Below are 144,179 nucleotides of genomic sequence, written 5' to 3'. Positions count from 1 at the left end.
ACAAAAGCGTCTGCAGCCCCTGGCCCCTGCTTTGAGCCGCCTGTGGGGCTGCACTACTCTGAACCATCCAAACCCAAGCATCTGCCATGGCTGCCATTTCATCCTGTTCCCACGCTCTCATCTATTGGCCATGTGTAAATATTTGTATTCAAAGACGATGATGGCTGCTCATTTTTGGAGTTCTTAACACGTCTGATTTGGGGAAATAAGACAGGAGGATGGGAGAGAGGAAGAGAAAAATGCTCTTGTATAAAATTAGGTGTAAAGATTCAGGGATACATTTAGGTTCCTCTGTTGTTCCTGGTCCTCAGAAGTTTCCCTCCAAGAGAAGGCATATGATATCTCTCTAAAATGCCAAAGAATGGATTAAATAGTTTTCTTCCTGGATGCAGTTAAATTCTTATTTGTGTGCTAAGCACACTGACTGTCTATACCTAGTGGGTAAAGGACCTGTGTACCCTGAGACTACTTGGACAGAGACATCTTTGTGGAGTTGAGTGAGCACAGGATTTATCACAGTGACTGTAGGAATCTTACATAGAATTTTTTTGGCTCAGGCCCTTTTCCCATGGTATGTGAATAATACGATTCATTATTGCTGTGACAGTATTCTAGATTTGGTGTGCGTCCTCCTAATTTGTAAATCTATAGCCTTCTTAACCTTTTCTAAATGATTCATGTGACCCGTTCATTTTGCTCGGTCTCCGTGTCTCTTCTGCATCTTTTGTTGACCTAGAAATTGTACGGGCAGCTCCATTTTTAGGTTGATGAAATAAAATGGTCCCTGAAGCAACCCAGCCGTCTCCCATAGGTAGCCTTCTTCAAGCTTGAAATGATTTCCCTTCTTACCGTGAATCCCTGCCCTTGAGGACATTTTAATTGTATGTTTGCTAATTTCCTTCTATGCTCTGCCTTTGCACATTGGATATCAGTCTGTCTCCTAAAATCTTTTTTAACAGTCCCAAGTTAAAGCTTTGATCACCAAATTATTTATCCCATGGGTGTTTGGGTTGACATAAAAGGAATAAAGCAACCCGTCACCGTTGATTTTACAGTATAATTGAAGAGCTAAAGCAACCAGCGAGGGCTAGCATCATTCTATCCCACAGGAATAAGGACTGTGCACAAATTCGTGCTTTTCAAAGAACGCTAATGAGCCATTTGCAAAGGGTAATAAACTACAACTGCATCCGGTCACAGACTCATCCTGGGCATCAGATCTTTTACACCATGGAAGCTGTCTGTGGCCGCAGTCCGCAAGTGCCCAGCCGTGGCGTCTGTGTCCAGCATCCTTTTGATTTCCCATTATCTGCTGTGAGACTCCAGTCTTCAGTGTGTGGACCGAACAAAGATGTAAACGCTGCGGCTCCTTCCTACTGACCGAAGGAAATGAGTTCTGTTTTCATATCCAGATATATTTGAATTGATTTGCTCTTTTCCGCTTGATAGCAAGTGGGAGACGTGCTGTTGTGAGAGCAGTGGACCTCTTGGCTGCGTTTGCGTGATTGCTGTGCTGTTCGGGTTCCTGTGGAATTCAGTCACTGCATGGGAATCTCTAGTGGGAGAATTAGCTAATGCTTTCTAATTGAGACTCAAGTAGCAAATCATGTTGGGCATGAACATGAAAGTGGCTTGCTTTTTAGGTTTTCTCTTTATTTTTACCACTTAAGTGATTAATTACTTGGCATTCATCAATCTTAGACCCAGATTAAAACAGACACCAAAAATCACAGACAAAATTTTCAGCTAAGTGTATACTCTCCTCATTGCACGACTAGCCGACCCACTTCTCCTGAATAACACTAAGACCACAGTTGATAAATGAGCAGAGGACCTGACCTTTCCCTAAACCGAAAAATCACAGTCAGGATGCATTAACAACAGAAAACCAACTCACTAATAATCAAAATGCTAATTAAAACAACCAGGAAGAATTCTTCTTTTTTTCTCTCTCTACATCTGAAATATTCCCCCCAACTCCATTTTACATTTTTATTTTGAAACCGTGTCTCACTAAGTTGCCAAGGGACTATGTTGCTGAGGCTAGCTACAAACCTGTGATCCTCTTGTCTCAGCCTCCCAATCCTTTCTCATTTTAGAATTCTAGTTTTGTAAGTTCGTTATTTCTAGAAATTTAATTATAAAATGCATTAAAATTGTTAACGTGCCTTTATATATATATATATATTGCCAATGTGTTTGCTAAATTGTTACACCATTTGTACTCCCAAGGATGTCAGTGTATAAAGAGAGATGCCGGTCTCTCTGATGCTAGTTTACACCGAGATGATGTGTTTCCTAAGTATTGCCAACGATTGAACAAATTACAGCGCCACCCTATGATGTACTTCTTTTAGGCAGTAAATGTATATTTATGGAGTTGTTATATAGCACAGGAAACATGCTTTCTGGAGAGGACAAGTGATGGCTTGTGTCACCCCAGGCCCCACTGTTCACATAAATAGGTCACAGGGGAGGGTGAAGGGGGCATGACGTCCAGCACCACAGGGTGGTTATACACTCGCTTCATTCCCTCTTTGTCCAGTCTAAAGAATGTTTAAAATCTGGGTAAAACATCTCAGAGCATAACATGGTTCTTCCCAAGCATAGAAAAATGATGGCACAAATGTTATAAAAAACTTATTTTCATGGTTAAATTATCCACTGCTATTGGGGGGGGAAAACTTGGCCTGTCTCCAAGTAAAATGACTTTCCAGTGTTGGAATGTTCTTGTCTCAGTGCCTCACTTCCTTTTGAGTACTTAAATTATGGGAGTGCTGTCTTCTCGGGACACATGCAAGATGCTGGAGTCATCAGTAGTTGCCTGGCTCTCTTAGCTTATCTCCGTGCTCCCGCCCAGTTGAGTCCACGGTGAATTCTGAAGAAACCATCTTGTGAAGATAGCTGCTCTTCCTGCGGGTGTCCTTACTATGGAATCAAGATGAATAGGAAAAGTTTGCATAGAAAAACTTCTCTTTGGAATCTGAGGACATCATTACGTGTGTGTGTGTGTGTGTGTGTGTGTGTGTGTGTGTGTGTGTGTATACCTAAAAATATCTGCCGTTCTTTGCTATTTTTAAAGTATGTGCCTTATTTGAGAGGCAGTAGCAACATCTCACAATCAAAATAATTTTATTTTAAGGTAGAAAAAAAGTAGAAATGATGAAGTGTTTTGACGGGTGTGGCACTGAGGCGGTTAAGGGAAGCTGTCCTGAGCATAGCAGATAAGTCTCTGTTGTGTAACATCGGAGTTCCCTGCAAGTCCTGTTGGGAGTTTCTGGAGTCTGTTTGTGTGCTGATCTTTTTTAATGGAAATAGAGGTTGGGAAGCTTCTGCATTCGGAGCAAGCCAGGTCGACCTCTATCTAACTTTTTTACATATAGACTATGTGGTGCTTACTGATTGTAGAAAGATGTCTTAGGACAAAGAGAGTGAGTGAGCTTTGGAACATGGCGCCCTAAGATCAAGCGCTGGCCTTGCTAGATTGAAGTGTGTGACCTTAATTTACTTCATGCTCTCAGTCCATTTCTTCACCTGAAATGTGGGAATAACAACACTCAATCAGCAGAGTTGTGAGGATGAAAGCTTATGTATGTGATGTATAAGAATCCTCATAGGGCAGTAACCATTAACATTTCCACAACATTTTTATTAACAATATACACAGCAGGTGTTTGAGTGATTTGCTTTTCAAATATCTTTAAGATTCACTCAAACTGAGCACCAGGTCCCTGGGTTAGCTTTCTAGTGAGGATAAGGAGATTTTGCAGGTGACACACGTTCCTTCCTACGACTTTGTGCTCAATAGCTTGACCTAGTGAGGTGAGCCAAGGTTCCCTGACATTTTCTGGAAGCTGGAAATGGAGCCCATATCACCAGAAAACCAACAAGCCCACGAAGCATTCCGTCCTTACTGTGCACTCATTAGCACCGTGCTGAACAAAATGTATTTAATTGGATGCTTAATAATTCTGATTCAGACACTTTATAGAGTGTGAGAATGATATATTCTATTTCTGCCAGGAACTTGAGATATAACATATCCAGAACAATCTGAATAAAGTATCCATGCTGATAACTTGGAATTCTCAGTTCACCTCCCACACCCATCTAGCTCCGCCCAGTCTCTATAAAGACCTGTCAGCAACAGTGTCCACACTGGGAGTGACCCAGATGCCCGCCAAGAAGAGAACGCATGAACCAATGGAAGTATGTTCCTGCAGCAGTGTATTAGTCAACACTCAAAAAACTCTGAGGTTCTGATAGAAGCAACCACATGGGTGAATTTCAAAAACAGTATATTGAGTCAATGAAGCCATAATCAAAAGAGTGTTCACTGTAAGAATTCCTTCTTGTAACATTCAAGAACGAGTTAAGCTTGCACTTTATAATGCTAGAAATGGGACTAGCAGTTACTTGGGGCGGGGGAAAGGGTATTGGTGGGGAAGAGGCAAAAGCAAATTTTCTTTCTTGTATTTTTGTGGTAAGGGGGATTGAACCCAAGGGTACTCTACCTGCAAGCTACACCCCCCCAGCCCAATTTTATTTTTTGTTTTGAAAGAAAAAATTGAAACCAGGGTTTCACTACTTGCTGAGGCTATTCTAGAACCTGTGAACCTTCCTGTCTCAGCCTCCCAAGTACTGAGATTAGAGATGTGCACCACCACACCCAGCTCCGAAGCGAATTTTCTAAGGTGATGGAAATGTCCTGTAACTTATAGGTAAAAGGACTTACATTCATGAAAGGGCACAAGTAAGATTTGTTAATGTACAGTATGTAGGTTATACCTCTATTTAAAGCAGTGTCTAAGGAAAGGAAACACTCTGTGGAGAATGACATTAAGGTAGAATGTGATTAACTTGTAAAATTTTACTCTTTCTAGGGTTCCTGCGTGTGTGTGTGTGTGTGTGTGTGTGTGTGTGTGTGTGTGTGTGGTGGTGGTACTGTGTGTGTGTGTGTGTGTGTGTGTGTGTGTGTGTGTGTGTGTGTGTTGGTGGTGGTGGTGGTGGTACTAAGAACTGAACCCAGGGGCATTCTACCTCTGAGCTACCCCTCCCCACCCCACTCCCGCCCTTTTTATTTTTTGTTTTGAAACGGGGCCTAACTAATTTGCTGAGTATCTTGCTACGTTGCTAAGGTTGGTCTCAGATCTGTAATCCTCCTGTCTCAGCCTTCCGAGTACTGTAATTATAGGCATGTGCCACCATGCCTGGCAGGGTTACATTTTTACAAGCTCTGTTTCTGCAAAAAGTGAATCTGCCGTTGAACTCTGATTTTAAAACCAAAGGAAATCTGGCAGGGTGGCTCTCAGCACAGGAATAAATTGGATCCCAACTTTTAAAATCAAGCTTTTGCTCTTAAATAGAATAAACAATATAAATAGTCACACTTAGCAGTGAGTTCCAGCCCTGGTACACTAGAAGGCATATCTGTTTTGAGGTTTTGGTTTTTTTTTTTTTCAGGTCTGGGGATGGAACCCAGGGGCATTTGACCTTCGAGCTACACCCCCTGCCCTATTTTTTTTTTATTTTTTATTTTGAAACAGGGTCTCACTGAGTTGCAGAGGGCTTCTAAGTAGCTGAGGCTGTCCGTGAACTGTGATCCTCCAGTCTCAGCCTCCCAAATGCTGGGATTACAAGCATGCGCCACTACGCCCGGCTCTGTTTTGAGTTTTAAAATGACATTGATTTGTTTTGGTTTTTGTTTTTTGTTTGTTTTTTGGGGTTTTTTTGGGTTTTTTTTTTTTGGGGTGGTACTGGGGTGCCTGGAAACCTTTCTACCTCTGGGCTACACTCCTAGACCTAATATATATATATATATATATATATATATATATATATATATATATATATATTATAATTTTTTTTTAATTTGGAAACAGGGTCTCTTAAGCCAGAGAGGCTGGCTTCGAACCTGCGCAATCCTCCTGTCTCTGCCTCCCAAGCTCGGGGATTACAAGCGTGCGCCACCACGCCCGGCTAAAATGACACTGGTTTTAAATGTCTCTTTGGATGCATTGATATTTCAGTTTGGAGACAAGAACAAGTTTTCTCCTAAATTCATCTTCCGGGCTCAGGTTTGTTAAACCTTTCCATGAGAGAAGCAGAAGGATAAATTACTTAGAGCTGAATGTGACCATGTGCTTGAACTCAACATCAATTGATTTTCCTGCAGCATATCTTCATTGTGGGCATAAAAACGAGCCATTAGCTGATTACTCTCCGTCTGCTCTGTGCTCTGCATTGCTAAAACTCAGAGAGAAAGCACAATGAGTCAGACTAGGTGGAGGAGATACAGAGGCTCAGCTTCATGTAATAAGCTCTTAACTTTGAAGCTCACCTGGAAAGCAAACACTGAGGCGATCAGTTCATCTTTCCCTTGAATATCTTCACAATGGTTCAAAAAAATGTTAACAGCCTCTTCTGTTGAGGTACTCAAAATCTCTCTTGATACTTTCTCCCCATTCTGGCCATATCCCCCTTCCCCTATAGGAACCCCCACCCCATCTTTCCATCCACCTTGACCTTTGTGACATTTCCTTTTATTCTCAAAGAATCCCCTCTTAGTTCTCAGCAGTTGCTTCTCCCCTGTGCTGAGCTTCTTGTCTCTCTCTGTGTGAGGGTGGGGTACTACAGATTGACCCAAGGGGGTTTTATCTCTGAGCTTCACCCCAGCCCTATTTTATTTTGAAACATGGTCTTGCTAAGTTATCACATATTAGCCTCAAACCTGCGGTCCTCTGTCTCAGCCTCCCAACTACTAGGTTATAGTTGTGTGCCACCATACATACCCTGTTCCTATCTCTACTTTAACATAACATCATGCCCCGTGAGGAATAGGCAGGAAAACTCTGCTGGATTAAAGGAAGTAGAGAAGGAGAAATCCTGCATCTATCTGCACAGCAGATTTTTTAAATAAAGTATTTTAGATTTAACATTTCATGGTGCAAAGGTTTTTTCACTAATAAAGATTTCATGGAACCTTTCAACAGCCTTGCTTCCCCCTGTCTTCAAAACTTCATGACAGTAATTAACATTTTCATCTCGACAACAAGAAAGATCACCCAAAGTTCTGTTTTGGAACAAAATAGTTTAACAGTTGTAGAAAAAAAAAGTAAAGGAAAAAGTTTATTTTGAGATTCTAAATGCTAGAAAAAAAAGATATCAGTACTTTATTTTTTAAAGTACTGCTATTAAGCTGTGAATCCCACACGCTTCTGTGAGCATCAGCATAAGACAGCATCATAGAGTAGACATGGCCTCGTCCCCTGAAATGTCCCCAAGGCCTGAGACACTGAATTACTGTCTTAACATTTTCTTATCATAAAAATGTTTCTAATGAACATTATCTGAAGGAAGAATGTGTCAACAATATTTTTTCCTTGTAGCTAAGATTTTAACACCATACATAAAAAATAACCTAAGCCGGGTATGGTGGTGCACGCCTGTAATCCCAGTACTTGAGAGGCTGCAACAGGAGTATTAAAGGTTCGCAGCCAGCCTCAGCTACTTCGTTAGGCCCTCCGCAACTTAGTGAGACCCAGTTTCAAACTAAATAAACAAAAAGGAGTGCTAGAGGTGGTAGCTTAGAGATAGAACACCTCTGGGTTTCATTTCCAGTATCAAACTACACTGAGATTCTACCTAACCCCAATTGGAATAGCAATCATCAAGAAGTCAAACAACAGTAAATACTGGTATGGACATGGGGCAATAGGAGTGTGTGTGTGTGTGTGTGTGTGTGTGTGTGTGTGTGTGTTACTGAGGATGGAACCCAGGGCCATTCTACCTCTGAGCTACACCCCCAGCCCTATTTTTTTATTCTTATTTTGAAACAGGGTCTCACTGAGTTGCAAGAAGCCTCACTAAGTACCTGAGGCTATCCACAAACCGCAATCCTCTTGTCTCAGCCTCCCAAATGCTGGGATTACAAGCATGTGCCACCACCTGTGGCTCATCAGTGTGGTTTTGATTTGCCTCTCCCTATTTGCAAATTAGTGTAGCCACTATGGAGATCAGTGTGGAGATTCCTCAGAAAACTGGGAATGGATCCACCATATGATCCAGTTATACCACTCCCTGGTATCTTTCCAAAGGGACTGGAATCAGAATGTTACAGTAATATATGCATATCTATGTTTATAACAGCACAATTCACAGTAGCCACATTATGGAACCAACCTAGATGTCCATCAATAAATAAATAGATTACAAAATTATGGGATATACATACAATGGAATTCTGGTTTTGTTTGGTTTTTGTTTTTGTTTTTGTTTTTGGTGGTACTGGGGGTGGAACCCAGAGGCTTTCTACCTCCAGCCTACACTCCTAGACCTATTTTATACTTTATTTGGAAACAGGGTCTCACTAAGTTGCTGAGAGCCTCACTAAGAGCCTCAGCTGAGGCTGGCTTCGAATCTGTGCGATCCTCCTGTCTCAGCCTTCCAACCATGGGGTTTACAAGTGTGCGCCACCATGCCCGGCTCACACACAATGGAATTCTACTAAGCAATAAATAAGAACAAGCTATGTCATTTGCAGGAAAATGGATAGGCCTGGAGAACATTATGTTAAGTGAGATTAGCCAGTCACGGAAAGTGAAGGGTCATATGTTTTTCCTCATATGTAGAAGCCAGGGAGTAATCAGGATAACAGAGGTGCTTCAGATATTAGAGCAGAAATGCCAGTCGAATGAGAGAAGTGGGGGGAGAGAAGGAATTACTTCCATCGACATTATGTACATACGTGAGAATACCAATGTCAATCTCAATATCCTGTGCGGGGAAGGGGGAGAACGGTGATGGCGTCAAGGGAAAGCCGCCAAGTGTTGTGTGTGTATGTATGTCAATATGCCTGTGAACTACATTATGATGTGAGGCTATAATGCACCAATGAAAATATAAAGATTTTTTAAAAAGAGAGTAACAAAAATATGGGAAAAATGGAACACATTAAGAGGTTAAAATAAAAATAAAATAAGTGATGACTTAAGTTGAGCTGAAAAAAAAGAGGAGGATAATTCCAAAGAGCATTTCCAAGGAAGGGAGGGATACTAGAGGGATACTGGAGGGATGGATACTGGAGGGATGCTGGAGGGATACTGGAGGGATACTGGAGAGATACTGGAGGGATACTGGAGGGATGGATACTGGAGGGATACTGGAGGGATACCGGAGGGATACCGGAGGGATGATACTGGAGGGATACTGGAGGGATACTGGAGGGATACTGGAGGGATGGATACTGGAGGGATACTGGAGGGAGGGATACTGGAGAGATACTGGAGGGATACTGGAGGGATGGATACTGGAGGGATACTGGAGGGAGGGATACTGGAGGAATACTGGAGGGATACTGGAGGGAGGGATACTGGAGGGATACCGGAGGGATACCGGAGGGATACCGGAGGGATGATACTGGAGGGATACTGGAGGGATACTGGAGGGATACTGGAGGGAGGGGTACTGGAGGGAGGGATACTGGAGGGATACTGGAGGGATACTGGAGGGATACTGGGGGGATACTGGAGGGATACTGGAGGGATACTGGAGGGATACTGGGGGGGTACTGGGCACGGTGGCAAACACCTGTTATCCCAGTACTTGGAAGGCTGAGACGGGAGGATCACAGGTTTGAGGTCAGAAGGGTGTGGTAACTTATTTCAAGATAAAAATAAAATAGGATTAGAGTATAACTCACAAGTAGAATGCCCCTGGGTTCAACCCCCAGTAACACACACACACACACACACACACACACACACACACACCCCAAATAAACAAAAAATTTTATTTTGTTTTTGTTTTTTGGTGGTACTGGGGGTGGAACCCAGGGGCTTTCTACCTTCGGGTTATACTCCCAGACCTATTTTATATTTCATTCGGAAACAGGGTCTCACTAATTTGTTGAGAGCCTAAGTAGCTGAGGCTGGCTTCGAACCTGCGTAATCCTCCTGTCTCAGCCTCCCAAGAGCGGGGATTACAAGCGTGCGCCACCACGCCCGGCTAAACAAAAAAATTTTAAAAAGAGAAGGGAGGAAAAAGTCAGTCTGATTCATATTTATATTATGGAAAGATGGCTGATGAATAGAAACTGGATCAATTTGTCATGGAGTTTATTACATCCATTCATGATCCTTGAGAAATTAGTAGGATGTATAGTACATTGTGGTTATAAATACAATTTATGACATTTAAACAATAAGTGGCTAGCCAAGTAAAATCAGGTTTCACTATTTATTTATTTATTAACATATCAGGAACCAAAGATAATAAAACCCAATCTAGAAAACACTGTATCTCTTATCTAATTTGGCCCTTGTGACAACAATGAGTTAAGTGGGGTGGGTATAATTATTATTTCCATTTTTTTAAACATAGAAACTGGGTCTCAGAGGGTTTAAACCAAGTGCCTTAAGTTCATTGCACACTTGGTTGCAAATTTAATACCACATCTTTTGAATATGAAGCCTGATGGAGAAACTCATATTTAGCTTTTGCACAACCCTGAGCAGGATAAAAAGAAGTTAGAAAAGTCTATCTTCTCTGTCTTAATGTTAGCCTCCTTCTCACATCTCTTTCCCACTCAAATAATTTTTTTTCTTTTGTGGTACCAGGGATTGAACTCAGGGGCATTACTCCTCTGAGCTACACCCCAGCCCTTTTAAGTTTTTTGTTTTGAAACAGGGTCTCCCTAAGTTGCTGAGAGTCTGTGCTAAATTGCTGAGTCTGGTCTCAAATCTGCTGCGATCCTCCTGTCTCAGCCTCCCGAGCACTGTATTAAAGATGTGTGTCACCATTGCCCAGAATTCATTGTTTAAATTATGAATTTATTTTAGAAGTTTTCTTGCACTTTTCTTGTTCCTTCTCAATCTCTGTAACTGAATTGATGTGAATCAAATTGTTGGGTTTCCTTTTGCTCAGCAGTTACTCATTTGCACCACAAGAGGTCACTATAAGCCAGGGAGGGCAATACAGGAGGCAAGGGAGTATGGGAAATTGTCAAAGAACTCAGCAGTCAAGTTCTAGCCCACCAAGTGCTGTGCACATGTATGTCACTATAACAGTGAACTACATTATGATGGAGACTATACTGCACCTGCACCAATAGAAGTATTTTTTTTTTTCGGGTCTGGGGATGGAACCCAGGGGCATTTTTTTTTTTTTTTCGGGTCTGGGGATGGAACCCAGGGGCATCTTTTTTTTTTTTTTTTTTTTTTTTCGGGTCTGGGGATGGAACCCAGGGGCTAGAAGTATTTTAAAAAGTAAAAATAAAGAAATGAAATGTAGAGACCATGTCCTGACTCCTGACAGGGTGTGAAGTGGTGAGTTTTTTGGATCAAGGTGCTGGGAAGGGAAATATCTGTGCGTTTGGGGACAACCTTGGATAAAGGGGATGGAATGCAAAAAGACAGAAAGTGCCCGCTGCTTGGCTGCCCAACCCCCATGGAATCACATTCCTAAGCAGACACTGCTCTAAGCCCTGCAGGGTCCCAGGCAGGAGCTGTTTGCAGGTGGCAGTGGGGGTGCTGCTCCTCCTGCTCCCCCGCAGCCAGCAGGGTGGTTGACAGCCTGCAGGAATGCCCCCTCTGTCCTCTGCTTTAAACATGAGATTGCAAACCGAGAGCCGGAAGGACAGCAGCAGGTTTGCTTGGTATTGGTGCACACGCTGTTCCGTAATTGTTCTGAACTGTTTTGTTTGTACCTGGCTGGCTTCTCTCAGTGACATTCCCTGCCTAGCCTGTGGACATTTGTGTCTGTCCCTGCGGTGCCCCATGGACACTCTCCCACCTTGCCCGCCGCCGTCCTGGATGTGAGCCTGTCTACTTCTTTGATCTGCTTGTGAGAGGGCTGGTTCCCACACTGGGTGGTTCAGGCTCCACGTCTGGCAGCCTCAGCCGCTGCTTGTGTAACAAAGGCGCTGTCCGCTCCTTCCCCTCCAGATAGATCTGAAGTCAAATGACCTTGTTTGCCTCTAAGAGCAAAACCAAAGGGCTTTGTGGGGAGGCGGCAGCCAGCAATTAGCAGGATGTCCAAACTAGGGCATGGTCTGACTGGGCTGCCCTGAGGGTATTGTATGGCCAAAAGTCACTGGGCAGAGGCAGCCCCCAGCAACACAAGACTCTGTCCTTCCTCTCCCAGAATTTCCTTTCTTCTCTCATTTTTTTCCTTCCTTGCTTCTTACCTTCTCCTTATGTCATCTGTTCACTTTCCCAGGTCCACTCTGGTCTTTCTGTGATACCCTCCTACTTCCTTCTCCCTCTGTTGGTCCTAGAGAAACTGATGGGAATCCTGGGGCTTAATTTGGTCCTTAGTTGGGACGGGCTTTCTGGTGCCATGTTTTAACTCAAACTGCGCTTAAAGGTCCTGTCCAGTTCATGCCATGGTCCCCACCATGTGAACAGTCATCTGCCGAGAGCTGCATTCATTTGATTTATTGCATGGTCACCACCCTATGAATTTGTCAGAAGTTGTATCTATGCAGGTAAGGAGACATTTTGAGTAGCTTGCTTTGGAATACAAAAAATAAAAATTCAGAAGAGCTTGTAGCTTCTAGCAATCCATTTGTATCAGTTCCCTATTGCTGCTATAATAAATTGCCATGAACTTAGTGGCAATTTGTTATACAACAAATTTTTATACAACAAATTTGTATAACAAATTTATATAACAAATTTATATATTATACAAATGTATACAACAAATTTATATAACATATTATAATATATATTGTATAATATAATATATATAATGTATAATATATTATACAACAAATTTATATAACAAATTTGTTATACAACAAAAATGTATTAGAGTTCTGTAGGCCAGAAGCTTACATCATGGAGCAAAACCCAAGGACTCTGTACCTTTCTGGAGATGGGGTGAGGGAAGGAACCATTTTCTTTACTTTTTTAGGTTGTTGACAAAATTCGGTTCCTTGAGGCTGTAGGACTGAGGTCCCCATTTCCCACAGGGTGCCAGCGGAGGGCTTGGTTTAATGCCCCCTTCCACCATCTTCAAAGTCAGCCTGAGTCAAGCCTTCCTCATGCCTCTTTCCCTTCCTCTGTCTTTGGTCTCATCCCTCTGACACAGCTAGAAGATTCTCTACATTTAAGGATTTGTGATTAGTTCGGGCCCAACCACATAATCCAGGATAATCTCCTCATCTCAAGATCCAGCCCCTTAATCACAGCCATGAAATCCCTTCCTGATCAATGCTAACATCTGCACAGGCACCGAGGCGCCCTTGAGGGCCACCATTCTGCCCTGTGCAGCACTGAACCCAGCTTTTTGGTAAAAACCCCACATGCTGGTTATATTTGAAACCAGACATGAATGGTCCACTAAGAAAAGCACATGGGGATGGGAAAAGCTTGGTTCCCATTCCAAGCCCTATGGTCACCACCCCAGCCAAGGCTATGTGGAGCCTTTTTTTTTTTTTTAATTAATTACTTTATTAGTGCACTGCAATTTTACATCATAGCAAGGTTCAGTGCAATAAAAGCATACACAGCTCTTGGTGTATTTCCCGCCACATCCTACCCTGCTTCTCCTTCCTCCCTGCACATGTTAGTGAAGTTGGCTATAATACCTTTATGTGTTGCCATAGTATTATTTGAACTGTTTCCTTCCTGAATTCTCCCTCTTCCCCTCCCTAACTCCCTCTTTAACCCCCTTCCACTACTCGATAGGTGTCTCTCCATATTATTTAAAGTCCCTTATGTTTCCTAATTTCTTTCTAGCTTCCCCACTTGAGAGAAAACATACAGCCTTGACTTGTTTATTGGTTTTTTAAGGATATTGCTAATATGCCCAGCTTTAAAATACCTTAAAAATTACACGCTTGTAATCCCCGCACTTGGGAGGTGGAGACAGGAGGATCACATAGGTTCGAAGCCAGCTTCACTGGTTTAAAAGACCCTGTTTCCAAATAAAATATAAAATAGGTCTTGAAGTGTAGCCCAGAGGTACAAGGGTTCCATACCCTAAGTTTACAAATTATAGCACAAGATTATTCTCTGCCATCAATGTATTTAGAATCAAAAGAGATAGACTAATCATGTGATATATATTAAGAACAAAAAGGTGCAGTGCTTTAGGACTGTTTGCAAGCTGCTTCTATGAATTAACAGATGTCTCCTTGCCCCAAACCCTTCATTCTTATTTATTTATTTATTTATTTATTTATTTATTTATTTATTTATTTATTTATTATTTGGTGGTACTGGGTTTCCTGGAAGCCTTTCTACCTCCGGGCTACACTCCCAGACCTATTTTTATATTTTTATTTGAAAACAGGGTCTCTTAAGCCAGTGCGGCTGGCTTCGAACCTGCGTGATCCTCCTGTCTCCGCCTCCCAAGTGCGGGGATTACAAGCCTGCGCCACCACGCCCGGCTGCGTTCTTATTTATAATGAATAGAATTATATTGCAAGTAATAGAAATCAGTTCAAGGTAGCTTAAGAAGGGAGGGATGTGGGGAGAAGATGTATTTAAAGACTATATAAGAGTCAAATATGTAGCCGGGCATGGTGTCGTACGCTTGTAATGCCAGCATTCGGGAGGCTGAGACAGGAGGATCGTGGTTCGCGGACAGCCTCAGCTACTTAGTGAGGCCCTTTTCAACTCAGTGAAACCCTGTTTCAAAGTAAAGAATAAAAAATAGGGCTGGGAGTGTAGCTCAGAGGTAGAATGCCCCTGGGTTCAATCCCCACCCAGTACTGAAAAAAAAAGAAAAAAAAGTCAATGTGTCCCCAGGGCCAAAGGTACAGCCTGGCTACAGGAGGGCCTGGAACACTGACAGAACCCGGGCAGTTCTTGTTTGGGTTTTTAGTTGGAGGTTCAAGGGAATTTCTTTGTCATAGTCTCTCTCACCTGACCTTTCTCTCTGCTTTGGTTTCTCTGTGCCAATTAGCAAATCCACTAAGCCCATTCTGCCTACTGTGGCTACCTGACAGCTCCCAGTGGTTTGATTCCAACATTCATGAAACTAGCCCAGAAGAAACCTGAACTCTCCTGGTTCCATTTCTAAAGTTTTATAGAAAAGCTATGCCCTACCCAGGGTAAGGGGCCCAGTATGGGTCATTGGCTAAGACCAAGTAGAATAAACAAGGCAAACATAGGTCAATCCTAAGGATCCTGTAGACTGTTCCTCATCTAGAGGAGGTAGAATTGTGGTGAGCTGGACAGAGACGCCCAGGGTGCTTCAAGTCTGACTACAGAGCCAGACATGGATCCCTTACCTGTGGGCCAAGACCTCAGTGAGAAGAGCAGGCAGGGAGGTGGAGACTCATGTTTAATGAAGAGGGGCTCTTTCTTTAAAGCATCTACATGGATAACCAACATTCTCTATAGACCAAATAATAGTATATCCTGAGCAGGTGTCTGCAGATGTTTTCCAGATATATGTAGATGCTCTTAAAATTCATTCAATACAAATTTCTTTCAATGCATTAGTAAGTTAATTATGTGTTTACTCATCAGATATCTCTTTGATCACTGAGCACTGATAGTAGAGCCATGATTCTGAAGGAGCTCCTGTTATACAAAATATTCAAGGACTGCTGTGTGTTAGGTTAGGCTTGGACTAGAAACCGAGGAGCTTTGACTGTTCACTGGGATATTCAACTGGAAGCTCCAAGCATAACATTTTTCTAATTAGTACTTTCCTTTCTTTTATTATCATGAACTTGTCTAAAGATGCCATACTACATGGAAGTGTATTATATGCATATACACAATAAGTCAGTAGATTTATTGCTTGTTCCGAATGATAGAGAATATTTAAATGTCTCTGCATTACTTTCAACTACATTCAGTAACAGGAACTCAGCCAACCAAAGACTGATTGGTGAAGGTCTTCGCAATGTGCCATAAGGCATATTTAAGCATGACTTGTAATTTGCATGGTGACTGTTGACATGTGAGCTAATGCTTTTAAAGTGTTTTTAAAATATCCCTTAAAGGTACCTTAAATGCTGAAAGTACTCTTTGCACTATTTTATGGACTCATCATAGCTACTGCAAAAGAAAAGTTCCATTTCAGCCTGAATATAAGAATAACAATAATATAATAGCGATAGAAGCTAGTATTGACATGCAGTATCCTCATACAAGGACTCGACACCTTACAATATCTTTTTTATTTTAATCTTGCAACAAACAAGAATATTGTGTCTTTGCCTGTTTTATCCAGTAGGAAATTGAGTTTGAGAGGCCCACAGTTTATGTCTAATTATTTGGATCTAAATTAATGTGCTTTTACCAATGCTTGTAAAATACTGTCTTAAACGGAAGCAATGATGACAGAGAAATCCAACTAGCCCATTAGGTTAACTGGAGGAGAGTCGGACATTGTTGGCACCGCGGAGAGACATTTAACTTCATCATTAATACCAGATTCCAGAACAAATCAGATGATCAAAGTTCAAACCCCCAGCGCCACTACCTACCTGCTTCATGACCCTGGAACCTGTCAGTTCCTTGGTTCTGCCTGTTCAAGTTGAAGATGGCCAACAGCTTTGTAGCATTGCTTTAAGGATTAAATTAATATGTAAGTGCATATAACAGTCCCTGGAACTTAGAAGATAACATTCCCAACTTGAAGGCTATGCACATGGTGCATTAGTACACTGAGGGGCTGCTTCAACTACAGTGGCCCCCATCAGTGGTCCAGTCTGGAAAGGCGGCAGGGCACGGGATCAAGTCTTCCTCAGCTCTGTAAGTCTTCATATGCGAGTGCTTTGCAGACTTCTTTGCTCTGCCCCTGAGTGGGGAACCAACATAACAATCAGAAGTGGAGATGCAGACTGCAGAGCAGGTTGGGAGTGCTGGGGGCGGCAGGGGTGCTGCCACATCACAGCGGAAGGTAGAAGATAAGAGGAGCCTGCTGCCCAGCTATCAGGAGTGTCCTCCAATTAGCGGCCACCACCCCTCCCGGGGCTACTAAGGTCTACTTTAAGCACATCCAGTGCCATTCTTAGAAACTAAGGAACCCTAACTAATTGGACCATAAAAGAAGATTTGGGCCTAAAGAGGGTGGCATTCAATGGAGTTTGTAGCAATTTTGAATGCACTGCCCACTGGCCCTGGCTGGCAGGGGCCTGCAGAAGCCTCTTAACTGTGTGGTGCTGATTTCTCCTGCAAGGGAATCAAGAACTGGCTCGTTTGCCCCCTCCCTCCTCTCCAGTAATCTTTGGAAGATTAATTGCTATTTGTTATTCATTTTGATTTGGCTCAAAAATGTACAGCTACAGAACCACTAAGATGAAATTTCTGTAATTCAAGAGAAATTATGTAGCCAGGCATGATGGTGCATGCTTGTAATTCCAGTACTTGGAAGGCTGAGAGAGGAGGATTGCAGGCTTGAGGACAGCCTCAGTGACTTAGGGAGATCCTATTTCAGAACAAAAATATAAAGGGCTAGGGGTATAGCTCAGAGGTAGAATGTCTCTGGGTTCAATCTCCAATGTCAAAAGAAAGAGAGAGAGAGGAAAAGAGGGGGGGAGGGGAGGGAGGAAGGGTTTTTATTTTTTTTTAATTAATTAATTTATTTTTTTGGTGATACTGGGGTTCCTGGAAGCCCTTCTACCTCCGGGCTACTCCGGGCTACCTCTGGGCTACTCCCAGACCTATTTTTTACATTTTCATTTTGGAAACAGGGTCTCCTAAACCAGCGCGCGCGGCTGGCTTCGAACCTGCGCGATCCTCCTGTCTCTGCCTCCCAAGCGCGGGGATTACAAGCATGCGCCACCACGCCCGGCAGGAAGGGTTTTTAAAAATAAAAAATAAAATAGGACTGGAGCCGGGTATGGTGGTGCATGCTTGTAATCCCAGCATTTGGGAGGCTGAGACAGGAAGACAGCAGTTCGCGAACAGTCTCAGCTACTTAGTAAGGCCCTTTGCAACTAATGAGACCCTATTTCAAAATAAAAAATAAGAAATAGGGCTGGTATAGCTTGGAGGTACAATGCCCCTGGGTTTCATGCCTGGTGCTGCCAAAAATAAATAAATAAATAAATAAATAAATAAATAAATAAATAAATAAATAAGACGGGAGGTATAGCTCAGAGGTAGAATGCTTCTGGGTTCAACTCCCATCCTCCCCCCCAAAAAAAGAATGAGAAATTATGTGTCTTAAATAGAATGCCAATTTATTTTATCATCCAAATATGGAAAATTTTGAGAATAAAAGGAGGCAGTAAACATAATTAAAATTTTATAATTTTAGGCTGGGTTTGGTGGTGCATACCTGTAATCCCAGTACTTGGGAGCCTGAGACAGGAGGATCACAGTTTCGCAGTCATCCTTAGCAAGCTCATGAGTCCCTCCGCAACTTACTGAGAACCTGTTTCCAAATAAAAAATAAAATAGGCTGGAAGTATAGCTCAAAGATAGAATGCCCCCAGGGTTCAATCTCCAATATTAAAAAAAAATCATAATTTTTCTTGAAACATGGTTCTTAACACAGCTAAACATATTCTAGCCATAGGTATAATCTAGTAATCAGACCTCTTGATATTTACCCAAGTGAGTTGAAAACTTATATTCACACAAAAACTACACAGGACTATTTAGAGCAGCGTTAGTCATCGTTGCCAAAACTTGGAAGCAACCAAGTCAGGTGAGTAATTAAATGAACTGGGTGCATCCAGACAATGAAATGTTTTTCAGCACTAAAAAGAAACAAGCTACCAAGACACAAAAAGACTTGGAAGAACCTTAGATACATATTAAAGTGTGACAGAAGCCCATCTGAAGATATTACATACTGTATGAATCCAACTACAGCTGCTCCTTAAGATGAAAATGTAATTAAATCAAAATACATTTAGTACCATGAACCTATTGACCATCCAAGCTTAGAGACGCAGCACACTACAGGGAACGGGCTGTTTTCCCCTTGCGATGTACTGTCGAGCATCTTGAGAGAGGGCCTACTATGTGTTGCTAGCCCAAGAAAGGATCAAACTGCAAAATTTGAAGTTCGTTTCCACTGACTGTATATTGTTTCACACCATCCCATCACAAAGTCAGAAGATCATAAGTTGAACCGCTGTAAGTTGAAGATTGTCTGCATATGACATTTTGGAAAAGGTAAAACTATGGAGGCAGAAAAAAAAATTAGTTGTTCCCAGGGATTGGGGAGGAGGATGAAAAAGAAGAAGCAGGAAATTTGAAGGGCAGTGAATCTATTCTGTATGATTCTATAATAGTGGATACATGCCATAACACATTTATCAAATACATAGGATATACCAAGAGTGGACCCCAGTGTAAACTATGCACGTTGTTTAATGATACGCCAGTGTTGGTCCCGTGACACACGTAGCCCTGTGTGGGAGAGGTGGGGAAGGCAGTGGGTGAAAATGGGGGATATATGTGGGAACTCTACAGTTTTCAGTTTTGCCATGAACTTAAAATTGCTCTAAACATATTCACTCATTTTAAATTATATATAATTAGGACACATTTATTGTTTTAATTATAAATAGTTATATTTTCAAATAATTTTCAAGAACATAATATTTTAATAAAAATACTCTATCCTTTAAAAATGCATGAACTGGGCTAGTTTTAGGGAATCTGGGACGTATGTCCCAAGCAACATACTCTAAATAGAAGCTAGAAGAAAATATGTGAGCATGTTTATTAATCCAAAGAAAAATAAGTTGCTTTTCTATAGTGAATTGGCCCCTTTTCTTAGGAATCTATGCTATCAAATCTTTCTTGCTTTGTCTCTAGATTTTTTGTCTTTTTATTTTTGTTTTTGTTTAGTGGTACTGGGGATTCTACCCAGGAGCATTCTACCTTCAAGATGCACTCTAAGACCTTTTTCTTTCTCATTTTGAAACAGGGTCTTGCTAAGTTGCTGAGACTGACCTTGAACCTGTGATCCTCCTGACTCAGTCTCCCAAGTACGAGGACTACAGACATGACTCACCACGCCAGGGTTGTTTTTATTCTAGGTTTTTATTTCTAATTCTTTGAGTAACTTAGTATATCAGTGCTATGTAAGTGTATAGCAATGCAATAAACTAATTTAGTCTTTACTAAATAGAGACTTGTTTATTCAATCACTCAAAATATTTGTTAATATACAAAATAAGAAAACAAAATTTTTTTTAAAAAATGGGCGAGTGACCTGAATAGATTTTTCTACAAAAAAGATATACAGACCGTCAGCATCTTTGTAAAAAGATGCTCAGCATTACTAATCACCAGGGAAATGCAAATCAAAACCTAATGCGATATCACAGTGTACCTGTTACAATGGCCACTAAAATAATAATAGTAATGGGCAGAAATTCTGATGAGGTTATGGGGAAATTGGAACCATTGTACTAGGAATATAAAATCATACGGCTATTATGGAAAATAGCATAAAGGTTCTTCAAAAATTTACATTATGCTAAGTGAAATAAGCCAGGCATATAAAAACACATATTACCGGATTCCACTTATATGAAGAATCTAAAGTAGCCAGCCTTGTGAAAGTAGAGAGTAGATTGGTGGCTGCCAAGGACTGGAAGGAAAGGAGAGGAAATGGCCAGATAGAATGTTTCGGTTATGTAAGGAGAAAATTTTCTGGAGATCTGCTGTCCAACATGTAACCTGTAGTTAACAATACTGTATTATAGTGTTTAAAGTTTTGTTAAGAGTGTATATCTTATGTCCTGGGTTCTTACTACAATTAAAAGAATAAGGTTGAGTGTCGCAGCACAGGCCTGTAATTCCAGTACTTAGGAGGCTGAGACAGGAGGATCACAGATTCAAGGGCAACCTCGGCAGCTTAGTGAGGCTCTCGGCAACTTTGGGAGACCCTGTTTCCAATAGGGCTGGGAGTGTAGCTTGGAGGTAGAATGCTTCTGGGTTCAATCCCCAACAACTCCCCACACACACACACACATACACACTCAATTGAACACTGGTTATGTATCACACACTATTCCCAACACTGAAGACACACACAGCCTTCATGAGAGAAGGAGGTAAACAATAAGCAAATATGTAATATGTTAGCTGAACAGTGCTACCAAGCAAAACAAAGCAGCTAGCCGAGGGTCGTGGAGACTGCTGTTGTGGATGTGTTAGCAGGGAGCCCTCATGTAAGGACACTTGGGCAGGAGCAAGACAGGAGTAAGACATGTGACTTCTCGGGGAAGATGGGTCTGGGCGGGGCTGGAGAGTAGATGGCAGTGTTGGCATTTAATGGAAATGCAAGGGGGTCTGTGGGGCTGAGCAGACGTGGGCTGAGGGGAGACTGAGGTCCGAGGTCCCGGGAGAGTGGAATGAAGAATCATCAGAGGACACACATGGACTAACTCCCACTTTGCCAGGATCGTGGAGCCCTGGAGGCCAGCTAAGAAGCAGTTAAATGGTCCAGGGAAGAGATGGAGTGGCCGTGGTGGGGGGCAACGTGTTTGGTTGATTCTTGATCTGTTTTGAAAATAGAAATGAGAGCAGTTGCTGGCAGATTCGTTATAGGGTTGACAATGAGAATGGATATAAGGATGATGCCAAGGTTTTCCCTAAGCTAACAAAAAGGATGGTGGTGGGAACCGGCTTAGGAGGAAGCAGAAGTCTGCTCTTAAACCTGGTGATTTGAGCACCTGTCAGATATCCATGGTGCGGTGTCCAGGAGGCACACTGCGTCTAGAAGAGTTCAGGGGGTGGTCTGAGCAGCCATGTAAACCTGGGAACTGTCATTGTCCAGGCGACTTATAAGCTATGAGCCTGCATGAGATCATTAGGGGTGGTGTAGAAGGGAAAGAGAAAGGTCTAATAACTGAGCCTGAGTCCTCCAAGGGAGAGAGGCCTGACAGGGAAAGGCAAAATAGCCTCTGAGACAGAAAGGAGCAGCCAGGAAGGAGAACCAGAAGAAGGTCATAAGGATGCACAGAGAGAAACGTGCTTGAAAGAGGTATAGCTGGCTTTGTTAAATACTGCCCACCAGTCAAATACAGTCAATGTCAGCATCTGCAATATGGAACTACTTTTTTCTTTTTGTTGTTGTTGTTGGTGGTGGTGGTGGTGATGGTGGTGGTGGTGGTGGTGATGTGTGTGTGTGTGTTACTGGTGATTGAACCCAGGGGCATTCTACCTCTTAGTTACACCCCCAGCCCTATTTTATTTTTTACTTTGAAACAGTGTCTCACTAAGTTGCTGAGGGTCTCACTAAATTGCTAAGACTGGTCTCAAACCTATAATCTTCTTGTCCCAGCCTCCTAAGTACTGCGATTACAGGCATGCACCACCATACCCCTGCAATATGGAACTTCTTGGTGACCTGAACTAAAGCTGGTTCAGAGGCATGATTGGGCTGAAAGCCCAGCCAGAGGGAGCTTAGACAATAGAGCCCAGAAGGGTTAATGACCTTGCTAACACAGCACCCCTGGAAGGTGGCAGTCTAAGATTCTAGCTCAAGCATGCTGACTCCAAAGTCTGTGCAGTTTGGAGTCAGGGACCAGGGGTCGGTGCAGCTTTGACACTTACTAGCTGTGTGACCTGGGGTAGTAACTCATCATTCAGTAACAACCCCTGAGGGTCTGTTTTGTGTCAGGCATGTGAATTGCAAAGCCCCCTGGCCCTGACTGGGGGATGAGAAGGGAGGGTGGATACGTGCGCACAGAGACAGCACTGCTGGTTCTCATTCTCCACATCACTTAAACTAGTGGAGAGTTTGGGCCAGGACAGCTCCAAATGCCTTTCTTATTCCTGAAATCCTGTGGATTTGGGAAGTGAGAAAAACTTCTGACCTACAGATGAAGAAGGGGCAAGCCACACAGATCCCCCACCCCCTCCAGGGTGACTCACCAGGGTGTTTCAAAAGATGTCAACGCTTAATTACAAATTTTAATTGGGAGAGATGTGCACAGGCACTTTTGGTGCAATTAGTGGAGTCGATTAAAATCATCTTGAAGTGACCTCATTCACTTCCCAAATTGTTTAAATTGATTTTATAATTTTCTGTCCATGTAAGTGGGCAGATGACATATAGATAACTGGAGAGAACCACTAGTAGGTTTTAATGAGGCGATTGCTGCCAACAAAGGGGAAGAGGCCAAAACTTTATGGCATATCTCTATAGCACATTCATTGAAAAAAAAATAGCACATTTATTGAAAAAAAAGAAAGAAAAGAAAAGGCCTTAGCCTTTTACAGTGAGCTTTCATAGCTTTCATAGTATTCTTAATAAGCTTGGGGTGCCCAAGATTCTGATGTGTTCCATCTCAACAGAGTGGTCCTCATCTTTGCTGGGTGACATTACTAAATAAAACTTTTAGGTTTCTCTATGAAAAGAGAAACTATGAAGCCAGTTAAAAGACAAATGAAGCCAGATGTGGTGGCACACATCTGTAATCTCAGTACTTGGGAGGCTGAGACAGATGGATCACAGGTTCAAGGCCAGCCTCAGCAACTTAGCGAGGCCCTCACCAACTGTGAAACCCTGTTTCAAAAATAAATAAATAATGCCGGGCGTGGTGGCGCACGTTTGTAATCCCAGCACTTGGGAGGCTGAGACAGGAGGATCACACAGGTTCGAAGCCAGCCTCAGCTACTTAGTGAGGCTCTCAGCAAGTTAGTGAGACCCTGTTTCCAAATAAAAATAGGCCGGGCATGGTGGCGCACACTTGTAATCCCCGCACTTGGGAAGCGGAGACAGGAGGATCGCGCAGGTTCAAAGCCAGCATCGCTGGCTTAAGAGACCCTGTTTCCAAATAAAAATATAAAATAGGTCTGGGAGTGTACCCCGGAGGTAGAAAGGTTTCCAGGAACCCCAGTACCACCAAAATAAATAAATAAATAAATAAATAAATAAATAAATAAATAAAATATAAAAATGGGGCTGGGGGAGTAGCTCAGAGGTAGAATACCCTTGATTTCAATCCCTAGTACCAATAAATAAATAAACTAATTAATTTAAAAGACAAATGATAAGGTAGGAGAAAGTAATTGCAACAGTGTGAACAGATAAAAGCTTAATGTCCCTAATAATAAAAGACTCCTATGACTGGAGAAAAAAAAGAAAACTCAATTGAAAATCAGGCAGTTCACAGAAAAGGAAATGTAATGGCCAATAAGCAAGCCTGTGCGAAAGAAGCCACCTGACTGGTTGTCAGGGAAACTCAAGTGAAAATATCCCCTACCAGGCTGGCCGGAATTAAATCTGCAGCTAACATCTGTTGCAGGCATGCATTTCCCTGCGTCAGGACTTGTCGTGGAATAGCATTCCTGGCCTCTCTCCAGCCCTTCATTCCCTCTTTTCCGGAAGTGGAGGTTGTTGGTGAATTGGGAAACGCAAGCCTTGTTGAGTTGATACCACCTGGGTCCTCCTTTCTGGCAAGGATGGAGAGGGATGCGTTTCCAGGTGCTAATCACCCTAGAGGAGGCTTCCCCAGGCAGGCTGTGCACCTGCAAAGGACACCTGGTGTTGACAGAGGTCCCAGTGAGGTATCAGCATGACAATTTGACTGAAAATCTGAGGACCCACAGCCAACCCAGCTTTTCAGGTGATTTTTTTTTTTTTTTTTTTTTTTGGTGGTACTGGGGTTCCTGGAAGCCCTTCTACCTCTGGGCTACACTCCCAGACCTATCTTTACACTTTTATTTGGAAACAGGGTCTCCTAAGCCAGTGCGCGCGGCTGGCTTCGAACCTGCGCGGTCCTCCTGTCTCTGCCTCCCAAGTGCGGGGATTACAAGCGTGCACCACCACGCCCGGCTCGGGTGATCTTTTTAAGCCCCATTTGCGTGGCTCCTCTACATTTCTTTGTTGGTTTATAAGTTGGGAAAGAAAAAGGGAAATGTTCACTGTTTTCTTCCTTCTCCCCACCCAGGAAAAAGAAAACTATCCATGGTTACTGTGGAGAAGCAGAAATATTTTGGAGTTGGGAGTGAATTACTAAAACTTGAGGGAATCCATTTAGCAATATTTGTTAAAATTTAAATATACCAGGGAGCACACCTGTAATCCCAGTACTTGAGATGCTGAGACAGGAGGAGTGCAGGTTTGAGGCCAACCTCAACAACTTCTCAAAAACCCTGTTTAAAAATAAAAATAAAATAGGACTGGGGGTATAGCTCAGGTAGAACAACCCTGGGTTCAAGTCCTAGAACCAAAAACAAATATATGTGCATTAGTTCATAATGAATGGTGATAGCTGATAATGATGTAAATGTTCTTAGCGCCACTGAATTATACATTTAACAATGCTTAAAATTGTTTATGCTTTATATATTTTCCTACAATAGAAATATGTATTAGTTCAGATAAAAATTATCATTAGATTTCTGGCACTTAATTCCACATTGTCCAGAAGGACAATGGGTGGGGGAAGGATGAGTCAAGACTGGCCTTCATCATGGCGTCAGTCCTCGCAAAGTAAGGGGATAATTATACTGTTCTCCCTAGTTTTCCAGGTTTGAAATTTTCATTTAAAAAGTTATATTTTGCTGGGCGTGGTGGCGCACGCTTGTAATCCCCGCACTTGGAAGGCGGAGACAGGAGGATCACGCAGGTTCGAAGCCAGCCTCACGCACTGGCTTAAGAGACCCTGTTTCCAAAAATAAAAAAGTATAAAATAGGTCTGGGAGTGTAGCCCGGAGGTAGAAGGGCTTCCAGGAATCCCAATACCACCAAAAAATAAAATAAAAATAAATAAATAAAAGGTTATATTTTAATGTATACTATCTTCTTCTGTGTGTGTGATGCTAGGGACTGAACACAAAGTGGTCTACCCCTGAGCTCCATCCCTAGACCTTTTTATTTGCTATTTTGAAACAGGCTCTCACTAAATTACCCTACTCTGGCCTCACACCTGCAATCCTCCTTTATTGATCTCCCAAGAACTGGGATTACAGGCATAAATCTCCATGCCTGGCTTAATGTACACTATTTTTAACTAATGGTCCCATTTTTAGGAATACTTTTAGACATGGTCATATGCACTCATAGGTATATGTAGCTATGAAGACATGTACTGAAACACCATTTGTGTAGAAAAATATGAAAGTAATCCAATAATCATTAATAAAGGAAGGAACTAATAGTATATTATGGCATTATGAAACAGAACAAATTAGGGAAAAGAAGCTTATTTTTACAACATCAAGAAAAACTCACACCACCTACCTAATCGTTTATCCTTAAGGATGAATAGACAACAGGAATCAGAAAACTGTGGAAAGAGGCAGCCCCGGTATGAAAGAGAATGACCAAGAAAACAGATAGAAAGGACTCAAAGGAAGGGAAGTCAACCAGGAAACTTCACACAAGTAAGAGCTCTCATTTGTATGTTTAGAGAGTGCCAAGAGGTCATGATACCCACAGAAGAAGTGGTATAAAAAGATGGTAAGCTGGATGTGGTCGTGCACATTTGCAATCCCAGTACTTGGGAGGCTGAGACAGGAGGATTTCTGGTTCTCACCTACTTAGTAAGGTCCTGTTTCCAAATAAAAAATCTTTAAAAATTGAGTTGGGTTGTATCTCAGAGGTTGAAATGCCCCGAGTTCAATCCCCACTACCACAAAAATAGATAGATAAATAGATAGATAGATAGATAGATAAACAGGCGGTAGAGAAAAAAGGAGCTCTTAAGAGATTAAGCAAAGACTATATAAAAATTAGTGGGAGCATTTGGGGGAAAACAAAATGAGAAAAATCTAAGAGAACAAAGAACAAAAATAGAGACAGAAGCAGATAAAAGACAGAAGCTCCATCTATCTTTTATATGTGCACAACCACATATAAATGTGTACCACCACATCTTTGCCTAATAGAAGAGGAAGGAAATTATCAAAGAAATAATAGAATACTTTCCCAAACTGAAGAAAGACACAGCTCTTTGGATTAAAATGGCTCACCAAGTGCAGAGGACAATGATTAACGCCTAGCCTTATCCCTCTGAACCTTTCAAACACTGAGAACAAGGAAAATATTTCAAATACAGATGTATTTGAAATGCATGCTTGTAACCCTAGTACTTGGGAGGTTGAGATAGAAGGATCACAGGTTTGAGGCCAGCCTCAATAATTTAGTGAGGCCCTGTTTCAAAATTTACACAATAAATAAAAAGTCTGATAGTATAGTGGTAGAACACCCTGAGTTCAGTCCACAGTAACACACACACACACACACACACACACACGCGCGCGCGCGCGCCCATTGCAAGATACCAGAGGAAAATCTACCAGGGGATGTGAGTTAGGCTAGCATCAGACTTCTTAGCAGAAGCACTGAATTCTAGAAACTCCCCTCTCAAACAAGAAAGGGAATCACCACCACCTTGCCCCAGCCCCACCCATCAGAAACTGCATTTTACCCCCAGGTGTTTAATATGAGAGTGGACAGGCCATTGAGCAGTGGCGTGGTGCCTTCCTGGTGTGAGAAAAGTACTACAAATTTAGGATGGCATGCAGATTAGAGGTCAAAAGAGTCTACAATTTGATTTACTTTATTAGTAGACCAAAAGGAGGTGTGCTAGGTAAAGGGGGATCCATTTCCCACTTATTTTGAGACAATAGGAAATTTGAAGTCATGGTGGAAAAAATCTTCTTTTTTAGATGATGGGATGAACAAAGTCAATAAGACAATTCAAGAGATTTAAAAATTAAAACAAAAAGTCAGGCATGTCTGAATATTGAGTAAATGAAAATGTACCATGTTTTAAAGCAATTGATAAAATGTTAGGGGAAAAAATTCCTATTTGAACTTAATGCTAGGGGATATCTTCTTCAGATGACCCAAGATTATGGTATTGAATTTCTGAAGATAAAAATGTAATTCAAACAGTCTCCTAGCTACATAAATGAATGTTATTTACATAGTCATAATAGAGTAATGGGGCTTTATTGGTTTTCTGCATTTCAAGTCAACCTACAAAGTATACAAGAGTTGATGGTGGTTACATATCATCAAATAAATGTTATATTGACAAATACAAGAAGAAAAATTGTGATTGGCAGCAGGTGGGAGGCAGAAGGGTAAACAAAGTGGAAAGATAGGGTGGGGTGTTAGTGCAGTTAAGAGAAGTTGAAATGCTAATTATAGAGATAATATTTAAAAATGCAAAAGTAGCTAATGAAAATATAATTATTAAGCATCAGGAGGTAGAAGGAAAATGAGATTAAGCTAAATTCTTATCTTTCATAGCAGGAAGCCAATGTAGGCATTGCCTAAATTAAGTCAATAAATTTTAATATATTGTATAGCACAATGGAGGGAACTAACCCCCAGCAGGACTAAAAGAACCCCCTGTGAGAAAGATAGGAAGAGTGGAAAAGGGATATTTTTCTCAAAATACTCATTTCTTTTTTAAAGCTGAGAATTAATGACTCTCTTCCAAGCCCCACTGAAATGTCACTGTGCATTGATTTATTAGATTAACATAAACAAACTTTAAAATTTTTATTGGTGTAACACATTATAAGTTAATTTCCTAACAGTGGCAGGTCATTTGTAGTCAGTACATAGTTTTACCCCATGTGGTTGACTCCAGGATCCAGGTCACTTCCTCTGATTCTAATATCTCTCAGGCATCTGTATTTAGCTAGCAGACAGGGACAGAGAGTATAGCAAAGGCCATCTCACTGCTGAAATGACCTGGCCCAGGAATGACCTCCCCACTTCCACTGTCATTCCTTTAAAAGAACCAGTCAGGGCCCCATGTAGATATTAGGAGAACTTGTAAATGTAGTTTCTAGTGGCAGTTCTACATTATGGAATGTCTTAGTCTGTTTTTTGATGCTATAACACAATACCTGAGGCAGGATAAGTTATAGAGGATGAGATTTTATTTCCTGTGGTTCTGGAGACTGGGAGGTCCAAGAATTCAAGAACGTGCTGCTGGCTTCTGATGCCTGCCTTCCTGTTGACTCATAACATGAGGCAGAGGACATCACGTGGATAGGAAGTGTGCAACGTAACACACACACAGTGGGAGAAACAATGGGCCAAGCTCATCCTTTCATCCCCCAAGATAACAAACCTGTTCCCACAATAGTAGCCTTAATCCAGCCACATGGGCTGTGTCCTGGTGACCTCATCACCTGTAAAGGTTTCACCTCTTAAGACTTACAATTGCATATCAACGTGAGTTTCAGAGGGGACATTCCACCCACAGCATGAAGGGTGAGCTCACACTTTTGGTGCCACACTTCGTTTCTGCATAGCTATGCCTAAATGGCAGGTCCCACTTTCCCCCAAAGAGCATGTCTGTGAGGGACACCAGAAAGTAGGTGGGGAGGATGACAGGTCAATCAGATTTGCTTGGAGTTGTTCTCATAGTGTGTGTGTGTGTGTGTGTGTGTGTGTGTGTGTGTGTGTGTGTGTTACTGGGGTTCCTGGAAGCCCTTCTACCTCTGGGCTACACTCCCAGACCTATTTTATATTTTTTTATTTGGAAGCAGGGTCTCTTAAGCCAGCGGGGCTGGCTCGGAACCAGCGCGATCCTCCTGACTTCACCTCCCAAGCACGGGGATTACAAGCGTGCGCCACCACGCCCGGTGTCATCTTTTTTAATTCCTTCCGTTTGCTCTGATACCATTTGGCTAAACATCATTTGTGATTATTTTATATCATTTAATGGATGTTTCTCCCATCATTGGATGACATGTCCTCACATTGGCATCTCGGTGGAAGAGTAGGAAGGGGGAAAGGAGACCAGGCAGCGAGCGTCTTTAAAGCAGGCATGAGGCAGAACAAGCCACACAACTTCCCTCCTTCTTGGTTTCCTGATTTGTAAAGGAAGAGACTTTCTGGGCTTTGCCAACCCCTTTCAGTTCTAAATTTCTATTACTTTATAATTATATCCATTAGTGGACTGATAATAGGGGGTTTCTGAGGACGGACTTGAATGGCCACAGACTGCACTCGACGTTCCCACAAAAAGACAGCAAACTTTAAAGTCCTTGTCACCACTCTACTGTCTATCTATAGAGACACTACTCTTGAACAGTGAGACAAAAAAAAAAAAAACAACAACAGAGGGAAAGTACCATCATCGCAGCAAAAACCTGACACAGAGTAAGATGTCCCATCAGCATTACAACAGAAAGCTTTGACAGGGATCCAGCTCAGAGCCCTTCCTTCAACAAGAGACGAGCACACATTTCCCAGGAACTTGAATTTATAATGTCATCACCACCCTTAGGAAGTAGGTGGTAGTTTCATTGTGTATTTAGTTTTTAAAATAGAATCAGGGTTTCCACATCAAAAAGTACAAAAAAGGCTGAGAGTGGTGGTGCACGCTTGTACTCTCGGTACTTGCGAGGCTGAGGCAAGGAGGATCACAGGTTTGAGGCCAGACTCAGCAACTTTGTGAGGCTCTCAGCAACTTAGCAAGACCCTGTTTCAAAATAAGAAATAAAATAAGGTTGGGGGTGTAGCTCTGAGGTGGAACGCCCCTGGATTTCATCCTCAGTATCACACACACACACACACACACACACACACACACGCACGCACTAAGGCATATGATAAAAGTCTCCATCGGCCCCATCCCCAGGCTGCCCGGCTCTCATTCCTTCACTTGACCCCCAGCCCCAGAAAAAGAAGGAGCCATGGTTAGTAGTTTCTTGTCATTTCAGAGATTTTTACCATATATATTCTTTTCTCTCCTCTTCTACCCTATCCTATATACGTATGTATGTGTGTATGTGTGTATAGGTTTTGGTACTAGGGATTAAACCCAAGGGCGTTCTGATACCAAGGTAAGTCCCCAGCCTTTTTGTATTTTGAAACAGGGTCTCACTAAGTCACTGAGGCTGGCCTTGAACCTGTGATCCTCCTGTCTCATCTCATATATATATATATATATATATATATATATATATATATATATATAAAATATAATATATATTATATATTATATATTATATATATAATACTATATAATATATATATATATATATATATATATTTAGAAATACAGTAGCTTCCCATCCAATCCATGGTTCCACCTTTTTGGTTTCAGTTATCATGGTCAGTTAACTGAAATCTAAAAATGTATTATATTGCCGGGCATGGTGGCGCACGCTTGTAATCCCCGTGCTTGGGAGGCAGAGACAGGAGGATCGCGCTGGTTCGGAGCCAGCCTCGCTGGCTTAAGAGACCCTGTTTCCAAATTAAAAAATATAAAAATAGGTCTGGGAGTGTAGCCCGGAGGTAGAAGGGCTCCCAGGAACCCCAGTACCACCAAATAAATAAATATAAATAAATAAATATTATATTATACTAAGATAAAGTAGGGAGGGAGAGATATTCACATATCACCATTATAGTATAGTGTTATACTTATTTTATTTTAGTTATGTTAATCTTATACTATGCCTAATTTGCAAATTAAACATCATAGATAGGTGTTATAAGAAGAATGATAGTATATGCTAGGTTCAGTATTGGCCACAGTTTCAAGCATCCACTGGAAGTCTTAAAGCATGCCCCAAGAAAAATGGGGGAACTACCATGCTTGTTACATACTATTCTGACCTCGCTTTAACTTAATGGATCAGGGAGTTCTTTCTACATCTGTCACAAAAGCCTCTTTGTGTTTTGTAGGATTCTATCCCATGAACACACACTAATATGTTTTACCAATTTCCTAACAGTAGACATTTTGTTTCTGGTCTTTTGTGAACACAAATTCAAATGGCATTATAGTTAGCTCATTTCACCCACTTGTGAGTGAGCGTATATGCAAATTCCTCTGAATAGTATTCTGATACGTACTTGCAAATTGCTACTGTGCACTGACTCATTTGATAGGCGAGAGAAGGCCCTAAGAATGAGTGGTTGCAGAGTCAAGGGCTGGAGACACCTGCCTTCGGAGGTGTGATTTTCCATGCTGGACGTGGCTGCGTGGGAGAGCCGCCAGTGAGGCGGCTTGGCACGGAAGCTCCAGCGCGGCCACGCAGCAGCTCACTGGGTGCGAGCTGAAATAACGAGTCTGGCTGCTGTAGTCAGCGCAGCCACTGTGACAGGTGTGCGCTGAGCACTACTAATGGATGAGCCGGCCCTTTGTGAGCAGGAGCCCGAGTGCGGGATGGGCTTGGCAGGAGGTGCCTGCAGCACGCACACACACTTATCACCGGGCGGCCTTTGAGCCAGGCAGTCGGGAAGTGACCCACTGTGCCAGCAGGTTCCTGCCACCCACACCTGCACCCATCAGGTCTCAGGACTGGGAGAGCATCAGTTGTGGTCAAATCCATATGGCGCATGCTCCAGCCCTGGTAGCTTTATTTGTGGAGAGGCACAGAAATGAAAGGGATGATGGGGGGATGAAGAGGGAGCAGCTGCAGTGATTGGATCCAGGGGTCCAAAGGGTCTGAGACTAGAGGTCAGCAATGCAGCAATGTAGACGGGGCAGGGAGGAATATGGAGCTGGCCCACCTGGAGGGGCGCCACAGGACCTGGTTCTGGGTTCCAGTGACAAGCCAGGCTTTTCACTCACTTGACTGTTATTTCTAATCTCTGATATTTAGGACGGAAAATTCTCATCACTGGAAGGTCTTTTGTCTCTTGGACACTGATTGAGGGTGATAGTCTACACTTTTGGAAGAGCTTGAACATAGCTAATTTATTCTTTAAAGTAAAAGAGGGTGAGTTTGGAGGGTCCTGAAAGAAGATCTGGAACTTCATGGCCCAATATGGTAAACACTTTATAGCCTCATGTAGATTTCTGAACTATGATGACCCAGAAGGAAGGTACATGAACATAGACTCGGGACTGTGTAGGGAAAGGTTCACGAGAGTATGACTGGCGACTGAGAAGCAAGACTTGAGAAAATGTAACGAGTGAAGTTTTGGGGAGGTTAGAAGTGTGAAGTGTGAAGCAGTCTCTCATCTAGTCTTACCTATAAAATCTTCGATAAAATCGACGTGAATTTTTTTTTAAATAAAACAAATTTAAAAGCATGTCCTCTGGAAGTTCTCCTCTTCTCTTGAGGTGATTGAATAGCTGTCTTAAAAACCAAGCTTGGATTTCACAGGTCTTCACTTATCTGGGGCCTACGTGAAATGATTGTACTAGAAGAGGTTGTCTGCAGACGCATTACTTCTTTGCCTTCTAATCGGCACAGCTAATGAAGTCTACACTTACCCTGGGATCATTGTGAAAGGAAAATGGTTTTCACCTCTTCCCACACAATAGTTCTCTCCCAGTTAACTTTCTACTAATGTGACTGAGCTGAGAGTTGATTGTGTTGGGAGGCTTGGAAATCCGTATGGGATTTCTGGCTCATCAAATTCAAATTCAAGTCATCTCATTGTTGCTACCTAATAGTTGCTTAATGGACTTGGGGAGTCATGAAGCTGGATTGTCAGGGAGCGAGCCTTCCTAGATACAGGCGTTCTTAATCATCAAAGGGTAGCCGCTGCAGAGCAGATTAGAGGCATAACTGAAAAAATTGGTTAAGGACAATGGCCAGCATATACACTCTGTGACTTTCCTGACCTGTGAATAAAAAGGAGCTTAATTTGAAGCCAGGCACAGTGGCGCGTACCTGTAATCCCAGTACTTGGGAGGCTGAAACTGGAGGATTACAGATTGGAAGCCAGCCTCAGCCTCAGGGAGACTCTGAGAAACTTAGGCCCTTTTTTAAAAGATAAGAATAAAATAAGGCTTAGGGTGAAGCTCAGAGGTAGAATACTCCAGTACCACAAAAATAAAGAATTTAATTTGAAGCTTGGTAATAAGGATCATGGGTGCCATTCTGGTGTGCATGTGGGGAGGAAAATGTACAGAAAACTTGAGGGAACCGAGAGGAGCCAGTTAACTGACTTCTTAATGAGCCAACTCATTTGTAAAAGTATCAATAGCAGTAAACCAGGCATGACGGCACATGCCTATAATCCCAGTACTTGGGAGGCAGAGACAGGAAGATCTGGGTTCGCGGCCAGCCTCAGCTATTTAGTGAGGCCCTCTGCAACCTAGTGAGACCCTGTTTCAAAATAAAGTATAAAAATTAGGGCTGGAGGTATAGCTGAGAGGTAGAATGCTCCTGGGTTCTATCCCCAGCACCACACACACACACACACACACACACACAGTAACAATAGCAGTAAATATGAGATGATGTGGACTCAACAGAAAGACTAAATGTAATGAATGGCAGTTCAATCTGTCTTTAGCCTGAGATTCCACGTCCTTTTCTTTTCACGGGATGAACTAATGAGCCTCTGAAAACGAACACAGCTGAACTGATTTTTAAGACTTAATATCCTTAAGTCTGTGATGATGTGTGTGTAGCTTTCGGTGTCATAGGAGTATCAGGAAAATAGCCCATGTTGATGGTAAATGGTGTTTATTATCAATATCCCGGAACTGAGTGCAAGGAGCAACGGAGATGCCTTGCGGGTGGGGGGGGGGGTTGTCTAGGTGCATATAAAAGCAATTGTAACAGGAAGAACATATCAAGCTCCCGCAGCCTTTGGCAAATTATGGATTATGTAGATATGTTTGATTTTGTAACGGGCATTTCACAAAAATTCAGATAGACTTTTAATCAGCTTTGATTTCCAGAGACTATATCCCTGGAGTTTTCTATAAAATTTGCAAGATTTCCCCTCTGACTTTCTGTGATTGCCTTAAGCTTATTTTGTGTTGCTTATTGGAATCTGGATGGTAGATGAATGATTTGATCTTTAGAGTGCTAGACAAAGAGCTAGACAACAAAATCTGAATAAATTTAAAAATATCTCTGTAATCAAAATCTCGATTATGATCCGAGCTTGGTGGTTGACACTAAGTTAATCCAAGTGGACGAATTAGTTTTCCTGCCTGGTTAAGCCTCAGCCCCAGATTTCAAGGTAGGACGAAAGTAATGAGTCAGGTTTTGCAGTAATCATACAAGGGCCTATTCGTCCAACTGACCTCACTCCTACTCTCTGTGATGTGACCACTGACCAAAACGGTTTTTAAAGCCATCCTCCGGAATTAACTTCAGAACTTCACCTAGAATCTTTCTCTTGGCTGTTGCACATCTTCATCCTTTAGGGAGAGATTTGATATTTGTATAACATCAAGAAAAAATCCACCCAGATGAACAATAAAAATAAGAAAAAACAGTCACAGCCAAATCTTATAAATAAGGTGAGTAGTAAATCTGGATGATACCAAAATCACATATGACTAAATATGACTATAGAATATTAAAAAATATTTGCTGGTAGTTTCAAAGCCCTTCAATTAACTTTAAAATCAATTCCAATATAGAAGTATCCAAAGTGTTTTGAGCAATGGCAGTGCCCTTGGAACATGTACGTGCAGAGTCTGCCAAGGTGACTATTCTAAAAGGGATTACACCAATTTAGATGTTTGTTTTAAAAAAATCAATCGCATCACTTTATGGGCTGTGTGTGATATAATAGGAAGAACACAAACTGTGAGAGCCAGCCAGGGGCTCCGCTCGTCTCCTCCCCTTTCAGCTCTCAGTGACCTTGGATGATTTATTTAAGCTGTCGGAGCTTCTGCTTCCTAATCAGCAAATGGAGATAATGATTCCTACTGGGACTTTGTAGGGGTTAGAAATATAGTCTATAAAGCGCCGCATATATACGATGCCTGGACATAGTTCAGTGTTTGTGATTATGAGTTGATGGATTTATTTACACCCAGCCTTGTTTCAAAGAGGGTTAAAAGTAGTTTAATTTCTGCCTCTACATGGCCTAACTTAGGACATTATAACAGCAATAAATGTATTATGTGCTCGAGATATTTATATTAACATTGTCTTATTTTTTGTTTTTAATAATTATGTCTTAATTTCTTTATAATTATGGTATGTACAGGCAATATGCTAATAAATGTTAAATAGCACACTGTATCACACATTGTTCTTAGTACCATATTAAATTGTATTATTCTTACAATCACCCCTTGCTAACCCTTTCTACTATTATTATCCCCATTTTAGAAATTATAAGATGAAAGTATTTGGTGTAAATTATCCAACGTTAAAGAGTTAGGAAGTGATAAAACCGGGATTCTAAGCTAGGCACCTTTGTCTCCCAGGTTTTTCCCTTTAAACTCTAGTATTTTGTTACTTGGAGTAGATGATGGGATAATCCTTCACAGAGAACTCTTGTAAATGATATATCCTTTGAGGTGAAAAGCCAAACATAATTAAATATTACAATAGGATATTGAGAGAGATTTGCTGGTAACTTCAAATGCCATAAATTAACTTTGAAGGCCACTGTAAAAATGGAACAACCAAGGTCTCTGAGCAAAGGCCTTGCACAAGAGTATAGCATCTCCCAAGGCTTGTCGAGAAGGACCAGGATCCACCCAGGCAAACTGTTGGCATTCTTGATCTGAAAAGATGGGGCATCAAAGGCAGTGAGGCAGCGAGCGGGGTACGTACAGGGGAGACCCTCGAATCACTGGATGTGAGAGAAGGCAGAATTCTCCCTCCTAGAATGAAGGCAAAGTTAGGACAGACCTTAGGATGGAACAGAGCAGGGGATGGGCTGAGCCTGGGAGATGGAAAGGGGAAGTGAAGGGGCAAGCAGCCTCCACGCTAGGGAAAGGAGCGGTGGAGAGGTGGAGACCCTCACGCCCATTCATCTTCCTGTGTGGATTTCCTGTGTCTGCTCCTTGAGTGTCATGGTGTCTCTACCAAGGCAGTGCCACGAAGCCAGCAGGACATGGTGGAGCCTAGTGCAGGTCTTCCCACCGGTTCATGGCTTCTACAATAGCTGTACTATGTAGTGTTTAGCATGCTTTTAAATGGACTAGTTATTATTACTAATATTGCCATCTATTGACATGACTGTCACATCTCAGGTATCATTTAGGTCCCAGTAGGAAGTAGATGGGGTACTCAAATCAGGTAAAGTGCAAAGAGGAGAAGAGTTCCATAGAGGGACTATTCACAAAGGTGTGGCCTATGTGGGACCCACCACCCTGATGGTCCATAAGCCTGAAGGGAGGGTAGGGAGCCATCATGTGAAATTATGCCTGTGCACTCCAGAATAGAGATGTGGCTCGCCATGGGTGAGCTTGTACAGCGAGAACTGGGAGAAGACTATCCCCACCTTGGACTCCTCCCTCTTGCCCATATCTCACTAGACATCAGATTGGCCAAACCCAAACAGAACCCAGAGGCTCTGATGGCTCTTGATACCTTCAAAAGAGGCCAGTCTTGCCAGGCGTGGTGGCCCACACTTGTGATCCCAGTACTTGGGAGGCTGAGACAGGAGGATCATAGGTTTGCAGCCAACCTCAGCTACTTAGTGAGACTTTCCACAACGTAGTATGATCCTGTTTAGAAAATAAAGAATAAAAAAATAGGACCAGAGGTGTAGCTCGGAGGTAGAATGCCCTTGGGTTCAATCTCCAGTACTGAAAAAAAAAAAAAAAACCCAAGAGGCCAGTTTTGCAAGGCACAGAGCAAGCAGAGGGTGCAGGGTGGCTCTGGAGAGGGGAACTGAAGATGTGCAGCCTTGTGTCTTCACCCCAGTGGCACAGGGTCCAGGACACAGCCCCGAGGTCCAACAGCCCTCACTTTAGTTGACGTCCAGCCACTCAGCAACACTCCTTCACTTCAGGTGCTCTCCCCACTCTGAAATCACCACCAGCACTTCTACCAGGCCCCAGTCCACGAATTCAGGCAGAAGGATCTCAGGGGAAACAAACAAAAGAATCACTTTGTTAAGACAAGATATTCTGTGTCTGCAGGGTTTTTTCTAACCTTGTGAACCTATCTAAACTAGAAGTAATTTCAGGAAGGAGATTTATGCTTGGTATCCATCTTTTGGCTCCCACTATTATGAAATTTAATTTCCAAATGAATCAAAGGAAATTAAGCTTTAGTGAACTCTAGTCTTCTTTATTTTTGTCTTTTACATTACTCCTATCCATATCTGCATGATGTTGAACACAGATCGTGATTCGGGTGGGATTCTGGATGTTCCTTGGATTTCCCTTGTAGATATTTTACAATTGATCCACTCATGGAAGGAAAACATATTTATAGGGCAGGGAAAATAGACAAGAATACATAGGTAATCTTATTCTCTCATCTTTTTTAAAAAATGAGAACCATTAATCTCCCAGCCTATGCTCTGTGTGTGTGTGTGTGTGTGTGTGTGTGTGTGTGTGAGAGAGAGAGAGAGAGAGAGAGAGAGAGAGAGAGAGAGAAGAAAAGAGGGGGGGAGAAAAAGAGCGACAGGGAAAAGGAAAGAGGAGAGAGAAGAGAAAATACTGCATCAAGGGCATAATCCTGTTTAGCCACTGAAACTATTCCTTGCTATGGTCAGTAACATGTCTCCATAGTCTGAGGGTCATAGGCCACTCCAGTGGTTGGTGGCAGACATCATATAACTGGAGTATATATATATGTGCGTGTGGATGAAGACAGGCTGAAATCCCAAAGTATGGGAGTATACTTCCAACTCCAGTGGGGAAAGACAAGCAATACTAATGACGTTCATGGAGGTGCCTGTAAAAATATAGTTTACCAAGCTTGTTTAGAAAGACAAGGCCCCACCCACCTTGTGTCAAACAGGTACTAGAAGGCAAGTTCTGCTGCAGGTATAGATAAAAGATTAGTCTAGCAGGCAGCCTACCATCTAAAGAATACAGCACCAATATAAAAGCTTGAATATGTGCAGAAACAGAAACTTTGACATAAATAGTATTTTTTATCATAGTATTTTCAAGGGAGAGGAGGGTTAGTACAGCCTTTGTTCTTCTTTTCCCATTTCTCCTCCCTCCCACACCTTCATGTGTTTTCCCCATACCTATATTATTAACACCCATTTCTGACAAGGCACACAGAGTGCCCACTGTGTTAGCAACCTGGTATGATTCTTTTCCTTGCTTTTTTACTTTCTATTTGGTCTTCAGTCAGACCCTTCTTCTGAAAGTACTTCTGTAATGTGTTAAAAGGAACAGTCTATTGGAAATTCTCATCAACAACTGAAGGAAAGATCAATGATAGTAATTTACAGATTCCCTTCTAAGAACCTCAAGTGAACCTGAGCCTCAGCTAACACTAGAAGATCCCCGGATTCCACTGCTGAATCCCGGAACGCTCTGTTCTGTAATGCTCTATGGTGCATTCTAAATGGTGTGCTGCAGTGGAGTTCCCTCCTTCCCAGCCAGGCTGTAGAACACCCCAGAATAGGGCCCAGAAAGCCACCTCCTTCCCCACAGATAGCCAGGAGGCCCTGGTACCTGCAGCATCCCACCCCTTGTGCTGTGTAGCTGCCCCTGAAGAGGGCACTCTTACGTGTCTTCCAGGTCCTCCAGTCTTTAGGTAGATGGCGGGGGGGGGGGGGGGGGGTGTCCCTTTGGCCAGCTGTTCCTCCTCCAGCCTCCGGAGGCACCTTGGTCATCACCGAGGTCACAGCTGGATGATGGCATTTCTCTCCTAGACCTTGGTTCAAGAATGCTGATGAGTGCGTGAAATCCAGACCCATAATCCAGACCCTTAATCTGACTCAAGAAGTGATGCCGTTGCCATTGTTTCAACTCTACGCTCCTTTTGTGCCTTGAACCCACTTCTATTTTGCACTTTAATTATTAATGCTATCTGCTTTTGAAGGCTAGGACTGTAGTTTGGAAAATCTTGAGGGTCCAATATTTCCTGTACCACAATTTAAAAAGAAACTTTGAACCCCCTTTGTCTAGCACAATGCCTGGTACATGTCCACGAGGACAAGTAGGATCCACACATTCAAATGTAGGAAAATGTGGAATTGCTAGCATTCTTTGGGCCCTTAAACATCAGAAGAAGGACTGGGCACAGTGGCACATGCCTGTAATGACAGTACCTGGGAGGCTAAGACAGGAGGATCACAGGCTCCAGGCCAGCCTCAGCAACTTAGTGAGACATTGTTTCAAAATAAAAGATAAAAAGGACTGGGTGTGGCTCAGAGGTAAAATGCCCCGGGAAGGAACGAAGGAGAAATAAAGGAAAGGTCTTTAGGTTGGTAGGGAAATGGATGAGCTGTAAAAGGAAACACTGTTCAGCAGGACAGACCAAGGCAGGGGAGGAAGAGCTGCTCGTTACTAAGGCGGTGCTACAGGCTCATCAGTTTGGGGAAGGAGGTGAGGGACAGTGGTGATCCTACAGATGGCCGGTGGTACCACTGGCCCTTATAGAAAATCCACGAGGAGGCCAGGTTTGGCAAGGAGGCAAGGTAGCATGACTTGTTCAGCCGAGGCTCACTGAATGGGAGCGCTGTGGGAACTCCAGGGGGTGGGAACTGCCTCGCCACAAAATCCCTGCACCTCCCTACTGCAGCACTGTGCCAACGCGCTTAGCATCGTTCTTAACAAAAGTACTTAATAAGTGTCCGTGCTTAATAGTTAGTGTTTATAATTAATTTTTGCGTTTGGAGTATCTACTATGCAGAGCATCACCAAAACACCTGTGAGGAAAAGGCCTATTTGGGCTCTTGGTTTCAGAAGTCTCAGCCCATGGTCAGTTGACGCCATTGCCCTGGGCCTGAGAAGAGGCATGCTGGGAGGGTGTGGCAGCTGGCCGAAGCCAAGAAGAGAAGGGGAGGCGGGAGGAAGGGAGGCAGAGGGAGACAGGAAGGAGCAGGGGCAGGTGGAGTTCCCAAGGCCAAGCCCCAGACACCTACCTCCTCCTGCCCGACCTCCCTATAGCTCTCACCACCTCCCCACAAATCCACCCAATCATTAACCCAGCAAACGGGTTAATCCACTGACATGGAGAGCCCATAATCCAATCATTTCACCTCCAAACATTGCTGCATTGCCTAGTACATGAGCTTTTGGGGGATAACCATACCTCTGAACACTAATAATACCACTATCGGAGTCAATCAGCTCTCTGGTTTTCCTGGAACTGTCTGCTGCTACATTTAAGAGGTTATTTCCAACTAGGCATGGTGCTGCACACTTGTAATACCAGTACTTGGGAGGCTGAGACAGGGGGATCTCAGGTTCAAGGCTAGCTTCAGCTGCTTAGTGAGGCCCTCAGCAACTTAGCAAGACCCTGTTCAAAAAGCAAAAATTAACAAAGGGCTGGGGTGTATTCAGAGGTAGAATGCCTCTGGCTTCAATCCAATTATGAGAGGGGGGGAGGGAGGGAGGGAGGGAGGGAGGGAAAGAGGGGGGATATCACTTCAATCCATAGACCCATTTGTAAGAAACTCTCCAAAAGGGAGAAATTCACACATGTCTTTCAAACCTTTGACCACAGTGTCTCAAACACCTAGAGATCCTGTTTTTGTTGTTCTTTATTTACACTTGTATGTCTATTTCCATATGCACTGTGCATAGTTTATGATATAAAGCTATTTTGTGATAAGAAAAATTGATAAAGATTAAGCCCAAGCGTATGTATCTACAAGCTTCTCTAGAATGAAATAAAAAGAAATACCTATATTTTCTAAAAACTAGCTCCAACTCCAATGGCAATTTATAGCATCCTAGAATTTTAGACCCAGGGCACGTCCCCCCCCCCCCCCCCCCGCGTAATAGCTGTTAATATCTTGCATTCAGAAAGTTCAGCTTCATCCTTGAGGTCCAGAAACCAAGCAGCTTGCCCAAGGTAACAGAGCCAGTAATGCCAGAAGCAGGACCAGACCCGTTGGTGGTTGGTAATCTCCCTCAGAGAGGCTTGTACTGATAGCCGCGTCTTCAAAGTGATTTAAGAATATGTATTCCTTGAAACTTTATTTAAAGGATGACTTCCAAGGTATCCAGGACCCTAGTTTAATTGGGAGAGATTTATCTTTCAGCAGATGGAAAGTGTCAATTGGCCCATTCAATTTGGTAGGACTCTTTATTCATACACATCAAAAATGGAACCTGACTCGTGTGCATGATGGAGACCAAACCCCTCTTGAGACTCGGTCTGAGATGGCGGGGAAGGGAGAGGGCAAAACCAGCAATTAAACAAGTAGATGTGTAATTGCGAATTACAGCGCGTGTTATGAAGAAAACGAGCCACGGTGCCCTAGGACTGAGTTTAAATCTGCCTTTTTTTTTTTAATTGACCCAGATCCAGAAGGGATCGATAGCAGCTCTTTTGTGATTATCTGGGTGCTGGGCTCAAAACTACAGTTTGAACGACGCCAATAGCCTCTCCCTTCTTTTTCCAGGCCAGGGGAGCAAAATGAGAAGGCAGTGAGCCGGCCCAGCCTCTCTCCCAGCCGGCACCGACGCCCACCATGAACCAGTCGGAGGGCTCCGCGGAGGTGGAGGTGACGGACGAGGCGGCAGGCGGGGAGGTGAACGAGTCGGTGGAGGCCGACCTGGAGCACCCCGCGGTGCCGGAGGCGCAGCCCCCGCGGCCGCCCCCCGCGGGCCGCCAGCCCGGCGGGCGCGCCGTCGAGGCCCCGGGCGCGCAGCAGCAGCTCGGGCCGCAGGAGGAGGAGGAGCGCGGGGAGAGCCTGGCGCGCTCGGCCAGCACGGAGAGCGGCTTCCACAACCACACCGACACCGCCGAGGGCGACGTGATCGCCGACGGCGAGGACGAGAGCGCGTACGCCGTGCAGTACCGGCCCGAGGCCGAGGAGTACACGGAGCAGGCGGAGGCCGAGCACGCCGAGGCGGCGCACCGCCGCGCGCTGCCCGGCCACCTGCACCTGCACTCGCTGGAGCACGAGGAGGCCATGAACGCCGCCTACTCGGGCTACGTCTACACGCACCGGCTCTTCCACCGCGGCGAGGACGAGCCGTACGCCGAGCCGTACGCCGACTACGGCGGGCTGCAGGAGCACGTGTACGAGGAGATCGGGGACGCGCCCGAGCTGGAGCGCGGGGGGCTGCGGCTCTTGGAGCAGGAGCGCGACGCGGCGGCCGCCTACCGCCAGGAGGCGCTGGGCGCGCGGCTGCACCACTACGACGAGCGCTCGGACGGCGAGTCCGACAGCCCCGAGAAGGAGGCCGAGTTCGCGCCCTACCCGCGCATGGACAGCTACGAGCAGGAGGAGGACATCGACCAGATCGTGGCCGAGGTCAAGCAGAGCATGAGCTCGCACAGCCTCGACAAGGCGGCCGAGGACATGCCCGAGGCCGAGCAGGACCTGGAGCGCGCCCCCAGCCCCGCCGGCGGCCGCCCCGACAGCCCGGGGCTGCAGGCGCAGCGGGCGGCGGGCCCTGCGGGCGGCGAGGCCGGGCAGCCGCGGTACAGCAAGGAGAAGAGGGATGCCATCTCGCTGGCCATCAAGGACATCAAGGAGGCCATCGAGGAGGTGAAAACCAGGACCATCCGTTCGCCTTATACTCCCGACGAGCCCAAAGAGCCCATCTGGGTGATGCGCCAGGACATTAGCCCCACCAGGGACTGTGAGGACCAGAGGCCTGTGGATGGAGACGTAAGTCTGTGCGGGTTCAGGCTGGTCAGCCCCACAAGGCGGGGTGGGGAGATGGGGTCACTGTGGCCCTGCCACAGATACCGGGAAACGACTTTGTGGGACCCATGGCCCGCAGGAGCACTCACACACAACCTTTCCATGGCAAGCCTCAGAAACAGCGTGTCCACAAGGTCCCTCAGGGAAGCACCAGCCAGGGAGTTGAGGTGTTGGCTGCACCCTTTCAGACCCACAGTGGGATCACTGTAAATCGCGGGCCCCCCAGCTACCTGGAGGGCTGGGGAACCCGCGATTTAGAGCCACATTCCTGGGCCCAGGTCTTCTCACACCTCCTGCTTGCTAATTTAGGTCTAGGGTAGGACCCTAGAAATTCTATTTCTAATGACATGTAAAAACCAAGGCCAGTCCCCGGGCATGGTGGCGCAGGCTTGTAATCCCCGGGCTTGGGAGGCGGAGACAGGAGGATCACGCAGGTTCGAAGCCAGCCTGCTGGCTTAAGAGACCCTGTTTCCAAATAAAATATAAAATAGGTCTGGGAGTATAGCCCGGAGGTAGAAGGGTTCCATCCCCACTACCACCACACACACACACACACACACACACACACACACACACACACACACACACACCAAGGCCACACTAAGGAGAGACTTTATTGGAAAGGATAATTGCAAAGGAGAAACAAGTGCTTTCCATGGGGTGGGGAGGGGGTCTTGTAATAGGAGAAGGAGAATCTCTGATCATAAGATCTGCAGGGGCTACTCAGATACTGCAGAAGAATTTTCTTTTATGGGGTGAAGTAACCAAGGCTAGTAAGAACAAGGCGTGAGGAAGCACAAGGGAAGGGTGGCTTGACAAAAGGTGGATCAGAGAATAAAGTTGTAGCCAGAGACCAGCCTCTTCCGGGGAGGGGCTTATGCTGGCCACAGTTGAGGCACCTGAGGGAGGGAGAGACACTTAACCAAAGTGAGGTTGTGTTCTGATTAATCAGCACATTGGCCAGCAGTGGGCATCTGGAGGGTCTTAGGCCTTGCCAGGCATAAACGGGGGCATCTGAGAATCTTATAGTAGTCCCATAGGCATGGGAGCTTCTTTGCAGTGAGTCATTTTGCAGAATGCCCAGTGTCGGGGATTTTTAAACCTTCCCTGTTTCCTAGGATGGCAGGGCTCAGGTAAAGTGCAGCAGTATCACTAAGAAGCCCCGGGTGATGCTGCTGGATCCAGGGCCATTGCCTTAAAGCCATTCCTTACAGGTTTAGGACAGGCATTGTGCCCTTAATTGGAGGAAATCATGGAAATCCCCTGAGTCCTGCCCTGTCAGGGGTTTCTGCAGGGTTTTGCACCTGCTCTCTATCTACCCTGCTGTGGGTCTCAGTAAGGCTCATTTTCACTTCCAGTGGTTCTAGGGCTTCCTGCCCACTTCTTAGGAGACCATGTTTTCAATTAAAAGCCAGATTGCGCTTTCTTGTGAAGAGCAGCACAAGGTGATTTCTGGCCCTGCGGGTGTTTTATTTTCCATTTTTTAATACCTAAGAAATATGATAACCTGGCAAGCTTGGGTGTCACAGCCTATTCAAAATAAATCAAGAAGACTAACCTTTGCCCCCTCTGCCTTGCTGTTAAGATTCTTTCTGCTCCAGCTCTCCTTTTCATTCTCTTGAGTAATTTTTAAGCAATTTCATTTAAAAGTGGCGCTTGGAATAAGAGAAGGGTCAAAGGGTTAAATTCAATTTCATTTAATTCTGTTTCTCAGTATAGCTTTTGGAGTGAGAAACCATTATTGGAAGGTGCTTGTTCATTTTACTGATACATAAAGGGCTGTGCAGGTTAGAGCAGTATCATTCACCTGTTTTAGTAACAGTCAACATTTGCTGTCAGCTGATTAAGTCTCTAGAACTTTACAAGGAAAGGTTGGAAACAGAGAAGAAAGCCACATACTCCCCAGCAGGGGGCAGCACTGGGTCAATTCAGACCTGCCTTGCATCTCGCCTGTTTCCTGGGCTTCTGAGCAGGTTAAAAACAGGTGCACTCACATGGAACATTCCCCTTGACTTCCAGCTGTTTCCAGCCTTCTCACAGCTGGGAAGGACTGCAGCAAGCATTTTGCAAATGAGGTGGAAATGGAGCAGATTTTCAAATGTAGGGAGCTGGCAAGAGGCGGGGTTGGTTGCATATCTTTTTAGAAACTTGGAAAGCCATCAGGGAAGAAGCTGCAGGAGCATTTGGTCCAGTTGCTGGCCTCTCCCATCAGCCTCCTCGGTTGCACCAGCTCCTTGAAATGACCTGCTTAACCATATGGCTCCTGGAGCTTCATACTGAGCCTCCCGCTCAGCCAGTGTATACACCAGGGACAGCTTTTGTTCATTTGAACTGGGAGGGCAACTTAACCATCTTGCATGATTCCAGTCATAGAATTAACGATAGACTATTGAATAATGCTTGAGGAACCAATACTGTCAGAAATTCAGCTTGATCCTAAGAAATTCGTGAGTAGGCTTACTGGGTTATTAATAGTTAATAGGAAGCAAAGCCAGAAGCCTGTGCTTTAAAATATCCCCCAAGTCATTTTTAAGCCATTTGAACCTGCAGGTTACATTTCATCTGCCACTCCATATTTATAGGAAAGACCTTCATTTGCGACTCCTTTGATGGTATTATTCCACCTCAGCATCAAAAAATCATTTACTGACTGTTCATCCCATGCATGCTGTTGAAAAAAAAAAAAAAAACAGGAAAGATGTTAAGAGCAGTGCGGTCTGGCGTTTTTCTGGGGGATACTTGTTAAAAATGCAAGTTCTGCCTCTTCTTTTGTGAACCTAAATACCTGTGCTTAGCGATCTGGTGTTTTGTTTTATAAATTCTCCCTGAGATTCTTGAGCATATGAAAGGTTGAGAACCACTGACTTAAAGGGGGAAAACCTATTATCTGGGCTGTGGACTTGAGGCTTAATCCTTATTACCCATACACAATTTTAACAAAAGGGACTGTCCTGCTGTGATTATGGTTAGCAGGCCTGGAGAAGTAACCCTGAAATTCCTATTACAAAAGCAGTGAATTCTCGAAATGGTAGGATCAGAAACCACAAAGGAGCAAATAGGAGGAAATTGTGAACACCTTTTGTTACCACTCACTAGAGAGAATTGCTACTAGTTAAGTCAGCTTTTAAGACTTCTTTTCATTGCTGGTGAACCTCCGCACTTAACATGTGAAGCAGATTGGCCTTTGTTTGCTGGTGAGTCAGACAGAATGAGAAGAGAGGATTGCTCAGCCACAAGAACTTACTGAATTTACCGATGTTTAGCGCTGAATGAAAAATATTGTTTTCTGAAAAAAAAATACTTGTATGTGCCTTGCTTCTAGTAGGTGATTCATCTAACACCTGATCCTCTTCAGGCGACAGAATTCTTCAGAGTGGGGAAAGCCCAGGTGGAGTCAGCTGGTGTTAGCCAGGACACTGTGGGTCTGGCAGGGTTTGAGCTGCTCTGAGTGCCGTGTTTTACAGACCAAGATGTTGCCTCCCTCTGCTCCTTCCCAAAACTACACTAAAACCATGGTAAAGTAGAAAAATCAGAAATACAGAGAGGAACCGGCCTTAAACAAGAACAGTAAAATATTAATGTTTTGAGGAGCTGACTGCTAGACACATTAATGCTCCTAGTATTTCTGGTTCTCCTCTTCTTTCAGAAATAGAAGATTGCACTACTTCATCCCCTAGAAACTTCTAAAGGGAACTGTCAGTGGACAGAGTGCAGAAGTGTGTTGATTCCATGGGAGGACAGCCAAGACCATATTTCCTTCCCTAGTGGTGACAGACCAGGAAGCCTTGCATTCACGTGGTGGTACCACAAGATGGCGGCACAGCACGGGGCTGGCTGAAGTCCTGAAGGGCCGCAGTGACCAGGCTCCCTGCTGACCCGTGGGGGACATGGCCATGAGAGAGAGAAGGCAACGTTGGCTGTTTTGAGCCATAGGAATTTGGGGAGGGGATTCACTACCATAGTGTAGGCTGGTCAATCCTGAATAATACATCGATGATGTAACTGCCTAGAAAGACTCAGGAATCTGAGACACTAGATACTTCAGGGGGCAGGAGTATAGGGATATGGCTGAAAAAAAACGGGAGGATTGTTTGAAAGTCGTCATAGGAGAGGCTCAACTTCCTGGTGCCTTTGTCAGCCCGGGAGGCAGGGGGTCCTCCTCCCCGCAGAAGATCTGAGGCTTCTGTAAGAAAAGCTGAACAGGAGGAGTAGGAAGTTAGGGAGGAGAGCTGCAGCTGAAAGTGGGGACAGGTGCTTGAGGAACACAGGGCCTGCGTAGCAGTGAGACTGTGAGATTGCCTTAGAATTCTTAGTTGCATGGCTCAGAACTCACCCACCCAGAGGAAACTGAAAGGCTCAGGAGAAGGTCCTGCCTGCAGACATTGAGGTTGAGGTTTGGGCTTCCTAGGTCCCCACCTGGTCACCCCACAGTGAATCTTGGGGGGACCCATTCTCAAGATTAATGGACAGCAAAGGATCACCAGATATTTGAAGAATATTCCTAAAAAAGCAAACTTTCTCATATTTGGAGAAACAAAGGCAGTTCTCAGAGCAGGCAAGGACTATGAAATCTTTAAAATCCATGGTAGCACATGCCTGTGAACCCAGGACTTGGGAGGTTGAGACAGGAGACACATAGGTTCAAGGCCAGCTCAGTCTCAGCAACTTAGTGAGACCTTGTTTCAAAATAAAAACTTTTTAAAAGGGGGCTGAGGGTGTAGTTTGGAGGTAGGATGACCCTGGATTCAATCTTCAATACAAAAGAAATCCTTCCTTTATAATCAATATTTTCAGAGGTAAAAGGGAGGTGAGACAGGAGGGTCATGGTTCGCAGACAACCTCAGCTACTTAGTGGGGCCCTCTGCAACTTAGTGAGACCCTGCTTCAAAATAAAGAATAGAAAATAGGGCAGGGGATGTAGCTTGGAGGTCGAATGCACCTGGGTTCCATCCCCAGACCCCCCCCCCAAAAAAAAAAGGAAAGAAAGAAAGAAAGAAAGAAAGAAAGAAAGAAAGAAAAAAAGATCTCAGAATTCACCTCCCATGTAGGCTGTCTCAGGAAACCAGCAGAGGATTGTTATCTCCAATTGAAATACAGGTCTCAGAATTCACCTCCCGTGTAGGCTGTTTCAGGAAACCAGTAGAAGATCGTTATCTCCAATTAAAAGCATAAACCAGAAGAGATGTGAGATCCAGAAAGTAAGGGATCAGAAACAGGAATGGTACAAAGGGTCCTCCAGGTGATGGATAGTAAGAGTTGGGAAGAGCTCCGCAGAGGCCCAGCATAGCAATCATTTTTTATCTTTTATTTTGAAACCTGGTCTCACTAAGTTGCGGAGAGCCTCACTAAGTAGGTGAGGCCTGTCTGTGAACCGTGATCCTCCAGTCTCAGCCTCCCAAATGCTGAGATTACAAGCGTGTGCCACCATGCCTGGAAAAACACTTTTTTTATGTTTTAAAAGGAAAAATTTTGAAATAAAAAAAAGAAGTAGCAATAGAGACTTAGAATTTAAAAGCTAGGAAACATCAGTGGAAAGGTTAAAAGACCAAATTGAAATCTTCAAGGCAGTAGAACAATTAAGGCAAAAAGATGGAAAGTAGTAAAAGCATAGATAAGTGGAGGGGGAATGAGAAAGATGTTTCCTGGAGTCAAAGGAGATGTACCCAGCGTCTTTGCCTTAAATTTAAAAGATGAAAGAGTTGAGATCATTAAGCAGAGATCACTCACCCACCATACAAAGATAGTAATCAAGTTAGTGTTTTCTTGGAAATATAGAGAAGAGCAAACTGTTCTGTATGTTGTGTGCATGGTGTACAGGAACGGGATGGCTTTTTAACTATGTTCTGGTAAAATGAGGGTGCTAGGTGTTTTAATTTCGTGCAGCATTTGTGTTAAGCGCACACATTTCCACTTGGCTGACATTACACACATAAAGAATTTGAAATAGGTCCAGGAGAAGGCTGTGCTATTTCAGGTGAAGAACACTCATTGATAAGCAGATGTGCACCTGAAAATAAAACACCTGAAGTATTCAGAGGCGATGGACTTGCCGATGTGCTTAGAGTTTGGAGCTCACAAAGCATCCGTGTATGGCAGCAAATATACTAACTGCAGTGGGAGCTGAGGTCAGGTATGGATGCATTGATTGTTTACAGGCTTCAGTAATTATGTGGGTTAATGGCCTTTACTTCAAGAATGAAATGTTTTCGAAAGCCCTCTTTTACCAAGATGCATCTAATAACCTATCATGTGACTTAAGATTCACAGTAAAGTGTCATATCCCTGGCAATGGGGTGTAATAGTCTACACCACAGAACTTAGTTGTCAATAGCAACAACTAAAATGAGCCATTTTTCTATGAGCTTTGAGGATCTGAGGTCCCTGGGGCAAATTTTTTAAAGATCTAATAGTCTTATTGTTACATCTTCAAAATGAAAGGGCTTGACCTTGAAATCCCCTTTGAAGAGCAAATGATGCATTTCAATCATGAAAAGAACAAAAGGAGCTAGAAATGCCTTGCCCTCCCGCTCTCCTCCCAGATTTGAAGCTTTACCTCCAATTATCTTAACTCACCTTTAGCATTTCACTTGTCAGTGCAGCGCCAGGCAAGCCCTGATGCCTGACAAGTATCCCCCTGCTGACATCAGACATTGCAATGTCTGAATCACCGGACCAGAACCTGTCCGATGATCTGCACACGAGAATGCAACCTGTCCAATTACTTTGTGCTCCGTGCAATAAAAAAGAAGTGATGGGAAAGATTGATTTGTTTTTAACCCACAGGCTCCAATTTTTTCTCTTTGCCTGACCCCACTCCCAAGAGGAATCTTTTTCAACTTTTTAATGGATTGTCCTACCAGATAGTATATATGTGAAACGGTGCCCAGAAATGATAGAATAAGCAATAGGGAAGAAAATAGACAATTTAGCCAGAGAGAATTTTATCACTTCCAGTTAGATTTTCAGCATGCAGGGCCACAGTCTTGAGTGTCTGACATACTCACTTAGTATATAAGTGGGGGCTCAAGAAATTGCCCAGGAGTCTTTAGAAAAATTGTGACCTCTTCTTCAACTGTACACTGGAGATATTCCTGATGATAAGTGGCTGTGTCAAGAAGGAAGGCCAGGTGTAGGAAGAGCTGCATCACGGGCCACTGAGGTCCACTGTGTCTCAGCCAGCATTCTTACTGTTGTAATCCAAAATACCTGGCCACAGCCGGGCATGGTGGTGCATGCTTGTAATCCCAGGATTTGGGAGGCTGAGACAGGAGGATTGCAGTTTGCGGACAGCCTCAGCTACTTAGTGAGGCCCTTTGCAACTCAGTGAGACCCTGTTTCAAAATAAAGAATAAAAAATAGGGCTGTGGGTGTCACTCCAAAGTAGAATGCCCCCTGGGTTCAACCCCTGGTACCACACACACACACACACACACACACACACACACACACACACAAATAATTCTGGCCACGTAACTTAGAGGAAGAGTGCTGGAGATTTCAGTAGTCCAGTCTGTATCAGACTGGGAAAAGTCTGCAGAACTCAGGGCCTAGTGCAGGAGGCAGAGAGGGAGAGAGCAATGCGAGGAGGGATTATCTACTCTCCAAGGCCACAAACCCAGGCATCCCTCTTTGGCAACCATGCCCCTCCTCCAACACAGCTGCCTTGTTCCTATGAGGTTTAGGAGGATGTTCTGCATCCAGACTATTACAATGTGTAACCTACTTAAATCCTGCGGCCCACCGGGCGTGGTGGCGCACGCTTATAATCCCCGCGCTTGGAAGGCGGAGACAGGAGGATCGCGCAGGTTTGAAGCCAGCCGCGCCGGCTTAAGAGACCCTGTTTCCAAATAAAAAGTACAAAATAGGTCTGGGAGCATAGCCCGGAGGTAGAAGGGCTTCCAGGAACCCCAATACCACCAAAAATTAAATGGATAAATAAATCCTGAGGCCCATGTATGACTGCAAAACTATGAAATGTGACTTTCTTATAAACAGGATCATCTCCAAAGTGAAACTTACCAGAGGTACTTCTCCTCTCCAGACAGGACTCCATCCCACACTGACCTGCTCTGTCCAGCTCACATTCCCATCCCATGAAGTCAAGGTCTTACTCCTCAAGCATGTAGGATTCTAACTTCCTGATCTGAATCTCTGGGGGGTTGGATCTTGGCATGAGTCTTCCTGAGGCCAAGTCAAAATTGGAAACCCCCAACTTAACCTATAGATGATAGTTTAACAATTCTTAAGTATCTCGTCTCCCACTTTTCTCACATGCACCAACCTGCCTGCTCTGTAACCCCCTGTCAGTCTTCTTGAGGGCAAAGTCGGTGTCCCATCCAATCAGAACAAAATTTTTGCCTTACATCTCACCTGCTGCAAGTACCTTGAGTTGGAAACCTGTCTGCTGCTTAGGTTTCGATTCCCTTATCAATAAAACGAGTTAATCAGATTTCTCTCTGGGGTAATTCTGAGAGACGGTGATTTTGCAGCTGCTGAGTCCTCTGTGGGAATGTGGAGCAAGAATCACAAGTTTGATGTGTTAGTTGCCCAAGGAAGTCGAGGCTCACTTACCATTCAGGATTAGTTGTTGGCATTAATTGGGGGTAAGGGCCTTGGTGCCCCTGCCTCACCTCCTCTGGGCTGGGGTCCCCTCTGCCATCCCTAGCACTCCATCCGCACGGTGCTGCCTGTCCTGGTCAGGCGCTCAGGATGGCCCAGGATCCTGGCTTCCACCTTGAACAGCAGCATATGGTCAGCCTTTTTGTCCAGAGCTGGGCTGGTTGATTAAGTCTGACCTCTATGAGTAGTAACGACGGCACACACAACTTTCTTCAGACAGCGTTTGCCTTTTACTGGCATCCTGCTCCCCTTTCCAGAGAGCAGTGGGAAAGTGTTTTGAGGCAGAAAATCATTTCAGCACTAATATTTCTTAATCAGAAACCAGCCACTCTCTTGCAGAGAAAGAGGCATTGTCAAAATCCTGGGGGATGCAGGCTGATGTCAACACCTCTCCTCATCATTTGCACTTTTGTGCTCACTTTTTTTTTTAAGTTTAAGGAAGATGATGTAAAGAGAGTGGAGGAGGCCTCTAATTCCTTGATATCACTCCCTCCCTGCCCTGAATTCAGCATGTAACCAATGTAGATTTTTCTTTTCTTTTTACTGTTGCTAGGAGACTATTGACCAAGGTCAAGAGCACATGCTAATTCATTAAGACTCATTAGCGGCATCTTATCCTGCTGACCTTACATTGTGTTGTCAGGCTTACAAGGGCAAGTGAGAAGAATTGCTGTGCTGCCTAAGGGGTGTGTTTTTGCGAAGGACTCCTTGTTAAGGTTTCCTGAGCTAAGAAGCTTCCTCTCACAGATCCATACCATTCACAGGGGTCTGGCTGGCCAGAATTTTTTCAGGATCTCATTAGCAAGAGATAATGGCATTGAAATGGGATCTGAAGTCAAGTAGACAGAATGGAAGTGTACCTGTGTTCTGTTGGAGGCTGATTTCCCCAGGTGGATCGATTCCTGGCTGGGATGCGATTTACCCTTAGGGAAGAGAAGGATGGTCTTACGATAGAGCTCACTGTGTGCATTTGTGGCCTGAAGAGGACCAGACCCTAGGCACCCTTATATAGACTGTGTTCAAACTGTTTAGAAAAGGGGGGTGGGAGACATCCTATAACCTTTATGCAGGAGTGAAACCTTAGAACCAAAGGATCTGCTGCTGGGGCAGCAGCATGGGCTCCAGGGCATTCTGCCAAGCCGGCCTCAGAAAAGGATGGGAAGCCACTCCTTAGACAGATGGATGAAATCAGAGGAAGAAATGTGTTCTCAGCCATAAGTGGTGCAAAGCACCATCACCACTTTTGGGTTTAATCGAGCACCCGTTACAATACAGGCCACCATGAATAAGAAATCCAGGCTGGCCACAAAACTACCCTGATTCTCTCTTTGTAACTATTATCTCTTTACAAAAATTGAATTTTTTGTCATTCACTATGCCACGGATAGTTTTTTAGTTTCTCCTCTTGGGCAAACCCCCAGGAATACAGCCGCGAGGGGCTCAACAGAAGATCTGCGGGGCTTAAAACCTAAGGGCAGAGCAGCTTCTGGATTGACTTCCAGCCCTGACCTGCCAGCCCTCTCTAGCTCCCAGGCTGCACGTTCTGTCCTCAGGCAGGCAGTAGTCAAGTCTACAGATCTCCGAGTGTCCAGTAGAGAAGGGAGCCAGGAGCTGGAAAGGGCAAGGCGTGTGAGGCCCAGTACAGGTGGGGCAGGTGGTTGCCTGGAGAAGGCTGGGCCCACTGGGGGCCATAGAAGTAGAAAGAGGAGGTGCTGCCCGAGGGCAAGCGTGGCCTTGCGGGAGCACCCATAAGTACAAGGGTTGCAGCTTGGTTCTCAAGGGCTGCCTCTTTCCAAAGGATTTGCCCTAAAAACTCACAGTTAAGGCAGAGCTTTTTAACCCCTGTGCCTATGGTCGCCCTAAACTCTGGGGACGGAGGAGACCTAGGCCTTCAACTCTGAGCAGCCGCATCTTGGGCTCCGGCCAGACTGGTGTGTTGTATAAATATTATGATTTCTTTCTCCACCAAAATGCAGAAAAAGCTGGGCAGCACAGAATCAAGGAAGATTGTTGGTGCCAGGGGAGCCAGCCTGGAGGCTGCCACCCTCCCGCGGCCTGGCCCTCGGTGTGGCCTGTGGACCTTCTTCTTTATGTTCCCGTCCCAGCCTCCTTGCTGCTGTGGCGGTTTCCATCTCAGATGTTATCCATTATTGATGCGGCATGGAGAAGGTGGCGGTGAATAATTAAGCAGGTTTCAGGTGCAGAGTGAACATTAAAGGGAAGAAAGAAGGAAAACAAGCCAGGGTCAGAGCTCTGAGTTCCATTGTGCTAAAAGGGTGCTGTGTGTCAGTGCTTTCTATAGCATTCCAGAAGGCCTAGCCGGTGTTTTTATTTTGTTTTAGTTTTGTTCTTGTTTTACTGTAGTCTGGTGATCTTAAGCCCTGTGTCATCTGGTCGTTCTCTGGCTGATAACTGAAAACATTTCCAGCTTCCCACCGCAGCAGTGAAGACTCTAATCACTCCGCTGCTCCATCCTGGCTCAGGAATCCAAAGCAGTTCTCAAGGTTGATAGCGGAAAACAGTTTCGCTGTGAGCTAGGGAGAGTTAAACGGCTGGGCGTGTTCCGTCCAGACACTGAAAACCAACATGGAAAGATTTTTCTTGCCTTTACATAATTAACGAGAATAAAAGCGTGTTCTGAGAGATGCCTGGTGCTATTAACGAGGAAGGAATGCCTCCTGTGAAGCTTACTGTTTGGAAAGGACTTCTCTTTCTTGAGTGCTATCTTACAGCTTTAAGAATTGCATCAGATTGGCCCGGGTTGTACGACTGCTCCCGGGAGCGGTCAGAAACGATGAGGAGAGAGAGGGGAACGCACAGAGACGCCCTCTCTGTCACCCCGTTTCCCATTCGGCCCACAGAGCTGTCCACAGCACGGGAAACTGTCTATTAGCACGGACAGATTTTCCAGCTGTGAATCGGTTCAGATCCCTCGTGTCTCTTTTTTCTACTATTTGGCCCTGTCATAGCACATTAACTAAACAGGGGGACTCACAGAGGACCTGCCAGCAGGGATGAGAGCATTTGGTGAGAGAGAAGTCTGAAGTCATTTGTGAGGATGAGCACAGCATACATCCCTGTTCTTCCCCCTCGCCATAGAGGTGCAGAGGCTCCGGTGGCCCCCTGGCCAGCAGTGAGCACACCTCCTAAGCATCTTCTGCCTTAACACCTCCCTGCAGCCTCGGTTCCCATGAGCTCCCTCCAGCTCTGTTCTACCTGGGTTTGTCTTTACCATCCTCCTGTCTGTGCCAGCTGATATGGTCCAGCCCTTGAACCCACTTTGGGGTTATCTGTTGGTTTGATTCTAGCACACTGGCCCTGAGCAGCTCTTTTCTGAGTTTGTATGACTGGCTTGCTGCAGCTCTCTTATTTGCATTATAGTGAGAGGCAGTCAGCAGATGTGCAAATGGGTGGGGGTCCACTTCAACATCCTGTGCCCCCAGAGGCCCCACTGCTAGCTGGCCAGAACTCTCCAAGCTCCCCACACACCCAGGTGCGTTCTGACAGGGGGCCCAGAGAGCCTTCCCCCACTCCCACCCCTTCCTTCCACCTCAGCTGGATGCTTCTTCACAGGTTCTATAAACGTAGCAGAGTTTTGGGTGTGTGAAAGTTTCTGGTGGCACCTCAGAGCCAAGTTTATTTTCCCCAGAAATAGTAGGTGCCGCTGCAAGAGGGTTAGGCTGGCCTCTTCTCTGGAGCATCAGCTGACAATGCTCCACCAGTGACGCAGGGGCTTTGGCCACCCCGGGAGGGGGTCACTTCTCCTGTTACCAGCTGCCTCCTTGACTGGGCCACCTCACACTGCTGGAAACAATCCACCAGGCCGGTGCTGAGGTCAGGAGTCAGCCTCGGCTCACAAGTGCACGTACTCGAGCTGGTCTGGCGTTCAGACAGCCCCGGAAAGATGGAGAACTTTTGGATGTACCAGTTTGAGTGTCACGAAGAAGAGGTAGGTGCATCTTGGGCTTCACAGCAACATTTGCTGCTTGGCTCTGGTCTCTCTCCTCCTCCTGTTAGCCAGGTTGGAAGCAGTTCTCTGTGTTTCCCTCCACAGTAGGAGGAAATGGGCAGAGTAGGAATGAGTGGGGAGGGTGGGCCCCACCCAGGATGGAGGGAATGTACAGCTTTGCTGCCGTGTGGCTCTCCCAGGTGGTCTGGACAGAGTAGAGGCCGCTGGTCACTTGGAGGGGTGCTTAGAAGGTGAACCCACCGCTCTCTCCAGCAGCACGCATCCCAGCTCTCCAGGCTCTGATAAGTGAGCTGTTCCAGCCAGTGCAGCCTCCCTTGCTCTATTGTAGATTTTGCCTCTGTGGTTCTCTTGAATATGAGTGAGGATTAATGCCAGTAAGTGAGGTGATGGGTATAATGTGCTCTTGTGCAGTGCCTGGCAGGTAGTAGGCTGGTTGAAAATGGTAACTGTGGCCATTCTTAGCAGGAATTGAGTTTTTACAGCTGATTGTATGCATCTCTTAAAATGGGTTAAAGTTAACTTTAACCAAGGAAAGAACAGGCTTACAAAGGGAAAATGAATGAAATTTCCCTTATTTGTCCGTTTAATAATATGTTTCAAAAATAGAGCATGGCTGGTTCTGGGTGGGGGAGATAACCTTTATTTATAGATGAGCTTTATCAGGGATAAGATGGTTTGTCCTTACACTAGTGACTGGTTAATGGTTAACTGGTTCATTTCTTTGTCTTGGAAAGTATGGCTTCAGTAGCTTAGAACCTGTGTGATGGTATAAATGAATTGTGTGGCCCAGTGCTAAAATGCCCTGCGAGCACACTACTCTTGGACCAGCCCGGTCCCCTGTGGTACAGGTCTCCTCCTCCTCCTCGATGCTTTTACACAGGTTTCGCAGGGTTGGTGCTGGTACTGAGAGAGCTTTGCCTATGGGGGGAGAGAACAGAAATGGCTAGAATCGTTTAACTGACAGTTATCTCAAAATGTTTCATTGGTATTAATTGAATCCATTATAAATGTATATATAAAACACTTCATTAAACCCAGGCTATTATCATCCTAATGACATAATTATGCCCTTACAATGCTTCTACTAACTTTACTACTTCACCACATGAAGGAAATAAAAATGTGCGTTGATATTATACCTTGAATTGAGAGTGAGTAAGTATGAATTTTTGGCTTTCAGATGCACCAGTGTATCTCAGGATAAAAACTAATCACATATTTTGGGAGGGGGGTAATAATTCTAACATGCAGTAATAAGGTTAATTTAAAGCACTGTGGACAAGTAAGGGAAACAATGTCAATGTTGATTTGAGAAAAAAGATAAGGCCAGATCAAGCAATAAGAAAAAGCGAAAAGCTGTTTAAAGACCCTGGAACTCGGAAGCCCCACATAGGCCTAAACAATGTTCATCAGAAGAACAAGGGCTTGTGTTACAGCCTGCCATAGGTAACCACACCTTTGAAATTCCATTTAGGAAAAGGAGAGGAGCCAGGATGTTCTGGCTAGGAAGGAATGGAATGACCCTGTGCTCTGTTACAGTGTATATGAAATGCCACCTTTGGGGACACTTGTTTTCCACCACTGTATCCAGTACACCAGTCTAATCCTATAGCCTGCACTATTTGCAAGAGAAGGTAGATGAGCCATGATGGAGAAGTGGTGGAGAGAACCCGTAAATGCTTGTGGCACCAACTGCCACTTAGGCACACAAGTGCAGTGCTGCGCATGTTCAGAGGCTGCCATGTTCTAGAAACTATTTTCCATTTTCTTTCTCCTCTGATATAAGACAGTGTCTACACTTCTTTCCATCCATCACATGTATTGAACTCCTATTGTGTATTTTATGAGGGGCTTCATATTAGGCACCTGGGAGAGGAAACATGTAAATTATAAACTCTGCTTTCATGGTCCTTACTAAGACATTGTAATTAAAATATAATTATCCTATAGTATTTTATTTTTAATAAAATACAGGGGGAGGTGATACACTATAAGAATAGTGCAGATAAAGTGCATGCATGCAGTCCTTCCAGGAGAGGGCTTCCTCTCACTTTAGAGTTGAGGAGACTGCACAAAGAGGCAGTCGACCCTTGCAAGCTCTTGGATATGAAGAGTTCAGACAAGAGCAAAAACAGGCTCCGAGCAGAAGCACACAGATTGGGAACAGGGAAGGGTTCCCTTTGTCCTGGTAATAAAGAATAAAAAGAACAAGAAGGGCAAGAGTAGTAAAGGAATTAAGGCCAAACCTTGGAGTCCCCTCATGCCAAGATAGCCTAGAACTTATCCTTGAAGCAAAGAAAAAGGACTATAGATCTTTCAATTGAGCATATCTTGCTCAGAGCTTTTAAAACTGTACAAAATTATGGTAAATGGGTACTTAGCAAAAGGTTCCTGGTAAAGGATGTGCATGAATGCTCAGCACTAGTCTCATGGTATTTTGGCTGCTTGGTCACGAAGAAGGAGGAGGAAGAGGAGGAGGAGGAGGAGGATGTGGAGGAGAAAAGTAGACATAGTATTCTTGGGTTCTATACAGTATTCTTGGATTCTATGAGTTGTTCAACATATGTAAAATTAGTAAATAGTTCAGACCAAAATGGATTTGGCAAAGGTATACCATTTTTAAATATCCTCCTACTCTTCATTACAGTGAGGTTTGTCACTGAGTTTCCTTGGAGGAAAGGGACAGCATTCACTGAATTCAACTCCAGGGCAGGCTAGAGCTGCTGGGGTCTTTGATCAGGTGTCTTCATGAGCTGTGTACCGTGGTAAGGCCTGAGCTGAGCTACAGATTTCCAGTTGAGTAGGACAGATGCACGTCATGCTCTCTTGTAAATCAGTCATTGCAAGAGCAACATTCTTGACTCTTAGAGCCCAAATAGCGTCTGCCGTGAGACAGTGGACAAGCCAGAACTTGCACGTTGTGTATGAAGCCCTAGCCTCAGCCGGTAATGAGCTGTTCTTACCAGGGCCATCGAAAGCATTAAGACTTACAAACTATGTTAGAGTATTTGTCGTATGGTTTTATAGAGCCTTCTGTTTACTTTTTAATTTTATCCATGAATGAAATTTTAATGAGGAAGGAAACCAGATGAGGAAAACAACCCCGCGGGTGTGCGTTGGCCTTGTGAGCACTCTTCCAGAGAGGGGAAATAGTGTTCGTGTTGTTGGAATCGTGAGATTGCTAACGTTTGCTGAGTGCCTGTTGGTGCCCAGGCCTGAGCTGTCAGTGCGCCGTGTCACCAGTCCTCACATGAGCCACAGGAGGTGGGTAGTAATCGTTTTCCCCATTTCTCAGGAAAGATCAGAGAGGGTGGCTACCTGCCTGAGGGTCCGAGCTGTAAGTGCTAGAGCCACAATTCAGACTCTAACCTGCCAGACACCAGGACCTGAGCATTTAACCACTTCACTCTCCTAAGAGGTCAGATATGGGTTCATTTGTTCACCCAGAATGTAATATTAAGACATCAGAGAAACACAATAACTGATGCTCCCTTTAATCACACCACACTCTTGGAAATGGACCCTACTGACATCGAAAAGCAGACGGTGGCTCTGAAAATTTAACTTCATGTCTTAAGAGTTGACTGTTGTTTACTTCAGCCAAATGACAGGCTCTGTGCTGGGGTTTTCTGACTCCCCCGCCCTGCAACAGGATGCTCTGACAGTGTCCTCCAGTGGAGGGGTCCGTGGCCCAGGACGTGAGGTGCCTTCCCTCCCTGTGCCTGTCATGGTAGCTGTGGTGTTACGTCTTAACCACAGGACCGAGTATTCCAAAGAGTCCTTGCATAAGCAGACCCTCAAAACCAACTTAAAATTAATTCACTTAAAAGAAGGACCATCATTTCAAAATCAATATAGAGAAGAAGGGATCCAGTTAGAACTTCATCTTGAAAAACAATACTAAGTTGCCGGGCGTGGTGGTGCACACTTGTAATCCCCGCGCTTGGGAGGCGGAGACAGGAGGATCACGCAGGTTCGAAGCCAGCCGCGCTGGCATAAGAGACCCTGTTTCCAAATAAAAATATAAAAATAGATCTGGGAGTGTAGGCCGGAGGTAGAAGGGCTTCCAGGAACCCCAGTACCACCAAAAGAAAAGAAAAACAATACTAAGTTTAATTTATCTTGTGTGGCGGCGGGTACTGGGGATTGAACTCAGAGATAGTCTACTTAGATATTCTCCCAGCCCTTTTTATTTTTTATTTAGGAACAGGGTCTCACCAAACTTTTGAGAACCTTGCTAAGTTTTAGGGGACCTTGCTAAGTTGCTGAGGCTGGCCTCTAACCTGCAATTTTCCTGTCTCCACCTCCTAAGTATTGGGATTACAGGTGTGCCACCAAATCCAACCTCTTTTGATGAGAAACAGCTAAGTTATAATTCCAACTATATGCAAATTCTCAAAGTAGTAATATTGATTTGAGGGGAGTTATAATTTATATCAAAAAGAAAAAAGGCATTGAATCATATAATAAAATAGCCTTATTTAGCCAGGCATGGTGGTGCATATCTCTAAGCCTAGGTATTTTGGAACCTGAGGCAGAAGAATTGCAAGTTCAAGGCCAGCCTTGGCAATTTATCAAGACCCTGTCTTAAAAATAAAAAGGGCTGATGCCGGGCATGGTGGTGCATGCTTGTAATCCCTGCGCTTGGGAGGCAGAGACAGGAGGATCGCACAGGTTGGAAGCCAGCCTCACTGGCTTAAGAGACCCTGTTTCCAAATTTAAAAATATATATATATAATAGGTCTGGGAGGGTAGCCGGGAGGTAGAAGGGTTTCCAGGAACCCCAGTACCACCAAAAACAATAATAAAAAAAGGGCTGAAAATGTAGCTTAGTAGTATAGCACCGCTTGATTTAATCTCCAGTAGCATAAACGCAAAAAATACCTTTCTTCAATTCACATGTGACTTTTTCGACATGATCAGAAAGTATCTTTTCAGTCATAAAGAGGAACGCTTTGACAAAAGTATTTAAGGGCTTAATTTTTTTTAAGGCCTCTCCTAATGATTTGATATTTTGGTTATTCTCTTTCAAAGAGCTTCTGTTATCAGCCGTCTCACTTATTTCCTTGTCTTATTCATTTTCTGCTGCTGTAACAAAGCCCCACAGAGTAATGTCTGAAGAACGGAAGTTCATTTGCCTCTCGGTTCTGGAGGCTGGGAAGGCCAAGCTCACGGTGGCGGCGACATCTGCCCAGGGCCTGCTTGCTGTGTCATGGCAGAAGACAAACGCCTTCTTTTGTAACTAACCAGCTCCCACAATAACAGCCTTAGTTCATTTGTGGGGTCCCCAAGACCTAATCACCTCCCCTCAAAGGGCTCAGACTGTCAACACTGCTGCACTGAGGATTAAGTGTCCAACACATGAATTTGGGTGACACATTCAAACCATAGCACTCTGTTTTGTTTTGCATTCTGATTTTATGTGAAAAGGTGCCAAGTAGAATTTTAGGAGGAATCCATCATAGGCTTTACTTTTACAAAGATCCCAAGAGGACTGCTGGCCACAATCCTTCCCATCTGAGTGGAATTAATTTTCCAAGTATGATACAATACACTTAGATATTGATTTGTACTTGGTGACAACACATTATTAGGATCATCAACATTTTATTATTGTATATGATTTTTATATTTTTATTGAGACATAGTATTTGTATAATTTTAGTGGGTACATTATAGTACTTCAACATATATATGCTATGTGTAATAAAGTAAGCATTTCTATTTAAACATTAGTTTTTTTGTTTTTTGTTTTTGTTGTTGTTTGTTTTTTGTTTTTTGCAGTACTGGGGATGGAACCCAGGGGCATTGCACCTCCAAGCTACACCCCCCAGGCCTATTTTTTATTAATTAATTAATTTATTTATTTATTTATTTATTTTGGTGGTAATGGGGTTCCTGGAAGCCCTTCTACCTCTGGGCTACACTCCCAGACACCTATTTTATATTTTATTTGAAAACAGGGTCTCTTAAGCCAGCGAGGCTGACTTCGAACCTGCGTGATCCTCTTGTCTCTGCCTCCCAAGCGCGGGGATTATAAGCATGCACCACCACGCCCGGCCATTAGTTATTTTTACATGTTCAGAATTTTGTGTTCTTTTGTCATTTTGAAATTTATCATAGATTTATTTAACCAGTGGTCACCATGCTTTGCTAAAGAAGAACCAGAAGTGATTCTTCCCTCTGACTTGTCGTGCTCCCTTCCTTACTTCCTGCTCTCTCTCGTCTCCTCCCTCCCCTCCTCAGTCTCTAGTGATCACTGTTTCTTTCTATTCTTCTAAAAGGCTGACTTGCTGTCTCCACAAATGAATAGAACATGAATTCTTCCTGTGTCTGACTTGCTTTTGAGATCCTACCTAGGAAAAGTCACTGTCCACACCATTTAACATGATGCCATCTGGTCCCATACATGTTGCTACAAACAACAGGATTTCACTGTGTAAATACACTACATTATCTTTATCCATTTGAAGGGTGTCTTGGTTCACTCCATATCTTGACTGTTGTGAATTTTGCTACAATATACATGGAGTACAAGTGTCTTTCTGGTACAGTGACTTTATCCATTTGGGTATATGCCCATCGTGGAATTGCTGAATCATATGGTGGCTCTATTTTTAGTTTAGTGTTGGAGGGTTTCTGTTTGGTTTTTGGTTGGTTGGTTGGTTGGTTTTTGAGGAATCTCTATCCTATTTTTTCCATAATGGCTGTACTAATTGACATTCCTACCAGCAGTATTAGAGTTCTCCTTTTTCCACTTCCTTGAGAGGATTTGTTGCTTTTTGTCTTTTTAATCATTACCTTTTAAGTGGGTCAAGATGATATCTCATTTTGGTTTCAATTTGCATTTCTTTGATGATCAGTGAAATAGCATATTTTACGTATTTTTCAGCTATTTGTATGTCTTTCAGAGTGTCTATTTAGTTCTTCCACCACTTCTTAATTGGATTGATTATTCTTTTGGTGTTCAGCTTTTTAGTTCCTTCTATTCTGAGTGTCAGTCCCATCAGATGAACAGTTTGCAAATATCTTCTCCCATTCCACGGTTGTCCTTTAATTCTGTTATTTCCTTTGCTGTGCAAAATCTTATCAACTTGATGTAATCCCATCTGTCTATTTTTACTCTTGCTACCTATGCTTTTGAGATCCTACCTAGGAAAAGTCACTGTCCACACCAGTGTCTTGGAGTGCTTCCCCTATCTTTTCTTGCAATAATTTTATAGTTTCAGGTATAAGATTTAGGTCTTTAATAAATTTTATTTTTGTATATGGAAAGAAGAGGATCTAATTCATAAAAATTAGTTGTTTGTGTGAGTGTACATTAAGTTTTAGGTTCTCTTTTCTGTTCCACTGAGTCATGTCTCTGTTTTTATGCAGTACTGTGCTGTTTTAGTTACCATAACTTTATGTTTTAAAGTTAAGTATTGTGATGCCTCCAGCATTGTTTTTTGTTGTTTTGTTCAGGATTGTTTTGGCTATTCTGCATCTTTTGTGCTTCCATATGAATTTTATAATTTTTTTTCCTATTTCTTTGAAGAAAGTTGTATATTTGATGGGAACTGCATTGAACCAATAGATCACATTGGGCATTATGATCTTTTTAACAATTTATGTTCTTCTTATCCATGAACACAGGATATCTTTTTTATTTTGTGTGGGGGTCCTATGTAATTTCTTTCATTATTATGGTATAGTTTTCCTTGTAGAGATTTTTCACTTTCCTGGTTAGGTTTATTCCTAAATATTTTGTTTCTTGTCACTCTTATCTTGATTCTTTGTACTGTTTATCTGTAGTCTTTTGTATCTTACTGAATTTCCTTGAGGCCATTAATTTTATTTTCAGGTATTTCATAAATGTCCTTCAAGTTGGGATATAGTTCTGGAGAGTCACTGTTTATGGAAGTGCCATGTTTCCTTTTATTTTTCTTGTGCCCTTACAGTTCACATCTGGTGTAAAGTTTATTACTTCCAACTTAATGAAGTAGCTTTTGTAGGAAAAAGTTTTGTTAGATGAGATTTAGGGTGTCAGTTGGATTGATTTGGTCATGGAGAATTCCAAAGCATAGTCTCCGTGTGATGTGTTCATCTTTGATTGATGTCAGCACCTCATTGGTCTACACTGCATCATGTGTATGACTTTGTGGTGGACATAGGCTTCCAAAGACGTGTCTTCAGGCTGTACAGAATCTAACCCTAATGGTACTGGGCCTTGTGGTGGCAGCTGCTGTAGTCTCAGTAGTACAGGTTGGGGGGAAGACTGTCTCTAGGTTGCCCAGGATGAGCACAGGTGGTACCAAAGATTGTGGCTCCAGCAGCCACAGTTCCTGAGTCCTAGGATGTGGAGGAGACCTTCTTCAGGATGACCTGTGGTTCCAGCAGTCGTAGTTCTGAAGCCACAGGATAGGATGGGGCCTTTGCCAGACCCCACTGTATGCACACAGGTGGTTCCAGCATCTGTAGCATTGGCAACCATGGACTAGAGTGTTTGGATAACAAAGGGGACCTTCCCTAGGTCCTGTGGGGTGACGGCAGTTGGTACTGAGGCTTGTAGCACTGTTAGCTACTTTCATGGAGCCGTGGGTCCTAGATGGTACCTTCTCTGATCCACGGGAACAAGCACAAATGGGGCCAGAGCTGTTTGCACCAGAATTCATGGTCTGAAGTCCATAACTATAAAGGAGATGTTTCCTAGGTTGCCTGAGCATGTGCAGGTAATGTTGGGCTGTGGTGCTGGTATCCATGCTACTTGAGGTGTATGACCTGCAGTTGAGTATGGGTAGTTATTTGGGCTTGATATCTGTGGGCCTGGGGCTTTGAGGTGTGGCTGGCAGTGTCCTTGGGTCATGTGTGAAAGCTCTGGTGGGGACAAGGTTTGTGGCATTGGTCATTATAGTCCTGGAGCTGAAGAACACAGATGGGTTCTTCCCCTGGACCCCATGGATACGTGTGAGTGATACTGAGTTTTTTTTGTACCAACAGCTGCCATTCCAAAGCTGTGTATTGGGAAGGAGACCTTCCCTAGAGCCTACTCATCAAACACAGATGTTGAGGCCACTGGGCTGTCACATTTCTGGAGCTGTAGCACTCAGCTGGAGTTTTCTCAGCTCCTGATGCACAGGCATGGGTAAAGCTGACGTTTTGCAACAGTGACACCAGCTCAAGGTTGTGAGCTGAGAAGTAGACCTTCCATAGATTCTGCCAGGAAAACATAAATGTTGGCAGGAGGAGATTGGAGCCACTGGCAGCTGCATTCCTGGAGCTGCAGGGCTCACTGAGAGTTTCCTGGTTCCTGATGCACAGGCAGTAGTGAATCCAGGATTCTGCCACAGTGGCTGTAATCTCAAGGCATGAGCTGGGGAAGAGACCCCTTCCAGTTACCCAGAGCTTCTGGCCAGGTCAGGTTCAGCTACCAGCCTCCTAGGCCAAGATAGCATCTAGCAGGGGCTCTGGTGGTAGCTTGAGTTCTGGGAGTTGTAAGTAGAACAGTCAGCTCCCCAAACTGGATTTAAAGCCTGGCAGTACTGTGGAACCCTCCTGCAGTTAGGACTGCTGGTCTGCCACTGTGACTGGGTTGTTGGCACTGTCCCATTACCCTGACACTCCATCCCTGGCTGGGGGGGGAGCCAGTCCAGGTTGCAAACTGCTTTGCTCTTCTCTCTGGGTTACTTTTCCAAGTCTTTGCTATTTAGGATTCCTGTCACTTCTTTGCTAATTTCCAGCATTCATTCTCTCTCTCTCTCTCTCTCTCTCTCTCTCTCTCTCTCTCTCTCTCTCTCTCTCGCTGTCCTCAAAGTACAGATTCTTCTTTGCTGCCCAGACTCTTTGTGGCAGATTTGTGCACAGGGCACTTCTATTCAGCTGTCTTGGATCCTTCTCCCAGGATGCTTGACTTAATTAACTGGTGTAGCACCACCCCCTCCAGCAGCGTAGTTAATTTGAGCAGTTCTCCAACTTTGCCTTCTCCAATTTTATCAAATTCTGTTACTCATTATTATTTACTAATTTGCTTATGTTTTCAGTAACTACACTACTCTGTACTTATTTTTTGTTTGTTTAGTTTTTGCCTTGTAATGCCAGGTGGTCCAAATCGTCAAAAACGGTTAGATAGATGCTAGTGTTTGGGTAGGAGAGCTCTTCAGATAGACCCAAACACTGTAAGAAGTCAGCTTATTTGTGACTTTTTATGTCATTACAACTTTCACTTTCCTGTAGGGACTGAGACAGTGACCACTGTCAGCAGACACACCCTGTTTCCCCTGCTGCCCCGGGGCTCCTTGAGGGCAAGCAGGGATGTGGGCCTAGTCACTGTGAGCACTTAGAGCTTGAATGAATGAACAAATGAACGAATGAATGGGCTGGGGAGAGCTCAGTTTTTTGTGATTTTTGACTAGAGTCTCTCCACGAGTCCTTCAAGATTTTCTTATAATCTCTCCAAGCTGTGGCTTAGCTCCTGGAGGTCCTGCTTCAGAGCTTTCCGAGAAGAGCAGCATGCATTGTCCATTTGGAAAGACACAAGGGGCCCTTTAGCTTTGGGGTGTCCTCATTGTCATCCTGCCAACTTTTCCAGATGTTGTTCTTTTCCCACAAATGTCCAAGGGTGGAAGGACTAAGGGAAAGGGGCCAGAAAGAGAACTCAGTTCCTCACTCCTATAGATCACCCAGCTCAACTCGGGAAGCACCTGTGTGGGGCTTCTTCTTTAGGGAACAGGCCAATGCTTCATCAAAATAAATAAATAAATAAATAAATAAAGGAGCCCCTGGGCAGAGGGGCTGCAGAGGAGACCAGTCCACCTGCCCTGGGCCTCGCCTCTCACTGCCCTGCCAGAGCCTCGCTGTTCCTCCCCCTGCTTGTTCCAGCATCTCCACGCCTCCCTCCCATGCTACTCCGCGAACTCCACACAGGTCCAGGATTCAGCTCAAGCCCTGCCTTTCCAGTGGCGCCTTGCCCAATACACACTTCTCCTACAGAACTGAGCACTCTGGCTCCGGCTTCACTGTACAGGTTGCGTCTTCGCCACCTCCCGCAGCCCTCACGTCAGCCCCTCTCGCTCTCTGGCAATATGTTGCTTTACTCTTTGTGTCTGGACGCAGGGTCAGGAACACACATAGCCCTAGATGTCTGGTGAGGGAAGAAATGCACTGCACTTCTTTGCCTGCTGCTTTTCTCCTGGAAGTCCCTGAGTCTGTCCCACGCTGACCCCAGCTGCATAGTGATTGCCCCTAGGAGATGTTCATTCAGGATGAAAACGAATGGGCCACTTTCCCGGGATGCTTTTGCATCCTCAGGCCCCTCAGCCCTGATGCCTCTGAATGGGACTCTACATCTCCTGTTTTGGTGTTGAGGGTATTAAGGCTTGGGCTAAGAGCTGTGCTTTGCAGAGTCCCAGATCCATGAAAATAGAACTTAAATCACGGTTGCGAGGACTCTCCTGGGATCTGCAGAAGACAAGTTGTTGACTGCTTGTAAACACGGAGAAATGGGCCGGGTGTGGTGGCGCACGCTTGTAACCCCCGCGCTTGGGAGGCAGAGACAGGAGGATCGCGCAGGTTAGAAGCCAGCCTCAGCTACTTAGTAAGACTCTCAGCAACTTAGTGAGACCCTGTTTCCAAATAAATTGTAAAATAGGTCTGGGAGTATAGCCCGGAGGTAGAAAGCCTCTGGGTTCTACCCCCAGTACCACCAAAAAAACAAAAAACAAAAGCAAAAACAAAAACAACAGAGAAATGTTGAGTCATGTGGGAACTTGACATCCTAGACAGGCGTCCTGTCCTACATTCACCATTGTGAATTCCCCAGTCCACACTCGCCTTCACCCTTGGTCTCATTTGGTTAGGATGGAATATCCACCCGACAGCCCAGGAGGCGGGAGACTCCAGACAGGAATATGTGATGTTAACTTTTGCTTTTTTTCTCATATTTTATTGTTAAATTTTGCCTCCAGGACATTCTTTGAAAAATTAAAAATATTATCTAATTCCTGTATCTTCTCTCACTTAAAAGGGAAGTGGAAATTGGAAGTAACAGGCAAAGGTTTTTTTGAAGTAGAGTTTTTGTTTGTTTATGTTGTTTGTTGTTGTTGTTGTTGTTGTTGTTGTTGTTTGGTGGCACTGGGGTTGCTGGAAACTCTTCTACCTCCGGGCTACACTCCCAGACCTATTTTTATTTAGAAACAGGGTCTCTTAAGCCAGAGAGGCTGGCTTCGAACCTGCACGATCCTCCTGTCTCTGCCTCCCAAGTGCAGGGATTACAAGCATGCACCACCACGCCCAGCTGAAGTAGAGTGTTAAAACACCTTTGTTTCAGCTGAGTCTTATTGAGGGCCCGTGCCCACCCTTGACTTGGTCAGCTGTGGCGTGTGATGATTTCTGGGCTTCACCAGGTGGGGAGCCTCTGTTTTGGAATAGTTCTTTCTTTGAAAAGAGCTTTACTGGGGCCCAGGTTAGAGTCTTCAAGGCAAAGACCATTCTCTAATTCAAAATGCAGATTGAATTTCTACACATAGCAACAAAGGGGCTGTGTCAGGAGAGGGCTTGCCATTGACCTCTAAAGAATAACCCAAGAAATCAACCGGCAGATCTGTAACACACCTGCTTCTTGAGTTACAAACCATGAAAAGCCAGGAATCTTGATGAATCATGTATTCAGTGTTTCTATTTGCTGAGCACTTGGGTGGTGAAGATGGAGACAAGATCTCTACAAGAAGAGCTGGGGAAGGACCTACACATGATCAATCACAAAACATAGCCCATGCCATCCGGGAGAGGCATACCATGAACAGAGTCTGAGGAGCAGAAAGACGAGGGCTTCTGAACTGCGCACTGAATGCAGGAGAGGACGCGGGGGCCCTGTGGATGGAGGGCATGCCTTGCAGACGCACACCAAGGACAAGAGTATGAGTTTGCGTGTGAGGGTAGGGGGATCTCAGCCATGAATATCTAAGGAAACTCTTCAGACTTGAAAAACTGGGGAAGTTTAAAGGCATTAATTTCTCATAAAGACTTTCCTACATTAATTTTGAATAGGCCAAACAGTGCTAAATCAGCAAACACCCGCTGCTCTCTTGGGTACTGAGTGAAAGACTGTTCCTTCTTTTTAAAGGCACTCGGGGCTGCATGAGTGTGGTCAGGGCCGCAGGGCTCGGAGTGCTTCATGCCAGCCGTTGCCCTGTGCCTGCCCGCTTGGCTTATCTAGGGGCCTTACTGATCCTCACCTCCCTTCCCAGAATTGGGTAATTAATGGGATCATGGGAAACAAGTCTAGTCCTCGCAGCCATAGGCTAGGGTCTCACAACTTCTTTGTCTGAAGAAGAATGATGATGATGATGATGATAATGATGATGATGTCTATGTCGCCGCAGATGCCTTTCTTTTTTTCTTTCCAACTTCTTGGTCTGAATAGTAGCAATAATAATAATCATCATACCTTTTCCTCCCTCGCTCTCTCCCTTCCTTCCATCCTCTGGACTGAACCCAAGTACATTCTACCTCCAAGCTAAACTTCCAGCCCTATTTTTGTTTTGAAACAGGGTCTTGCGAGGTTGCTGAGAGCCTTGCTGAGGCTGGCCTGGAACCTGTGAGCCTCCTGTCTCAGCCTCCCGAGTACTGAGATTACAGGCACGCACTACCAGCTGGGCTGCAGATTGTCCCTTCTAATTTCACATATGGCTCACTGAGGTCTTTTCTGGTAACATGCCCCACCATTGCTTTGTGAGGCATTCCCCCTTCCCATGCACAGATCATTTTACCCATGCCTCTGTGGTGGGGCCAGCCGCAGGAGATCAGACATAGATTCAAACACTTTGTTTTGTTTGCTTTGCCTGAGATTCAGCTCTCATGGTCCACATCCCTTCACTTGCTGAAAGAACGCATCCTGTGTGGCTTTTCTGTGTTTCACGCTTGCCTTTAGTCATTACCCCCAAGCCAGGAAGCGGCGCCTGGGCACCCTCAGCGGCAGCCACTGCAGAAGCCCTAACCAGCTCTGTAGCTCACCTAAAGATGCCCTTTATTCCCAAGATTTCAGAGAACGCAGGAGTGTTGTAGAATTCTCTAGGGTGTGTTTTCATAGCCCGTGTCTCTGTTCCTGTGCTTGCTGCTTTATTTGGTCTTTTGCTCAGGAGATGCTGATGGCGTCCCTGCTGCATTCTGGGCTCTGGCCTCTGCAGCAGTGCCTGCCTTTGTGGAAGCCTGCACATGCACGGTGGTGCCATCCGACACGGGGGACACCCTCCACAAACCTGGCTTTCTAAGCCTTTTTCTCAAATATGTCACTTGACAAAGGATTTCTGAACCACTCTAAGAGCACCGAGGTAATTTGGTTTGGATGCTGAAATTTCTCTGAATTTCCAGTGGCTCATGGATTTGAAATCAGGTAACATATTTGAAACCTGAACCGACAAGAAAAATACAGGTGGTGTGGTTTGTTCCAGCTGCCTTTTTTAAATGGATGCTTGAAGCTGGGCATAGTGGCACACGCCTGTTAATCCCAGTACTTGGGAGGCTGAGATGGGAGGATTGCAGGTTTGAGACCAGCTTTGACAATTTAGCAAGATCATGTTTCAAAATAAAAAATATAGGCCTCTGGGCCCGACCCTGGGCGAGTGGTCAGGCGCTGGCGGGGCACCCTTCGGCGACCCCCTTTCCACCCTGAAGGACCCTGTGGTCCGGGCCTCTGGCCCCGACTCTGGGAGGGTGGGTAGGCGCTGGCAGGGCACCCTTCAGCAACCCCCTCCCCACCTGGAAGGACCCTGTGGTCCAGGCCTCTGGCCCCAACCCCGGGCGTGTGGGCAGGCGCTGGTGGGGCACTCCTAGGCGACCCCCATTCCACCCTGAAGGACCCTGTGGTCCGGGCCTCTGGCCCCGACTCTGGGAGGGTGGGTAGGCGCTGGCAGGGCACCCTTTGGCAACCCCCTCCCCACCTGGAAGGACCCTGTGGTCCGGGCATCTGGCCCCAACCCTGGGCGGGTGGGCAGGCATTGGCAGGGCACCCCTAGGCGACCCCCTTTCCACCCGGAAGGACCCTGTGGTCCGGGCCTCTGGCCCCAACCCTGGGCAGGTGGGCAGGCGCTGCCGGGGCACCCCTAGGCGACCCCCTTTCCACCCGGAATGACCCTGTAAAAAAGGAAAAGAAAAAGAAAAAAGGAAAATATCGGAGAGTGGTCAAGGAGGCCGTGGCGGATGCCAGGATACTGGAGATGCAGACAAAACTTATCCAAATGAACTGGAATTATTGGAAAATTCCCCGCTAAGGAGGACTGCTTCTTCTCTACATTGTTAAGAATCATCTTGGACATCACCTGTAAGGAGAGAGACTTTAGCGGAGACCAAGGAGAAAGGCGGTGCTGAAAGTGGTCTCTGCGTTGGCGGTGGAGACTTGTATTCAGGAGAAGCAGAAATCGGAGCCTACCAACCTTTTTTTTTTTTTTTTTTGGAAAAATTACACCAAAGGTCGAATGCTACCGTCACGCATGCTTAGGAACACTGGACAACATTCAGAGTGGAAAAAGAGCTTGGGAAAGATTTGAAATGGTGGGGGCAGTGGCAGTGGCAGTGGCCAGTACTCAGGGGAGGCAGAGATCTGATGCATTACACCTGAAACCTTTGAAGTAATGACCCCAGAGGCAGAATGCTACCACCACGCACCCTCGAGAACGTGGGACAAATGGTTGGGTGAAGAGAGTGCTTGGATTAGAGCCTGCCGAGGGGTGAGGCCGGCAACGGACACAGCAAGGCTGGGATTGGAGCCTGTCGTGAGGCAAGGCCAGTACTGGAGCCTCCGAGGCCGGGATTGGAGCCTGCTGAGTGGTTAGGCTGGTGCTGGGGCCAGTGAGGCCAGGATTGGAGCCTGCCGTGAGGCAAGGCCGGTGCTGGGGCCTCCGAGGCCGGGATTGGAGCCTACCGAGGGGTTAGGCTGGTACCGGGGCCAGTGGCCGGCATCGGAGCCAGCTGTGAAGCAGGGCCACTACTCAGGCCTCCGAGGCCAGGATCAGAGCCTGCCAAGGGGTTAGGCCAGTGCTGAGGCCAACGACTGGCATCGGAGCCAGCCGTGAGGCAAGGCCGGTGATGGGGCCTCCGAGGCCGGGATCGGAGCCTGCCGAGGGGTTAGGCCGATGCTGGGGCCAATGGCTGGCATCGGAGCCTTCCATGAGTCAAGGCCGCTATTGAGGCCTCCAAGGTCAGGATTGGAGCCTGCCGTGAGGCAAGGCCGGTGCTGGGGACTCCGAGGCCGGGATCGGAGCCAACTGAGGGGTTAGGCCGGTGCCGGGGCCAGCGAGGCTGGGATCGGAGCCTGCCATGAGGCAAGGCCAGTGCTGGGGCCTCTGAGGCCGGGATTGGAGCCTGCCGAGGGGTCAGGCCGGTGCCAGGGCCAGCATGGCTGGGATCGGAGCCTGATGTGAGGCAAGGCCAGTGCTGGGGCCTCCGAGGCCTGGATCAGAGCCGGCTGAAGGGTTAGGCCGGTGCCAGGGCCAGCGGCCGGCATCGGAGCCTTCCATGAGGCAAGGCCGGTGCTGGGGCCTCCGAGGCCGGGATCAGAGCCTGCCGAGGGGTTAGGCCGGTGCTGGGGCCAGCGCGGCCGGGATTGGAATCTGCCACGAGACAAGGCTGGTGCCCGGGTCTCGGAGGCCGGGATCGGAGCCTGCCGAGGGGTTAGGTTGATGCCGGGGCCATCGGCTAGCATTGGAGCCTGCGATGAGGAAGGCCGGTGCTGGGGCCTCCGAGGCTGGGATCGGAGCCAGCTGAGGGGTTAGGCCAGTGTCGGGGCCAGCGAGACCAGAATCCGGGGCCTCCCATAAGGCAAGGCCGCTGCTTGAGCCAGCAAGGTCTGGATCAGTCCACCGGGTAGCCAGGCCACAACTAGGGCCGTCAAGAGTAGGATTGGTATTTGCAACGCGGCATGCACAGAGAAATATTGCAGAAAATTAAAACCAGATGCTTCCCCTAATCAGCAATAACTAGGAGGAAAGGGGCAACAGGAAGTGGTCGAGCTGTAGAAAGGGCCCTATAGTGAAGCAATTAAGGTGACCAATCAGAGGGTATGGAATAGGGGAGGATGGAGCCTCTTTAAAAAGCAAGAGGTACATATACATATGTATCAGAGTTAATCACCAAACAAGCATGGGATCGAGGGAGGGGGAGGGAATGGGATGGGGACTGGATGAGGGCTAATTGGATGATGTGTGCTTTTATATCCTCTCAAGTCTTGTATTCCAATGTGATGTATAATTACAATGCACCAATAAAAATAAATTTAAAAAAATATATATATAAAAAGTCCTGAGAGTAGAATGCCCATGAGTTCAATCTCCAGTATCAAAAAAAAAACAAAAAACAAAAACAAAAACAAAAACGCCAGGCATCGTGGCACACGCTTGTAATCCCTGCGCTTGGGAGGTGGAGACAGGAGAATTGTGCTGGTTCGAAGCCAGCCTCACTGGCTTAAGAGACCCTATTCCCAAATTTTATATATATATATTATATACACACACATATATATGTAAAATAGGTCTGGGAGTGTAGCCCAGAGGTAGAAGGGTTTCCAGGAACCCCAGTACCACCAAAAAAAATATGTGTGTGTGTGTGTGTGTGTGTGTGTGTGTGTGTGTGTTTGAGTTTTTGCTTTTTCCTTAGACCTACTTGGACAGGTGATTTTATATGGCAACTTAGTAACCTAAGTATTAATCTTTCCTTAAGAAAAACTTTAAACATATTTGTGTAACACCCTCAGCTCTATTCATTTAGCACTTTGATAGTCAACATTTTAAAATATTTCCTTCCAGCAGTGAGTCAGGGGGCAGGGGTGGGCGGGACCAGAACCATAGACCTCTGTCTGAAGCAGCAGCAGGAAGTGGAAAGGAAGTGTGGCCCCAGGCCTGCCCCGCGCAGTTGGCAGGTCCTCCCCAAGGGGTTTTCTGCCCCTGCAGTCTCCCTCAGTAGGGTTCTGCTGCCCCTCCTGCCCGCCCCTCCCCCAGGCCAGGTCACCTTGTCTGTCCCTGGGATTCTCACTGCTCTCTCCCCTTGCTGTGTTCTAGTCTCCATCTCCTGGCAGTTCTTCACCCCTGGGTGCAGAGTCCTCGAGTACACCCCTTCATCCCAGCGACCCCGCGGAGGCCTCCACAAATAAAGAGGTAAGGCACTGTTTTGTTTCCAGAGCCCTCCTCCTGTTGTGGTTTATTCTAACACTACCTGTGCTTTCCCCAGCCCCTACAGGGCTCCTGACCCACAAGTTATCCTGGGGAGGGAAACTGCGATTTCTCTATTTCTATGGAGCCATGCTGTTTGATTTGGTAGCCGTTTATTTAAATTAGCCTCTGTTTCATTTGTCTATTTTAATTAATGAATAAAGTAAAAAATCCACCTCCTCGGGTGCCTTTGGATATCAGGGGTTGACAAAGGCTGTGTGATTCAGGATTGGGTTAGCTTCTCGAGTCTCCATTTATTTCAAACCCAAGTAAAATGCCCCTCCCAAGAGCAGCTGACCACACATCCCAGCTTGCCTGGAGTGTGTTTCAGTTCACACTGACTGCCCAGGCAGCCCCTGGGGAGCGGCCTTCTCTCTTTTGTGCTGTCCCAAAGAACTTCCCATGGTGCTGGGCACACTGTGTTTGCCATTTAGTGGGGTGGCCACTCACCTCATGTGTCTGCCAGCCTCAAAGGCAGCCAGTGGGACCGAGGCACTAATTTTTATTTTAATGAAATAGCAATATGTGGCCAGAGGCTGCTGGGCACAGCAGCCCTAAGGTGTCTCTGATGGGCAAGTTGTGCGTGGCCCTACGTGTGGAGGACAGGCGGAGCTCTGGCAGACAGTAGTCAAGTGTGAGGATGATACCTGTTCTTCCTGAGGTTTCTGGGGCCAGCAGAGGACAGGTGTTTTTTTCTAGGGGAGCCACTGCCTTCTCCAAGTCCCAGTGCCTTCTCACACCTGGGTAACTGTCACCCCACCTATTTTTGGGCCAGCCTTAGGTAAATATTGGCCTGCGCGATAATCTGTGTTTGGGCTCAGCTAGCTCAAATTAGATGCTTCCTCATCAGCACTGTGGAGACAAGTTAAAGAAGTAAACCACAAAATGAATGATTGTCTCATGTTCTCTCCCATTGCTGATGATTTTATGTTAAATGTGATGGAAGAAAACAGTCTGTTTAAACCTGAGTGGCGGATTGCTTTTAAAAAAGGAGCCTTAAAAATTACACTTAGAGTACCGTGAATGCAGACAGTATTCATGTGAAGGCAAAGTATATTTTTAATAATATATATATATATATGTATATAAATTTTTTTTTTCGGTACTGGGGATGGAACCCAGGGGCATTCTACCTCCTAGTAGAAATTTTTAGTCTTTTTTATTTTTGCAACAGGATCTCACTGAGTTGCAAAGGGCCTCTCTAAGCAGCTGAGGCTGTCCGCGAACCTTGATCCTCCAGGCTCCGCCTCCCGAATGCTGGGATCACAAGCGTGCGCCACCACGCCCGGCCTTAATTAATCTATTTATATTAAAGAAACATAGGTAGACTTTCTCTAAACTGGCGCTAACAATAAACTTTAGGTTAGAAATATATGTTGTCCTCCTCTGAACTATCCTGGGACCCTAGGCCACTGAAACAGGGGCGACAGGGTCACAGTGTCTGCTGGTCTCCACTACAGTTTGTTTCATACTTTATTCATACTATATGGGTGGAGGAGAACAAGTGGTAAGAAAAGAAAAGCAGTGAGCTTCATCGATTGAGTATGAACAGTGTTCCAGGTATCCAGCTGAGAAAAGTACAGAGAGTAGTTCATTTGGTCCTTTAGATAAGTTGTGAGGTAGCTGTCACTGCCCACTCATGCTAGTTGAGAAAGCCGAGAGGTTGAGTAACTTACCTAAGGTCACAGAGCTTACAAGCAGCCAGTCAGGATTTGGATTGAGAGAACCTCCTGACCCATGCCCTTAACTGCCAGGACCTGTCCCCAGAGTGTAAAGTGCTTGTAGGTCACAGACTGTGTGGACGAGGCAGCTTGTGGTCATTATTCCAGCTGTCAAGCCTCCAGCCTCTCCGTGGTTCATGTGAGCCCAGGAAAAGCCCACAGATCTCAGCCTTTAGCTGCTTGAACACAACCTCATTTACTCACTCTTGAATGCCGAGGGTCGGCTAATGTTCGTCTCAGTCCACGTGTGAGAAGACAAAGGGCTAATCAGATGTCTGAATCTTCAGCTTTTGATTAGGGAGCAGATATAATAAGCAAGGCAAATGTGTTAGTTTCTCAGTTCTTACAAGGCTTGGCACGTGTTTCTGCATATCCTTAGAAATAATGATGAAAATCTTCTTTGTGCACAATAATTACAGATTCTTTCCTTTCACCAAACTCTTGTTTTCAATTTTTGTTATTACCCCAGAAACTAAAGAAAGCTAGTCATGAGCTCATGAATGGCAAATAAGTGCATATACCAAATGCCCACCATTATATCTCTAAATAAATAGGCAGCTATTACAGCTATAGATGAAAGTAATTCTTCTGTAGTTTCTGCCAAAATCGGGATGTTGTCTTTGGATTCGCATTCAGGGAAGTGTCCTAATGACCCAAGAAAATCTGAATTGGCTTCTTGAATGGACCTGGAAACTAAACCATTTTTAAAGCAATGTAAACTCTCTTTGCCCCCAGAACACTAGATACTGGGGACAGGGCAGGGAGATTGTTGGGAAGTAATTATTTAAAAGTTTTGGGCCATTATAAAGAAGCTGGCTTCCATCCGTACCCCATGAAGTTACAGAGTTTTTTCCCTCAATCAGTCGCAACTGCACAGGCTTAGCCACGTGCACTCAGCTGGGCCTGTCTTCTGACTTGGGCGAGTGGAAAGTAAAATTAACTAAGATACTGCTGAACTAAGATACTTCTTTTTCCTCCTATCCACATGAGCTGATTATACTTGATGTGTATTTTTTTTTATAAATGCCTTAGCTGCCAGGAACCTATCAATCCTGGTTCACAAGAGACCCACCTTCTTTGGTATGAGAGAGCCATCTCATCCCAGTGAAAACATGGAAGTAGGTTTATCGAAAAGTTGGCACGAGTGATGTATTGTGTGACTGGTGTGGAATTCTTGCCATTGTCCCAAATTGAGTTAGACTCTTAAGACTAAGTTTCTTCAGCTGTACTCAGTTTTTCATATAACAACACTACAATTATTAGAATACTGTGCAAGTATTAACTAATTAACCATTCTTTCACACTCCCATCTTCCAAGTAAAGAACACTGTATAAAGTGCTAGGATATGAGGTTGCTTCCTCACCCAGAGCCCTCTCATCTAGCCCACCAGACAGCCCTGAGTCCACCTTCTATTAAGGTCAGCTGATGGAGCAGCTATGCTGGGCTAGGCCCCCTTTCTCTAAAAGGCATAAATTGAAATGATCACATAATACCTGGTAGATTCTCAAAAATGAAAAGCTTGGCGTGCACACACTATGTTCTGTACATCTAAGGTCTCTTTGTCTTCTTTTTTTTTTCCCCCTCGTGGTACAAGGGCATTCTACCTCTGAGCTACACCCCTAGCCCTGTTTTTATTCTTTATTTTGAAAAAGGGTCTCACTGAGTTGCAAAGGGCCTCACTAAGTAGCTGAGGCTGCCCGTGAACCACGATCCTCCTGTCTCAGCCTCCCAAATGCTGGGATTAAAAGCATCCACCACCACACAGGGCTAAGGGCTCTTTGTCCTTAACATGAGCTGTCCTGAGATGCTTGCCAGAAATGAGGCCCTGCCCAAGACCAATCAGCAACACATTTGGTTACTCTTTGAAGCAGAAAATAATTTCCTCCTCATAATAACTCTCACACAGAGTTACTTTGTCTAGGACATTTGCTTTTGAAAGACCCCCATGGTAAGTTTTGCTCCTCTGAGGGCTACATTTAAACTGCTGCCTCGCCAGGATCCAGAAGGTTTCTAGCTCAGCATACAGACTCTCAACAGTGTTGTCAAAGAGACTGGCCTCTGTATGAAAGACTGCTTACAACTGGAAATCCCTGGGTTTTTCATTTATTCCTTTATTGTGTTCTTATTTTAAGGAAACACATAACAATTTCAATAATGGAATTTCTCAACTGAAATAAATCAGGAAGAGATGAAAGGAGGAGGAAAGAAATATAGCACACATATTTAGGATGGAGGTCCTCACGGCAAAGACATAAATGCTCCAACAGAATTCTTTTTATTTTATGGCAGTAGTTGATTTGTTTTTATTATTGCTTAGTATTCAATTGTTTGACTCTAACATGATTAATTTGTGTGAATTCTTAACTTCAATTTACAATATTGATACTTTTTTTACTGATCAACAGTTTTGCACATGGGATGCAGAGCCATAAGGATGTAAATTGTGCCGTTTTTATTAGTATAGCTCATTATAGAGTTTTGTCTGTGGGATTTCTTTTAAGCTGATAGACACTTCTCTATGTAAATTGTAGGGTTTCAGACTTGAACAAACTATTCTGGGTTTTAGGTAACATCCAGTAGTAAATGCTTATGTTTATCCATACTTCCCTTTCTCTAACAAGAAATGGTCGATACCTGGTTAACAAATGCCACTGGTGATATGTTTCTTCTTTGTTTTGCACGGAGAGTTGTATCAATGCCTATTTCATCATGCTTTGCCCTTTTTTGAAACCTTTTTGTCTTAATTACAGTCAAGAAAAAGCTTGGCTTCATTCCCAACCTACGTTGAAGGTAAGAGCCGAAAAAAGCAATATTGAATATATAAAAGTCATAAACCTTTCAGCATTTGGGACATTTGAAGCACTTGAGATAAGGAAATAATGGAGAAGAAATGCCGCAAATCTACTAATTGCCAGTGTTAGCAGTCTTAGGATTAGACTAAAAGTTTAGTGGCCAAGAACGTCTCAGAAGCCCTCTTCCCCACCTCCCTCACTGTGTGGGTGGGGATTCTGAGGCGGAGGGGAGGCTGTGGGCTTACCCAGTGTCGCCCAGCTTCGTGATGGTCATGTTGGATCTGAGACCCAGGTCTCCTTACTCCTAACCCTGTGCACCTCTTATATCCATTGAGGGCTATTCAAGTAGAAATAAAAACTAGGGAAGAAATTTTGGTCCTCTGTATCAGACCTGCCCACCAATTCCCATCTCTTACTTGGATGAGCAGTTAATGTTCACATCAAACATTTAGTCTGTGACAGAGACTCTTCGAAGCACTTGGCACGCAGTGACTGGTCGAATCCACACATGAGGTGGGTGGTATTACCGTCCCGATGTTATACACGAGAACTGAGGCAAGACTGATGTGAATAACTTGCCCGAGAGCAGCCAGCCTGCAGCAGGGCCAGGCTGAGCGTGGCCAGGAGGACTCCACAGTTCTCTCTGTAAAGAACCGTTCTCTGTGGAACGCCACATCTGGTTGTGCAGGTGACTCAGTGCAAAGTGGCACCCAGGCAAGAGGCCTACCGTGCCCAGCGTCATCCCGAGCTTTGAACCCCAGCTAGAGGCCTTGCCACCCCAAAGGACTACTCATTTCTCGTTCACTGAGGTGCCTGTGGCTAGAGGTGGCACAGATGCAGGACAGGGTGGGGCTGACAGATTTTCAGAGAGTAGGTTGTCATGTCCTTGAAGGAGACTTTTCTGGTCTCCATGCCCAGCCTCTGGATCCTTCAAGGGAACAGTTGATGTGCTCCAGTGCTTGGGAATGAGTTAGCCGAGTTCATAAACCTTCATGAGCCCTCGGGCCTGAAGCCCAGGACCAGCTCATGTTTTGGTTTAGTGACTCTGATTTCTTTATTGAGTAATCTATAAATTGTTTGCATCCTGTTTATGAAGCTCTAAATTTTCATCAGAGCACGTTAGGAAGTTTAACGTTGGGAAGCCTCTGCATAGCCGTTCCTCCAGGCCTAGGGCTTTCCAGGCTCAGCATCAGCCTGATGTGAGGATGCAGCATGTGCTTATTGACTCACAGGGTGACAGAAAGCCTCAGAGAAGGGAAGAGAATGTCTCAAAACGCCACAGTGAAACCTGCGGTCATTGGAGGCTGGATGATTACACTTTTAATTTTAGAAGATTAATATACCAGCACCAAACCTAAAGTGAATTTATGAAAACAGTGTGTTTTCCAGTTATTTCTGGGTGTGATAAAGTGACATTCAATCATAGTCAGTTTCCCTGGAGGATAAAAGGCCTAAGGTCATATCAGACTTAAAATTTATTTAGATCCTATATCTGAGACCCTTTATTGCTAGACATTTATATGGACATTTACGTATTTGGATGTATTTATTTATTTTTTATTTTTATTTTTTTGGTGGTACTGGGGTTCCTGGAAGCCCTTCTACCTCCGGGCTACACTCCCAGACCTATTTTTTTACATTTTCATTTTGGAAACAGGGTCTCCTAAGCCAGCGCGCGCGGCTGGCTTCGAACCTGCGCGATCCTCCTGTCTCTGCCTCCCAAGCGCGGGGATTACAAGCGTGCGCCACCACGCCCGGCAAAAGGGTCTCACTAAGTTGCTGAAGGTCTTCGCTGGCCTCGATCCTCCTGTCTCAGCCTCCCAAGCGCTAGGATTACAGGCGTGCGCCACCACGCCAAGCCTGGATGTGTTTAAAACATACCTGCATACTCACACTTATTGTGGTTAAGGGGAGCATTTTTGGTGAAGAAAGCTAAATCAGAGATGGATACATGGTATGGGAAGTCCCATAGAAAAGGTGAGTTGATTTTTTTTTTTTTTTTGGTACTGGGAGGGTAGAACCCAGGGGCTTTTTCCTCTGGTCTACACTCCCAGCCCTGTTTTTTTTTAATATATATATATATATATATATATATATATATATATATATATATATATATATATATATAATTTGTTTGAAAACACGGCCTCACTAAGTTGCTGAGAGCCTCACTAAGTAGCTGAAGCTGGCTTTGAACCTGTGCGATCCTCCTGTCTCGGCCTCCCAAGCGCTGGGATTACAAGCGTGCGCCACCACGCCTGGCTCGGGTTGATATTTTTTTTTTTATTGATGCATTATAATCCTACATCAGGAAGAAGTTCAGAGTGGTAGAGACAGATGTGCACACAGCACTCAGTGAGCCTCCCCACAGCTCCCACTCGTCACCCTTCCCATCCATGATATTGAGGTTGGCACTGATAAAATTGGGTAAGAACATCATGTCCATTGAAGTATTTCCTTTAACATCATATTTTAAAAGTAGATGGAAGCCGGGCGTGGTGGCGCACGCTTGTAATCCCCGCGCTTGGGAGGCGGAGACAGGAGGATCGCACAGGTTTGAAGCCAGCCGCACTGACTTAGGAGACCCTGTCTCCAAAAAAATGGGTCTGAGAGTGTAGCCCGGAGTTAGAAGGGTACCACCAAAAAAAAAAAAAAAAAAAAAAAAAGTAGATGGAAGAATTTTTTAATTATCTCTGATGAGATCTTTTTTCTCAATACCCATTTGGCAAAAATGAGTGTTTAACAGTGCAAATCCATCACTAGGATCTTAACATAGAAAACTGACAATCTTTGCTTTATATAGAGCAGAGTGTAGGTCAAAACCTGTCAGTTTATCTTAGATTAGTACTGCCCTGCTATACAAATAAAAACATATATTGTAAGTAACACAAATCCTTCTTACATCCATAAAGTTTCAGGGTGGGACCCTTGTGGCTGTTGAGAAAGAAGCTCATGGTTTGTGGTGGAGGCAGGTTGGGCTGTGTGGTGTTTGTCCAGAAATTCCCCATCTCCCGGAAATATCAGGAAGCAGAAAAATAACAGGTTTTCTTAATAAATGCACAGAAGTTTCCTAAAACACTTTAAGTCTCTTTGTTCTGACCACCATCTTAGTTTTAGAAAAATGAATAGACTATATTTTAAGTGTCCTCTGGTAAGTGGTTTATCGTGTAAGCAGCTATATAAACTCAAGATTAACTTGAGGGATAAGAATAAAAATAAAACCATTTCTGATTAGCCTCCAAGAGGGAAAGCAAGTTGTTTCCATTCAAGTTGCCTAATTTAAGACCCTGAAGTTTCAACAGTGGGTTCAAATGTATATTTTAGTTTCTCCAAATTTGGTAGCCAAGTCAATGAAAATAAGTTTGAATTGCAGGTTAAAAGGCCTCACTTAGTAAACTTATTATTAGGTTATATATTAGTTCTAGACATGTTTTAATTTCTTAACCAGTTTATAGGTGATTATGGTAAGGATCAGATATTCCTGTTTAAAATATGTAAAACTAAGGTTCAATTTACTAGGCTGGTGAGTAAGAACAGAAATTTTTTATTTTCCTTGGAATTGATTGATATGTTGGCATAGACTATGAACATTCTGGCCTCTAAGTTGGTAAGGCTGGCAACATGGGACAATGGCTTTAGGGAAATGTTACTTATCTCAGAGAATTTGGGTCAGATACCATCATAGAAATCCAGATATTCTGGGGGGAAAAAATCTCATTTTTCTGATTAAATGTGTTTCCTTTATTTTGGACTAAAAGGAAGAGGGAGATATGAATGGGTCACAAGTAATAGGAAGTGCTATAATAGGATGCTTCCCAATAATACCGCCTTCTCTTAATCTAGCTATTTATCTGGCAGACATCCCATTGATACCTATGAGATATAGGTATAGATAGACACAGGTGAGACATCGATGAGTGTGACATGGTCCTTGTGCCCAAAGAGCTCATGTCTTGCCGGGCGTGGTAGCGCACGCTTGTAATCCCCGCACTTGGGAGGCAGAGACAGGAGGATCGCGCAGGTTCGAAGCCAGCCATGCGCGCTGGCTTAGGAGACCCTGTTTCCAAATAAAAATGTAAAAATAGGTCTGGGAGTGTAGCCCGGAGGTAGAAGGGCTTCCAGGAACCCCAGTACTACCAAAAAAAAAAAAAAAAAAAGAGCTCACATCTTAACAGAGGTGCCATGCTTTATCACTGGACTTTGTTTCCTATTTAAGTAAATACTCATATCATTTTAAATGATTCTAAGAAACTGCCTTTTATCTAAAGAAAAAGGGGGGTGCTGAGTGAGGGCAGACAGGTGCCTTAGGCCAGCAGGCTGACAACTAGCTCAGGGGTCCCTGTGCCTGGCCCTCCTGGGCTGACGGTGCACCTGGGGAGGGTGAAACACCATTCAGGTGTGGTGGGCCTGCCAGGTGGCATCACTCACTTCTGCGGCTCTGTGTTTCAGTTCCTGGACCTTGTGACCCCGAAGACTTGATTGATGGGATCATTTTTGCGGCCAATTACCTTGGCTCCACCCAGCTGCTCTCAGACAAAACGCCCTCCAAGAACGTGCGCATGATGCAGGCTCAGGAAGCAGTGAGCAGGATCAAGGTGAGGGGGTCGGCGTGGCTGGAGGGCAATGGCGGGCAGTCCACAGCATCATCCCGCGCCTTGGGTCCAGCTACATCCAGGCTCATCCGTGTCCTGCTAGCAGTTATAAATAGGAAAATATTTCCAACATGTACCAGAGTTGCATATAAACACTGTCAACTCAGCTTGTTCTCAGTGGCCAGTCTTGAGAAAAAAATATGTATGATCCCAGACTGAAAGTTGACATCAAGAAGAAGGGTGTCATTTTGAGTCCTGTGCTTCTAATGAGAGTCCATCACTGGATTTCCACTGAGAACTGGAGGTCAGTGACTTAAACATCCCCGTCACAGGGTTGGTTCAAACTCAGTCGTGTCATGGCTTTTAAACCAGCTGGTCCTGTTCAAGCTAGATTGAGCTGGCTTCCTTGAAGTAAACCGAACCATCTGATCCATCTAACCTGGCTCGCCTGAATGAGTCCTGCCAAGGCCAACCCACTTTAAACTACTTTGAACCAGTCATAACTTGTTTGAATCTGTATCAAGGAGTAAAAAGAGCAAGACTGTTTGATTCAGCAAGAGCCCGGTTCATTTGGTATAAATCATCCACACCTAGTTTGCACCAACCAGAGCCAGTTCAATAGCATGGAAATGCAGATCTCTAGAATCTTTACCATGTTGCCCCCTCACCTGGAACCATAAACAAAACAGGATAAAAGGGCACTAGTTGTGTGTTCATGCCACAGCAGCCCCAGAGCCACAGCATCACTATGGAAACCCAGAGCCAGAATGAGTCAGGACTCACCAAAACCGGCTTATCCGATTTCATCTGGTCAAAATTGGTCCTTTACCCATGAACCATTCCCTGTGTCACGCCTTCTCCCACACAGTCCCAAGGTGCAGCCTGGCGTGGTAATGAGAAAACAGAACATGTAGAAGGTAGTAAGGGGGAGCCCTGCTTCTGGCCATCAAAGAAAAAATACTCCTTGACTCTTGTGTTCAGGGCTGTGCTGTGTTTTAGGAGGGAGGGAAAATATCAGTTGAAGAGGTGAGGAATCCAGCCGCAGGTTTTGGGGGCATGCCAAGAAAGAGAGGTGTCAGCTACTAAGTGCCACAGGAGTGCAGGGGGGAATCCAGAAGCAAGACTCCTCCCGAGAGGGAGAGGGACCAACAACTAGGAGAGGAGTTTGCAGAGGAGAGGTGGTTGGTCCTCACCTCTTACTATGCTGTTTCCTGTGATAGTCACACGTCCAGGCTCTGGCCTGTGGCGAATATTGAACGGGGAATGTTTCCATCGCTGCCCAGAATGCTGTATGAGTGTCCCCATGTCCCCTGCCATTGCTTCATCAAGCAGGTCCGTGTGAATGCCCCCAGGTTCTCTCTCATTGCTTCTCATCACGTGGCTCTCCATTGCACCCTGCTGCTGGGGCCCTTGCGTGTCCCTCTCTGCTCTTACCATGGCTACAGACTCAGAGGAAGAACTTCTCTCCCAGGTGCCCCTTCCCTTACCTCCCCACGTATACACCTTAAACCTGCGCTGCAACTTTTGATAATACTACCAATATCTTAAGAATTGAATGTGTGCACCAGGGGTAATTTATGACTGTCTCAAAGATGGCTACTGTTACAACATTGATAGTCTGATCCAACCTAGCTACAAGACCTACTGGTTCTTCCCTGCACCAGGGACCCACTTCTCTACTTCATCTGGGACACAGAGACCTTGTCTGTGTCTCAGGGGCCTGCTTCTATGAGGCCCCCTTCTGTGGTGTATATGTCTTCTCCTAAAATCAGCCTCTCACAGGATGATAGATAGGAGGAAGGTTCAGTTCTTTGAAGGCATGTCCTCCCCTGGTCACAGAGATGTATCTGGTCCTGTAGCTTTCTACAGAACAACTTCATGAAAGCATAGAGGCAATGTGACTATGTATCTTCTGGGTCTTTAAATCTATGAGTAGGCCAGGCCTGGTAGCGCACACTTGTAATCCCGCACTTGGGAGGCAGAGACAGGAGGATCGCGCAGGTTTGAAGCCAGCTGCGCTGGCTTAAGAGACCCTGTTTTAAATAAGAAGTATAAAATAGGTCTGGGAGTGTAGCCCCAAGGTAGAAGGGCTTCCAGGAACCCTAGTACCACATAATAAATAATAAATAAATAAATAAATAAATAAATAAATAAATCTATGAGTAGCTGTTACAGGGTCCATCCCCACATGGCAAGTTAGACAACTTTGTCCCAGTGACCAAAATACCTAAGATAAACAGCTTAAAGAAAGAAAGGCATATTTTGGCTCATGGTTTCAGTCCCTGCTCACTTGACCACATTGCTTTGGGACTGTTGTGGTACAGGACATCGTGGCAGGAACATGTAGCAGGGGAGGTTGCTCATCTCCTGGTGGCCAGAAAAGAGAGAGAGAGAGACAGAGACAGAGAGAGAAAGGGGCTGGGATGAACAAAACAAGACAGCAAGGACACTAGCTGTGTGTTCATGCCCCAGAGCCACAGCATCACTATGGGAACCCAAAACCAGGTATTTTCAGCAAGTTGGAATGAGGCAGGACTCACCAAATAGGAAGCACTACCTGCTTCAAGGCCGTGCCCCCGATGACTTAACTTCCTTCCATTAGGCCCCACCTCCTAAAGGTCCTGCCACCCCTGAGAATGCCACAGAGTAAAGACCAAGCCTCCAACACATGGGCCTTTAGGGACATTCCAGATCCAAACTCCTCTTATCCTAATTCCTTTTCATTGTCATCTCTCATGCCAAAGAAGTGACGTTTATGCCAGCAAAAGGTATTTAATATCTCCTGGCCAGAGCATTCAAAACAACACACTGACCTCTTGGAGAAAATATCTCACACAGAACAGGGAATTTTTTTTCCACCATTTACTCTTGTTATAAAAAATAGTTCAACTCTTCTGAGTATAGAATTTTGAAAACTGTCTCTCATAGCCTAGAGTTTGGACTCCTTGTTTCCCATGGATTCCATACACAGAGCCGCGTCTCCCAGGGGGTGATGCTATTACCTTCCCAAGGCTCAAGGGAGGACAGATGCCTGAGCGCTGTACCCCGTGGCTCTGTGACAGACAGAGACTGCCTCCTCGAGGTGTGTTGGGAGGAATAGATGGAGGCACTTGGGGTTATTAAGGTGACTGAGCTGGAGCCACAAATGCTCTGTACCCTGTAACGTACAGGGAGCCACGGGACAAAGATATGTCTTTACCCAAATGCCAAAGGGCCCCTCCTAGGAACGCCACCAGGGCCCACTCAAGCAACCGTCAAAACTGCATGCTGCTTTCAGCTTAATTTCTTCTAGGTTCCACCCATCAAAGTTTCAGGTTTTATTGTGGACACCTTGTTTATTTGCCTTCTGATAGATTTTTACTTCTGCAGCTGGAGGGTCTGTATCTTTCCACTCCCCTTATGACACTTATGTGGGACTCAGATGGCCTTAAAGGGAGAAGGCAGACTCTCAGCACATCACTTGAACATAAGGCAGGCTGCAGCATCCCAGTCCCAGGAGCACCTGGTGCCAGTTGTATCCTGAATTATTATTTTCTTATTCTGTGGTGTCTGAGAGGGTTGCCTTTTGTTCAAAGTCTAGCTCTCTCATAAGAAATCAAGTTTTTCCTCTGAAGCTTTCAAGAGATCGGTATCCAGAAGTCCCGCAGTTCTTTTCAACTTAAAATGTGATTGCTTTATCCATCAGAACAAGCAAGATAGAGATTGTCTTATTATAAATACAGTTTAGACCTGCCTAGAGCCAAGTAGGCATTGGAAAAACACGTATTTATTTTTACAAGCAAATTACTGTGGTGAGAGGAATTCTTTATAGAGTGGTCGCATTTCACTTATAACGTAAGCATCATTTTGCCATGTGCTTCTGTGCATTGGAAGAAACTGTTGCCTGTCATTAAATAGTTTCGCTTTGTGTTCCTTTTACATCCATTCAAATGCTTGTCAGTTTGTTTGACCTTACACCCAGCTGGAAACCTTTCCCAGTTTTAAGTGGAGCTGGCTTTGGATTTCAGCACCCCCAAGAAAGGGGCTGTGTCAGGGTGCATTCCATGCACTGGAGAGCCCGGATCCCAGCAATCTAGCCTGGGCGCACGGAGAGCTTGTGCCCCCACCCTGTGCCTAGGAAATTCTGGAAACACTGCTTTCTAAGGGAGTTGGCACCACTCCATTTCCCACAGTCAGCCAAGGCTTTCAGGATTGAGTTATTTGAGGCCACTTTGGCAGAAGAAATGCAAAGCTATGGAGGGAATGTAACACTATGGATTTCACAGTGTTCATTCAGGAAGGAGGGAGAACGGCTCTGGGGATTTATTTTGCAGTCCATTTAGCAATGTTCCTTAGACCTGAGCCTAGAAGTGATTTCTGACTTGGTGGTTCACCTTCACCAAGGAGTCTTCTCGTCCTTCTCCTAGGATTCCCTCACCCCTCCCCGCAGAGGCTCCTCTCTCCTCCATGAACTGTTTCACCAAGGGTGTGAGGGTGCCCTGCTGTTTGTGGTGCTTTCTCTGAGCAGAGGTTGAAGCTGAAGTTTCCATTGGAAAGCGTGGCCTTTCATTTCCATCCTGTCTGTCCATGGTGCTGTCTGTCACTCACAGCTCTGTGCTAGAATTGAGCATTGCCCATTGGGTTTGCACTTGGAATTGGGAGAGTTACGCTTTCCTTTAACAACAATAACAAAAAGTATAGGCTAGCCAGATGGAAAGAAAATTTGGAGCTTTGGTTTGGCTAGGCATTTTCTACTTAATGTGAGAAGAAAACAAAATAATTTGACCTCAAAAGCAAGCTCTCCTTATGAAGAGACTCCTGGGATAAGTACCGTAGGAATAAAAAGTAACCAACACCCAGTCCTTGATGTTCAGAGACTTGAAGTCTAATAAAAGGAGCCAGAAAGACCATTGAGGTGACTTTACTACAAGACAAGCTGAGGAATCGGAAACTAAAAGCCTGTTCCATCTACCAAAATATAAGTAAGAAATGGGATGTTCTCCCTAATGTAGAAGTTAGGGAGAAAACGGGTCATAGGAAGAACTCTAGATGAAGAAGAAGAAACCATAGATGAGCAAGAGGCAGCCTGACTGGGGGGGACTGGAGGTGGGGAGAGGGAAATTCTCAAATGTACATGATGTACATCCACAAACATATCAAGGTCAGTCACTACACCAAGCATGAAGAGGAGGAGGAGGGAACGGAGAAGGAACTGGGGAGGGCTAAGTGAGTGGTGTGTGCATGTGTGCCTCCACCATCTCGTACCCCATTAAGATGTATGACAACAGTGCACCAATAAAAATATATATATCAGAATTAGGAGACCCTGACCACTTTGGGCTTATTTTTCTTTTTCCTTTCTTTGCTTAGTCTCTCCCTAAGTTGTTCTCTCTGTCTTTGCTGCTCACCAGTTTTTAGAAGAAATACAGTCCTTTCAGGAAGCCAACCCCATATGCACATATACCTCAGGAATGCCTTAGGACAGTGATTCTCCCAAAATGTTGTCCCAGGACCTATAGCAAAGGCCTCTTCATAAACTCATTAGAAATACAGCTTCTTGGCCTGATCCCAGGCCTACTCCTGGTGGAGCCCAGCAACCTGGTTTTTTTGGGTTTTTGGGGGTTTTTTTGTGGGTCAAGACACCCTCCAGGTGACTCCAAGGAGCGCCACGGCTTGGGTCACTGCGTCCATCACTGCAGAGTATCTTTTTCCCAACGGTGCCCTCTGGCATTCTAGTCAAACCAAATGCTTGTCACTAACAGAGTTCCACTGACAAAGAAGTCCAGGAAATGCTGCAAAATAGATGTCCTTCTTGGATTTTCTCCTCATATTTTTCCTGTTAAAAAGCTCCAAATAGGATGTAGCTCAGTGATAAAGTGTTTGCCTTGCATGAGCGATGTCCTGGGTTTGATCCCAGCACCAAAAAAGACAAAAAAAAAAAAAGCTTCAAAAAGGAATTTTTGAAGATGGCTAAGTAGAGGCACCTAGCACTCACTTCGCTCCTCCACAAAGAACTGGGGCAACAGACACATAGCTGCATTTTGAGATGGGTTACCGTAAAAGAACACTAGAAATCAGCAAGAGAGAGCCTGGAACCTTTAAGATTCAGAGAACACAATGAGAATAAACAAAACACTCGGCATCTGCTGCCCCTGTCCAGAGCCAGGCACGCTCCCTTTGCGGGGTGGCAAGTCCCCAGTCCTCAGGGCCGGCCCCTGCCTACAGGAGTGGCCTGAAATCTGCTCAGGAGCCTGGCTTTAGAAAAGGATCTCACATCCTCTCCCGGTGATGCCCCAGCATGCTGGAACCAGGAGCACCTTTAAAAGGGAACCCCTGTCTGAATGCCACGTGGGTGCCATGCCTGGGACCCACAGACACCCCACTGCCCCGGCTCGGCAGGTTTCTGCTTCAGGAACCCGACGTGGCCCCAGTGGGTGTCAGATGCTGTGGCTCAGAGGGAATGGAGGGCACCACCCCTGGGAAGCGGATCCGAGAGCTTGCCTTCAGTGCCACAGATGCTAGGTGTAGACTTGTGCTGGAACTGAAGGAGGCCCAAGCCGTCTCCCCTGAGCCCCCCCCAACACACACAGGCACGCACGCACGCGCGCGCGACCCCTGCTGGCAGGATGGAGCAGAGACACTGAAGGTGCCTTGAGCAACTCCGTGTACACACACACACACACACACACACACACACACACACACACACACACCTCTACCTTTGTATGGCCCAAAGAGGTTCCAAGAGGAACTGTGGCCTGCTGCAGCCATGTCCCACTCCCACACGCCCAGGCAGGTTCTGCCTCTAAAGGAGTCAGCAGGGAGCAAAGTCCCGGCCTGAGGTCCCTCCCCACAAACTTCCACAGCAGCAGCAGGGGAACACCGCAGTCCCTGCTCTGCCACACACCCACGTGGTTCCCCCCGCACCCTGTCTGGTCACACTGCTGAGAGGACGGGTGTGAGCACCACAGAGGGCTGCTGCGGTTCCTGACGCCACCTCTCCTGTGGGGCGTCTGGTCATGCTGCAGGCCGTCACCACTGCTGGGGCCACCACTGCCAGAGGTCCTCGCTGGGAGCACCAACAGTGCCTGAGGAGACCCCCACCGCCAGAGAGGGGCCGCCACTCCTGTTGTCGGAGTAGTCGCATGGTGTGTGCCTCACGTGCTCTGCTGTCACGCTTACCTGAACCACTAGCACGTCCCCCCTCTTACATGGCCCACAGAGGTGGGGTCTCTGAATCCAGCATGGTACACACACTGATCACAGCCAGAGAAGATACCGGGAGACTCAGTGTGTGCCCAGCTAGACTCAAAGCCTGGTACCCCCAAGACATTTTCAGGAGAAAGCAATTTACTAAAAAGATACCCCATAAACGTGGTAGTGATATCTGACCTACCAGACGTAAAAATCTCAATGTAGGAACACGAGAAATGTGAAAAATTAGGTAATATGACACCTCCAAAAGAATATGTTTCTAACAGTGGATTTCAAAGAAATGAAAATGAATGAAATGCCTGATCATTTTAATTATAAAACTCATGTGATCCCAAAGAATACAAATAAACAAATGAAATTGGAAACCTCAGATTTTAAGTGACTCTGACTAATTCTGCACTAAGGAGATTACATTTTTTAAACCACCAGTTCCTATAATTATTATTACTATTTTTATGTGTGTGTGTGTAGTGCTTGCGATAGGACTCAGGCATTCTACCTCTGAACTATATCCCCTAGCCCTGTTTCATTTTTCATTTTAAATAGGGTCTTACTAAGTTGTGGAGGGCCTGGCTAAGTTGCTGAGGCTGGCTATGAACCTGTGATCCCTGTCTCAGCCTCCCAGGTACTTGGATTACAGGTGTGTGCCACCACACCCAGCTCCCCCATAATTATTTGAGCAAAGATGACATCATCACCCTGTGTCACTTACGTGCTGATGACTTCTTACTAGTACTCTCTAGAAGATCTTTTGGAAGAAACTTCTAGAGAGAGCTTTGGCCTGCAACCATCTCCTGTGTGCCAGGGCTGGAAACACACCTCCCTCCATGAAGTGGGGGACATTATGCCCACCCCGTCTAGAGACATGAAGCCTGAGCAGCAAGTTCATTTGTCCCTCTTTCTGTCCACTACTTCTTCATTCTTGCATCTCACCCATTCCCACTCCATCCTCTGCAGCCAGAAGACAGGTGTCCTGCCGACCCCATAGAGTCAGGCGCGCCGCCACCGAGTGTAGCGTCTGCGTCTCCATTCTCATTATGCCTCTGAAGCTCCCATAACTAGATCACAAATGGTGTTAAAGTATTTTGTGGTGTGTGCACTTATTGTAAGGAACATTTGTTATTATTCTGTCTTTATTAGCCTGTCCCAGAGATCAGATTTTCCATGCTTTTATGATTTCCTTTAAATGCCAAAAATATCATGATTTCATTGTAGAATTAAATTTTCCATCATCATAAGCTTTTTCTAAGTCACGTCATGTTCCATGTCGCTCAAAGCGGTCTGCAAACAGGAAAGAGAATGCTGGTACTTACATCAGGACCTTCCTATGCATTATCTCATTTATTCCTCAGAATGGAGGGGGTAGGGGATCCTGGCAGGCAGGTACTATTAGCTCCAATCTGAAGAGTTCACAGAAGAGAAATTTGACCAGGTTGTGCGACCGGTGGTTTAGAGTGTCATGTGAGATCGCCTGGTTTAAATCTCTCTTCCGCCAATGTTAATGACGTTGGGAAAATTAGTTAACCTCTCTGTGCCTCATCAGGGAAGTTTTTACACTGACACATATGGAATGCTCTTACAAGGGTCCTGGCATAGAGTGGATATTCAGTAGATGTCAACTAGAGGAAGACATGCTAGACCAGGAGGGAGGACCCTGAACCTGACTAACCCTAAGCACCTAAGCAGCCTCAGTGTGCATTGTATATTGAGTGAGTGGATGGTGCAACTCTAATTTTTGCACACACTCCACTGGTTGTGAGCCACAGTGAATCCTGTGAAACATGGATTTAAGTGGATGTTGACATTGTTTGCTGTATGATGCATGCTGGCCTAACGTTTCTCTTGAACCTCTTTCTGATATTCTAGTTTCTCATTCTGGCTCTGACTCAATCTTTTTTCAGTGTTAAATTTCAGCGTATAATCTAAATAAATTTCTATTGTATTTATTGTAGGGCACTTGGATATCATAAGCCATTTAAAGATGGTGTTATCCTAAGTGCATAAAATATTTGTAACTTTCTAAAAATTATCTCAAAATACCTCTCATGAACCTCAGTTTGCCTTTTTTATCTTTTTTCTCATCACTAGTCTAGGGGGGAAAAAACAGAATTTGGGTTTTCCATTGGTGGTGGACCCATTTTCCTTTGAAAGAGTTCTTTCAAATCCCAGTCGGTAGAAGTGAAGAGTTTAAGCAACTGCTTTAGGTCTTTGGTATCAAAAGTAACAGAAACTTTATAATCATCATTATATCATTTCAGGAGAGGAGGCAGAAAACAAAGGTTCTGATCACACAGCAGCCATTTGTCATGCAGATTATAACTGACACAGGTCAGAACATTCCAGGCAGGACTCTAGGATTCTGCATAGGAATTTACATGACGTGACATGATGTCAGTTCAGGGCTGCTTCTTGGATGCAAAAGGCCCAGCAGTTAGGATAGTAAGTGCCATTGCTGCCTTCAGCATTCCCCACAGCAGACGATTCACCATGAACTTATAACCACTGAGAGCTGTGGGGAGGCTTGTGGGAGTGGGGTTGCCCTGGTTTCCTGGGTGTACCAGGGAGTAGTAGCTATTTGGTGTTTGGATGGCTGACTCATCCAGTTTCTCTACAATGAGGTAGTGCAGGCAACATATTTTAGTCATCAATGAAATAGAGATGTACTGATGAGAACACAAGAGCTTTTCTACCAGGTGAGTACCAAGGACTGTGCGAGCAGCTTTTCCTGCACCCACCTCCATCACCAAAACAGCATCTGCAGTTTGACCACTCACTCGCCATTATTTGCACAAGATCTCTCTCTCTGTATATGTCAGCATCAAAGCCACTGCATCCTGACATAAGTAATTATTAAACAGCAGACACAAATATAGTGCTTAGTGCATCATTCAGAGAGCTTTGCATATATTCATTATATCCTCAGGAAATTTCATGAGGTAGATACTGTTTTTATCCCCATTTTTACAGAAAAAGTGAGGCCCAGACATTAAATGGTTTGCCCCAAATCACCTAACTAGTAGGTGGCAGAGCCAGGATTTATTTGGTTTAAACAATCTAGCCCATCTTTTGTCAACTATGCTATCTTTTAGTTATGGGGAGAAGAGGGAATATTACATTCATTTTTAGTTAGTACACAAATGTAAGGGAGAAGTATTGGTAGAGATAAAAAGGAAAAACAATGAAAAGATCAATTCAGTAGGAAGATACACCACCCCAAATACATATTTACCTTATAACATAACTGCAGAATATATAAAGCAAAATTGACAAACCAAAAGGATACATCGACAAATCCACAGTAACAGCTAGATATTTTAACACACGTTTCTCAGTAAAATGCTAGAATGAACAGATTAAAAAAAAAACAGCAAATACATAAAGTATTTAAATAACTTTAACCAACAACTGAAGAATACATTTTTTTGCAGTACTTGGCATTCTTCCTCTGAGCTATACCCTCCAGCCCTATTTCTTATTATTTGAAACAGGGTCTCACTAATTTGCAAAGGGCCTCACTAAGTAGCTAAGGCTGTTCATGAACTGCGATTCTCCTGTCTCAGCCTCCCAAATGCTGGAATTACAAGCGTGCACCACCATTCTCAACTGAAGAATGCATTTTTTGAAATACATATGACACATTCACCACAGTCAGCCTTAGTTGTATCATAATAGCTAAGACTCAACAAATGTAAAAGACTGAAATTATGTATAGTATGTCCTCCGACCATAGAGTTAAAAATAAATACCTCCAGAAACCTGGAAAATCCACAAATTAAAAATTGTTAAAATTAATAATGTAATTTTAAATAATTCAAGGTTCAAAAAATTACAGTTGAGGCTGGGCATGGTCACGCACGCTTGAAATCCCAGTATTTGGGAGGCTGAGACAGGAGGATCACAGGTTTGTGGCTAGCCTCAGCAATTTAGTGAGGTCTTCTGCAACTTAGCAAGACCCTGTTTCAATATAAAGAATAAAAAAATAGGGCTGGGGGTGTAGCTCAACGGTAGACTGCCCCGGGGTTCAAGCTCCAGTACCACAAAAAAAATTAAAAATAGAAAATGTTTTACTGTATCACTATTTAAGTTACAAAATACCAAAATTTGTAGGATATAGCCAAAACAGTGACTAGAGGAAGATTCATAGCTTTAAAAGAAAACAATCTGAAAAACCATTTTATCTCAAGGACCTGAGTGGGTGAAATCAGCAAATTCACCCTAAAGAAAATAGATGGAATAAAGATAGGCTGATATCAACGAAATAAAAATCAGAGACATAATAAAATCAAGAAGACCAAAATTCTTTGAAAAGATCAAGTGTATTTAAGCATAAGAAAGCACCACGGTACATTTCTTGCCCACTGCCCCCCACCCACCACCTAAAATTTCAAATTAGGAAAACAAGTCTCTTCAGAGTGGGATATTTCTAAAGCCAGTTCTCCTCCCACAAAAATGTATCATACCACTGGTCAGTATTAGCTTGTCAGTTCTCTTCTTGACTTTGAGTCTCAACAAATTCTCTCCTCTAACTATTCTCCTGTCTCTGTTTGTTCCATGCTAAGCAGATGGCCCAGAAATTAGCCAAAAGCAGGAAGAAGGTGCAGTAAAACAATTTCATCAGCTCGGTGTTCTGCCTGTTCTTTTCATTTGTTTATGTTTTGCCTCTTTATTATTTCGTGTTTTTATTTTCTGCATCCAGCAAGTTTTTTGTTCGGATTTTTTTTCGAATCGCCCCATAAGCCAGCATTTCTCAAAACTCAGTTGCCGAAAGTGGCCGTTTTCTGTTGCTCATGAGTCATCTCACCTCAGAGGATGGCAGGGAACAGATTGGAGATGCTAAAGGAATCCTAGAGTAGTGCAGGAGTTCCAGCCGTTCAGGAGCAATGACGTGGCAGGGACTCGGGTCTGTTTAATCAGAGCTCTATTCCATTTGGGAAGTCAGATTGCTGGATGCAAAAAAGAAAACTCGCTAATAACCACACGTGTGTAGAGTTCAGCCCTAAATGAACCAGACTGCGCTTTTTTGGTTGTGGGGCTGCTAGGTGCTTATGAACTACTCCTGGGACATTGTGGCATTGGGGCTCTTTCTTACTGGGGTGGCTCCAGGAATGGGCAACTAATTCTGTGTTGCTGTGGTGGTGTGTGAAAGTGAAGACCCTCTTACCAGAACTGCATCCAAATGGCTTTGTTTGTACCTGCTATAAACATTGTTCTCCATCTAAGTGGGGACAAACAAACTCTAAATGACTTCTCCATGGTCCTCGGGTATGAGTCAGTAGCCCTTATCCTTCAGTCTCTAAAACCCTTGCAGAAAGGGCTGTTGGTCATCACTATTCAGTGATATTCCTGCTTTTATAGGGGGGAGAGCAGAGGGGATTCTGCATTTCCTCATAACCACGAGATGCTAAATCTCATCCATGTTTCCATCCTCCCGTGGTACCTTCAGCCTTAGCAATTAAACCCTAGGGGCTTCACTGCTGTTCTGGTGACTGTGTCTTGGCCCCTGTGTGCGAGCTAATCCTGTTTCTATTCACGGGGGTCAGAATGACATAGTAAAACTTCCTCCTGGTGCATTCTTCTTAGGCTCCTGAAGGCGAATCACAGCCAATGACCGAGGTGGATCTCTTCATATCTACCCAGAGAATCAAAGTATTGAACGCCGACACACAGGTACCAGCAGGCTCCCACCTTTCCCAGGGGTGAGGCCTAGAGGCTTGGGTGATGCCGAGTCTGTGCTTGTGTTTGTAGCTGGCTGGCCTCAGACACTGGGCCTAAGATGAGCCAAAAGGATTTGCTTGCTGTCCTGCAGTTGGGTGGGGCAAAGGCTATCATCTTAAAGCTCAAAGGAAAAATTAAAACATGGGTGTTACTTATCATCCCCATGAGTTCTCTGCAGAGGATTCATTAACATAGACAGATAAGCCTTTAAAGAAATTTTGTTTAAAATCGTAATGAAAAACTATGCCAGATATTTTGTCTTTCTTACTCTTTTACCACCAGAGACCCTACTGGTTATAAAAATATTTGAAATTTTTATTTCTGTTCCCTTGCCACAGAGCACTTTTTGTTCATGATTAGTCAAGGGGGATTTCCTCCAGCCTGAGAAGGTGACCATAAATCTGCCAGCAGGGTCGCTGCAGTGAGCTCTGCAGCCTACCTCAAGTGTGGATTGTATTTGGCTGGGCCGTGGATGGCCAACCCTGCCCTGGCTCATCAGATGGTGCATCCTACTTACCAGCTCTCCCTTCCTGCCTCCAGGAGACAATGATGGACCACCCTCTGAGGACCATTTCCTACATCGCAGACATTGGAAACATCGTTGTGCTGATGGCCCGCCGACGGATGCCCCGCTCCAACTCCCAGGAGAACGTGGAGGCCTCCCATCCATCACAAGACGGGAAACGGCAGTACAAGATGATCTGCCATGTCTTCGAGTCTGAGGACGTAAGAGTGGCTTCCCCTGGGCTCCCACGGGGTGACCTGAAAAGCTGTGGGAGACCACATTTGCTTGATTTCCCAGGTTTTGATTTAGTTGAATTCATCACGTACTTGTTTATTAAGTGCCTACTATGAGCCAGGCACTGCTGTAGAGCTAGGGATAGAAGGCTGAATAAAATATACAAGGTACTCGTCCTGTGGGTTGAAGGGAGACAGAAAATAACTAGGTAAAATACTTGATGTCAAATTACGAAGTAAGGAATGTTTTATAGAGAAATAAAGTGGAAAAGTACAGGGCCAGAGCTATTTCACATAGTGTGATCCACAAAGTCCTCTTTTAGGGAGGTGACTGCTGGGAAAGAGGGGTACAGAAGAAAAGGAAAGTGGCCACCTGCTGGACTCGCAGAGAGGAAGAGTGGAACAGTGGGTCAGACCCAAATTGCAAGTCTCTCTGGCACCTGGGGCACGTGGAAGGGGCAGTTCTTAGTGGTACACAGCGGTCCTGTGGGCCACAGGAAAGTTAGCCACCACAGGGCAGGAGCATCACCCACTCAGCCCCAGGTCCCCAACACCAGCTCCACTCCTCACACAGCTGGGTTCCTGAGCCTCAAGTCTCTGGGTGAAGGAGCTCAGCAGAGAAAGTTTGAAACAGATCATTCTTTCATTTGGCCTCCTTTCCGGGTGTCCCTAGAACTGCTGGCAAGGCCACCAGGCTTTAAACTGCACCAGCACCTGGGCTGCTCCCAGGCACCCACCATCCCGGGGCCCTGGTGGTCCCGGGAAGCTCGCTTCCAGGCAGGGCAGCGGGCCCATGGTGGTTTTAATTGCACAGCCCACCCCACTACACACAGGGCCATGGAGCACACTCACTTTCCCTGTGCCCCAGAGGAATAGCTCTGTCCTCAGATGGAACAGAGAGCCCTCTCCACCAAAAGAAAATTGTCCAACCTTCTGCAGCCAAGTGTTCAGCTAGCTACAGTAATTTCCCTCCTGCAAGAAGTTGGGAGTCAGAGGAAACCCTCCTTTTCTACGGGGAGCCAGCACTGTGTGACTGCACCGTAGCTAGGAGGAGACACTGACACTGTCACCATCTTCACCGATTCTCTAGAAAGCAGCCCCCAGACAAGGTTGCTGAGAAGTCAGGGGCCTCACAAGGCGTCTCCCTGCCATCTTCCTCTTTCTTCCTGCCATTCTTTAAGAATGAGGCTGGGCATGCACACTGGGAAAAAGTTTCAGAAGGTTCTTAGTTCAAGAGTGAAAGTTGAGAATCTTTAGGCTCCTGTGCCTTTCGGGGAGTGCCCTGTTTGCCAAGCCCAGGACCCCTGCAGGACCTCGGCCACCATCACCTGGCCTGGAGCTCATAGGAATGGTCTCCCTTCCTTGGGGGCTTGGAGGTTTATCAGGGAAGAATGGAGAAGCAAGAGCGAGGGTAAGAGTGGGCCTGGGACTGCCACACCTTTGCTTCCACCACAGTGTGGACCCAGAACACTGGCTCCAGCACCAGGAGGGCTGAGCTTGAATCCTACTTCCATGAACAAGAGGTCACCCAAGCCTCAGCTCTCTCTCTCCTGTAGATGGTAACACCTCCCTCACCAGGCCACCGTGTGACCGGGAGGCCTCTCACTGAAAGCCCGATGCCTGGCACATGGCCAGTGGTCCATAACCTTGGTAGCAGCGTGTCCACCAGGATCATCCACTCATGACGGCCCGCAAGCCCATAGGCAGTGTTCTTGGGCTTATGGTTTGGACACACCTCTCTGATGCCCCGAGCATCCTGTCTGCAGCAAGACAGAGGGGGCTGGTTCCTGGTGTGACCTGTGGCCTGTGAAGTCACCAGATTCTCTTAAGTGAGAAGAGTTAAGCTTTTCTTTTCCCACAGCCAGACACCAAAAGTCCCATTATTACCATTAATTAGCCACTTTTACCAACAGGTAGGGGAGGTGGGAAAGGAGGAATGGAGGCTAAAACTGTGTTTTTAAAGCATCACTTTAGGGAATTTGGGGTTTGGTTTTATTTTTCCACATATTAGAATTTCACAGAGAGGGTACCACCTTGGGTGGCTGGAGGACCTCTGGATTCAGACCCCAGTGCTACCCCTTTCACTTCCTCACATGTCCCTTGGAACAGTAAATCAGACCCATAAGTCCAAAATCCCCAGTGAAGTAAAAGGGATTTTTGCAGTCAATTGACTGATAAATCTGACTTGAACTGCCCCGAGGCAGTTTTAGGATTTGTCCAGTTTTTCATGAATCCTCAACATTCTGCTATAGCAATATTACTGTGTTCAATTGTAGGGTACTTTCCTGGGCCCTAGGGAGTTATTGTACAATGTCCAGTATGTGCACTCTCTTATCTTTCTAAAATCTGAAAACTTCAGAATTCTGAAACACCACCTCAGGAGTTTCAGACGAGGGGCTTTGGGGACACATCCTAGATTGACAGGAGGATTCATGCGATGGTATTCACCTGCAGTGCAGGCAGTAAGGGGTGCTCAGTTGCTATTAGCTATCTCAATTAATTATGTTGCTTAACTAAGGCAGGCCACAGTGCTCAAAGCCCAGTTCAAGAGAAAGAACAGTGAAAGCCAGGTTCTCATCCTTTGTGCTGTGTGACCTTGAACAAGTTCTTCTGACCCTCGGCTTCTGTCTCCTCACCTGGAAAATGTAGGGTTAGACCAGATCGGGGTGCTCACATCTGTTATACCCAATACAGACTTTTGAAAAATTGTTAGACAAAATAATCCACATGTGGCTACAAGTGTAATATAAACGAGACATATAAAGAAGACAAGCTAAGATAAAATCATAGGACAGTATATAAGTACTTGGTCACGGCCATTCCAGAGTCTGAAATGGTCAAATGCTTACCCATACTTGATTAATAAGTTTGTCTATAAGAAAACACAGTATTCAGAGCAATACTGTAAACATTTTTCTACTTGACATTTAAAATTGAAGGCTAAATAAGAATATGTGTACATAAACACAAGCAGAATCACCATGTACCACACAAGCAGAATCACCATGTACCACAGTGAACACAAGGCTGACGGGGATGTGATTTACGGCAGCTCGGTACCATGAACAGCAGTGATGCGGATGATTCTTCATATTCATGAAGCTGCTCCTGGTCGAGTCTTGGATGAAATGAAGGACCATCTCACCTCAATTCTGTAGCATTATTGTTGAGACATTCAGCGCAGATCTGAGCCACACAATGAAAGCCTTTGCCCTTATCCATAAGTTAGAGTTCAGTCCTGAACACAGACGATTCTTACTAAGTGGGATATTAGCACCATACAGAACACAGAACAGCTTTTCACTGTGTGAGACTGTCCTTGTGTGGCAGGACGTTCGGCATTTCTGACTCTTGTCCGCTGAATGCCAGCAGCTCTTTAATGACCACTGTCATAATCAGAAATGTCCTCAATAATTTTGCAGATGGCCTTTGGTAGGTACTGGTGCCCCTTCCTAGGACTGCTGGCCTAGACATCTAGGGCTCCTCAACTCCAGGAGGACCATAGTGCAGGATATAGGTGTCCCAGGCGTCCACCCACAGTGCTGCCCACTGACCACCCTCTGCTTCTCTAGGCCCAGCTCATCGCACAGTCCATAGGGCAGGCATTCAGCGTGGCGTACCAGGAATTCCTCAGGGCCAACGGGATCAACCCAGAAGACCTCAGCCAGAAGGAGTACAGTGACCTGCTCAATACCCAGGACATGTACAACGATGACCTGATCCACTTCTCCAAGTCAGAAAACTGCAAAGATGTAGGTACTTTGCTGAGGCTCGTTCCCCAGGTGGGGCCGCCTGTAGAAACTGGGAGAACACAAAGTAGCCTTGCTGTGGGGCTAAAGGCAGCAGAGGCAAAGTAACATGGGGCTGCAGGGCATGGTGAAGAGCTTCCGCCCTCTCTGGCTCTCCCTCCTCCTGATGGGGCCCTGTTATTAAGTGCTATTATAAACAGGTATCACAGCACATCCTTTGCTCCCCAGAGTCCCAAGCCCATTTTAAGTGAGTTCAGGAAACACATAGGACCTGAATACTACCATTATAAAGTCCCTACTCTAGGTAAGAGCGTCAAGAAAGTTCAAATATGGTGCCAGTTCAGGTGCTGGTCAAAGCCTTCTACACTTGGCAGAACAGAGTGGACTGCAGGTTGAGACCGTAGAGATCTACTGTGCACCCAGTGCCTCAGGCCAAACCCTCCACGAGTGTCTGGAGGAAGACAGAGCCATCCAAGCTGGTCTGGGAATCATTTAGAATGTTTACAGACAAGCAGAGAACTAAACTGAGTTAAAAGTATGGTTGCCCAAAGGCCAGGAAGTTCCAGATGTGTTTGGGGAATATGGAGGGAGGTGGTTTTTCTGGGACAGAGAGTAGACACAGCGTCCTGAGTCAGTGCTGGAGGGCTCACAAGTACAGATAAAGGGTTTGGACCTTATCGCATAGATAAAAGAACCTTTGACCCACTGGTGTGTGCAGGGGTCTCAGAAGCAGCACCGCCTGGTGTAGGATTCTGGCTCAAGAGGTTTACTGGGAGCCTGCCCTCAGAACAAAGGAACAAGGAGAGCGGATGGTGGGCCCCAGGGGAGGGTGTGGTCTCACTGGACATGAGCTTCTTTGGGACCCAAGGGAAGCACTGGGGCACAGGAGGCAGGACAGACTTGTCCCACCTTGGGGAAAGGGATCCATCAGGTCTCTGTAAACCACGTGGCTCACTGGCCACTGTTGGGCAGGAGGTATATTAGTTTTCTAGGGCTGCTGTAGCAAGGTCCCACGGATTGGGTGGCTTCCACACAGGCATGGACTGTCTCAATTCCAGAGGCTAAAAATGCAAGATCACAGTGTTGATGGGGTCTATTCCTTCTGCAGACCCTGAGGAAAGTGTCTGCCCAGGCCCCTCTCCTTGAGTCCTGGATGGCCGTCTCTCCCTGTGTCTCCACACCTTCCCTCTACATGCTTGTCCCCCCCCCATCCTACTAGATTAGAGCCCATCCCAGTGACCTCACTTTAACTTGAATCCCTCTGGAAAGGTCCTGCCTCCACTCTGAGGCACTGGAGGTGCTGGGGGTTAACACTGCAACATACAAATTTGGGGAGGTTGGGAGGGGCAATTCAACCCACAAAGGGGGGGGCTCCCATTTAGCGAAGGACAATTCTTCAGGAAAGGGGCCAGCTCTGAACTTCAGTACCCACGGAGGGGCACCAGCTGCGAGGGGCTTTGCCAAGCCCTGGTAAACATACACTCTCTGAGATGCTTCCAAAAAGCATCTGACCCCTCTCCCGCATCTCTGCAAACCCGTCCATCCTGCAGGTGCCCAGCTCCTGCCAGCTCCCACAGCACTGACTGTCCAGGATCCGATCTCCTTGTGTGCCCTCTTGACCTTATGGTTATGTGAACTTCGGCATCACTTTTTTTTTCTCTCAACTTTCTCTCTACAGAGCAGTGTTTTTGTATGTTGATTTTTTTTTTAACTCAGAAGTCTTAAATGTTGCAGAGAATTATGAAACATTGTGGAATGGGGGAACCTATGCATAGAATTCTAAACCATTTCTGGAAGCCATACAGGCCACCAAAGCTCCCACCAACAAAGCCTCTTTCCTCTGCCAATAGAGACAACACAGACATTCAAATAAACACCTGAATGGGCTGGCCATGGCGGTGCACACCTGTAATCCCAGCTACTCAGGAGGCTAAGGCAGGAGGATGGCAAGTTTGAGGCCAGCCTGGACAACTTGGGAAAACTTTGTCTCAAAATGAAAGATAAAAAGGGCTGAGGATGTAGCTCAGTGGTAGAACACCACAGGGTCAATCCCCAGTACAAAAAACAAAAACAAAACACTGGTGCCTCTGGTAACATAAAGCAAGGGTAAATGACCAAAAAAAAAAAAAAAATGGCACAGACCTGTGTGGAGTTGTTTCTTAAAGATTGGGGATGTGATCGAATGAGAAGATAGCAAAGCTCGCCCAGGCTGAAGTCTCCAGGGAAGTGTGTATTTTTAGTCAAGACAACAAAGGGGATGGTTTTCATTTTTACCACTACCCCTCTTGGTTACTGATTCTGGCTTTTTGTGTTTTTCTCCTTTTAGGTTTTCATAGAGAAGCAGAAGGGAGAAATTCTTGGAGTTGTAATCGTGGAGTCCGGCTGGGGATCCATCCTACCAACCGTGATTATTGCCAACATGATGCACGGGGGCCCTGCCGAGAAGTCGGGGAAACTGAACATTGGGGACCAGATTATGTCCATTAATGGCACCAGCCTGGTGGGCCTGCCTCTGTCCACCTGCCAGAGCATCATTAAGGTACCTGAACATGGGAAAAATCTATTTCTGTTGTCCACCTGGAATGACAAGAAGTGTGTCTACCTTCTAGTCATTAGTATTTATGAACATAGTTTAAGTGTCAGGCATAAAGCAAGACATGAGTACAGAAGGCACGGACTTGTGCTCAGGCAGGTTATTGTCAAGTTTCTATTTATACATTCCTCCTCGTTTCCAAGTCACTTTTGATTGGGAGTACTATATCCGGCTCACATAACACAGCACTGACTAATACCATGTCCATTGCAGGTATCACTCAGCCTCAGAAGAATTTTCCTCAGCTCAGTAATACAAAGAGTCCCTTATAGTCAGTCAGTTGTACTTGACGTGATTTACCATCCCTCTTAAGATCCATGGAAACGATAAGCCAGGTGCAGTGGCATGTAAGCCCAGCAACTTTGGAGGCTGAGGCAGGAGGATCACAAGTTCAAGGCCAGCCTGGGCAAGTAAAGCCCTGACTCAAAATAAAAAATAAAAAGGGCTGGAGATATAGCTCATGGTAGAGCACCCTTGGATCCAACCCCCAGTAACACACAACACACACACACACACACACACACACACACACACACACACACACACATCTTGGAAGTGCTGCAGATCTGAGAACCCTGACACAGGCCAGTCCGTCCTTCCCCAGAGCCTGATGGCTAGTTGCCCCAAAAAAAGGAAACACTATTCTCGTTCATCTATTCCTTTTCATACCTGAACATAATCACTGCTTGTTCAACCTGAACTGATACTATTACATAAGGCTAAGAAGAGCTACTTAAAGAAAAATTGAATGTGAACATTTTAGGGGAAGAATTAGATTTTCTTCTTAGCAATGAAGCATCTGTCATCTTTCGAGCACACTTTCTGTGGTTATGTGCTGATCGCATGGCCGGTGTGACCAGAACATTCCTCCTACGGTATCTGTGGACTGCCAGTAGCTCTGTACCGTTAGCCAGAACATAGCTCTGGGAGGAATGGATGAATGAATCCATACAGTAGTCATTCTGAGCAAAGGAAAAGCAGAGGGGCCACCCTCCTCTTCTAGCAGGGGGACGAGGGTGCGGGTGATTGTCTGTGACACGGGGTTGATGCCTTTTTGCTTTCAATGAATAAATTCTCTCTCTCTTGTTGTAATATACAGTCATGTATCACTTTATCACGGGGATACACTCTGAGAAATGCATCCCTAGTTGATCTGGTCACTTTCAAACGTCATAGAGTACTCACATGAACTATGTCAGTCACTTGATGGGGCCTCTGGATACAACCAGGACACATGGTCATTGTGAGATCTTGTGAGGCTCCTGCTGGCGCAAGATGCCATACTGTTTTACAGTGAACCTTTCTATTTAAAAAGAAAAATAAATAGGAGTAAATTAATAATGGTGGAAAGTATAGCATACTAAAGATATGAACCAGTAACACGGTCATCGTTTATCCTCACATCAAGTATTATGCACTATATATAAGTATGCGTGCTATATTTTTATGCAGCTGGCAGTGTAGTAAGTGTGCTTTCACCGCAGCACCACAAACACGTGAGGAATGATGAGTTCTGCTGTGTTAGGACAGCTACAGTGTCACTAGGCAACAGGAATTTTTTAGCGCTTCTGTAATCTTATGGGACCACCGTCAGAAAAGCAGTCTGTGATTGGCTAAGATATTATTATGCGGCACGTGACTCTACACTAACAATTAAGATTAGAGAATCCACTCTGAACGTGGATATTCACTCACATGTTTAATTGGGTCTCGTCAGGTGCCAAGCTGAGCCATGGAGAAGCTAGAATGACAATACACACGTGGAGGATAATTATATCATTGAAAAGGTTCAGTGGACCCTGATAGCAACATAGAGCTAAAAGGCTTCCAGCATTTAGAGGAGGGAAAGTTTTACAGTGATGTTTCAGGTGACCTTGAAGGAGTAAAACCTAGGTTGGTAGCAAAGAAGGACAGTGGCCTTCAGGCATCTGCTTAAATTGACAACAGGGGGCTGCATTGAATCATGGAGACGGTTCTGCCCTGGTGTTGCCATGGTGATGTGGAAAGGTGAGGAGTTGCCAGGGGAGGGAGGCAGCATCGTTCACATCAGCACCTCCCTCTCCCCAGCAAGCAAATTACTTATTCAGCGCCTTATGTGCATGTGTAAATATCACAAGGAGCCATGCAGCCAAGAGACATGGCAGTGCACGCCCCATCTGGGGGCCCAATCTAGCAAGAAAAGCAACAGGAAAGACGCTGTCATGATCCAGGGCAGCGTGTCTGGCACTGTCCTGGGTCCGCCTGGATTCGCTCACTGAACTCTCATGGCAACCTGCTGAGGGGCAGGTACTATTCTTTCACACGTTGCACAGGTTAGGAAACTGAGGCACAGAAAAGTGATCATACAGCTGTTTGTTGGTGGAACCAGAACACTCATCCATGTGGATAACCTACTTCCAATAGAGTCTGACCCAGGCTAGACCAAGTCCAGACCCTCCACTTGGGATGATGTCACACAGCTTAGAAGGCCGGGGGACTGTTGCAGTTATTACTGCCTGGGAAAAGGTGCTACAGGCATTCAGTGATGCTGCCACACAAGCTACAGTGCACAGGACAGCCTCACAGCAAAGAATTCCCCAGCCCCACATGGATACAGTGCCCAGGGTAAGAAACCATGCGGGAGGCTGGTGGAGATGCAGGAGAGAGTAGTCGTGAGAGCAAGGCTGGTACAGGCAGGTGTGTGAGGTGTTGATCTGAGTTTAGAAAGGTTTAAGAAGGGCGAGGAAAGAGGTGTTTAAGAAGGGTGAGGAAAGAGGTGTTTTAGACGGAATGTGTCCCTCCAAAATGTTGAAGGCCTAACACCCAGGTGATGGTATCAGCAGGCGGGGTCTTTAGGAAGTGTTTAGATCACGAGGGTGGAGCCTCCTCAGTGAGATCTCTGCCATCATGAAAAGGGCCCCAGAGCCCTCTGGCTCTCTCTCCATGTGAGGAGATAAAAAGTCGGCAGTCTGCAGGCTTGAGAGGCCTCACCAGAGCCTGCCCTTGCTGCACCCTGGCCTCACGCGTCACACCTCAAAGCTGTGAGAAGTAACTTTTATTGTCTATAAGCCACCAGGTCTCTGGTTCTGTGTTATAGTAGCCCAAGCTAACTGAGACATGGTGACAGTGGAGATGGGGCTGAGAAGGTAGAAGCAGGGCTTCCTTAGCAGGAAGCCTCCATGTCAGTGCTCACCCTCCTCCTCTCAGGATAGACCACAGGGGCCGGCTGGCCCTGGCCCACCAGCGCCATCTGAGACTCCGATGGCACAGATGACCTGCTCATGGCCTCCAACTCTCCACACCTCCCTTCCATCTGAAGGACACAGACCCCAGGAGGAGGCTGAAAGGGCAGCCTGGGCCTCTGCTGCCCACAAGGCCTCATCTTCTGTCCCACAGATCAGCACAGTGGAAAGCAAGCTTGCTGGAGCAGATAAACAGAGCTGCCGAGCAGCCTCCTGAGGGGAAGGGTTTGCTTGAGTAGCTGGACTTTAATGTCTGTAAGTGGAGTCTCTGGAATCACAAAATTAAAAGGCCTTGCTGTGATAAAAGAGACATAACTGCTGATGATGGAGAGAGAAGACCGCTGCCTCCGTGGCCTTCCTCAGCAGAGAAGCACTTAGCAGGCGGCCCCGGGTAGACTCGGCCGAGCTTTCCCAGGGCGCCACACGCACATCTGTGTTGAAGAGAAGAATGAGACGACCCAGCTGTGGGGAAGTTTACCACTGATAACAGCTGGAATTGCCAGTACCAAATGCAGACCGACTTTCAGTGCTTATTGCTCTTTTAAATTCTCCACATAACACCTCCATTTTGCCTGCACCTGGACAGATGAGAGCCCTAGCGCCGCCACCCTGCCGGCCACCGAAGGGCAGTGTCTGGGCTGGAGGCTCGGTGTTGCTGTCCCTTTCAGTGTGTCCCCGTGCTCTCTAAGTGACTTTGGTCAGCAGCTCACCTCCTGATGAGTCATCGCTTCTCAAACTGAGGCAGATCACCCGAGGGTCTTGTGCAAATGCAGGTCCTGGCTCATCAGAGCTCAGCTCCGCGGGGTTCTGCACGTTTGGCAAGCCCCCAGGGTGGTGCCGTCGCCGGTCTTTGGGCCATACTTTGGGGAACAGGAGTCTGAAGCGATGTTTTCTGCATCTCGCCACTTTAATGTAGGTTGACCCTGTTGCCTCCAATTACAGGATATAGAATACGTTTCTAGAGTAGAGTTAGAGATCCTGAATTATCATACTTTTCCCCTAGCTCTTATTTTTCCTATTATAATTGATTCCTAAAGCACAGTTATTCCTAGGTGAAGCATGTCAGCGGCTGTCTGCTCGTGCCGTTGCCTCCACAGTCCTGCCCTCTTCTGCGTTTTTGTTCTTTTTTAAACTGGAGTATAGTCTCTCTTTCCTTCCACAGAATCATCGTGGGTTCTGCTCTCCCGTTGCCATAGAGACCATTCTTGCTTCTCTGCCCTCCTCCTCTCCCTCCCCCCGCCCCTCCCACCACATTTCTTAATTTACTGCACCATTCCACTGTTGTCATGGGGATGGTATGACCGTTTATTTAATTGGCACCTCCAATAAAATGGCAGCTCAGAAATCTAAGCTAATGGGACCCAACTTGAAGCATTGATTAAGACCAGCCAAGCAAATGCAGGGTCTGGTTATTTCAAATTGCCATTTCTCCAAGCCTCATCTTGCAACACATTTACCCCAATCTTGAAATTCTTTCTCTGAGGGGCTGATCAGACTGGCATCTTAAATCAGTTTCACATTAAAAAAAAAAAAAAAAGAGCTCACCAGAGCAATGTGAATTTTTTTAGGTAACACCGAGAAGACATTGCTTCTGTTGCGAGATGTCTCTGTTTTGAACAAGGATACCTAAATAATCCCAATGGCTAATAGATGTAAACATTTAAAGGCTAATAGATGTAAACATTTAAAGCAGGTGGCTCTGTCTGAAGGGCTGTAATTCTAACAGACTCCTGTTTTAGCTCTTGTTTCCCACAAATTCCTGGTCTCACAGTGTATGAGCAGAGAGTCCGCTGGAGGGGTAAGTACAGGAGCTCAAGCCCCTTCTGAGTGTGTTCCACAGCCCTGTCTTAGTTCTGACATCCTGACTTGCCCACCCTTCCCTTGAGCTTTAGGAGGCCTAGAGATGGCCTGCTCCACCCTGTCTCCCGGAGCTAACACATTTCTTGGCAAATTGCAAGTGGCCCATAAATATTTTTGATCGAGTGAATGAGAAAGAGGATGTATGTGTGCATGAAGGAAACAGATGCTAAAGGCGGGGAATCTGAGTCCAAGTCTCACATCGAGAGGACAAACTGGAATCATTCACAGGCAGTGGAGAGCCGGGGAACGAGAGAAGGTGAGGACCAGAAGCCCTAATGGATTCTTGTAGAAAAGTAACTAGAGCCCCAACTCAAGGCTGGAATAAAATGTGAGGACATAGGTGTTTGTGTGTGTGTGTTTCTGTTGTTGTCCTTGGCTGCTTTGTTGAGCAAGCCCAATCATGAAGGACACTCTCCAGTTTTATACATATAGGAGAAAGTCCCATGGGGTTTTAAAGCAGACCGGCGATCGAAGCAGGCTGTGTGTGGACTGGAGTGAGTCAGTATCTCTGAGCTTCAACTTCCTCTTCTACAAAATGAGACCATTGCAGCTGCCAGATTGATGGGGAACATTAAATGACAGCTCCAGCGACTGCAGACGGGGGCTGGGCAAGCGCCAGTGCTGAGTGACAGGTGGTGCCATTGCAGTCCAGCTGGTTTCCTGATCGCGGTGGATTTCAGCACAGCAGTGACCCCCGGGTTGTTCACACATGCTGGGGACATGGTGACAGCTGGCCAGCAGTCAGGCTTTGCCATAACTGAGCCAACCGTACACACACACACACACACACACACACACACACACACTCAAAGCTTTCGACCCCCTCCCAAAACTTACTGGTACGCACTCTGATGCAATGCACGAGCCGCCAGTGTGAGGAATAAATTGCCATCTTTAAGTCTAATCACCTCTTGGAAAAACTGTCACCTGTGCAGAGGGCCAGTGTCTGCCGTGGTCATCCATCCCAGTCCTCAAAACTGAGCGTACCTCAGAAGCACCTGGAAGACATGCTGACAGACTCTTGGGCCCTGGGTTTTCTGATGTGGTAGTTCTGGAGTAACACACAAATCTGTGCTTCTAACAAATTCCAAGTGGCGCTGGGCTGCTGTCATGGTTTGGAGAACCACCAAGCCTCGTAAGCCAGATAACAGGGGCAGAAGGGCCCCCAGCTACCCATGGATCTGATGCATATTGTAGTTACTTAGAATCAAAGGCCACGTCGCCCTCTCCTGGCACTCAGCAGCAATCCTGCCTCCAGTTCTGTCTGCGCTGACGTTGTCTAACCGGGTTTCACCTCTGCTCCACGAGGTGCTTGTGAGGTAGGCAGAGGCCTGCAGCAGTCCACAGTCCTAAACCTGACCTCATTGAGTCTTGGACTAGGCAGGCTTCATGGCCATGACTGCACCCCATCCTCTATAAAATGTGAGTCCTCACCAACACAGAAAAATGTTCAGTGCTGGCAAGGGTGACTCAAGTCAGGAGTGACTGCGGAAGTTATAGATTGCTGTTTAGAGACTGCAAGGGGATAGTCGCCTTCCATGCAGACCTTTTATGGATTTGCCATCCATCTTCCAGGCTGCTCCCTGCACCTCACTTGCAGTGGACACAAATAGGGCCCCTGGTGAACTGATCCAGAACTGTCCTGGCGGATGCCATAAACTTACATACATAAAGCCCACCTTATCCCTGAATCCCCGCCTTTCCCCTGGTGTAGAGGTTCCTACCCACCCAAGCACCACCTGTTAGGAACAGCCCCCCTTCACCCTGGCCCTTTGGAGGAGAGAGGACTGAGTGTCCAATCTCCCCTGCCTCAGCCCTGGAGCAGGCCAGGGGACAGGAGTAGCAGGGCCTGAAGCCACAGCAGTACGGTCCGTTGACCCCAACATACAAACAATAGCATCTTCTCTGCACACCATAAGTTAAGGCACGCTGGGAGTGTCTGCTTGAGGCAGTTCAAAGTACACACTGAAGCGCCCAGTAGTGTGGCGAGACGGAAAGCTGGAGGGGGCATTTATCTCAGGGAGAAGCTGGTGAGGGGAGGGACGGCCTCAGGAGGGACAGTGTGGCTTTGTGCTGGTGTTCTGAAGCATGAGGTCCTGCATAGGGCAGCTCCTATCAATGCCCGGAGCGTGACCAGAGAGCAGGAGTCAGCTTGAGCTCCACCTAGACTGCGGGGGTGGTGCAGGAGGCTGCACACAGCTCCAAACCTGGTTTCCTTCTCTTCTTCAAAGACCAGCTTTTCTTCCACACTTTCTTCTGAAGTCGAGGGAGGGCGTGTGATAAGGGCCATGAAACCACACTCCTCGTGTCTGACTTCTCCTTCCTTCTTTCCCAGCACCCCTCCCCAGGGTCCCAGGAGACACTCTGATTTTGGCTCCAGCTGCTGTGGGAGTGTCTATAGGTCACAGAAACCCCAGCAGGCTGAGAGAAAGGGAAGAGGGGCCTCAGAGACCAGAGGAAACAGGCTGCCTCCTCCAAAAGATGCCCTTTGTTAGGAGTCGCTGTGGAGTCTGCCTTGTAGAGAAAAGTCCCTCCCCACATGTTTCTCTCCTGGACAGAGAGAGAGCCTCCCTTGCCTTTCAAGTACAAAAGCACGCGTGACACTTTCCTGCAGCTGCACCTTTTCAGGTCCCGTGAACATTCTCTTAAGCGCAGACACTGTCCATAGGTCAAAAAGGCTCCATGGGAACCCCACGGTGTCCTCCCTGGGTGATAAGCCCCCAGGGACAGGAAGGGACCAGCGAGGCGCTTGCAGCCTTAGACATGGGGACTTTGGAAGAGCTGCGGGGCCACTGCTACCGTGGACGCTGTCTGCTTTTATTTGTTCTGTCTGCCTCAGTGGTTGCCATATCCACTGCGCCTTGTTCATGTTTTTAAGGGCTTAAAGAATCAGTCCCGAGTCAAGCTGAACATCGTGAGATGTCCTCCGGTGACCACCGTGTTAATCAGAAGACCAGACCTTCGCTACCAGCTGGGCTTCAGCGTCCAGAATGGAATTGTAAGTATACCTTCCTCCACACCCTTCCCAAAAGGTTGACACATAAAAAATATAGTGATGCTTGACTCTTCATTTTTCAGCCAGTCCATTCCCCAAAAATGCCCATCCAAGGAATCCTCTATAGGAAGGTGTTTTATGGGCAGAGAATTCTGTGCCCAAGCCTTCCCAGAGCTCTGATCCTCAGAGCTGAGTCTGTGTGATGGGCTGGTTGACCACTTGCAGCCATCCGGAGAGCTTGGGCTGTCCCCATGCAGGACTGCCCATGCTGGGATGACAGGTGTCCCACAGCTGTGCACGGAGGCCCTGAAATCCCAAACCCCAAGCCCCAGGCAGTGGGAGCCGCTCACTGGGCTCTGTGGTCCTCAGGTAGCCCAGGGTGTAGCCCTGGCTGGGACCCCCGCCCAGTGGCTGCTGTGCATGGATGTATTTATCCTGTTCACCTTTTTAACCTGAACTAGCATTTGATGATAAAGTCAGTTCTTTGTCTTTCATAATACAATCTCATGTTGTTTTCCTCTGTGTGTGGGGTGTGTGTGTGTGTGTGTGTGTGTACAGGGATTGAACCTAGCAGCTCTACCTCTTAGCTACACCTCCAGAACTATTTTATTTTTTTATTTTGAAATAAAATCTCAATAAGTTACTGCAGGTTGGCCTCAAACCTGCTGGCTTCTCCCCTCCAATGAGCCCTTCTTTGGAACACAAAGTAGCATTCCAGTGCTACCTTGGCTCCTACTTACACAGGCTGCTGGCTTTAAATAGCTCCACTTTGAGCTTTCTTGTGACTTTAGGAATAATACTAGCCTGTGCTTCACAGGCTGGCTGACTGAGACACTGGGACCACTGACAGGCCCGGACAGTTCTTGTACTTGGGCCCAGTGGATTAACTTTTCCCAGTTAATCCCACCAAATGTGCTTAGAAGACTTAACTCTTAGATTCAACCTGCCAGGAAATCCAACAAGACTCTACATTCTCTGTGCAAACTGCATGAATGAGCTGGCCATCTGGGCCTGCAGAAATGGTTTCTTGTAGGGAAGGATTAAAAAAAAAAAAAAACACTAAGAGATTTAAATGCCCTAAGCCTTCATATCAGCTTCTCCAAAATGTGCATGCCAGGGAGAAAGTCTTCGGTACACTGTGCAGTTCTGAGACGCAGTTCTGCCCACAAGGTGTTAACTCGGTGTTTGCCTGACAGATCTGCAGCCTCATGCGAGGGGGCATAGCTGAGCGAGGAGGCGTCCGTGTGGGACACCGGATCATTGAGATCAACGGGCAGAGTGTCGTGGCCACCCCCCATGAGAAGATCGTCCACATCCTCTCCAATGCAGTGGGGGAGGTAGGAGGGAGGCCTGGGCTGGAGGGCCTGAGGGTGCCATCTGATGCCCTCCCATCGCACTGGGCTTGACCCCGAAAGACCTTCTAGAAACTTCCCCGGGTGCCTTACCCCCTCCCCGCCCTGGCCCTGCTTGATAACCTCACCTGTCCACCTCACGGCAAACAATGAGCCCTTGAGGAAGGTCGAGAGCGCCTCCTTGCTGGAAAGCCAGATCCCTTGCACCTCCTCTTCCAGGATTACCTGCTCCTTTCTCTTCCTCACTCAGAACCTTATTGCTTTTGTGGCTGCCAGAGTTCCTCCATCTTTCCCAGTTAACCCACCCAATGTGCTTGAAGTCTGGACCCTTAGAGTCTCATCCATACAGGGCACCTGACGTCCTGGCTGCAGCGCCACGGCTGATTGGCTGCTGCTCCCTCACTGCCAGGGGAGGAAAAGAGCAGTTAGCGCCCCGTGTCTCTCCTTCCGATTGAAGAATTCTTGGGTTCTTGGTCTTTCTTTCTTTCTTTTTTTTTTTTTTTTTTTTTTTTTTTGGTGGTACGGTGGGTGGAACCCAGAGGCTTTTCTACCTCCGGGCTATACTCCCAGACCTATTTTTTTTATATCCTATTTGGAAACAGCACCTCACTAAGTAGCTGAGGCTGGCTGCGAACCTGTGTGATCCTCCTGTCTCAGCCTCCTAAGCACGGGGATTACAAGTGTACGCCACCACGCCCAGCTTAGAGTTCTTGGTCCTTCTAAGGCCATGGAGAATGAGAGTCTTTGGCTGGGCAGATAGTCCTTACCTGGTTTTCCTTGCTCATTCCCCATGCCTCCAAGCTTTTCAGGAAGCCTGGAAGTCACCTGTGTCAGGTCCCAGTGGGACTGTCTTGAAAGCCCCTTACGGTGAGGGCACCGCCTCTCCCCAGTGCCCACTCGGCCTCCCCGCTCACCTGCGTTTCTGCCCTCAGATCCACATGAAGACGATGCCGGCTGCCATGTACAGGCTGCTGACAGCCCAGGAGCAGCCCGTGTACATCTGAGCCTGCGGGCTCCCCTCGCGGCGGCGTGCATGGAGGGCTGTCCTCTTCGTGGTCGTGACTCGTGTGCTGCATCTGTGTGTCCACCCAGACGTCTCCCTCTCGCACCCAGCATTTGGTCTTACACAGGAAGAGAAGACTCTGCAAGGACCTCTTTGCTCTTGGTCTTTCTCCGGTTTGTTTGTTTTAATTCCAGGGAAGGTTCATACATGCTCCCTTAAGGACAGAGAACAGCCAGTACCCACCAAGGTCTGCCCACAACCATCCTGGAGGGCTTCCAGGGGTCCCAAGGAGGCCGACACTGCCATGGGAGGTCATGGCTCTTGGAGGGAGCTCCGGAGCGGCGCGGAAGCTCGCTCCGCAGCGCCTCCCGCCGGTTGCTGTCTGGTCCCCTGGCGTCACTTGATGGGAATATGGTGGTAACAGGGACCAACCACGCCAGGGACATGGACGGCCCACCATGCAGTTGGGGCCCCATCCATGATCTCCACCCCCAATTCTGAGCTAACCTTAAACTTTTCATAATGAGTTTTAGTTTCAACGTATAGGTGAAACTAAAACTCACCCACGGGTAAAAGGGGAAGCGACAGCCCTAGAGGAGGCAGCTGTGGTGTGACAGATAGCAAAGGCCGGTGGAGTCCGCTAGGTCGTTCTGAGGTTACTAGCCAGTACATAAGCACAGGCAGTTACTGTCTGCCTCTCTATATCACACACACACACACACACACACACACACACACACACACACACAGAATATCTCACCTACACGTCACCCTTCCCTCCTCCCACCACCTAGCCCCGACCCATCTCTGGAAGACCCCTTCCCCTGGCAGGGGCCAGACACGCAGGGGCTGGCCAGCCTTGTCCTGAGAGGCCCTCTCTGGCCGAGGCCTGGCCCTCTAACACCTTTAACTCAAAGTGCCCTCTTAGACCCCTCTGCCCTCACGCACACCGTGGGGTGTAGAAAGGCGGGCTGTCCCCCTAGAAGATGGTGATGCTGGGGTCACATTTTCTAGCCGAGCCATTTGCTCCATCAGAGCCAGTAGGTAGGGTATGGTATTTGAAGGCCCAGAATGGCCCATAAAATTAAGGGGATAATGATGACTTCAGATTATGCCTGAGCGTCCCCGGCGTGTTCCAGAAGCACCCGCACGCTGCCCCGCGGGTCTGCGTTTCTGGCTGGTCTGGAGCCTCGCTCTTCTCTTGGGTGCCTCACATGCGTCTGTCTGTGTTTGGTGTGAATGTTTTTAGTACTATTATTATTCTGAGCCAATTTTCACTTATTCTTGGTCCAAAGAGCATTTTTTGTTGCTGTTGTTGTTCTTGTTTTCATATGGAGTATGGTTTGGTTTTTATTTTGTTTCATTCATGACCTCAGTAGAGACAGGGGGAAGAAAAACTAATATATTTTGTAATATTAATATAGTCCCTGTTCTCTGCATCTACGCTATTTATGTTGTATCTGTGGAAATAGGAGTTTGGTGAGAAAACGTTGGATAAGATGTATTTATAGAGAGAATGGAAGGATATGGAGGAGGAGAGTAAACGTAACAAGATCAGGAATGTTAAGACTTCAACCAGAGAGCTGTGCAGCCAGTCCCCTGGCTCTCCCAGACTCTGGAGGCTTCTAAGTAGAATCAGGAAAGCCAAATGCTTGTAAGAAATTGCTGGCTGAAGTCTCAGTTGTACTGTAATAATAATAATAATTTTTAAGAAAACCTCAATGGGGAGAGGCCACTTAAGGCTAATGTCTTATCTGGGAAGGGAGAAGCTGCTGCTGCTGCAGGGCTGTGGGGTGGGGCCTTGGGAGCTGGGACAGGCGACCCATCCAGCACCTCTGGGCCTGCTTTACGGGTGCTTGATGGAGTGTTGCTGGGGTGAGCCCAAGGTCTACCCACCGCAGACGTCAGGACCAGGCCCTGGGGCCCAGGTTCTGTTTGCCTTTCCTGAAACAATCAAACTGCAGGGTATCTACTACTATAATTACATGTTACAGAATCACCAGTCCCTCTCTCCTCTGCCAAAAGAAACAGGAGGTAGACTAGGAATGAGGTCTTAGAAGTGGCATTTGGGGCACCAGGAGCTTTGGGAAATCTCAAGGATGGCTCCTGCCCGTCTATTCCCAGGATGACTGCACCAGGCAGGCCTGTAGAGGGCTGCCTGCGATTACCAGGGACAGACACTCCAGAAGCACATCCCTGTGCACGCCTAGATTGTTACAGCCAAGTATCTTCCCCCTTAGGAAAGGAGAGAAATGGCTTTCTGTTCCTGCTGCGTAAAAACCTTGGAAACGGAGAGGTGCGGAAGAGTCGGCTCTGGGCGCCTTCCCAGAAGACTCACGTATTTTAGCACAAGAGTAAGATCATTTATGCACCACATTCTTTGTGCTGATCAAAGTGGTTCCTCCCACGCAGAAAGTCACTGGAGCTCGGCACAGGCCCGCCCTGCAAAATGTACTTTTCCCTCTGCTGACCTCAGCCTGTGTGTGGTTAGCCTTGGAGTTGGGGTCTCAAATGTCAGTCATTCTGTGTTCCAAAGTCCTAAGAGAGGTGGTGGCCTCCTTCCCATCTGACATCCCCGTATATATATTTTTAGTTATATATGTAAATATCTCAGCACCCCGCCTCATGGGAATGACTTATAAACCGAGCAGCTTTTCCCCAAACTGTGCCACTCTGGCCACTGAGCTTTGGGGACGGGTCCTAGATTTGCTTCCCCCTCCTAGTCCAACCAGGAAGCACCAGAACTCCCCCCGCCTCCACCCCATCCCGTGGGAGCATTTCAGGGAGCCACCGTCAGCCTTGGGTCCACAAGAGGAAGAAACCCCCAAAGACCGAAGCCTGGAGCCCGCTCCCCACGCCACACCCTCCCCCCTCCTCGAGCGGGCTCCGTGGGGCCGAGGAGCACATCGGGGCACCTGGTCCCCGCACACAGGTTTGCTTTCTGCACGTTGTCCACTGTCACCGGCCTTCAGGGAGTCCAGAGTAACCTACTACCTCCCCCATTGCTCCTCCCCACGCCCCACCCAGCTCCCTGTCAGCCCCTCCCACAGAGCCCTCGTGGCCTCTGCACCCAGTGGTGTAGCCGATACAATGTTTACAACCCAGGGCCCTCTTCTGGACACATCCACCCTCGCCCTTACAAGGCTGCCTGTCTGTCTGTGTTGCCTCTGTCTGCTCCTCCCTGGTTGGGGTTCACTTGAGCACAGGACTGTTTCCTGTCCCCTTCCATCAAGGCGGTGTGCGAGGACCCGTGGGGATGACATCTCTTGTACATACTTAGCACAGCACTTAGAATCTGAACCCGTGCTACCGTTCAACAAAGAGGGTGCAATAGAGCTTATTGTAAAGCATTGGGAGAAGTATAGTATTGTATTTGTAACGATATTGTTCTTTGTATACACAAAACTCAATGATCTCTATATATAAATATAAATAAATATATAAATAAAATATATCTACACGTGAGCCTGGAATGTTGGCACCGCACACCCACTGAATGTATTTCCCCTGACAGTCTGGTCACCGGCCCTGGCCTGCCCTCCCCTTCTCTGTACCGTGGCCGCAGTTGTCTGGTTTGGGGTTGTGATGTATTTAATGTGCTATCTCCTTTATTTAACTGAACGCTAATGTCTGTATAAGAGTTGCTGCAACAATAAACAAGGACTTCACCTCTTGGGCCTGGCTGAGCATTGCATTGTTTCGGGGAGGATGGGACCCCACGTGGAGGGAGGGGTTTGCCTTGCCTCTGATAGGCCGCCTCCTGCCCAGCAGGACTTCCGGGACCGCACTGCGAAAGTGACTTGGTTTTTAGCCAAGCACGATGGCACACGCCTGTAATCTCAGTACTTTGGAGGCTCAGACAGGAGGATCACAAGTTCAAGGACAGCCTCAACCACTTAGTGAGGACCTTAGCAATTTAGATTGTTTCAAAATAAGAAATAGAGGTGAGAGTGTAGCTTAAAGTGCCCCTGGATTACATTTCCAGTACCACAAAAAGACTTGGTTTCCAATACAAAAAGCTGTTTGCCTATGAAAGCTGATACTTCACAGAGTTGTGAATGGGAGACAGAAACTGCTGGATTCCATGCTTGCATCCTTATCCAAGGACGCAAAACAGGAATCCTTTGGGTCCCTGCAGAAATCTCTGATGAAGCGCCTCTATTAAGGACCTGAGGCCAGAGTAGATCGTGGAAAACAGCGCCCAGGGAGCAAAAAGGTTCTGTGAGGAAGTTCTGGAAGGTTTCCACCCGATGCTCTTGCAGTTCTACTTTTCAAAGTTTGGTAGCATGACCTTCCTGTTGCCACACCATGCTGAGGGCACCAGGCTCCCCACACAAGAGTATTTAGACCTGTTTCTAAAGCAGAATATCTTTCACACTTTTTCTCTGAGGACCTCACTGTCTCTGTCTCCCCTGAAAAACATGTCATAGGCCCTTAAGGGTCTGTACCAGCTGCCAGAAGCCCTAGCAGATAGAGACTAGGCATTGTACAGTGGCCCTGGAACAGCCTCCTCTCCTCTGGCCCCGTGGGGCTTTATCACTCTCCTTTGTGTTGCTGTAACACAACACCTGAGACTAAATAATTTATAGTGTAAAGAGGTTTGAGATCCTGAACAACATGGATTTGTGACAGACCTGGTTTGGGGCACCTTCTAGTGCTAAAACAGTAACAATACATCAACCACAGATTTTCTGACAAACCTGGACTTATAATGCCATCTGGTGGCTAAATAGTTACAGTGCCCACAGAAGCTGGAAAAATAAGCAGCCTGCTTAATTTATCACCACCAAACGTACCCCCAAGGAATGCTAGAGCGAATTCTTCAAGCTAAAATAAAGACATTCATAAGAAGCAGACATGAAAAGGTATATAACTCACTGGTAGTAGTAATCCTGCAAATTCAATATACTCTAATATTATAAACATGGTGGATTAAACAACTGATATTTTTAGCATGAAAATTAAAATCAAAATGATTAAAAATAATAAGAGGCAGTACAAAAATACGTAAATTCTAACTCAGCCATAAAGAACAAAATACATCATCTGCAGGGAAATGGATGGAACTGGAAAATGTGCTAAGTGAGATTAATCAGTCACAAAAAGTGAAAGGCCGTTGTTCTTCCTCATGTGCAGAAACTAGCTAGGGAGAAACTGGGACCCAGGAAGGACCACAGGTGAAGGAAGAGAAACCTGTGGAGTGCAAGCGGGGACCTAGCTGAGGGAGAAGGGAGGCGGGGGAGCCTTGAAGAAGGAACCCTTCAATGGACATGATGCGCATACACAGCTTATCAGAGCCAAACGTCTGTTTAGTAGGAGAAGGCAGGGAGGGGAGAGAACGGGGTGGGAGCTGGGGAGGCCTCAACAAGCACTGTGTGTATGGGTGCCTATTCTATCTAAGTATGGCTACTCTTCACTTATGCATTATAGTAAGGTAATCGATAATTACCTTAAATGTAAATGGATCAACTTTTCCAAGTAAAAGAACATTAAAGAGTATATTAAAAATTAAGACCCAGCTGGCTGTGGTGGTGCACGCTGGTAATCCCAGTACTTGGGAGGCTGAGACAGGAGAATCACAGGTTCTTCGCCAGCCTCGGCTACTTAGTGAAGCCCTCTGCAACTTAGTGAGATTCTGTTTCAAAATAAAGAATAAAAACTAGGGCTTGGAATGTAACTTGGAGGTAGAATGTCCCTGGGTTTGATCCCCAGTACTGCAATAATAATAATAATAATAATAATAATAATAATAAATACCTAATTATATGCTGCTTCCAAGAAAATTTGCTTCACCTATAAGGACATATATTGATTGAAAGTGAAGAGATGGAAAAAAGATATTCCATGCAAATGGAATCCAAAAGAAAGCAGGAGTTGCCACACTTAGATAAAATAGGCTTCAAATCAAAAGTAGTAAAAAGAGTCAAAGGAGGTCATTAAATAATGATCAAGTGCAAATAACCAGAGGAAATAATTACAAATGCACCCGATGCTATAACCCAATGTCACAGCACCTACATTTATACAGCAGTTATGAATAGAGCTAAAGAGGGAGAGAGACTCCAACTCAATCCGGTCGGATACTTTAACACGCTGGTTTCAGCAATGGACAGAACAAACGTGCTGGTATTATCCAGACAGACAAGTCGACAAGAAACAGCAGAGGTAAAGCGCACCCTAGATCAACTGGATCTGACATTTCCACCACATTTCTACCAGCAGCTGCATATTCTGAGAGTCTGCGGAACACTCTTCAGGATAGATCATATGACAGGCCACAAAACAAGCCTCAACAAATGTTTAGAAACTGAAATCCTATCGAGTACCTTCTAACAACCCGCTCTCACCAGACTTCACCGTCCACTGTGAGACCCACCCGCCCAGGAGACCCTGCAGTCCCGCCTTCGGGGTGAAGCCCCGAGGCCTAATCACCTCCCTCCACACCTCACCGCCTCTTTTATTTTTTCTTTTCTGTAATACTGGGAATTGAACCCAGGAATGTTCTACCTCTGAGCTACACCCTCAGCTCTATTTTATTTTCTATTTTGACACAGGGTCTCACACTACTGTCCTCAAATCTCTGACCTTCCATTCTCAGCCTTCCAAATGCTGCGATTGCAGGCAGGTGCTACCATGCCCAGGTGGGCTCAGCTTTGAGAGGTTCATCACTCCCCACGCTCCATCGCTGGGAACCCCACCTCACCTCCAGCCCACAGCTTCCTCCTTCCACCTCTGGGGACGGACTGCAAAAAAATATTAAAAATAAACCATGGCAGGGGCCCTTCTCCCCTTCACAGAAAGCAGGGCCTGCTACCAGAGACACCTGCCACTGAATAAAGTGGGAAAAGAATAGGTTTCCAGAGCTGATGAGAAGTTACGCTGCAGGACAGTGAATAGCAATGTTCCAGGCAGCTTTGGGAGCAGGTATCAATCCCCAAAACACCTCTAGGAGGCAGATGCCATCATTCTGATTTTATGGGCAGGGAAGCTGTGGTACAGAGGGTTCAAGGACTGTGCTTCAAGTGAGACAGTCAGGGATCAGCCTGGTCAGGGGGCAGCTGCTCTCCTGGCCTTACCTCATGGCTCCTTGGCTGCCGAGAGCGTGTGTGCATTGCCCCAACCCTCACTTGCAAGCGGTGTAAGGGCCCCTCAGAAGCCCGGTGCATCCTTGGAGCTGAGACACCCTGTCATGACTCTCAGGGACAAATAACATAAAGAATTAAAGCATCGAGGCATCACCCAAACAGCAGGTCCCAGGGACCTTAAGTTGTTCCCTGAATACTTTGTGTTTCCTCCCACTTCTCATCTATGTGTTCTTTTAACAGCTCAGGGACGGGTCCTTAAAGATGGACGGGTCTCTCCTACAGGGAGAGAGGTAGCATTTGACTCCAGGCAGATGACTGACCTGCCTTTCTCAGAAATTAGAGTCCTTCCAGAAAAAAATCAACCTACCTTTTAAGGTATCCCTAAAACCAATCACCATTCCTAAGCTCCAGCCCCCTTGCTCATACATGAATAAAAGTAGCTCTCCCCTTTGTCCTGAGAGCTAGCCTGATACACTTGGTCCACACCTCCCTTCTGCTTGAGCAAGAAGTCCCAATGAAGAGTCCTGTTCCTGCCCAGCATGATAACGCACACCTGTAATCCCAGTACCTGGAAGGCTGAGACAGGAGGATGGCAGGTTCAAGCAACTTAGTGAGACTCTTAGCAGCCTAGCGAGACCTTGTTTCAAAATAAAAAAATAAAAAGAAGCTAGGTGTGGTGATACACACTTGTAATCCCAGTACTTGGGAGGCTGAGACAGGAGAATCTCAGATTCCCCTCCAGCCTCCGCTATTTAGTGAAGCCCTCTGCAACTTAGTGAAACCTTGTTTCCGGATAAAGAATAAAAATAGGACCAAGCATGGTGGCACATGCTTGTAATTCCCAGCATTCAGGAGGCTGAGATCGGAGGATCATGGTACCCGGACAGCCTCAGTTACTTAGTGACACCCTCCACAACTTAGTGAGACCCTGTTTCAAAATAAAGAATAAAAAATAGAGCAGGGGGTATAGCTTGGAGGTCAAATGCCCCTGGGTTCCATCCTCAGACCCACAAAAAAAATAATAATAGGGCTGAGGGTATACCTTAGAAGTAGAATTCCCCTGGGTTCAATCCCTAGTACTGCAATAAATAAATAAATAAATAAGGCTAAATATATAGCTTACACACACACACACACGTATGTGTGTGTGTGTGTGTGTGTGTGTATATATATATATATATATATATATATATATATATATATATATATATATATGTATGTATATATATGTATATATATTGGCCATGGGTTCAATCCCTAGTACCACAAAAAAATGGAGTCTGTTCCCATCACACCTGTGCTTCTGTCTGATTCTTCTGATGGGGAGCTCAGGAATCCTTGGTCCATCATCACAAGCTGTGATGAGACAAGCTTTCCAGATCCTGAAGATGGACTCGAAGCACCATTAGGTTTCTGTTAAATGCTCTCCTTCCTGGTGCACAGCATAGGCAACCCTCTGCCTTCTGATCAACCAATGTGGCTCACCCCCTACCCACAGAACCAACTTGGGTCTGGTGCTAGGGGGAGGTGTCTTTCTTTTGGCTTTCTTCTCCACCCCACTTTTCTGCATCCATTAAGGGAAGGTCACAGGTAAGAGGATGAACATTTCTCTGTTAGGAGTTGCCCTGGGAAGGTCGCAAACCTCCCTGGACTGCCTCCCAAGGCTGACCTATTTCATAGACACAGGGACAGCCCTCAGGCCCTGGGGGTCCCTCACGCTCTGGCCACAGCCCTCCAAAGTGGATCCCCTGCGACCAGGCTGTGTCCTGTAGTCTCAAGAGCCACAAGCTCCTGTGGCAGCCATCATTTTCACCCTCAGAGGAAACACGGAGGCCAGTCCCCCCATCCCCTGGCCATGCTGTGCCCTTCCTATCTCTGTCTCTACCACCAATACACTGTGGCCACCACGGGGCCACAACAGAGAAGATGGCCTCGTCTCCAGGGCCCAATTTAGTGTCAGAGGGAGGCTGAGGGAGACGAGCAAGATGAGGGAGGGGTTAGTGCCCAACCTTTGCAAGTGATTCTCTTGGGGTAAGAGATTTTTAAAATTCTCTCTTTACCCCACAGAAAGGAGACGGGAGTAAATAGCTCCTTTCCTGAATTCTAGACTTCCTCGATTACAGTACCCCTCTACTGTCCTTCTATGGACCTCTTACATCACCAGGAGGAGGGTGGGAGAGGCGCCAGGTGGGAGAGCCTCTTCCTGAGCTGGCCCCTCTCGGCAAACCCCGTGGAGGGGTGTCTATCCCTGACAGACAACTGCCTCTGTGCAGGTGGCATCCGTCCCTGTGCATGCCGCTGCCCCCCACAGATGAAAAGCACATTCTTTTACCTCGCCACTCTGATCTTAGCTGAAACTGCAAAACAAGACGAAAAAAATCCACTCAACCACCCAGATGCACACAGAACCTCTGTGTTTTATTTAGTCTTTCTTCTAAAATTTCCACTTAAACCGTCTTTGGGGTACTTAACCCCACTGATGTTCTTCATCTGCAAACTGGTGTCCATCTCATGGGGGCTGGGCACAGGTAGAGACTGCACGGGAAACTTGCAGAATGTGGGAGGCGCCACAGACCAGGGGTGCTACAGGCTGTTGCTGTGTTGGAGCAGGTGTGTTGTGTCCCCTTGCCATCTCTCCACACTCTCTCTCCTGGGGCTCAGCAGGTCCAGGTCCACATAAGACTTCCGGAATTCCCAGACCCCCAGAGTACAACTCAGAAAAATCCCAGCTACTTAGCCCAGGTGGCCCCAGATCCCCTAAAGACCCAGCCTGACTTGCAAAGCCAGATAAACAACAATGTATTGAATTTTCATCCTACAAAGGTAGATTTATGTTCCTGGTAAAATCTTCTGAATTGTCAGTGCAGTCTAAAAGTTAAAAATAAGACTTTCATACTTTCATACAATATAGAATGAACATGTATCAAAGATTTACTAACTCAATAATAACAAAAACAGGTAAGATGGAAAAAGTGGTCCAAAGAACATTTGAGAACTAAGTATGTACGGGCATTTAAAGAGAAGTGTTATGGCCAGGTGTGGTGGGGCATGCTTGTAATCTCAGCTACTGGGGAGGATGGAGGAGGAAGACTGCAAGTTCAAGGCCAGCCTGGGAAACTTAGCAAGACCCTGTCTTAAAAAAAAAAAAAAAAAGGCTTGGGATTTAGCTCAGTGGTAGAGTACTCCTGGGTTCAATCGCCAGTACTGGGGAAAATAAAGGAACGTGATGGATACTCATGTTTATAACAACCCAATTCATACTAGCCAAGTTATGGAACCAGCCTGGTTCCAACAGGTGAGTGGTTAAAAATACATAGTATATACGCAGGCCACAGCTTTGCACAGCCACAAAGAAGGATGGAATTATGTCATTTAGGAAAATGGATGGAACAGGAGAACAACCAGTTAACTGAAATAAGCCAGACTCAGAAACTCAAGGGCCATGTGTTTTCCCTCTTGTGATGTGGAAGCTAGAGAGAAAAAAAAGAATGAGATAGGGTATATGAATAGAGGATGGGATGGGGAGGGAGAGGGGAGGAAAGAAGGATCTGGATAATAAAACTGACGAAATTATGTCATGTGCATGTGTGGATATATCACAATGAATCCCATATGTTGTATCGTTACAGCGCAGTCAATTAATAGAGAAAAGGGCCGGGCGTGGTGGCGCATGCTTGTAATCCCCACGCTTGGGAGGCGGAGACAGGAGGATCACACAGGTTCGAAGCCAGCCGCGCTGGCTTAAGAGACCCTGTTTCCAAATTTTAAAAAGTATAAAAATAGGTCTGGGAGTGTAGCCCGGAGGTAGAAGGGCTTCCAGGAACCCCAGTATCACCAAAAAAAAAAAATTAATAGAGAAAAGGGAATGTTAGAATAAAATTGCTAGGCTAAAAAGAAAACTGGATAATATCCTTTAAGGCAGTACAATTATGACCTTCAGGATTGTCTTTAATCCCAGACAGAAATTATTTTGACCTCTATTTGGGAGTAAGGGAGAGCAGTTGGATAGAGAAATGCTGTGTGGAAAAATTAAATATGGGGGGATCAAAAGCAGGAACTGCAGATATTTGTACACTATGATCCTAGCAGCATTAGTCACCACAACTCAAAGGTGTAAGTAACCCAAGAACAAGGTATAATATATCCATACAGAGAGTGTTATTCTGACCCATGTTACAACAGGGATGAACCTTTTTCTAAGGATACTGCGCTGAGTGAAATAAGCCAATCATAAAAAGACAAGTACTCTGTGATCCCGTTCATGTAAGGTGCCGGGAATAGTCATGTTCATGCGATAGAAAATATAATGGTGGTTGCCAGAGGCTGGGGGAAAGCAAGAATAGGGAGTCACAGCCAGGCATGGTGGCACACACCTGTAAGCCCAATAGTTGGGAGGCTGAGACAGGAGGATTGCAGGTTCGAGACCAGCCCCAGAAATTTAATGAGACTCTCAGCAACCTAGCAAGACCCTGTTTCAAAACAAAAATTGAAAAGGGCTGGGGTAGCTTGAAGGTCAACCGTCCCTGGATTCAATCCCTAGTACCACAAGAAAGAAAGAAAGAAAGAATGAAAGAAAGAAAGAAAGAAAGAAAGAAAGAGAAAGAGGAGTCATTATTTAATTAATATAGAGTTTCACTTTGCAAGATTAAAAGCGTTGGGAAGATTGGTTGCACAAGGATGTGAATGTCTTTTATACTAAAACCAGCTACATGGGACGGGAGGATCTTGGTTTTCAGACGGTCTCAGCCACTTAGTGAGGCCCTTTGCAACTCAGTGAGACCCTGTTTCAAAATAAAGAATTCAGAATAGGGCTGGGGGTGTAGCTCGGAGGTAGAATGCCCCTGGGTTCCATCCTCGGTCCACGAAAAAACAAAAACAAAAAAACTCAGCTACAATGGAGCTGGAGATGCAGCTCTGTGGCGTAACAGCATCTGTCTAGCATATATGAGACCCTGTGTTCAATTCCCCCCCCCACACACACACACAGCTAAGGGGTAGATTTTATGTTATATGTATTTCACAATTTTAATTGTTTCGTGCATATTTTAACAATGCTACATTTTGTTAGAGTGTCATTTACTACAATTTAAAAAAAATTAAAGGAAAGCGTGCGATGCGCTTAGTGGCAGCTGTCTTCCGTAGGCTGGTTAGCAGAAGCCTTGCTGGACGCGCGGGAGGCCCTGCGGATGTCGGGGCGCTGTGGATGCCCCCACACAGCAAGCACAAAGGCCCTGGGCCGAACTCACAGCCTCCCGCTGTGCTTGACGTGCTGGAGAGAGCTGAACTGCAGAGGGCGGCGCAGATGCAGGTGGTTATAATCGCGGCGACACACGCGCTCCAAGTGCTGATTGCTTCCACAGGAATCCACACGCCCTTTTTCAACTCACACTTTTCGCCGCCCTTGCGCTCTCGCGGCAGAAGGGCAGAAAGCAGAAGCGAGAGGTGGTGCCCCCTGGTGGAACGATGTGCGAGAGGCCACACCCGGAACATCCGGATCCCGACGGCGACCGCGAACGCGCAATTTTAGCCACCCGTCCAGGGACGGTGTGTTCCAGCCGCGGAAACTAGCGTCCCAAACACAGGCGGGACTCGCCTGAGGCCGCGCAGTGAGTGGGCGCCTAGAGCCCCCTCCGGGCTGCCCGGCTAATGCTCCTAGGTGTAACCCTGGCTGCAGACAGAGACGATGCATCCTCCTATCTGCCAGGCGCGGATCCTGGGAACAGGCTGAGCACGCTGCGCCCCCAGACCTCCCGCCACCCCCAGAGCCTCTGTGAAAAAGCTGGCAGCAAGCAGCTTGGGTAGCTGTGGCCTCCAGGCTGCAGGGTAGGGCACCATTGGGAAGTGAGGGTGGGGGTCAGGAAGCACTTGGACCCCCAAGAAGGGCTACCTGGACCCCTCCCCTGAGACCGCTCGGCGTGCTGCTGCTATTGGCAATCTCAGGTCACCAGCTCCGTAACTACCTGAATGGCGTTCCTCTTCAAAACTGAAAGGAGCATAGGCAGGATTTGAATTACAGCTTTGCTATCTGTTCTTGCTGTGTGACCTCAGAGCTACTTGACTGCTCTTGAGCCACGATTTGTTCATCTGTAAAAGTGGCACAGCTTAGCTCAGTCGTTCTGACCATCAGAAAGTATGCCCTTGAAGTACTTAGCATGTACTCGCTAAGCTGGACCTCACCACAAAGCGCTTTGGAAAGGCTGCTAAGTGTAAGATTAAATAAAATGCGGTGTGCCCCACCAGTAGCATAGAGACACGCCGAGATACATAATAAGTTACGAGAGGCTTTATTCGTGGGGGGTCAACCCCCAGCCCCCGCGTGGCCGCGGGGGCCAGTGGCCGGAGGGAGAATGCCTCCCTCCCTCTCCCGGTCCTCTCTGAACTCTCTCTTCCGGGGCGGGAGGCCTGGTCCGGAATCGCAGGCTCCACCTCCTAGCTCTCGGCCCTGCCCCCACTTTACACTAAGTAGCTTCTGTTTACACAAGCCAGGATGTAAGGTCAGAAGATGAAGGGGAACTCTTCCCTCGGGAGTGAGGTCTCTGCAGAGTTTTGATGACAGTATAGGAGTTGCAAGGTCATGAGGCTGAAGACAGCATCAGGTGCAGAGGTGTAGGCGCCTGGAACAACACGGGAGGCCCCAAGCACCTCCTACTGTGGAAGCGTAGAATGTGGCGGTGTTCACCGAGTGACTTAAAAGCTAGAACATTAGCCAGGCAGGGTGGTACACACCTGTAATCCCAGGTCTTGGGAGGCTTGGAAACAGGAGGATCACAGGTTCAAGGCCAGCCTCAGCAACTTAGTGAGAACTTATTTCAAAATTTAAAAAAGAAAAAAAATTTTAAAGGAGACAGGGCACTGATGTTGTAGCTCAGAGGTAGACCCCTCTGGGTTCAATTCCCAAGGACATAATTGTTTGATGGCGAGAGAGAGATCCACCGACACGCGAGATCGGCCATGCAGGTGGCATAAGTCTTTATTAGATCGGCCCATCAGTCCCAGGCAGCTCCCTCCCCCACCCCCGTGTCGCGGGTGCGGGTTGGGGGTGGGAGAGGGCGTGGAAGAGAGCCTTCCACGGATGTAGAAAATCTCTCCGTCCCGCAGGCTTCTTCTGTGTGTGGCTTCTCTGTGTCGAGATCGCCACGTTCCCCTTTTTATCAAAGGGGAGTGGCTTTCCGTGGGAACTTGCAGGGTAAGGAGGCGGGTCAGCCCCGCCCCTGTCCCATGGGGGTCGAGGACCTAACATCCCGGCCTTTTTGGTCATAAGGGCGACGACTCTATCGAACTACTTCCTGCTGACAGAGTGGGCAGAGTCAGGGGCCCCAGGCCGGGAGTCAGGGTCCAATCCCCTGGAAGGGCGGGGGCAGGCAGGCGTGGCCGCAGTGAGAGCTGGAGGTTACCCTGGTTAACAGGCAAGGTGCTATTAGAAAAAGAAAAAATTGTGAGAGCAGATCCTAGGAGCCCTTTAAATATGAGGTAGATTGTCACTAGATCTATTATTTAAATAGCAGCATTTCCCTGAGGAGAATATCTTCCGCCCCTCCAGCAGTTTCTATTTGACCAGAGTTACAAATAGCAGCAACTCCCAAGTGGGTATAGGTCTGTCTGGTCAAACGAACATCTGCTACTGCGTCAGGAGCATCAGTAGCCGACTTTTAAAGTTTAATACTTATGGCAGTTTAGCATCCGAAGAGGGAGAGCATCATAGTATGTAAACAAGTGGACCTGCTAAAATATAAACATCAAAGAGAGTTATGTCGGGAAAAACGAAGTTTAGTAGGTCCTAATACTGTGCAAGAAAATTTGTCCTGGGACTGTTGTAGTGGGGCCCTTTTTAGCCGAGTAAGATGGTGCCAGTTGGGGTCCCCCAGCAGTTTGGCTGCGGTGGGTGTGGTGAGGATTACTGTGAAGGGCCCCGTCCACCGTGGTTGAAGTTGTTTTGGCTGGAGTGACTTGAGAAGGACCTGATCCCCAGGCTTGAGGGCCTTAGCTGTATGATGTGGAGCTGTTTCGTCAGTCCCCGGTTGGGGAAGGTATCGGTCAGCATGTTCCCTAAGAAGGTGCCTGAGGAGAGACAAATAAGGGAGATAGGAAGACAAAGGAGGGGGGTCCGCAGGAAGAGTGTGATTAAGCAAGAAAGGGCGGCCGTATAGCAATTCAAATGGGCTCATAAAGGTGGGGCTTCGGGGGGTGGCCCTCACCCGGGCCAGAGCTAGTGGCAGGAGCTCCGGCCATGAAACCCGTAGTTCCAAAGAGAGTTTCGTTAAATGATTTTTAAGAATTCCATTCATCCTTTCTATCTTTCCTGAAGACTGTGGTCGGTATGGAATATGGAGATTCCACGCAATGCCCAGAGCTTGTGTCACCTGTTGAATGACTTTAGAAACAAAAGCTGGACCGTTATCAGATTGTAAGGAGTTAGGGAGTCCAAAACGAGGAATGATATCTGAGCAAAGAACATTGGCCACCGTGCTGGCTGTCTCATCCTTTGAAGGAAAAGCCTCCACCCAACCTGTTAGGGTGTCAACCATGGTAAGAAGATATTTAAGTTTTTTATGGGGAGGCATATGTGTGAAGTCAATTTGCCAGTCCTGTCCTGGCAGGTGTCCCCTCATTTGGTGGGTGGGGAAGGAGGGGCGAAGGCCTCCCTGAGTGGATACAGCAGCGCAAGTGGAGCAGGAGGCACTGACTTTACCAATTAGCTGTAGTAGGAGAGGAGAGTAGAACAAGGGGCTCAGAAAATGTTTCAGTGCCATGGGTCCCACGTGAAGAGAGTTATGTATTAAGCTGATGATCTCTTCAGCCTGGGCCTTAGGCAGAGCAATTTTATCCTGTACCATGAGCCAGCCGTCTTTTGTGCTGGATGCCCCAAGTTTTGTCAGGTGTTCCCATTCAGCCGGGCTGTAATTAGGCACCATTGTAGGGAGTGTTAGAAACAGTATAGGTGCTGGTGGGCTTGGCTGAGCCTGCTGTGTCAGCTGTCGCGCTGTATAATCAGCTTTATTGTTTCCTTTTGCCACTAAGGAAGACTCCGTCCGATGGCCCCTACAGTGAATGATGGCCAGCTCGGATGGTAAAGAAAGGGAGTCTAGAAGCTTTTTAATTAGGGTAGCATTGATAATGGGTGATCCCTTGGTGGAGAGAAACCCTCTCTCTCTCCAGATTGAGGCATGACAATGTGCTATTAGAAAGGCATATTTAGAATCGGTGTAAATGTTTGCCCGCTTGTTTTTTGCCAGCTGTAAGGCTCGAGTTAGGGCAATCAGCTCAGCCTTTTGTGAGGTAGTACCGTCCGGTAATCTGGCAGCTTCGACTGTTTGAGTTAGAGTGACCACTGCATAGGCTGCTCTCCTCTTACCTCTGGCGTCAGGAACAGAGCTGCCATCAACGAAATAAGTGACATCTGGATTAAGAAGTGGGGTGTCCTGAAGGTCCGCCCGAGGTTTGGCTAGAGCTTCAATTACATCAACACATGAGTGAACATCGCTGAATGAACCCGAATCAGGGCCCTGACCCTGGCTCACTGGTAATAGAGTGGCCGGGTTAAGGGCTGGGGAATGAGATAGTTTAACACTTGGGTTTTCCATAAACAGCAAATAAAGTTCCTGAATACGGGATGGTGACAAAAGAGGGAGTGCTCGTGGAGAGAGCAAATCCTGGAGCCTATGTGGGGAAAAGACCTGCAGGGGCATCTGAAGGCAGATTTTAAGAGCCTCTTTTGTGAGTGCGGCTGCTGCTGCCAGAGCCCTGAGGCAGGGTGGCCAGCCCCGGGTGGTGGGGTCCAGTTGTTTGGACAAATAGGCCACTGGCATCTGAGTTGGTCCCAGAGGTTGCGTGAGCACTCCTGTAGCTATCCCTTGCCTTTCGTCAGTAAATAACAAGAAGGTCTTAGTGGGGTTGGGGAGTGCCAATGGAGGCGATTTAAGGAGAGCTTCTCGAAGAGCCTGGAAAGCTTGTCGAACGATCGCAGGTGAAGTGAGAGGGCCAGCCGGGGTTTCCTTAATCGCCTCATGTAGTGGCTTAGCTATGATGGCAAAGTTGGGGATCCAATGTCGGAAAAATCCCACAAAGCCCAAAAAGGACTGGATCTGGCCAGCTGTGGTGGGCGGCTGTAAGTCTCGTAAGGCCTTGACCCTGTCCACCGTGAGTCCCCGAGTGTTGGGGGTAAGGTGGAGGCCTAGGTACTGCACTTCAGGCATTGATAACTGGGCCTTATGTGGGGCCACTCTATAGCGCTTGCTCCCAAGGAAATTAAGGAGGAGAGCAGTGTGGCGCTTAGACATTTCCAAGGAGGGGCTACAAAGCAAAAGGTCATCCACATATTGTAGTAGAGAACTAGGCTCTAAGGGGCACTGGAGGAGATCCCGCGCTAGAGCCTGCCCAAAGAGATGTGGGCTGTCTCGAAAACCCTGGGGGAGGACAGTCCAGGTAAGTTGCTGGGCGACCTGGGTGTCAGGGTCCTCCCAAGTGAAGGCAAAAAGGGGATATGATTCCGGATGAAGGGAAATTGTATAAAATGCGTCCTTTAAATCAAGGACTGAGAAGTGGGTAGTATTGGGGGGAATCTGAGACAGGAGGGTATAGGGATTAGGGACCACCGGGTGGATTGGTATCACTGCCTCGTTGATCAACCGGAGGTCTTGGACTAGACGATATGTCCCGTTAGGCTTTTTAACTGGGAGGATAGGGGTATTATAAGGGGAGTTAATAGGGATGAGCAACCCCTGCGCCAGGAGACGAGAAATGATTGGCTTAAGCCCGCGCCGATGAAGGAGGGATATTGGAAACTGGGCGCGAGCAGGAAAAATATTGGGGTCACGTAGGGTAACCCGAACCGGGGTGTGGTGAGTTGCCACCACTGGGGTACTGGTGTCCCATACTATGGGGTCTACCACATCTGTTGGAAGAGGGGGGTTTTCCTTTTGGTCTTCTATTGTAGCTGTAGCTATTAAAAATATGTTAGAGGAAGCAGACACCGGGGGAAGATTAAATGAAAGTTCTGCCCCAAGTTTGGTTAAAAAATCTCTACCCAAAAGGGGGGTAGAACATGATGGAATAATCAGGAATGGATGGCTGACCATAAAATTCTCCAGATGGCATAACAGGGGGCCTGTGATACGTGGGCAGGAGGGTAGGCCGTCAATCCCTTGGACCGAGATTTGGGAAGGGAAACTAGGTCCAGAGAAGGAAGGGAGGACAGAGTAGGTAGCTTCCGTATCAATCAGGAAAGAGATTGGTTTACCCGCTACCTGTAGCGTGACCCTGGGCTCAGCTTGGGTAATACGGGTGGCCGAGGCCGGGGAGTGTCAATCTTCAGCCAGACCCAGTAGTGCCATTGGCGGGGCCTGATCTGGAGGGGTGGTTCCCCGGTGTTGAGGCACCTGAGACTCACCTCCTCTCCAAGGACATTCACTTCTCCAGTGTCCTTCTTGGCCACACGCCGGGCACGGTCTGGTTGGCGGACGTGGTTGGGGGCAACTGCGTGCCCAGTGACCAGCACCACCGCACTTGAAACAGGTTCCAGAGGGTGGCTGTCGTTGCTGGCGTCCTCCCCTAGGTGGCGCTCGCCGTCCCGAAGGTTGCTTATCCTCAGCTGGCCGCAGGGCCGCCGCCAGGGCTTGGGCCTGTATATTCGCCATCTGGCGAAGTTGGAGCGTACGTTCTACTTCTGCCTGTTCCTCTCTGGAATTAAAAACTTTAAATGCCATGTTCACCAAGTCTCGGATAGGAGTTTGGGGGCCATCCTCAGCCTTTTTTAGTTTTCTCCGAATGTCAGGAGCTGACTGCCCAATAAAATGAGTGGCCAATATGACCGAGCCTGCCTCCGTAGATGGGTCTAAACGGGTATAACGGGTAAAAGCCTCTCGTAACCGATTTAGAAAAACAGCTGGGTTTTCATCTGGACCCTGGGTAATTTCCTTAAGCTTATCATAATTAACTGCCTTATGAGAGGCATCTCTCATACCATCAATAAGACATTGTATCATATAATTTCTTATTTCTATTCCCTCCTTTACATTATAATCCCAATTGGGTTCCTCAGAGGGAACTGCAGCGTTACCGGTAGGAAGTAATGGGTTGGTTACGTGGGCCTGGTCGGCCCTCTCCCTGGCCGCTTTCAGGATACGGTCACGTTCATCTGGAGTTAAAGAAGAGGTTAGAATGACATGAAGATCCCGCCAAGTTAAATCATATGCTTGTATGATATGTTGGAATTCCTTGATGAAGCCACAGGGATTGGCTGAGAACGAGCCCAGTTTTCTCTCAAGTTGTCCGAGGTCTGGAAGGGAAAAGGGAACATGTACCCGGACCACGCCCTCTGCACCGGCCACCTCACGAAGCGGGGCCAGGAGAGAAGGAGGATTCCTGGAACGAGTCCGGTGACCTATGGGGGTAGGCGAGGGGGAGGCCAGGATCGGCCCCTTGAGGGAGGAAGGCGTGGGGGAAAGAAGTGGGTTAGAGCAAGAGGCCGCCCCGGAAGGAGCTGACGGTCGCAACGGTAAGGAGAGATCTTGTGGGTCAGGCTCATCCGTAAATGAGGCCGGTGCCTCGGCCGAGTCAGACTCCGGTATCCATGTTTCCTTGTACAATGGCGGCTGTGAGTCAGGTGGGTTACCAGCCTGTGTCCCGGAGGGACCACCAGGTGGCGCTTGTGGGTTGCCAGGGGGTGTCCAAGATGGCGGCTATGGCCCGCGGGACTCCCCAGCCAGCATGACTCGGGCAGCAGGGCTGGGAGGGGAGGAAAACAGGAAATGCAGGCACCAGAATGGCTGTAAATACAACAGGTCAGACCATTTCGCCGAACGTGTGCAATATTCACTGAGAGCCATTAACATCCTAGGATTTAATGTCCCCAACACCGGCCATCGAAGGTTATCGGTTAAATCATATGTCGGCCAAATCTTAGTGCAAAGAGAAATAAGTTTCTCTGGGGACAGTTCCCCTGAGAAGCCCAAAGCCTGGAGATTAGCCAGGACGCAGCCCAGTGCCGACTGGGAATCAATCTTAATCTTAGATTGCTGGTTTCCCCCCATCTCGGATAAGCGGCAGGAACAAAGTCAGAACTCCAGCGTCCTGGGGTCCAACCCTTTGTTCAGAAACAGATTGGCGTGTCAGAGAAAAGACGTCTCTAATTCCCGTACACACCCGCAGCGCGGCCTGGCCGGCTGGAGGGGACTCAGGGCCGAACGTTCGGATTTTTTTAATCAGCCAGAAACCTGAGTCCGGAGGGGGCTAAAAGCCGGAACCCGCTTATCCAAATTAAAAGGGAAGCTTACCGCAGTGTGAGCGCAGAGGGGCTGCAGAGCCAGGCCCACGCTGTGGAGATGTGTGTGAAACAATGGCAGTTAATAGTATTTTAAGATGTCCGCCGACTTTTATGATTGGCCAGGAGAAAAATGGGAGGGTTTTAGAATTTTAATTAGCCCTAGGATTGGTTAAGAGTGAAAATAGGGTGGAGTCTAAGATGGCCGACTTGCAGTTTGGGGAAAAAAAATGGCCGCCGTCACCCTCAGAGAAGAAAGGAGGCAAAAATGGCTGCCGACCTGTAGGTTGGACAAAATGGCCACCCCAGCATAACCACGTGCCAGGGGAAGATGGCTTCCATCAGCATAACCATGTATCAAAGATGGCTGCCGCCGTCCCCCTTAGAGCCCGGGTGCCAGTACCAAAATGGCTGCTGCCGTCCCCCTTAAGGCAGAAATCAAAATGGCCTCCATCAGCATAACCACGTGCCAAGGGAAGATGGCTTCCATCAGCATAACCATGTATCAAAGATGGCTGCCGCCGTCCCCCTTAGAGCCCGGGTGCCAGTACCAAAATGGCTGCTGCCGTCCCCCTCTAGCCCGGGGGCCAGTATCAAAATGGCTGCTGCCGTCCCCCTTAGAGCCCGGGTGCCAGTACCAAAATGGCTTTTTTTTTTTTTTTTTTTCGACCAGGAATTGAACTCAGGTCGCGGCGATGAGAGCGCCCAATCCTAACCAATAGACCACCAAGGATTTGGTTTTAAAACCTAGTACTTACAGCAACGTAGTAGCCAGCGCCATAGGCGGGGAGAAGCAGAAATCCGCAGGGCCTTTTTGGGACGCGCCCAGCTGCTGGGAGCTGGGGCTGGGGCTGGGAAGGGGGTCGGAGATCTGGGAGCTGTTGGGGGCTGCCTCTTTGGAAGTCCGCTGTGTCTGTGTCTCTTTGGAAGGCGCCAAGCTGCGCCTTTGTCCGCGGGAGCCCAGCTGTGCGTTGGGGCGCGTTGAGCGCGGGCTGGGAGAATGGGGATCCGCCGCGGGGCATGGGTTGCCGGGCCCATGGCGTGGAGACAAAAATGGCTTTAGGCGCGCGCCCAACGTGGGGCTGGGCCCCGAGGGGCACCGCCAGGGGCAAATTAGCTAGAGATCCCGGCAGTGATGGAATCCTCCATGGCACGGCGAGCTGGCGGCTCGGGGCCGCGGGCGTAGCACAGGCGAGAGCGGGAGGCGCGAGCGCGTATCTTTTTTTTTTCAGCAGTTTGTAGAAGTCTGGGCGGGCGGAGGCCGCGCATGTAGTTAAATAAGCTGAGAGTCCAGTAAGCCAGGTCCCCGCGTCTTTCGGGAACGCGTCGAGCTGTTGGGGGGAACCCCAGCTGGGGCTGCGCCCGGCCGCGGTTCGGCGTGCGGGCCGCTCTCTATGGCGTTGGCGTCCCGGGGGTCTGGGGTCTCGGCGGCCCGCGGCGGCGGCGGCGGCGGCGGCCTGCGGCCAGGACCTGGGTCCCACGGAGCGCCGAGCGCCGTAGCAATGGGAACATGGTCGCCGGCTCCAGCGCCCAGGAATCTGCAGGGAGGAGGCGGTCGCGTGAGGTTTCAGGAATCCGTGGCTCCGGGAAGTGCCTTAGTAGTTTCGCGCCGGGCGGTTTAGTGCAGAAGTTCGGAGCGCATAGGTCCAAAGGCCAAAATAGGAACGTCGGGTTTCATAGCACCAGGTGTTTAATAATTCCAATAACAACAACAACAACAACAACAACAACAACAACAACAACAACAACACTGATTAAACATAAGTTTCCTTTCTCTAGCCATGACCTGTGAGCAGCACAAGAATTCAAGGAAGGGGTGCGGGGAGGCGGCAGGACTGGGAGCTACCTGGCAGCTGCTTGGGAGTCGGGGGCAAGGATGTTTTGGGCCACGAGGAGCAGAGTCAACCCAGTGTGGTGGAAAAGTGGGCTAGAATCGGGCTACAGGGTCTGTGTAGTCCAGGCTGGATCAGATCTTGCCTTTCTATATTATTATTTATTTCACTAAAGAGGATCTCTGGGTAACTAATTGCACAACCCCGCTGTTCTTCTGGTCTCCAGTTTATCTACCCACAGCCTTGCTTAGAGCACTCCAGCATCTCCTGAGGCGGGACCAGCCTGGGCTCAGAGCAGGGGCTTCGGCCACGGTTGTTTTAGGGTAGTCTAGGTGGCTGGCACCCTAGTCTTGTGATGTTTCATAGGATTCTTCCAGTCGCCCTGCATGGGGGTGGCCCTGGCTCTCCTGGCCTTCCCCAGCCCATTCCCAGTGGCTACTATGGTGGCTCTGTGACCACCTGGTGGGCCGCAAGGGGTGCAGCAATCAGTCAATGGGTGAAACGGTGTGAGAACCAGTAGGGTTCACAGCTTTCCAAAGTGGGCGCGACCACCCTGGGGTGCTGGAATGAAACACGATACAAAAAGAAGGTATATTCACCACTGCATCTTCCTGTTTATTCCCTTACAGAAGGTAGGTTTCTTGGGGACACTGCATTTTTTTTTTCTGAAAAGTACATGGTAAGCCAAATTAGTCTAGGACCCTCTGGTTCCCTGGGATTACTGAGGGCTCACATTGTCCTCATTTCTCTTTGTTAAAGTCCCTCAGGTGAGGATAGGCATGGGATGACATCTGCCCTTTCTACTGCCTTGCCCCTCATTAATTCCATTAAAAAATTGTCAAGGCACAGAGGGGACACTGGGCTGGAGACCAGAGATGTAAGGGGGAATCCATCCACCCTGTCCCACATTCCAGAAAGACACTTTCATCGCTATGGCTCCCACTGGGTTGCGGGAATCCCAGCCATTCTGGGACCGAGGGATCGTATTCTGGGACCAGTCTGGGGCTGGTATTTCTCCTGGCCTGGGATGCCCAAGACTCCATTCTGCAGCAGAACAAGGAGTGCCCACCCGGAAGCCATCACACAGGACTTAGGGGTGTCTGCCTCAGCCGGGAGCCGGCTTCCCCATGGATGTGGGCTGTTGGTGTCCAGAAGCCCTGCAAGGGAGAACTGTCCATGCAGCCTAAGACCAGTCAGAACCAGATCAGCAACTTCAACCAAAACCTACTGGCTGCAATCATGAACTCAGCTGTTGCTGGGTATGGTGCTGGAACCATCACACCAGGGACCATGCCTCCGCGGGCGAGATCTGACGGCCCCAGCCTGCCGTCTGAGCCACCGGCCCCAGCAGTCCCCCACCTGCTGCAGTCCTGGTCCAAGTGACACACTGCCACCCCCAGCCTCTACACCACAAATAGTTATGTTGTAGCTGGGTGTGGTGGCGCATGCCTGTTAATCCCAGTACTTCGGAGGTTAAGACAGGAGAATCGTAGGCTTGCGACCAGCCTCAGCCATTTAGTGAGGCTCTGTTTTAAAATGAAACATAAAATAGGGCTTCAGGTATAGCTCAGAGGTAGAATTCCCCTAGGTTAAATTCCCAGTAAACACACACATACACACATGCACACACACACACACACACACACACACAGTTATGTTGTTGCTCAAAACAAAGAAACTGATTGACAAAAAAATAAGGTGAAAGGGGAATTCTTCAAAACGGGTTCTAACTTTTTACCAAGAAGTCTAGCAGTTTAATGCCTTTTAATATGCAATGGAAAATTTGAAGGTCTTGGGGTGGTAAATGGAGTCTTTGGGTTCTTTAAAAAACTTTTTGTTTTGTTTTTGTTTTTTTGTGGTACTGGGGATGGAACCCAGGGCCTGCTACCTTCGGGCTATACTCCCAGACCTATTTTATATTTTATTTGGAAACAGGGTCTCACTAAGTTGCTGAGAGCCTCACTAACTAGCTGAGGCTGGCTTTGAACCTGTGCGATCCTCCTGTCTCAGCCTCCCAAGCGCAGGGATTACAAGCGTGCACCACCATGCCTGGCTACCTTATGCTATTTTATACATAACTTAAACTTTTGGGTAGCGGGGGATGCTGGAGATCAAATCTAGAGCTTCAAGTTTGCTAGGGAAGGGCTTTACCCTGAGCTACCTCCCCAGTACTAACAAAAGCTTAATGGGAAATACTTTATTCCTTTTGTTGAATATTAGACTTATTTTTTCTTGCTATTTTAACTTGTACTGCAATTAATATCTTTGTTCTTAAATCCTAAACTTCTCTGATGGTGTTAGTGATAACGCTGTTCTCTCCACTCAGACCCATGCTCCTGGCTGCCTCTGGGTTCCCTCGATGCTTCCTGAATCTCCAGGATGAAGTCCAATGGTGTTGGCATGACAGTCCAGGGAAGTCACAGCCTGGTTCTAACCTCTGTCCTGCCACAGCTTTTGTGACCCATTATTGCTCTTGGACATGGACCGCCCTCCAAATACAGCTTTTCCCCCTGCCTTCATCCTGTGCTTGCATCACCCACCGCTCCATCCTTTCCTGCAGAAATCCTGTTCAGTCCCTGAGCCGCTCCCAGAATGCACCGCTCCCTGCTCAGCGATGCCCCTGGTACTTTTTAGTGTCTAGTCCATTACACTGCAACACATCTTCTCTCTGCCTCTTTTCCCTGCTATTCTGTGAGAGCCCAGTGGGTGGGGATGCAGTCTGTTTCGCTCAGCCCTTTACCCATGATGTCAACAGAGTGACTGGTACACACGGACACTGTGAGTTTGGGGAAAAGAATGGTCACCAATTGTCCAGCAACTCAGAAAAGCAACAGAAACTTCCTTGTCATAGTCAGCAGCGCCACCTCCTGGACACAGCGATCACGGCAGGCAGCTGAATCTGGCCCTGTCTCCCAGCCTCCACTTTGTCTCCTTTTTCCCGACTGGCCCTTTACTTGGGTCACTGCAGCAGCATCTGCCGGGCGTCCTGTGTCCTCTCCTTCCCAACCTCCCCCGCTACTTAGCAGCTGGAGAGAATCCATGAACTTGGTGAAACCGGATCGTCTCTCACCCCTCTGCCTGAAACATTCCAGAAGACGAAAATGGAAGGATCTTACAGCAGGCCTGTCTGACCCGGCCCCTGGCTCCCTCCCCTGGCTCCCTCTCTGCTCCCGTGTCCTCCCATCACCCCTTGTTCAGTCCACTCCTTGAACACACACCAAGGAGGCTCCTCCTGGGTGCTTCTCCCTCCTGGTATCCACGTGGCGGGCTGAAGTCTCTGCTGGGATTTCACCTCATCGGAGTCGATTTTCCGGAGCACCAACTCCTGTACAGTGCACAGGACCCAGCGGCCACGGCCTGAGGAGCGTGCGCATCACCTCGGGTCCTTCAGCACGCTGTAGCTTTCTCTCTTCGCCGCCTGTATCTATCTCCATTGCTGTTACTCCTCTTCACTACTGCCGGCTCCTCCCACTCAAGTGGAGGCTCTGGGACAGACTTCGCGTGCTTTGCTCATTGCACCTGGCGACTCCTGGAGAGGCCCTGTGTACACTCAGTGTCACTGCGATGGGCTTAAGTAGGACACTGAAGGGGAGAAAAAAGTGTATTTCTTTGACTATTGCTGCTAGGTTCATAGCTGAGGCCCTTATAAAAAAAGAGAGATGAACAAAGCCAGGCGTGGTGGCGCACGCTTGTAATCCCACTACTTGGGAGGCTGAGAGAGGAGGATCCTGGTTTGTGGCCAGCCTCAGCTACTTAGTGAGGCCCTCTGCAACTTAGTGAGACCCTGTTTCGAAATAAAGAATAATTTTTAAAAATAGGGCTGGAGGTGTAGCTCGGAGGTAAAAGTGCCCCTGGGTTCAATCCCCAGTATTGCAAAAAAAAAAAAAAAAGGAGTTGAACATACTAATTTATTTAATACAAGCTTTATATGACATGGGAGTTTTAGGGAAATAAACACCCAAAGAAAGAAGGATACCAGTGTATCTTTATGTTTGGTCTCAGGAAGAGTGCACAGCTGTGCAGGTGTAGGACTGGACGAAGGGCTATGCCCTAATGGTCACACGCTGGGGGGACCCAGCAAGGACGGTCTCTTCAGACCCTTCTCTGTGATCCTGTGTCTTCAGAGAGATGGACACGTCTCTCCTCTGGGTGCAGGGAGGACTTCACGCCTTGCTTCAAGGGCGGAGGGCAGGAGACAGGGGAGGGGGGACAGTGGTCCTCTTGATTTGGTGGTTTTCTCAAATGACAACATGTCATATTTTGGAGGAGCATGTCCACACCCTTTTTTAATGTTTATTTTTTTAAAAGATGCAGCTCACTTCCCCATTGTGTGAGCTAGAGTTATGACTTGCTTCTAAAAAATAAAAATAATGGTAAGTCCCTTCTAAGATATGTTATAAAGAGGTGTGGCTTCCATGTTGGGTGTGTTCTCTTGCTGCCTGGCTATCTATCTATCCATTTGTATCTCTCTATCCTCTCCCTCTCCTTCTCCCTCTCCCTCATATCTCACTCTGGGGAAGCAGGCGGCCATGTGGTGGGCAGCCCCATGGAGAGACCTACATGCAGAGGAGCTGAAGCCTCAAGGAGTCCTGTCCACTGCCACTCGTGGACTCAGAAGCAGATCAGCCTGCCCAGATGATCCTGGGATGAGCACCATCCACCTGACACGTGATGGCAACCTTTCGAGGAGCCCTGAGCCAGAACCATCCAGCCATGCTACTCCTGGATGCCTGACCCTCAGAGCCAGGGGCTCAATAATGGTTTGTTTGGGAATAGTTTTGCAGTAAAAGATGACTACGATGGTCACAGGTACCAGGCTTTGTCCCTTTCCCCATAAGAAGTCATTTTATACTGCTGGGACTCGTCTCTCTGAGTGATTTTCTGTAATACATATTCTTCAACGCAGGGAAGAGGAGTTCCGAGGCCAGTCCTTTCTGGCACCAACACTGTGGTATGCGGAGCAAAAGAACACGGGCTTCAGCTTTGGACTGGGCTGGATCCACGCTCACAGTCTGTGTGCATTTTCTGCTACTATAACCGAATACCATGGACTGGATAATTTATAAAGAATAAAGGTTTATTCTGCTCATGGTTTTGGAGAGCCAAAGCTGATCTGGTGAAGGCCTTCATGCTGATAGGGACTCTCTGCAGTGTCCCAAGGCAGCCCATGTAAGACAGCAGCTTGCTAGCTGGGGTCTTTCCCTCTTTTATCAAGCTTTTACCGGGATTGTGGAGACCCATCCCTCATGACCTCACTTCATTCACAGTATCTAAAAGTCACTAGAAAAGCCTCCACCAGCCGGGCGTGGCGGCGTTTATAATCCCAGCATTTGGGAGGCTGAGATAGGAGGCTCACGGTTTGCAGACAACCTCAGCTACTTAGTCAAGCCCTTTGCAACTCAGTGAGACCCTGTTTCAAAATAAAGAATAAAAAATGGAGCTGGGGGGTTTATCTCAGAGGTAGATGTCCCTGGGTTCCATTCCTAGGCCTGCAAAAAAAAAAAAAAAAAAAAGCCTCCACGGACCTGGGACCTACCAACACTGGTTGATTAATCTTGAATTTTGGGTCTAGCTCTTTTGTTAATGCAAAACACAAGAGATCCTGTCAAGTGTTGAAATGAAAAGCGCATCCTGCTGAGACAGGGACAAGCCCTAGGCAGGCAAAGGACACTGTGAGAAGAGGTTCCCACTCCCACGTGGGCTCTGGCCCTAACCTGCTTGGTCTAGTGTTAGCAAGAAATCCTCTAACCTTGATACAAATCAAATTTCTCATTCTCCACCCAGGTCTCTTATCACCCTACTTTGCCTTCAGCAAAGATTCCATGAAGCTGGTCTGTCAAGAACCCCGAAGCCCTGTTGTTCCCTCTTAGTTCTTTCCCATCCCCTGGCCCCATCCCTGTCCTTGGCTATAATCTCCATTTCCCCTTGTTGACAGGGTCGAGGCTGACCTCACTCCCCTCTCAGTAGTCCCTTCCTGAATAAAGTCTTCCTTTAACAAGTGTCACGAATGGGGTTTTTCTTAGAATTCCCAAGATGGTGAGCCCCCTACTGCGACAAGCCTAAGTCTGTAGGGCTTTGGGACTCGTTTCATAATCAGGAATGAAGAGTCCTTTCTTACAAGTTTTCTCAAAAGTCAGACCTAGGCCCTCTGCCCTTTCAGGTCACCCTCCCTCGGCCATATCTCCCTGTCAGGGCCTGGAGCTGCCCCGTGCCGCCAAGAGGACGGCAATTTTGCATTAACGACTTTTTGTGTTTCCAAATGTCTCCCTCTTCTTGCTCAGCTCTCTCTCCTCTGCACCTGGCTTACTGCCCAGGATTCTGTAGCCCAATAAATACCTGCTGAACGAATGAGAGCAAAATAGAATAAGTGTGGTACCCTCTGGCCCCGGCTTGGCTCCCCTTGCAGAGCCCACAGGGAGGGATGGGATGTGAACAAAGACAACCTCCTCGGTGGGAGCTTTCCCTCACCCCCGTCCTTGTTCTCTTCGGCATCTTGTGTAGCCTGTGGGAAGGTGGAAATGGGCTCCTGTGTTCTGCTTCCAGAATTCCTCTCCAGTGGGGTAGGGAGGCCTGGCAGCGGCTGCCTCTTCCTCTGCCAGGTTTTCCTAATCCCGAGAGTTCTGCTGAAGCCCTGGACCTTGGCACCAGGGGCCTCTGTGAGGAGGAGCCTCAGGGACACGGGTGCGATGGGAAGGGTGCGTGCCAGTCTTCTTTGTCAATGTTCCCAGGCTCTGCCACCCTGGATGGGCTCAAAGGAAACCGGCAGACTCAGCCTGGAGTGGACACCAGGCTGGCACGGACTCAGCGTGGGCCCAAGACAAGATTAAGTTCAGAAAACAAGGGTAGGAGTTTTGTGAAGTTAACATGATAGAATACTTTTATGGCCACTGAATCAAATCACCTTTAAAAGGTACCGAATGAATTCTCAAGCCATGAAAAGCCATGGAAGAACCTGAAATGCATATTACTAAATGAAAGAGTATGAAAAGGCTACAGACCATGACTGCAATTGTAAGACATTCTGAGAAAGGTAAAATAATGGAGACAGGAAAAGGATGAGTGGCTTCCAGGAGCTGGGGGAGAGGGAGGGCTGAAAATCACAACAAAGAGGGTTTTCAGGGCAGGGGAACCACTCTGTGTGATACTAAAGATACTACAGTGGCAGGTCTGTATTTGTCCACAAGGGACGCTAATGCGCACCTCTGACTTGGTGTGATGGTCACGAGTCTGTGTGGGTCCATCAGTTGTGGCAAGGGTTCCATTCTGATAGGGATATTGATAATGGGGGAGGTTAGAGAGGGAAGAGAAGGGCACATGGGAAATCTACTTTCCACTTAATTTTTTGGTGAGTCTAAAGTTGTTCTAAAAGTAATGTCTATTTTAAAGTAGCAGGGTTATATTTTATATGTCTTTTTATTATCAATCATTTTCCTGTTAAATTGACTACAATTGTGTGTGTGTTTGAGAGAGAGAGAGAGAGAGAGAGAGAGAGAGAGAAGAGAAGAGAAGAGAAGAGAAGAGAAGAAAGGAAAGAGAAGAGAGAGAGGAGAAGGAGACTAAAAATTGAATCTAGGGGCACTCTAACTCTGAGCTACAACCCTAGCCCTTTTTATTTTTTATTTTGAAACAGGGCCTAAGTTATTGAGGCTGGCCTTGAACCTGCTATCCTCCTGTCTCAGCCTTACAAGTACTGGGATTATAGGTGTGTGCCACCATGCCTGACAGTTCACTACAATTTATAAAGGTATTTGATCCATGAAGGATCAGGAAAAATGAACGGTTCCTCGATTCCAAACAGTCTGAGCATCTTTGACCTGGACCAGCAGCCCTGGTCCAGGAGCCATTAGTGCTGGCTGCTGGTCTCTGCTCTGCTCCTAGAGCTGCGCCTCAGTTTCTACACTATTCTTACTTAGCCCATGAAGCCCTCGGCCATGGCCCCCCCACACCTCACCATCAGGGGGCGCTCCGGAGGAAGCCAGCCTTGGAACAGCTCTGCCAGCTGGACACGCCTTGGGGTCTGTAGTGCGGAAGCCTGGGAAAGTCCTGCCTGAGACACGTAGACACACAGCCAGCTGGAAAGGCTGAGGCCGAACTGACAGCGTCCTGAAGCAGCAGCCCATGTCCCTGTCTATCCTGTGACAGTCTCACCACATGGGGACCAGATTGTTATGCCCGCTGGGGCAAAGGCAACAGCCGCTTATCTGGAACATTGTTTATTTCACCAGTAAAAACTTAACTTCAGGCTGGGCGTAGTGGCACACACTTGTAATCCCCGCGCTTGGGAGGCTGAGACAAGAGGAGTGCACAGGTTCAAATGCAGCCTCAGCTACTTAGTGAGGCTCTCAGCAACTTAGTGAGACCCTGTTTCCAAATAAAAAATA

The 144,179-nt window shown here is 46.6% G+C and overlaps 1 protein-coding gene across 1 annotated transcript; it reads left to right on the top strand.

Moving 5' to 3' along the window:
• Positions 1-42,147: 42,147 nt before the first annotated feature.
• Positions 42,148-113,624, top strand: APBA1 (amyloid beta precursor protein binding family A member 1; the record flags this gene model as incomplete). The annotated part of the gene is made up of 12 exons (XM_080708845.1): positions 42,148-43,296; positions 73,948-74,043; positions 78,570-78,609; positions 83,061-83,206; positions 94,960-94,992; positions 95,978-96,064; positions 96,653-96,838; positions 100,423-100,602; positions 102,926-103,138; positions 111,152-111,271; positions 112,465-112,605; positions 113,553-113,624. The coding sequence occupies 12 exons, from the start codon at positions 42,148-42,150 to the stop codon at positions 113,622-113,624; spliced, it is 2,463 nt and encodes an 820-aa protein (XP_080564971.1).
• Between the last annotated feature and the right edge of the window lie 30,555 nt (positions 113,625-144,179).

Source organism: Muscardinus avellanarius (genome assembly GCF_963383645.1).
Source record: "Muscardinus avellanarius genome assembly, chromosome: 13".
Lineage (NCBI taxonomy): Eukaryota > Metazoa > Chordata > Mammalia > Rodentia > Gliridae > Muscardinus > Muscardinus avellanarius.
The sequence above is the reverse complement of the archived record's forward strand: the minus strand, read 5'-3'. Positions and strand labels throughout refer to the sequence as shown.